The sequence below is a fragment of the Abramis brama genome (assembly GCF_963993115.1).
Source record: "Abramis brama genome assembly, chromosome: 22".
NCBI classification, from domain to species: domain Eukaryota; kingdom Metazoa; phylum Chordata; class Actinopteri; order Cypriniformes; family Leuciscidae; genus Abramis; species Abramis brama.
In genome coordinates, this window is record NC_139984.1 from 16431077 (window position 1) to 16575255 (window position 144179).

General features: G+C 38.1%; 8 protein-coding genes across 15 annotated transcripts in view; 4 read left to right on the forward strand and 4 right to left on the reverse strand.

Annotated features, from left to right (window-relative positions):
• Window positions 1–34376: 34376 nt before the first annotated feature.
• On the reverse strand, window positions 34377–50911 carry LOC311073790 (uncharacterized protein). Its single transcript, XM_084099755.1, has 3 exons — window positions 50719–50911; window positions 36526–37108; window positions 34377–35639 (listed from the first exon to the last, which is right to left on the reverse strand). Exon 3 carries the CDS (start codon window positions 35179–35181, stop codon window positions 34681–34683), a length of 501 nt encoding a protein of 166 aa, XP_083955881.1. The 5' UTR covers window positions 35182–35639; window positions 36526–37108; window positions 50719–50911; the 3' UTR covers window positions 34377–34680.
• Window positions 50912–56795: 5884 nt separating this feature from the next.
• Window positions 56796–58971, forward strand: LOC311073407 (amphoterin-induced protein 1). Of its 3 annotated transcripts, none has more exons than XM_084099149.1 (2): window positions 56796–57070; window positions 57521–58971. In XM_084099149.1, the coding sequence occupies exon 2, from the start codon at window positions 57643–57645 to the stop codon at window positions 58858–58860; it is 1218 nt and encodes a 405-aa protein (XP_083955275.1). In that variant the 5' UTR covers window positions 56796–57070; window positions 57521–57642; the 3' UTR covers window positions 58861–58971. The 3 variants fall into 3 exon arrangements, with proteins under 3 accessions (XP_083955275.1, XP_083955274.1, XP_083955273.1); XM_084099148.1 differs by having other exon boundaries at window positions 56887–57118; window positions 57461–58971; XM_084099147.1 differs by lacking the exon at window positions 56796–57070 and having other exon boundaries at window positions 57270–58971.
• Window positions 58972–60607: 1636 nt separating this feature from the next.
• Window positions 60608–73612, reverse strand: tasorb (transcription activation suppressor b). 4 transcript variants are annotated; one of them, XM_084099143.1, is made up of 23 exons: window positions 73179–73612; window positions 71797–71942; window positions 71577–71669; window positions 71151–71223; window positions 70420–70511; window positions 70188–70322; window positions 69981–70096; window positions 69851–69885; window positions 69655–69760; window positions 69468–69571; window positions 69283–69386; window positions 69029–69101; window positions 68852–68926; window positions 68045–68746; window positions 66501–66769; window positions 66299–66425; window positions 64987–65822; window positions 64767–64886; window positions 64509–64668; window positions 63388–63487; window positions 63129–63307; window positions 62893–63027; window positions 60608–62803 (listed from the first exon to the last, which is right to left on the reverse strand). In XM_084099143.1, exons 1-23 carry the CDS (start codon window positions 73486–73488, stop codon window positions 61362–61364), a joined length of 5532 nt encoding a protein of 1843 aa, XP_083955269.1. In that variant the 5' UTR covers window positions 73489–73612; the 3' UTR covers window positions 60608–61361. The 4 variants fall into 4 exon arrangements, with proteins under 4 accessions (XP_083955269.1, XP_083955271.1, XP_083955272.1 ...); XM_084099145.1 differs by having other exon boundaries at window positions 68249–68746; window positions 73179–73609; XM_084099146.1 differs by having other exon boundaries at window positions 68249–68746; window positions 69851–69882; window positions 73179–73600.
• Window positions 73613–73889: 277 nt separating this feature from the next.
• On the reverse strand, window positions 73890–80010 carry asb14b (ankyrin repeat and SOCS box containing 14b). 2 transcript variants are annotated; one of them, XM_084097907.1, is made up of 10 exons: window positions 79945–80010; window positions 79282–79463; window positions 79146–79198; window positions 78923–79054; window positions 78685–78843; window positions 77507–77752; window positions 77130–77307; window positions 76504–77047; window positions 75596–75749; window positions 73890–75240 (listed from the first exon to the last, which is right to left on the reverse strand). In XM_084097907.1, exons 2-10 carry the CDS (start codon window positions 79398–79400, stop codon window positions 75068–75070), a joined length of 1758 nt encoding a protein of 585 aa, XP_083954033.1. In that variant the 5' UTR covers window positions 79401–79463; window positions 79945–80010; the 3' UTR covers window positions 73890–75067. The 2 variants fall into 2 exon arrangements, with proteins under 2 accessions (XP_083954033.1, XP_083954034.1); XM_084097908.1 differs by having other exon boundaries at window positions 79282–79400; window positions 79945–79977.
• A 726-nt stretch (window positions 80011–80736) lies between these two features.
• dnah12 (dynein, axonemal, heavy chain 12) lies at window positions 80737–110998 on the reverse strand. The gene is made up of 73 exons (XM_084099757.1): window positions 110787–110998; window positions 109881–109968; window positions 109755–109781; window positions 109473–109662; window positions 109085–109151; window positions 108804–108962; window positions 108325–108520; window positions 107995–108183; window positions 107730–107883; window positions 107525–107616; window positions 105815–105993; window positions 105493–105628; window positions 105279–105404; window positions 105053–105187; window positions 104460–104653; window positions 104081–104318; window positions 103776–103961; window positions 103479–103679; window positions 102830–103024; window positions 102563–102684; window positions 101541–101823; window positions 101328–101447; window positions 101087–101243; window positions 100730–100902; window positions 100372–100524; window positions 99922–100161; window positions 99583–99828; window positions 99373–99492; window positions 99174–99283; window positions 98906–99089; window positions 98674–98814; window positions 98483–98566; window positions 98166–98354; window positions 97929–98048; window positions 97661–97849; window positions 97429–97580; window positions 96889–97027; window positions 96620–96786; window positions 96238–96493; window positions 94480–94779; window positions 94117–94295; window positions 93819–94011; window positions 93304–93465; window positions 92992–93186; window positions 92745–92878; window positions 92412–92574; window positions 92187–92267; window positions 91815–91991; window positions 91176–91307; window positions 91004–91093; window positions 90778–90918; window positions 89583–89824; window positions 89340–89487; window positions 89100–89245; window positions 88767–88981; window positions 88453–88645; window positions 88014–88206; window positions 87746–87918; window positions 87525–87665; window positions 87233–87391; window positions 86978–87122; window positions 86752–86902; window positions 85999–86252; window positions 85731–85871; window positions 85499–85636; window positions 83760–83993; window positions 83480–83668; window positions 83278–83381; window positions 82971–83175; window positions 81748–81885; window positions 81566–81657; window positions 81423–81490; window positions 80737–81318 (listed from the first exon to the last, which is right to left on the reverse strand). Exons 1-73 carry the CDS (start codon window positions 110984–110986, stop codon window positions 81125–81127), a joined length of 11907 nt encoding a protein of 3968 aa, XP_083955883.1. The 5' UTR covers window positions 110987–110998; the 3' UTR covers window positions 80737–81124.
• A 2664-nt stretch (window positions 110999–113662) lies between these two features.
• On the forward strand, window positions 113663–123691 carry atp6ap1lb (ATPase H+ transporting accessory protein 1 like b). The gene is made up of 7 exons (XM_084099758.1): window positions 113663–113850; window positions 116466–116506; window positions 117799–117884; window positions 118152–118393; window positions 119130–119180; window positions 119304–119547; window positions 120766–123691. Exons 1-7 carry the CDS (start codon window positions 113750–113752, stop codon window positions 121000–121002), a joined length of 1002 nt encoding a protein of 333 aa, XP_083955884.1. The 5' UTR covers window positions 113663–113749; the 3' UTR covers window positions 121003–123691.
• Window positions 123692–125260: 1569 nt separating this feature from the next.
• slmapb (sarcolemma associated protein b) lies at window positions 125261–133435 on the forward strand. Of its 2 annotated transcripts, XM_084098016.1 has the most exons (10): window positions 125277–125650; window positions 126025–126087; window positions 127521–127646; window positions 127913–127987; window positions 128069–128374; window positions 129193–129388; window positions 130792–130951; window positions 131142–131276; window positions 132133–132220; window positions 132623–133435. In XM_084098016.1, exons 2-9 carry the CDS (start codon window positions 126036–126038, stop codon window positions 132214–132216), a joined length of 1134 nt encoding a protein of 377 aa, XP_083954142.1. In that variant the 5' UTR covers window positions 125277–125650; window positions 126025–126035; the 3' UTR covers window positions 132217–132220; window positions 132623–133435. The 2 variants fall into 2 exon arrangements, with proteins under 2 accessions (XP_083954143.1, XP_083954142.1); XM_084098017.1 differs by lacking the exon at window positions 132133–132220 and having other exon boundaries at window positions 125261–125650.
• Window positions 133436–134520: 1085 nt separating this feature from the next.
• flnbb (filamin B b) overlaps window positions 134521–144179 on the forward strand; it is a 24492-nt gene continuing 14833 nt past the window's right edge. The window contains exons 1-15 of the mRNA XM_084098456.1: window positions 134521–134932; window positions 136168–136416; window positions 136541–136638; window positions 136761–136878; window positions 139248–139385; window positions 139477–139603; window positions 139680–139816; window positions 140059–140252; window positions 140398–140511; window positions 140598–140741; window positions 141258–141336; window positions 142260–142372; window positions 142444–143026; window positions 143127–143238; window positions 143319–143479. Coding sequence (XP_083954582.1) covers window positions 134620–134932; window positions 136168–136416; window positions 136541–136638; window positions 136761–136878; window positions 139248–139385; window positions 139477–139603; window positions 139680–139816; window positions 140059–140252; window positions 140398–140511; window positions 140598–140741; window positions 141258–141336; window positions 142260–142372; window positions 142444–143026; window positions 143127–143238; window positions 143319–143479 — 2680 coding nt within the window. The 5' untranslated portion in view covers window positions 134521–134619. The remainder of the gene's footprint in view (window positions 134933–136167; window positions 136417–136540; window positions 136639–136760; window positions 136879–139247; window positions 139386–139476; window positions 139604–139679; window positions 139817–140058; window positions 140253–140397; window positions 140512–140597; window positions 140742–141257; window positions 141337–142259; window positions 142373–142443; window positions 143027–143126; window positions 143239–143318; window positions 143480–144179) is intronic.

Consider the following 144179-nt stretch of genomic DNA (forward strand, 5'->3'; position numbering starts at 1 on the left):
GATGAACGTGAAGAGTTGTGACTCGAGAGAATGAGGCGCGTGTGAGATCCGCGTCTCTGTCAGCAGCGGCTGGTCTTAAAGGGACAGTACACAGTAGCCACTAATTATCTCTGTCGTTAAAGTTAATCAAAGAACAAAGGGAACAGAGAAAAACACTCACTGCTTTTGACTAAAGAACTTTAGTAACTTTAATAAGGATTAGTCTATATATACTTTATAATTAATGCATCGCAGACTGTTTGATAACTTTATTCAATTTCTGTATATGTCCTACCTGTTAGACAGGAAGGGCACAGGTAAATATGATATGCAAGTTTTTTTTTTTAATGGGTTTATGTGAGGATTGTTAACCTGTTTGATCAAGGCATGCGACTGTTCTGACTTGTCCAATTTTCAGCATAAATTTTTCATCTTGCATCAAAATCCTGTCTATTCATTGTATGCATTTGAAATATACAGTTGGGTTCTGTTTTAATGTACCCAAGTGTACCTAAAATAAAAAAGTTTAATATCTTAATTTCTTTTTATTAATTAACCACTTGTAAACTTATGTTCACTGTTCTTTTTTTTCTTTTTTAAAATAAATATAGGATTTGTATTAAATCTATATTCATTGAGTGGAATCGAAATCGAATTTAGAATCGAAATCGAATCGAATTGAGAGCTTGCGAATCGAAATCGAATCGCATTGTAACATCTGAATCGATACCCAGCCCTACATAAAAGTGACTCAAATGTTAATTTGATGCTAGCAGATTCAGATCATTCAACAAACTCTCTCTCTGCTTTCACTCTGTCTCCCTCTGCTGCCATAACTGATCTAATTGTGTCTAATTCCAATTCTAATTGTGTCTAAGTCTAATTCCACATCCTGCCAGCATGATCCTACACCTACCTACTGTTTTTCTTAAGATGTGTGTCCCCAAGGTTGCACCTTTTATAACACATATGATAAACTGTAGTTTAGCATCAGCCATTGTTCCAGCAGAATTAAAAATGGCTGCGGTGATCCCGATTCTTAAAAAAATGGACCTTGACCATCTAAACATGAACAATTGCAGGCCAATATCTAATTTACCATTCTTAAGCAAAATTCTTGAAACGGTTGTGGCTTCGCAATTGAGATCATTTTTAGATGCTAATGGTCTTTTTTAACCTTTTCAGTAAGGATTTCGCCCATCTCATAGCACTGAAACTGCTCTTCTTCGGGTGGTTAATGACATTATCCTGTCCATGGACTCAGGGTTAATAAACATATTGATGCTTCTTGACCTAAGTGCTGCATTTGAAACAGTCTGCCATGAAATACTCATCTCTCGCCTTTCTGATATCAGCATCACTGGTTCAGCTCTCTCCTGTCCTGGCTCATTTCCTACATCAGCGACAGAAAGTATTATATCACTGTACAAGGGTATAGATCTGCCACTGCTCCGCTTACACAGGGTGTTCTTCAAGGTTCAGTTCTTGGCCCACTCAAATTGGGGACATTATACGCATGCATGGACTTCAACTTCATTGCTATGCTGATGACATTCAAATTGATCTAACCGCCAGCTCTGATAGGCCATCCCTGCCCGACTCACTCACTACATGTATCAGGGATATCAAGCATTGGATGTCCCTGAATTTCCTCAAACTAAATAACAAAACTGAAATATTGGTGATTGGCTCTGCTGCCTCAGTCAAAAGGATGGACCTGTCCTTTGATATTGATGGGGTTCATGTTAAGCATTCGCCATCTATCTGTAACCTTGTTATCTTATTTGTATCAACTCTGTCTTTTGGCTCTCATATTTCTTCTGTTGTTAAAAACTTTTTTTTCCATCTTCGTAATATTGCACGTCTTTTTTTTAAATCTTTTTTTTTAGTCAAGATAGTATTGAACTTTAATATCAGCCATCCATCTCATGACATAAAAATAATTATCAGGCTATCGACATCAGCCAGATGTTTTTATATCACTGAATCCCTAACAAAACCCAATATCTAGAGCTCAGTCTGACCACATGCTTGCCTTCTGCAGCACAGTAATGTGGGAGCAGGTTGCAGGACATGCTGGGCCATTGCTGTTACAGTCTGGACACATTAAACCAAATCCACTAATTAAAACCCTTGGCTTATAGACAACGGCCAATCAGAGCACTAAATTTACGCCACTGGGATGAATGGTACCTTCGTGCAGCACTATACTGAAGTCTGGCACTGAGCATGAGGATAAGGAGAGCAACAGTTAAAGCTGACTCATGTACTCTGGCAGAATGCATTAGCATTGTGAAAATGTAAGCCCAAACAATCCCCCTTGATTAATCTGGCACTGTATTAAAGCAAAGGACAGAAAATAAGCCATTAAATAGACTGTCAAATTCATCTCTTATTTGAATTTGATAGAAGGAGCAATGGGAGAAAGAAACTGGAAAACAGTAGGGAATTAATCTGATGCTTTTGGGTAAGTGATAAATAACTCAAATAAAGTGGAAATAATTAAACTAAAAGTCCACAAGCAGCGAGTCGCCCTGCATGGATGACTAGCAGGATATATTACAATAAACGTGCAATGCTGCGCTGTGACCAAAGCTTTAAATCGCACTGAAAAAGAGGCAGGGGAAAGTAGCCTTGCTCGGGCAGCTGTCTCAAGTCAGGTTGGTGTTGAACAGCGCTTAAAGAGCCTGTCTGGTTACGTTTGGCCTGAACCCAACACAATTATAACTGCTTAGGACAAAAAAAATCAATCAGCAAAAATTTGGCACATGCTCTGAACTTGCCGTAAATGGCGCCAGGCTAAATCTCAAGTGACTCGCAGCCTGAGAGCCACAGAACCAGAATCACAACACTGGAACCAACATGTCTTGTCACACTACTGCATGTTGTAGGGCAATTTCACAATAACCAGCTATTAAAGAGACAGCTCATTTGTCATCTGTCATCTTTTAATCACCCTCATGTCACTTGTCATTATTCCCAGACAATTTTGTAGGATTTCGGTCAAGAACAAATCATGTCATGTTTGGTTTTTAACAAATCATGTCATTTACTTCCAGGCAATGACTCATATTTCATTCCCTGACATAACTTCCTTATTAAGTGCATTACTGTACTAAGGAAGCAATGCTTTTTTTGTCACTGGTCACTGCCTACTACCCTGGTAATCCAGAGTTCTCGCGAGAGCACAAGTTGAATTTGCTCAGCGAGTTACTCTGGTGTCAAGTAATGATGCTCATTAAATATGCCCCTCGATCTGAGCTGCACCAATCACATCGGGTTATCTGATATAGGTGGGCCAGAGGCGAGCTAAACAGGTGATGACAGCGCTGTGACGTCGAAGTCATTGGTAAACATTGCAAGATGGCTATGGATGAATACCAGTTGTTTGAAACGGCTTTGGCCGCTACAATGAACGAGTTAGACTTGGCTTTTTATCTAAAACAGGAACAGAAGACGCCGCTCGAATCGTTCCTTTGCAAGAAGGACGTTTTTGCTTATTTGCCGACCGGATACGGAAAGAGTATAATCTACCAATTAGCTCTGCTGGTAGCTAAGCGTATGGGGTTTATTGTTGTGATTGGGCGTAGTGTTATCCAATTGCGTGCAGTGAGATTTTCAAATGTATGCTTGGTGCCGCCCCTCGAGCTGGCCGATTTTCATTAGTCGACGCCAGACCATTAATCTTTTAGATTTAGGTCTGGATTTCCAGGCTAACTGCCTACTGCTGTAATAATTAAAACAATGTATAACGAAAAACAGTGTAATGTAAAAAATAAATAAATAATACAAATTAGATTAACCCAAACAACAAATTTAATTTAAAAATATAAATTAATAATACTATAGTGAGTAGTATTAATAATGTAACAACAGTAACAAAATATTTTTGGAAAAATATTTTACCTTTATCATTTAGCCTACATTTTTCAAAGTATAAACCTTTTCATTGTTAAGGTGAGTTTTTTTACGGGCGAAACCCAGGCATTTCAATAGAAATCCATGCAATCTAGAATTTCGTGCAAGGGAGATTTTCGCAACATGTTCAAGTTAGTCACTCGAATTTGTTGACCAACAGAGTTTCTTGGTTTGAAAGTGACTTCTGTGTGAGCGGTGTTTCACGTAACACTACATTATTGACAATGGACCTTTTTTTGGCTGCAACATTTCGCTAATCTAACCGCACCTTTAGGATGGGGGCCCTTTGGACAAGGATGATCATATTTAGGAGTCCATGGCATCTAAAAGACTGAAAAGCCCTGATATAATCTACAGAAATCACTGGGTTGAATCAAAATCGTTGCAAAATCATTGTAGTATGACACCAGGAAGGTGGAGATAAAACTGCACTCAAACACCATTGGTTCTCATTTATTGTGTGATGCATCATTCAGCAAAATACTCTATGTGTGATACATGTAAGGTATAAGGTTTTGAACAACATGAGGGTGAGTAAATTATGATACATTTTCCTTTTAAGTTGAACTGACCCTTATACAGGGTTTTTTTTTTTTTCACTTTGCTCTAATATGAGAGCATTTTATGATGATTACAAACCTCTTTTTAGGAGGGTGGATAATAGTATTTTTTTAACACAGATTAGAGCGATACATTATTTCATTTCTCCCCATGTCCCCCTGGTGACTATTTAGTGTTTGTGAAGCTCTGCATACAAATAATAGACCTTTCTAAATATAGGAACCTCACAATGGAGACATAAGAGCCCCTCCTTCCAGAACCACAGCTGCGTTTCTGCATGTGCGTGTGTGTGTGGACATGTGAGTAACTTTGTGTGGGGGTGTGTTCATGCATTGGCCATCTTATATTAGCTCATGTTACTTCACGAGTAACTAAATATCATATTTAATGCTTTACGCAATATGTACAGTGAGAGAAGGCTGAGTGTGTATTTATCTGTGAGTAATATAGCACTCTGAGGAAAAGATTCACCACCCACTCAGCGTCACAATCAGTGAGGCAGGGGAAATAAGTACATGAAATATACATTAGAGTTTAACTATAGCACAACCCTAACAGAAGAGCTGCAATGCAGTGAAAAGCACAACAATATTGATTTGAAGAAACTTCAGATAACCATGTGTGAGACCGCACTCATTTTCAATATGTTTACTCTGTGGACTGTGATAACTCCAGATATTAAATAACACATAATACCAAAAGTGCACGTCTTTCAATAATAAACGAAGCACTGCATATTTCAACATGTGAAGCTACAGTAACATGAATCAAAGATGAGGGATGTTAGCATGTACATGCTTCAAATGGCAATGCCACAGCCTGTCTACAGTCCATTCATTGATCATCTGATGGATATTGCACACAAAACTGAAAAGCACTAATCCAAATGGCTGACTTTACGCAACCACTAAAAGCAAGGGCACACAAATTATTTTAGTCTGTGTTTATCTAGATACACGACTATGGGCCAGATTTACTAACAGCTTCTGCTAGCGCAAACCCACTTTTGGCATTAAAAAACTATTGTCAGGATTTCCTAAAAAAATTAGCTCTGAAAAGGCGTGGACATGGGTTATTTTTGCGGCTGACTTATTGCATATGCATTTGTAGGAGTTTCCCTTTCAGATGCAAAATTAGTAATGCAAGGTGAATTACTAAGGTTTGCGCTAGTCAATTTACTAGTATTTACATACTGTAAGTGCCATTATTTACCGGCCAAAAAAAAAAGCATGTTTTAAACCAGATGTTTATTTGCACTGCTCTAAGTAGATTGCGTTGGTCATAATGGAAATGATCCGGCTGTACCTATGTTATTTAATTTGCACATCGTCAGTAGATGACGATCTTTCACACTATTGCCGTTTAGTAAATCTGGCCCTATATTTACAAAACTGTCATTTTTAAGAAATATATATATTATACACCGTTCAAAAGCCTCATTGGCTCAAATTGATGAAAAACTTGATCCTGCCCATGATAGGTGTCAGAACTGCGTCGTAGTTTGCCTAGTCAAAGAAGGCCAGGCAAAGAAGGTTGCCTGGTCTGATGAATCACATGTGTCGAATACTTGGAGAAGAGATGTCATCAGGATGCATTTTGAAAAGAAGGCAGGCTGGCAGAAGCATTGTGATGCTCTAGGCAATGTCCTGCTGGGAAACCTTGGGTCCTGGCATTCATGTGGTAGTTACTTTGACATGCACCACCTACCTAAAGATTGTTGCAGACCATGTACACTAGAGGTCTGCGTGGGATCGATTTTTCAATCCCGCAAATTTATCTACCACTTCCGCCAAAAATATTTTATATTTTATCCTGCTCCCATCTGAAACTTTCACATTTTGTCCCGTTCCCGCCCGCAAAAGCCCGTAGGAAGAGGTCTACGCTAATTTTTCAGTCCTGGTCCAGTTAGATTCTGTCTTATTATTGTGTCTATAGGCTATTTTGTCCCATTTCCACACACACAACTCTTGAGATCTCCAGTTAGACTTCTGCATGCTGTTATTATTAGATAATTATATTGAGTGCACAAGTCATTTCTTCCTCCCGCTTCCCGCGCACATATCAGTATCTTCCCTCCTGCATCCGCAATCAGCAATTCAAAACTTGTCCTGATGTTGCGTTGGATCCCACAGATCCCGCAGTCGAGCCGCGGGATTACAGACCTCTAACCTGCACGCCTTCATGGCAATGGTGTTCCCTGATGCCATTGCTCTCTTTCAGCAGGATAATGGACCCTGCCACACTGCGAAATTTGTTCAGGAATGGTATAAGGAACATGCCAACGAGTTCAAGGTGTTGCCTTTGCCTCTAAATTCCTCAGATCTCAATCCAATTGAGCATCTATGGGATGTGCTGGACCAAAATCGATGGAGGCTCCACCTTGCAGGACTTCAGTTGGGTCTGCTGCAATTGTCTTGGTGCCAGATACCACAGGACACATTCAGAGGACTTGTGGAGTCCATGCCTTGACGCATCAGAGCCGTTTTGGCAGCACGATGGGGACTTAGACAATATTAGTCAGATAGTTTTAATGTTTTTTAAATACAACAAAATGTTTTCTGTACAACATTTAAAGATGCTGCCGTGCCATTACTTAAATAATATTTTCCACGCTAGCCTATTGTTATTGTATAATCCTTTTCACATAACCCTGCCCCTAAGTAGCATGTTAACACACACACAAAAGTTACTGTAGATCTGCCATTTAGTGTGGCAAGGTGTGGCTACGCAAGACAATGCATGTGGGCATACACCCGCATACACCAATAAACCAAAATGAGAAAAAGCTAATGAGGCTCATCCCCCTTTGCACAAGTGAAAGGAAAATTCCTTATTAAAGAAATGCTGTTACATAAGACCCAGGGCACCACTTCTCCTTCCCCTGTGGGAATCATATGTAGCAATTTATGGAGCAAATGTGGTGGAAGGGGTTGAACAAGTGTATGAGTGTGTGTGTGTGTGAGAGAGTGTGTGAGAGAGTGTGAGAGAGAGAGAGAGAGAGAGAGGTAATGAAAGGCTAAGCAGTTGGAGATGCTCCATTGAAAGTTGCTACCATATGATGTCTGGAAACAAAGCAATCTAAAATTGGAATAGAGTAGAATCTGACTGGATCTGCAATTTTTTATATAAAAAGACAACATCTTAGTGACAGCAATAAATCCCACTTTCTGTTCAACGTCTGCATGTACATGTCAATGTCTCCTGCTATATACTGTCTAACTTGCAAAGCTGTTAACAAAAGCTTTTGTCATCACTTCAGAATAGTGTAAGATGATAAATCTGTATTCAACAACCAGCTTAAAAGAACAGTTCACAAAAAAGTCATATATATTAAAAATAGAACCCTCAGGTTGTTCCAAACCTGTATGACTTTTCTTCTTCTGTGAAACACCAAAGGAGATATTTAGCTGAATTTTCATGTAGCTCTTTTCCATACAGACAGTCTGTTAAGCTCCAAAACCAGCAAAAAAGGCATGTTCACATCCACGCAAATGACTATGATTCAATGGTTATTAGCATAAACATTAGTGCAAATTTGGACAGTTGGTGGCGCTAGAGGGTTTAAGTTAGAGACTCCAAATTTGCTATGCTAACAGTTCAGACTGTCCTCTATCTGTGTGCCAAATTGAATAACTTTCCCGCAAGTGGTATTATGGGCTGCCATAGACCTCCATGGTGAGAAGAAAAAGAAGAAATAGAAGCGTTTTGTGAAATAAGAATTTTTGCATTGTTAACATTTTTTGAAAGTGCTGAGTCGCCATGCATGTTTCTTCATATCAAACATACATAGGGTTTGATGAGAGTACAGCAAATGTGAGTGCCATATAAATACCTAGATATATCTCTTCCCTCCCACATCCACTGGTGACTCAGTGTGTATGTGCGTGTTTTTAATTAGGTTAGAGTGCTGGCAGGTTAGTCCAAATTTGGACAGGAGTACACAGTGATCCCAGTGTTTTTACGTAATTTACGTCATAGTCACGCAACAAAAGAGCCCATCTCTGGCAGTACACAGTGTTATTATATTTGGAAATGCACTGGCAGGACTACACAGCTTGTTCTCTTCAAACAGTTTATTCGGTATGGGAGTGAATATGTGTATGTCAGAGAGAGAGAGAGAGAGAGAGAGAGAGAGAGAGAGAGAGAGAGAGACTGATGGTGAGCGAGTGTTTACTGGGGCAAGACACACAATATCATTAGTTTTTTACTTGTAAAAAGAAAATATACATGTTTTATGTTGTGTGAATACCAAATGTATTGTTTATCCATTAATGCACCTTTGTGTCCTTTTTTTTCAGCAAAATCATTTGGAGAGGAAGAATTAAATCCACCTACAATTTTAACACATTCATTCAGAATAAATATCCTAATGATGCTCAATTTGCCGAGCCAAGATGAGCTGCAGATAGAAATATATAGATATAGATAGAAAAGAAATATAACAACTCAACAGTCCTCTTGCTCCCAGTGGCTCATTCTTTAAAAAAAAATCAGAGAACGGCACTGGCAAGGGAAGTTGAGGACAGAAGAAGTCCTTTTCATTTTTTAAATTGTTACTTTTCTGGAGTCTTAGCTCCTCCCTGAGACGCAAGGATGGAGGAATCAAGGGAGACATACAGTATGTGTATGCTCATTCAAATGATGTCAACTTCTGATGACTGTTGCTCAGCATTATTACCTTAAGAAGCACTCGAGGGATCCGCCGCTATGTTGTTGGAGTTTGATCAATCAAGATATTTTCTTAATAAAGTAAGATGCGCTATTCAAGTTTGTGAAATTAAGTTTTATTTTAACTGCAAAGGTAAACTTTGACTTTAAGGGATAGTTCCCACCCAAAATATAATGCTCTTCTGTGGAACACAAAATAAAACAAGATAGTTTGAAAGTCAGTGAGGTCCAAAACAGCACTGGATCCCACTGACTTTCATTTTATGGACAGTTGAAACATCAAAATACACTACAGTTCAAAAGTTTCGGGGTTGTTAAGATTTTTTTTTTTATGTTTTGAAAGAAACTCTTATGCTCGCAAAGGCTGCATTTATTCAAGAGAAAAAAAGTGTTTTCTATTTTAATATATTTTAAAAAGTAATTTATTCCTGTGATGTCAGAGCTCAATTTTCAGCATCATTACTCCAGTCTTCAGTGTCACATGATCCTTCTGAAATCAGTCTAATATGCTGATTAGCTGCTCAAGAAACATTTCTTATTATTATCAATGTTGAAAATAGTTGTGCTCTTAAAGGGTTAGTTCACCCAAAAATGAAAATTCTGTCAGTAATTACTCACCCTCATGTTGTTCCAACCCCGTAAGACATTCGTTCATCTTCGGAACACAAATTAAGATATTTTTGATTAAATCTGAGAGCTGGCTCACTCCTCCATAGGCTTCTAAGTGATTGAAACTTGCTGGCCCAGAAAAGTTATTAAAGAGATCGTTAATATAGTCCAAGTGTTCTATTCATTTCCTTCTCTCTGGACCTCGAGTCTTTTTACGTAGTGTTTAAGCGTAGCGCGTCTGTGTTGCACGTCACCACGTAGGCTCACTATTGGTCGACGCTGATCATGTGTGTGATGCGTGGTGACGTGCACCTGATCAATTTAATGCATCCTTGGTAGTGGTGCAATGTTACGGATCATATTACGGTTTTTGAGTCACGGATCAGATTTTAAATCTTCACTTTTAACTTTAACTTTAATTTTAAATCTTTTCACTTTTAAAACAAGTGAACAGTCAGTAATAAAATAAGAACAAATACACTAATTAAAAGCATAGAAATATACAATTCAGGTATAGAAATGTAATAATTAAATGTTAAAATAGTTAAATAACACTGTATAGTGTTCACACTACATTTATACATTTAAAGCTACACTGTGTACATTTTTAAGTTGATTCTTAGCAAAAAACACTTTGTTCTTTCAAAATGATATGTGCTCATTAATGTGTAATTACTTCTACCAACTAATCAAGTATTCTCGTAAGCGTAGAATCTGCCATTTAGAATACGAGCGAGTCGCTCGAATGGCGGCAGCCATGTTGCGCCTCCATCTTGAAAATACATTAGCCAAAGAGGGACATACCTGGAAATTCAAGCTTCGCCTTTCGCATTTTGACACTCAGTGGCACCGTGACGAATGCGAGGGGGAGATTACACGCGACTGCCGGCAGATTTGAAATAATACGGCCACCGTAGGAGTTAAAACGCCCTCGGAATGGGAGGGGCTAGAAAGTAATATTCAGTTGGTAGTCATAAACAATTTCACCGCTAGATGGGAGAAAATCCTACACAGTGTAGCTTTAAATATAGATTATCTTGGTTAAAGCTGAGTTTTTTCCCCTTTGATTACCATTAATGACAGACAACAGCAGGTCTCTATAGGCTGCTTTCAGAATCAATTCTGTATTTGTGTGCTATTGAAATGTGGCTCTCGTGCGTGTGCTTCGGGTTTGTGCACTGTGTGCGAGTACCGAATTGACCTATCGGTAAGCCCCGCCCCCCTTAGTTACTATTGCTATCTCGGACAAACAAACGGAGTTGCTAACTGTATAATGACAGCTGTCAGTGTGAGAACCTTGTTCCAAGATGTTTTTGATAAATCTTGAACACAGAGGGACCACCTCTCTTCGAGGAGCATTCAAGTGGGACTTAAATATGCCATGGAGGAATATATGAAAGATTTTAAAATAAATCATTTGGAAGTGAGGGCTTACAGATCACAATGCAAGCGGGAGAAGCCTCATGTTACGGTCGCCACGATCGCAGATGGCTGTTTTTGAGCCATCGGGTGTTTTTGACCTACTGTACATGACATGAGAACAGTTAGCTATTTAGGCGTGTATGTTAGCATGGACTTAATGAGAGTATGACAACCAGAAAATGAACGTTTTCGTCTTTATTGGGATTGGGGTTGAATCTTTAAGGAACCAGGTTACTGCACTCACATCATTGATATTATAAATAAATCGTATTGTGCAGATAATTGGTCCATTCGCGCAAATCTTATCACACTTCTGAAACGCGCTGGTGAACGTGTGCACAGTACGGGGATTTAAAACATGAATACCCATGCCCATCCTCTCAGGATACCTGGAATCAGTGCTCCAGAACCCCAGACACTATTTTTGCAGCATAAACACCAAAAACCAATGAGAGTTTTGGATCTTACAATGTTTCTCTATGGCGTTGAAACCTAAAGATGTCCGAGTTCCGGTCCCGTGCAACTGATACTTAACTGCCATTGGCTCATCTGCGTTCGAGGGGAGGGGCTTACCGATTGAGTTCTCTTTCACCTCTGTTCGAATGTGTAAATTGGCAAGACAAAACGTGTGTAAAAAAAAATAACTTTCATTATATGTGCCAATCCATGGAGCCTGGTCCATACAGCTAACGGATCAACTACGATCCATTACACCCTTAATCCTTGGTGAATAAAAGTATTTAAAAACGTACTAACCCCAAACTTTTGAACGGGAGTGCATGTCTTACACTCCTGTCCAATCTTCCTTGCTCCCGTGGAGAGCCCCATCCCTCTGAACAACTGCAAGCATCTGTATGAGGTGCGCCAGGGGAATCATGGGTAATGTTCTCGTCTCTGTCAGTGTGGGTAATAAAAGGAGAGCATACCTATGGGTTGAGACAGACAGAATGGGATGGCTCAACACTAAGCACATTCTCCCAGATGACCGTGGTGTGTGTGTAAATTGCCGCTATGGGAGATGTATTCAGGGGAGTCAGGTCTACTGGGCTATCGTATCTGCCTCAGTAACAATATGACACAGAGAAGAGAACATGAGGAGGAGACACAGAGAGAGAGAGAGTCTGAGAGAGGAAAGAGATGAGGGAGTATGATATGAAAGGAACTGTGCCACAAGCCAAATAAACCTCTCCTGTAAGGCTGAAGAGCTCAGAAACACAATCACACTCACACTCACACTCACACTCACTCACACACACACACACATATATATATGGGTGTTTTTCTACTTTTGGCCTTGTGGACTGTGAAAATATACACTCTTGAAACACACTTTTCACACTCACACCTGTTTATTTGTCTATTAGCAATGTCCAACAGAGGACATACATGCAACACAGAATTCTATAATTTTTTCTCCAGAATGTCATGAACAAATATTATTTCCAGCACTTCAGATCACCAGTCTTTCTGTGGTGGAAATTACACTTTTGGATTAAAATGGGCAACTTCCTTGTCTTACTAAGACTAATTTCATAGTTATCGTGTTATTTATCCTAAACACACAATTAAATAATATTTTAGCAATTTTTTGCATAATTTTACAAAAATGACAGCTCAATTTGAAAAAAAAAAAAAGCACACTAAAATATTGTTTAGTGGTGGTAGAAGATTTTTTTCTCTCAATATGCCTCAATTTTATCTCAGCTCTTCACTGCCACTGTTGTCTCCTTGGTAACCAAGAACACTAACTTTAAATGAAACTTTATAACTTTATCTAATTATCATTATCTTATTTCTCTGGAAATTACATTTTAAAATGGTCGAATAATACAATAGCCAGCATGTTATGCATGCTAAAGACACACAATTAAATAATACTGACACATTTTTTGCATAATTTGACAAAAAAAATACATAATTTTATTAGTGGCAAAATTGTTGGATGATGTAACTAAGGGTTACAAATGTTCACAAATGTACACAAACAATCAAAAGTTTGGGGTGAATAAATTTGTATGTTGTTGTTGTTGTTTTCATTCAAGTTTGATTTTTGTCCCTTTGTTGTAAATAGTTTGGGCAGCTCTGGCTTAGATTATCATAGTTTAAAAAGTAATGATTAATATTTTATACATTTTCACAGTTTACGATTGAAAGTCGGGGTCTGGGACAAGGTTAAGACAATTAAACCTATACATAGTAGACCATAAAAGAAGTTTGAAAAGTAGCCAAGGCAAGGTTAAGAGTTTATGAGGCAGTTTTAATGTGATCTTCAAGCAACAAAAATATTTTTAAAAAGTTGCAATCTATTAGTTTAAATAAAAATCAAACCCTGGGTCATAAAAGTTCCTGAACTCAAAGAAACACCCATGTATACAAACACATCCACACCAAAGCCGTTAAATGAGCAGAGAGATGGAAATGAGACTAATCTCAGAGCTGAGCCACAGAGAAATCCCTCTTTTCAGCTTCCACCATCTGGAGCAGAAGAGCATGATGAGGTGAATCAGTGCCACACACACACAAATACTCACATATATAGACCGTCAACCACCCATAATACAAAAAGGGGCATGTAGGAACACCAAATGTTCGGCTCCTACTTAAAAAGTAAATACTGCTGAGTATCAGCACACATTTACTTTTGTACAATAATCAGCTTATAGCAGCAAGTGTCTGTGCGGTCAAAGCGAAAGACTGTGATGAGGATGAGGATGGCGTGTGGGCGGGTGGCAGCCACGCGTGCATGTGTGTGTGTGTGTGTGTGTGTGTGTGTTTGTGTGCGCCATCCTCACGACTGGCTCTCCTCTGCAGTATCAACCCTAAGCAGCTTTCAGCTGTTCACTGGCTTGTGTGAGTGCAATGAAGACAGACTGACGAGACTCAAGAGTCTAAGGCTCATTTAAAGGTGTGCGTATTAGGAAACGAATATACTTACGACATTAAAACATCCGCCATTACTGTCTCAAACTCTCATATGTTTACACATTCACACATGTGCTGCTGTAACAATGACATCTGATGACTACGTGATACATTTGTTTGTACAACAGCTTTTGAGCTTATTGATTTTATTTGAAAAAATTTACTTGTACAAATATATTTTTAGGGAATTATTAGCCTTTAATTCTTAGGGATGCAATATTGGGTAGGCTATTAGATTTTTTTTTTTTTTTTTAAATGTAATGATATCGGTTGAAATTAGATATTTAATTATACATGGTAATTTTCCCTATTTTTAAATGTAGATGACCTACATGAGCTGGTCACAAAAAGTTAATTTTCAAAAACACTACAAATTTAATAACACTGATAAATGCAATCTTTAACAAATATCAAAATAAATATATATATTTTTTTGTATTGTACATTATAATGGTGCCTAAAATGACTTTTTAAAAATTATTTTAGTTTTTAATTTATTACTATTCATGCAAGTATGTAGGGCTTTATTTATTTATTTTTAATTATAATTAAAATACTTGTAATTGCAATCTAAGCAATGTTGACACTGCTACTGAACTGAATTGAATCAACAATGAAATAAATTGAAGTGAATAATAACCAGAGCCGGACAGTAACGGAGTACATTTACTTGAGTACAGTACTTAAGTACAATTTTGAGGGATCTGTACTTTACTCGAGTATCATTTTTGGGGAGTACTCATGACTTTACTCAAGTACATTTGAGAGGCAAATATTGTACTCTTTACTCCACTACATTTCTATCCATAACCGTGAGTACCCGTTACTTCTTCTAAAAAAAAAAAATAAAAAAAAAAGGAAAAAAGAAACATCTCAGAAACCCTCAATTTGTTGTTTCCCTCTCAAATGTGATTGGATTGTGCAGGCGTCACTGATTGGGACAGCCTATCAGCAATCACCTTCAGATTTCCGCCAAAGTCAACTCCATGGTCAGATTTAGATAAGAGACGAAGCCATGGACTAAACAATGGATGAAGACGCAGCAGGTCCATCCCGGGAGCGATATTTTTTTTCTCCAGGATGGTAGGGGAAGACTCATGAATATTCATTAGGGAAGTCATCCCTGATTGGTCTTAATCCCAGTGACGGGTAGGTTTAGGGGCGGGGTTAGGGAGGTCATAAGACCCCCAGTGACGGATAGGTTTAGGGGTGGGGTTAGGGGTAGGTCATCAGACCAATCAGGGATGACTTCCCTAATGAATATTCATGAGTCTTCCCCTACCATCCTGGGAAAAAAAATATCACATCCCGGGAATGTGCCAACCCGTGCCCCCACCTCGCCAGACTATTTCAATTTTCTGAACAACTTAATGATATTTTTCGCTTCAAGTGTTTGCTGTGCTTACCAATGTAGTAGGCAGTAGTAATGCAATATTTAGAAAATGTACTCTTGTACTCGATACTCAAGTACTTTTAAAAACAAGTACTTTTACTTAAGTAGACATCTGACTGTAGTACTTTTACTTGTACTTGAGTAAAATTTAGCAAGAGGTATCTGTACTTTTACTCAAGTAATGTAGCTGTGTACTCTGTCCGCCTCTGATAATAACACTATCTTTTGTAGAGCTGCTTTATAGCTGAATATTATTTCTTTCATAATTGATGAATTTTACAACTTTAACACTGTTTTTTCCCCCATTTATTACTGTGAAGCAATCTGTATTGTATAAAGCGCTATAGAAATAAATGTGACTTGACTTGACTTGACTAAGCAATAGGCTGCAAACAACACTGGATGTCAAGACAAACATTTACTCCACAACTATTCCCTGCCATCAGATCGATATCATATCAAACCATTTGACCAAACTCATTATAAAATCCATGATCCAAATCCAGGATTTCATACCTGGTTACTATGGCAATAATCTCAGTTGAACAAAAGTTGAACCATGTCGTGATCACATTGTGTGCTGGGCTTTAGCTCCTGTGTGATAGTACCGAATTTCCAGGCTGAATAAAAGTTGACAGAGCAACAGTTCTCAGGAGATTTATGAGTTTTTTCTGTACTCTGACTGCAGCAGTGGCATTTAAGCAGAACAAGATGAATGCACTTGTCTGCAGGAGAGGTTCAGAGACATACGTGCTAATGAGTGAAAGTTCTTCATCAGCGTGTCGCTGCATCAACGGCGTCAAATTCACAGCGGCAGTTGATCACATGGTGAAAGAGTCTGCATGTATTTTTGGAATATGAAAAAAAGCTTAAATTCTCCTCCACAAGTGCAAAATAACCAATGAATTCAAGGAATCAACAAACGGCGAGTTCTTTCGTGGCACCAGATGAAAGCAAACACTTTTTTTTTTTTAAAGAGATACAGTGTGAAAAAGGCATGCTGGGTAGTGATATCAAGCTGAGCAGATAAACATTTTCAAACAATTGCCCTTTGAGATCTATAGCGGTGTAGGCACACAACTTTTGCTCTTGTTCAGGCACAGACAAACATATTCGCATGCTCATGTATTATTCAATTATTCATATTTTTAGTTTCTTCAGGGACTGATTCAAATGCAAGATCCTTTACACACACACACACACATATACATACATATATACATATTTTATATATATATATATATATATATATATATATATATACAGTGCAATGCATAAGTTAATACACCCATGCTAAAGTTGACTAAAAAGAGGAATAAAAAATTCACCATACCTAGAGATTGGCATGGGGTACTTTCCATAAGATCATCTCTCAATGAAAATCAAACTAGCTTTTAGGCTAACTGAAATAAAACCATGCCAATCTCTAGGTATGGTTAATGCTATGTGATGATGTGGGGCTATTTTTTTGATTCCAAAGGCCAAGGGAACTTTATCAGGATGCATAGTATCCTAAAAATTAATTTAAAAAAAATACTTAAAAATAAAAATCTGCCTGCCTCTATGGGAATTTAACATAGGGGTGTACACACTTATGCACCATGTATTTTAAGGAAGAACATTTATTTATTTACGATACATTATTCATTCACAAAGAAAATTGGTGTCCTAAAAGGTTGGATTTTTCCTAATTTTTTAAATTAAGGCATTAAGTTCAATTTCCAAAATATGATTTTTTATTCCTCTTTTTAGTCAACTTTAGCATGGGTGTATTAACTTATGCATTGCACTGTATATATATATATATATATATATATATATATATATATATATATATATATATCCTGCCTAATAACATGAAGGACCTCCTTTAGCTCGCAAGACAGTAGCCACCATTGATTCGACGAGGTGGTGGTGATAGGTCTCCTGGGGTATCTGGTACCATAATGTCAACAGCCGGTCCTCCTGTTCCCGTACATTGCGGGGTAATGGTGATGTAGCATGTGCCCACTTGTCAAACCACACATGTTCGATTAGGTTCATGTCAGGTGAAATTGGAGGCCAAGGCATTAACAGTGGTTCCTCGAACCACTCCTTGTTTTTATCCTGTTGGTAATGGCCATCACCAGCATGGAACACAGTTGCCATGAATGGGTGCACTTGGTCCGCAACAATGTTCAGATACCTGACAGCTGTCAGGGATTGTGCTATTGGGAAGAAAACATTGCCCACAACACAACACCGCCGCCACCGGCCTGTGTCCGCCCAACAGTGCATCCAGGTGCCATAGCCTCTGTTGGTAATCGGTGTATCGGCTGTCAACGTGATGCACCAGGAATCGTGATTTGTCAGACCTTTCAATCATCCACGGTCCAATCTCGATGATCTTGGGCCCATTTCATGCGTTGTTGGAGATGGCGTGCAGTTAGCATGAAGACCCAGCTGGGTGCACAAGGTGCGCTGTTTTCAAGATCGATAAAAATACATATAAATTCAGATTTCTAGGTGGAAGCCCACAAAATAGGATCTAGAGTGGTCATAATTATGTTTCCATTTAATTAAATGAATGCACGTAATAGAATCTAAACTCTCATTATATGTCTCTGTGGGCTCCACATCACGACTTTACTGCGTCAGTGTCAAACTAAACCACACGGAGGGTTAATTATTTGCCAATGGTTTGACTTTTCCACAGAGCTACCCATTGCCATAGAAACTGAAGTGAAAGCGAACTACCTGTGATTTGATATTGAATGAACATGACGCATGCTTATTAATATTATTTTTGGAGTAGAATGTGTGCGTTTCCGAAAGCAGAATGCAAAAAGATTTTAAACTGATTTAAAATTACTGAAGGATGTAACAAGAAGCTATGGATGAAGAAACTATATAAAGAAAGAAAGACAGGTTGAAAAGGAATATCTAATAATAATGCGGAGGACAGAAGGAAGGGAAAAATCAGTGAGAGATGAAGATTAACGTGACTGAAAAGATGATAGGTTGAAACAGTGCATTAAATTGATCCCCACTGGCCCTCTTGGCCCTTCATCACTTAGTGGGCTACTTTGGAGTAAGTGCCAGAAGAAGCATTAGCTGAATTGCCGGTAAAACTCCTCTTAAACGGCCTCAGAATTCTCCCTGAGGCTCAGCCAAGTTGAAACAAAAATATACACAGGGGCGAATGACTAGTTGCCCATTCAATCTTCATTCAAGGTTCACCAGACCACAATCAGATGGGGTGCAATAACTATTTTTGTAATCAAAACCACAATGGGGGTGCAATAACTATTTTTCTACTTTTGAGGGTGTTAACATAAGAAAAAATAGAGCATCTTAAAAACCTGTATGGATGTACTGTAGTTATAGTGCTTTGAATTTAAAGAAACAACTCGTTATAAAACAAAACTAATCTAAATCCCCTCAATAGAATCTACAATAGTAATATGTGACAGTGCCATGTATGGCCAGTGCTTTGAATTTAAAGGCACAACTTTTCTAAGAATGTTTTGCTCTCCAAGCTGGCTAATATGCTAGTTAAAGCACACCCAATAAAAATAAATAAATATATATAACATTCAAACCCCTAGATCAGGGGTCGGCAACCTACGGCACACAGAGGGGCAATCACTGTCACGCAAGTAATAGCAAATAAAATAAATTTCATGACAAAAAGATTACCTTTTAACTATAAACTAGGTATTCACACCAATAATTAAGAGGTGTTTTTGTTTAGTTTTTTTTTTTAGATTTTTAACCGCCATTGTGATCCATCACGAACATTCAAAGACAAATATATCTTTTTCGCTTTTAAAATACATTTGATTCATAATCTGAGGCGGCACCTTTGAATGGGCTGCTGCATGACTCATGTAGGAGGGAAAACTGCAAAAGGCACTGTGAATGAAGGCAATAATGTAAAACCAACTCATTTTCCTTGTTTAGGGTACTTACGAGAAGTGGATCACTAGACATTCATTATGTGACTGAAGTATACAGTATATATATACACACAGGAGAAACTCGGGTCATTATAAAACTGCCAGATAAAACATTAAAAACAGAGTGTAGTTTGTAGTCTGCTATTTTCTCTGTAAAGTGTGTAACATTCAAGAAGATTTAACATATCTTAAATTTTGTGATCAAATCGCAACTCCAAGGAAAGTTACTTTCTCCCAGATTGCGTTCTCCCATGTGTGCTCTTTTACAAGCATATCCCTGCTGTGATGGAGCATCTGCCTTCCCTCAAATTGACGCTGCTCAGCCACATCCAGACTCACAGCAGGAGCGGGAGACAGAGGGGCCTGCAACAATGGAGTCCTGTTGCCACTGTAGAATGAGGCATTCTGTATGCTTATTATATCTTTAAATCCAGCCCTGCATCTCTTGTTTCCTCATATAGGTTCTATGCATGGACAAAATATCCTCAAGGTCAATGTACAGCATGGACCTCCGACAACTGACCGTCAGTCATTTGCGTATCCTCAGAGACCCGTGTCTGAGAGACAACAGCAGCTACAAACAACTCTAGCAAGCTGCGTTTGACTTCTACGATGTCCTCTCATTCTCAGATGGCCACGGCCCACCCACAGTCCGTTCACACAGCGTCTGATGCATATTGCATGCAAAAATGAACTCACCGGTGCTGCTTTTCCAAGAGTAAAAACAGCTCTTTTTCATACAATGACAATTCATAGTGACCACATCTGTAAAGCTCCGAAACTGATAAAATGAATAACATAAGCAGCATAAACGTAGTCTATTAGTTTAATTCACTGCACTTACAGCTGTATTTAGGTTATGATTTCTCCATTACATCATTATTTGAACAGGAAGACGTCAATATTTTCAGCAAATAACGACTACAATCATTTTCATATGGCTACATACAAACACAAACAGTTTTAAGGGGGGACATTTTTTTTTTGTGCAAGTTATGTTTTTGGTCTTTTTGTGCCTTTATTTGATAGGACAGTAGAGATTTTGACAGGAAAGCATGGGGTGTAGAGAGAGGGGAAGGGGATCGGCAAAGGACCTCGAGCTGGGAATCGAACTCGGGTCGCCGGAGGCGCAGTTGCGCTATATGTCGGCGCGTAAACCATGGGGCTATTGGCGCCGAAGGGGGGACATTTAAAGATGATTATGGATGTAAAGATGGTGGAAACAGCAACAAGGCACTGTAAATGGAGGAAATGATCAAATAAACAAATGTTAGCCACTGAGCCAGAAATCTCAGGAAGTTAAGTAGCCAATTAAAATGTTAGTGAGCATAGTTTGTAGCTTGCTATTTTCAGAGAAAAATATATAAAAAATACAATCATACAGGTTTGGAACAACATGAGGGTGAATAAATGATGATTTTTTCTAACCTTTCCTAAGGGGCCTGTTCCTGCAATTAGTTAACTGGAGTTCTTCTTGATGAAAAGCATCTATTACCGTAAATGTTAAATAATCAGATGAACAGGCTCAGGTGTAGAGCGGCCCAGCTGGTCCTCAGGATTGAGTGGGGAATGATGTATGGCTGACAAGTTAATGCATTAAGAGTCCATTCAGCATTGAGCCCCACTGGGCCACACCACTGTGCACAAAGACTCTGCAAGTGTAACAGCTGGCACAAAGCAGCTCACAGTGAACTCTTAAGGCAAGGAATTGTGGGACAGAATAGTCTTCCGCCACCTGCTCAAGGGGAGATATGGCTCTCTGAAAATGAGCTCTGACCTCTATCTCTCCTCTGTGAAACTCTGAGAGCACTCTAAATAACAGCCGCTGGGTAAGTCAACACAGAGGACTGGTGAAAGGACCTGCCTGACCCGCACATCTTCTCTGAGCTCAGGTACGTCCGTCTCAGCAGGAGCTCAGACAGCTGACGCCTAGAGCACACAAACAATGAAATGACTTTGAAGTGGTCTGATGTAGAAAGGAATGCCAAACATCTCTCACCATCATTTCCGTTTTATGCTTATTGAACTATTGCAAAGTGTTTTTCTTTTACGTGCCTTTACAAACACCTTCAGACAGCAAATTTGGTTGATAAATAAAATAAATATCAAACGTTACATATTTTGATTGTTTCTTCTATCCAAATTCAGTTTCTCTTTAAACTGAATAAATCATGAATAGCTGGACTGATACATTTTAATATCATAGAGAGTGAAATAAAGCTATTTACTTTAAGTTCCTGGTCTCGTTGTGAACAATTTAGCAGAGCATTTTGTTCATGCTGTCTTGTAGTATTTAATCAAAATGTAATCACTTTCAGTTTTGCCCTTCAGGATAGTTCACACAGGTTATTAGATGATGCAAAAAAATCACACAGAACCCGGTTTTGCTCGTACAGGCACATGACGCATAATAGTAACTATATTATTGCACTTAGTATAGTACACAATAACTGCAGATAATGAAGAGCCACAGGCGCAGCGTTGATGAATGGAAAAGAAAGCAGGGTCTCGAGCACGAGATGCGGTGCAACTGTCAGACTTCAGCCTAAACACAATTAAAAGTAGCGGAGCTTACCGTAAACAGCTCCGACAGAGCTTTGCTTTCTCATATGTGCTCATATACCGGTAATCTTGTTCAAAGTTCACACATAGCATCATACTGGTAATGTTACAACTTTTCATACTGGGGAATTGCCAGAACTGATTTAGAGGAATTTTTGAAAGGGTCCTGTTCACACCTGATCTCTTAACTGTAATTTACCAGTAAAGACTGAATGTTTGAAAGTGCATACTATTTTAGCATTCGGCCGGGATCCATTCTGCATTCTGTAGTAACAGTTATTCATGATCTAGGACATCCCTGATGGATAAAATCCAATCATGCCCTATTTTTCCCTCATTCACTGGAAAATGCATACAATTACAAAAGTAAAACTGCAATTCAGGTTGTCAATAAGATTATGGCTTAATGGCTTAGTGAGGTTCTTTTTTCCATTGTTAAAATACTCCTATCCCAATTTATTTTTAGAGACAACTACTATTAAGTCATTTTCAGGTTGGTTTTCTGAAGAGTCAACACTGTGCTTAAAGAAAATTGCTTTCTGTTTGAGTGATGAAGGATGTTTATAATGTCTTGAGGAAGCAATCCAAAAGTATTCCCATTTATCCCAATGGCAGCTGTTCACAGCCAATCAGCCCCTTTGAGCCAATCAGCTGAGCCATAAATGTCATATGACGAATCACTCTGAAGGAAAGTAACATGCTAACAACATTGATAGGTTGATGGCACCACAAAAACATGGACAGTGTCAAACCTTTCACTAGTGGTTATCCTGTGACATTACAGGGGTGGTAAGACCGTAGGGCTGGGGTAAACGATTATTAATTAAATGATTAGTCGGGCGATTATTTTATAGATTAGTCACTAATCTAACGACTAATTGGAATTAATTATCCTGTCTGTTATTCGCATATCTCTCGAACCGTTAGTCTGATGGATTTCAAACTCGACAGGTGTCTCGCTACTAGCACGAGTAAGTGCAGTGCCAAGTTTGACGTTGTTTGGATGAGAAATGCAAAAGATATCGGTAAATATATCGGTAAAAGAAGCACTTAGAAGTTGTGGTTTAAAAATAAACATTCTGACATAAACACTCTGTCAGCTACAATGTTTACTTCTGAATATTATAGTATAAATGTGATAAATCCATTTTGATTAATTTGAGTAAAAAATGTGTTTTCTTTACCAAGAAAGTGGCAAGATGAAAACCACTATTTTCTGTTTCAAACTTTCACATAGCACCTTTAGGTTATAAAAGTTATTTTTCATATTGAAACTGTTGAAAATACACAACAAAGTAAGTTGATCCACATATGGCAGCCTCTGAACTCGGTCAATACTAATCTTATATACAGGCACGTACTGGATTATACATACATTCAATCAGCCATCGCTAAGAAATACCTCTTGAACTTTTTTGACGGCGATCAGCTGTAAAATGGCTTGGCTCGGTTTTCGTTGACTGAGTACAAGAAATGTAAGCTTAGCGTTAAGTTCTGCCAGGAAGACTCAATCAGCACGTCATGAATTAACTCACTTCTAACCAATCATGTGTTGACACTCTCAGTATAAAAGAATGGTACTTACATTCGTCTGAGTTCGCAGATACTGACAATTACCTCCATCCTCACCAACCACCTCCAAGATGGTCCTTTCTCTCCATCCTCCCCACCACCACCAGGATGGTCCCTTCCTTTACCTCCAGGGTGTCGGCTGCGCCCCTGCCTTCATCTTCAGGCGGGATTTGCAGATTCCGTTACCCTCGCATTGCTTGCTAAGGACGGGGCCTACGCCAAAGACTTATAAAATTTATGCTTGCTGAGCTATTAATAAATGTACTCTTGTTATATCATTTTATCTCCCGAGTCTTTCTGGTAGAATTGAAAGTTTTTTTAAAGATCCCCTTGAGGTTAACGTGTCAGCATTCGACAGAAGTTTGACGCTGTCGTGTGAGAACAAGCAACAGTCGGCATTTCTCTTCCTCCCGCGTGCCTCATCTTCTTAATCTCCTCACGTAATGATTAGATTTCGATGGCTTACGTTTCTTCCCTACGACAGAATCCACCACAGGTTCATCAATGCCGTCAAATGTATTATTTTTTTTGTTTGTTTGTTGTTCAAAAAGTACAAAGTAGATAAGGAAAACTAGGATGCCGGGTGTATTCAAAGCGCCGCCGTTACCGTTTACAATCCGTGGAATGGTGCGCTGTGATTGGTTGAGCGGATTTATCACATTCTGCAGAGAAAGGAGACTGGCGTTTGTCGCGGTTTGGAAAGAAAGGGAGAAAATATGACAGAATAACACGGCGGGCGGTGTGTGTGTGTGGCGAGCTGTACCTCCAGGAATGGTGCAAAAAAATTAAAATTGAAGCGTCGTCGACGTAAAAAATATGACGTCGACGTAATTTTGACGTCGAAGCGTCGACGTCATCGACGCACCGCTACAGCACTAGGTAAGAGTAACGTTAGCTATTATTTTCTGTTTTGTGCCAAAATTACACATAGGCTATTTCCTGTAATTTAACTACTTTTCCACAAACCCAAGATTTTCTGAATGCATTGGCAACATGGCAACAGTATCTATGGTACTATGTACATGCATGAGAACAGATTGTGAAAAGTAAAGCTGTCTGGTGTATTCTGTGAAAGTGAGCTCAACACTTTAGCTGTGGACTGTATCTGTGCCCGCGGCAAAAGCATTGACTGTCAGAGAAGCACAATCCTCCTCTAAAGCTCCCTTGAGGAAAGAAAATAATCTTTAAGTGGGGTGAGGAAAGTTACAAGTCGCCAGCTCTGAGACAATTACGTCTTGAGGGAGAAACTCTCTAATCGTCTTCCTCACAGAGCGTTAAATTGTAGGAGAAGCTCAAGTATACTGAGGGAATTCTCTAAAGCTAACCTGATGAAGTCTATGGATGCAGATCAAGGTGAAAGATGAACATGCAAAAGAACAGAACATCTACATTTCCCAGAATGCTTCAGACTAGTTCTAATCTAATGGGTCTTAGGTCTGTTCTGACAATGGCAAATACAAATAATAAAATGCAACTGTACAAAAATATAACTGTACAAGTCAAAGATGGTGTGATCCAATCAAAATCTACTGTATTTTGGTCCAAATTCATCTGTCATTTGGAAGAAACTAGACAAAATATGACCATCAACATGGACAGGTTGCAAAAAGTCCTCCACCTCAAAAACCATGTAAAAATCTGCAAGGTTAAAAACAAGAATATATTAAATACATAAATTGTCTTTGGAGTTGTGAATTATTAGCTACCAAGAGCATGAAATCATCCAAATTTAAACACTATTTAAAAAAAAAAAAAACCTGTTAAAACAGCCTGTTAAAATTTAATAGCTTTAATAAATTGCCATAACTAACTAAATAATAGAATAGTACCAAAGTAAACAAGATGTATATATATTAAATATTAAGTGCTTCTTGATATTTTTTATAACATGCAATACTTTTTTCAGGATTCTTTGATGAATAAAAAGTTAAAAAGAACAGCATTTATTTAAAATAGAAATATTATTATTATTAATACTATTTCACAATATTCCTGTTTATTTTGTATTTTTGATCAAATACATGCAGGCTTTTCAAACTTACCGTTCTGTGTGTGTGTGTGTGTGTGTGTGTGTGTATATATATATATATATATATGTGTGTGTGTGTGTGTGTGTGTGTGTATATGTTTCTAAATACATTTACAAATGCATTCTTTTAGATGGTTTATATGACACTATATAAATAAACATTCAAACAAACAAATAATGTTGTGTACTTTGGTACAGTTTTAGTTATTTGTTGAGTGGCCACACTTGATGTCCATGATGTAAAATAATTGCAATGCAACAACTAAATACAGAGTGGGAATACAGTTTGAGATTTGTACGATTGTGTGAATATATATATATATATATATATATATATATATATATATATATATATATATATAAAATAAAATGTATATATATATATAAAATAAAATGTATATATATATATATTTAATTTATATTTAAAAAAAATTTTTGGTATTAAGGGCAATATGACTTCAAAAAAGATCTGTGAATGAAACAAAGGAGAGAATCAACAGAATCATACACAGTACACACACACACACACAGGTTGACTGGTTTCAGAAGACTAATGAGCTCTACAGTGATTGAGGATGTATTTAGATCAGCTCAATTACTATGAGCATCAAATAAGCACCTCAACACAGGTGTCAGAAAGAAAGAGAGATGGGACTGAGAGAGACGATGGAAATTAGCAGTTGCATGTATTCTTCCCCATTCTTCACGCTTCCTCAGAAGAAAGTGTCCCGCGCACCACACAGCGATCAAACGTGTGCCGTACACAGAGGTCGCAAAGCAACATCAAACAGCCTTTGCACAATAGCAGAGAGGAAGGGACTAATGGTTTCAGCATCTTTTATTTCAGATTGCATGTATGTGTGCACGTAATGAAGGCTTGCTGTCAGGATATTGGTGTGCGTGCAATAGCAACATTGTATTCTTTGAGCACCATCTGTGTCGCACAGATAAGTAACAGATAAGTTACCACATCACATATAATAATGCAAAGTATTAAAATGTGTTTGTTTGCACAGCTGTCTCGTCCCTACCTAAGGCAGAGATGGATGTGTTACCATAGTGATCTGCATCTCAGCTCACTTCCCAGACAAATTTATGTAATGAGATCACACAAACACATGCACACACAAACACGACATCATCTTCACGGCTGTAGTGATAACCAAATGACAAACACATGCTAGCCTAGTAACATTCTATCAGCAGCTTGCACACCTACACGCAACATGGCTTGCATTAAGACATGCGCTAACAAGGCCAAATCAGATGAACTGCACATCTTGCCTTCACGTAATAACATTCAAAAACCACATTACTGCTCTGTAAATTGGAACAAAAACACTGCAGCTTGTTTATGAAAAACAGGGGGGAAAAAAACAGAAAAGTGATACAAAACTAAAAAGCTTCTTTTTTTTTCACAGACACATCAACTGTTGCATCTAAAGCCTGGAACACACCAAGCCAACGCTGACGAACTAGCGCTGATGAAAGCCGACTGTGTTGTCGCCTCGCGTTGGGGTAAAAAGCTGCACTTAGAACCATAGATATCATATAATAAAGGCTAGATGTCTCGTCCGCGCTGCTGGCCAATGGAGGTCGATGTCCGCACACGGCGGCCATCTTACCACAGGGAGCTCGCTCACTCGTAACATGGTGTATGTATGTACCTTTAAATAACCATAACTTGCTCAATTTTCTACCGATTTTCAAACGGTTTGGTTTGTTATAAACGTCAGAGATGTAGTTATGACACTGCATACATATGAATAATTATAACAATGGACTTCCATATGAAAGAATTATAGCCACGTTATAACGTTTGTAAGAAACCAAACCGTTTGTAAATCCGTCAAGATTTCAGCGAGATAAGAGGATTTGTGTGCGTGCTGATCACTCACCTTAATTCACAGCTTCCCTGTGGCAAGATGGCCGCCGGTGATGCCGGAAGTGACTCCGCCGTAAGACATCTAGCCTTTATTATATGATATCTATGGAGAGAACTACTGCCGACTGTTAGCTAGAATGCGCGTTCTGCGCCTGCGTGTAAATGAGACAACTGTTTATTTCTGCAGATATATTCGTTTATATTCGTCATTCAAAAAGGGAAACCGACGCTGCGGTTGCAGATAAACAAACCATAAACAGAGCAGTGCGTGCTTACCGTTTTGAATATCAATCCTGCTAAACACTTTCTTTATTCCACTCCGCTCATGTTAATATTGAAATATTCGCCAAGGAACACTCGGGTAATATGACGTAACAATAACCTTCTATCTGTACCGTTTTGACTTTGCTCGCTGTTTTGCTATTATTCTCGTGCACTGACTCCCCTGTTCACTAAGCTGAACAGCCCATCAGAGTTCTCCCTCTCACCGACGGCCCGACGCCGATTCAACATGTCGAATCGGCCGTTACAAAGCCGACGGGGACCAAATTCAGCCGACGGTGCGGAACACAATGAGAAGATTTAGTCGGCCGACGCACGAAAACTGCCCGACGGCCGACCGTCAGCTTGGTGTGTTCCAGGCTTAAACAAACAGAAACATCAGATGCAGAGAAAGAACATCCATCCAGTCATCCATCCATTTTCCTAGTGTTTTAACCAGACTACTGTATAATTAACCAATTATATATGTCAATCAATATGGAAGAGTCTCGAATGTCATTAAAAATGCAAATGCTCATTTAAGTATACACTCAAAACATAGTACAAATGCAAACAGCTCAGCATTGCTTTACATAACAGACATAAATATAATTTGTATTCATAATTCATCTGTAGTTTAATTTGTTGAAACCATTGTAGCTTGTCAATCCTCAGCTTCCCACAACACTTTAAGCAAATATTCAGCATTTTCTTGCTTTTCCTTGGTTTAGCATTAACACAATCCTATGGCACAACAAGATTTCATCAAAGTTTTTGTGCTCAATAATGAGGAACATGGTTAGAGCTGACCTCGATTTTTACATGTACAGTGCAGCTGTCGTTTGAAGAAGCAGAACTTTCACTGCGTTTCTGCATAATTCACAAAGGAAAAGCTCACTTAGCCTGAATCACGTATACTTCTAGGAAAAGTGGACCAAATGGTTCCACCAGGATTACAGCAGAGACATACTTTAAAATCATCTCCAGGAGATACTGTACAACCCAAACCCTTCTTTTAAGATGCTTCTGTAATGGATGGACAAACTCTCCTTAAACATAAGTACTATTTTAAAAGAAAGTGAGTGTAAAAACGGCAGAGATGCACATACAGTCGCTGCAATGTGTCTAGTAGAGAACATGGGGGGCTGTTTGGGTCAAACAGATGGACTATCAGCAAGTGAATTGGGAGATTTTCTCACTATTATGTATCTGATGAACACAAAGGGCACTGTGGGTATTAAGGGGGCAGAAGGGCAATAAGCACTTCTTTTTGCCTCTCTTTTGAAGAGGGAAAGAGGAGAGTAGCACAGCAGCGAGTGAATCATGGATTGGCAATGCAACTCAGTCTGTTCCGTTCTAAAAATGACTCTGGGTCAAACACACACACACACAAATGCAAACACACTCACACACAGATTTACACACCTGTTGCCTAGCAACAAGAATGCTCTCTTGATCAAATGATGGCAGGGAAGTGAGAGGGATGGTAGAGTGGGAGATACAGATAAGCAGTAGTCAAAGAAAGAGAGAGTCCAGTGGCCCATAGGTGTGCTGTTTGGAGGGTTGCAAACTTAAGCAGAAGAAAATAATGGACAGTTTCTTTTTTAGACAACTTAGGAAGACCTTTATATATAAACCACATATGCTTTTTGAGATGCATGTAAATTGTTAGTGGCAGGTAACTGACATCACTATAAAAAAAAATTAAAAAAATGCTTACAGAGTGACAGTGTATGCAAGTACAAGAAAAGGATCTGTCACCGTTTGACTGAAATAATCCTAAAATGCTTTTGAGAGCCAAACACTTAGATTTTGCCAAACTGAGTTTATTGCATCTGTTGTAATATTTAAAAGATGTAATTATGGAGGATAGATCAGAAGCTATAAATACTTATCTGCTGGTATGTGTTTAATGAATGCAATAGTAAAATTCAGGCTGACACAGATTAAGTAAAAGTAAAGTTATGGCCAATAATCACATATCAATTTAGCCTAGGCAAATTATAACGCTAGAGAATTCTGCTTCGCAGTAATTGTAAATTTGGTCAAAAATGAGTTGTTAATCTGTCTTTGAATGTAATTTGTCCAGTAACTGACAAGTTCGGCTGAACTATGCCCATATCATAAAACTAAACTATCAAATGAATAAAAATTCAACAAAAAAAACCCCACTTAACTTAACCACTTTGTATCAGGGCTGCACGATTAATCGTATTTTAATTGCGATAACGATTTCTGCTTCTCTCAGTTAATTAAAAATAATCGTCGCTGATTATTTGTCCTGAAAACATTTTTTTATTTAGGCATTTCTGTTATTTTGCATTGGTAACAAGTCTTCTAATCCTTCCTCCTTGGGTTTGGCAGATGTCAGGAGATTTAATTTCTCTTAAATTGATACATTTCCTGCCCAGTTTTTACTTAATCTGCTCAATCTGGCAACCATTTATATATTTATTTATTTCAGATAAGAATAATTGTGATTAAATTGAGCAAAATATTTGTAATCAGTTTAACCATTATCATGCAGCCCTACTTTGAATTAAACAATTTTTAATTAATACAGCAACAAATCCAGTGAAAAATGTGCACCAATGCACAAAGAAATGTTCTTTTGAACTTTCTATTATTCAAAGAATCTCACCAAAAATGTTAAGCAGCACAGCTGTTTTCAACACTGATAATAATCAGAAGTGTTTCTTGAGCAGAAAATCAGCATAGAATGATTTCTGAAGGATCATGTGACACTGAAGACGAGTAATGTAACGAGTAAAGAGTAATGATGCTGAAAATTCAGCTTTACCATCACAGGAATAACTTACATTTTAAAATATATTCAAATAGAAAACCAGTCATGATGGTAAATTGTAATAATATTTCAAAATATTTAAATTTTTAATGTAATGGTGAATATATGCAATTATGCATAACAGCATGTGTCATGGCTTTCATACACAACTTGTAGAAAACCTGTCTGTTTCACATTCATCATTTGCAATTTGTTTTCCATCCTATTCTGAAATTTATAACACTGACAACTAAATTGACACATGCCAAAGTGTTCCTAGTATTTCAGGAGCAAAACACTAAAACATGAGACAAAATATATCCCACTTTGGGGTTAACACAGGATGATTCTGTATTATATGGTATGGTTGGCAACCCTAGCTGACAGTCACATTGTCTTCAGAGTGCTAGTCTGAAATCAAAAAGACCTTGCCTGCCTAAATAGACATCCGCTCCAAATGCTGTCTTAGTGAGAGGTCAGCATGATTCAATTTCTGACACGTCCTCAACACACACTCAAACTTCTCACTAGACAACAGCGCACAGCCGCACACCAGAACAAATATGAGATAAGACTTCTGTGGTTTTGACTGGCCACAGCTGCACTTCTCCAGCTCAATTCTCTATTATTGTCATTATCACAAACAGCATCAGCTTTTTCGATTTTCTTCCTAAACATTGAGATCAAATCCTGTATGGGATATGTTATTTACAAGATCTAGATGGTTTGGCTCAGACCCGGATTGATATTCAGATAAAGAATGTTTCCAACAAGGCAAAGGGGTGCAAAGGAAAATGGGATTTCAAAGCCATACAAATACAGATTGGAACCTCAAAGCAATTTGTTTCTAAGATGACGTGAAGGATATCAAAGAGAACAAGCTCCGCTGACCAAAAGAGAGAGGTGAAAACAGAGGTCTTTGATACCGAAGCCTAAAACTGAATTATGGCTTCAAACGGCCTGTTTCAGGACCTTAATGCTTTTTCCAACACGAGAGGATAAACGAATTACGATGATACACTGATAGTAAAGGGTGACGTGATAAATTGTCAATTGAAAATGAGAGAAAAGTTATGTCAGGATCACCTAAAGAACAAAATAAACCTCTTCAGGATGATACAAAACCCCTTTAATTTGTTGAGGTCCTGATCGCCCTATTGAGATTTATTTTGCGACAATAACCGACTGAAATTGTGAATAAATTACGATATTTATTAAATGCCTACTAGGTAAATAAATAAACAAACAAACGTACCTAAATTATCTAAAAATGTTTTATTATGCGAGAAGAAAGACAATGGAGAGATGTGTATGAGGTCGGTTGCCACTGACAAAGATCAAATGCACAGTTCAGCCGTCATTATATACAAATATTTGACCAATAAGAAACAAGTATTCCAGAAAGCTGTATAATAAGATCTTTCAAGTTTAATTATCAGTCCACATGGTGGTGGCATATGGCAATTAGCATGCACTTGTTTTAATAAGGCAAGGCATGGATCATGCTGGTATTTGTATTCTTGTATGATTTGTGTGCCTAGAAAGGGAACACAACTTTAAGGAAACTGAACAACAGAGGCATAATTATAAACGCACTAATGCACATAGATAAACACACAATCCTGCAGCTCTGGTGTGCCCTGGTGTGCTCATGTTCTTTCACACACAAAAGAGGCTACAAATTCATATCAATTGTACATGACAGCAAACCTACCTCGTCTAAGCAGTGTTACTCTTTTACATGCAAAGATGTTAGTCAATCAAAACAGAGGTCAATTATACCACTTAAAGGTACAGTAACAAGTCTTACAGTAATCCTGTAATTATTATGTAAATAATTTAATTTCTTCTACTGAACACAAAATAGCCACCCCGTTTAAAATGGAAGTGAATGAGGACAAAATGACAAAGTCTTCTGAACTTTTACTCGTTCTTGGATCGTTTCAATGATCTGTTAACAAATCTGGCCTTACCTAGTTCTTAAATTGTCAACACTCACTGACTGGAAAAGATTAAAAAAATAAATAAATCTATGCAATTTGGTCTGTTCCTCATAAAAAGTTAACATATGACTTCAGAAGACTATTTGTGTTCCACAGAGTAGGTTTGGAACAACGGAAGGATGAGTACATTTTCATCTTTAGGTGAATAAATTATTACTAATATTATTAATAATAATAACAACATTGTGATGCCTAATAATACTAATATTAAAAAAGGCCAGACAGTGGAAGTAAAAAAGTGTCAAAAAGAGAATAGAAAATGCTCATTAAAAAAAGTAAATCACTAGTTTTTGGTGCAAGGAACCTTGACCAACATTATAAGCAGAGCTAGAAAAATAAAATAAATGAACATATTCATGATATGGCCTATTTAATATGTCTCAATATTATTTTTTAATGGCAAACGTCTCACCCAAACCTCACAAGCTAATTTCAAACGCTCTGCTGCTCCAAGTAAATGAGAAGACAGATCATTTCTAATTCTGTGGACTTACAGAAGTATTGGTTAGAGAACCACATGTTCTTACACAAGATCTCTCTCCTGCTAATGAATCCTAATAGGTCTTGCTGATAGTTTTAACATGGACCCACAGACAGAACTGAACTGATCTGTCCCGGCCTGAATGCGGCTCAGCTGGTGGAATACGTCTTAGGAGAAGCGAATCCCTGTGAATAGACACTCTTCCTCTGGGTCTCAAACTGGATAAACTGTCACCTGAACACACACCTACATAAGCTGGAGAGGATGGAGAATGTGTGAGAGAGACTTTTCTCTGCAGTGCAAGTCTTTGTGTCACAATATGGCATGACTGATTCCTTCACTTGGAGCTGGTATATCCGGAGCACTCCAGAGGCGCCGGTTATGAGACATTTATTACAACTGCAGTGATTGTACCAAAGATAACAGCATTTGAGATTATACAGATAATCGTGCTCTGACGGGAAGCAGCAGAAAGATGAATGGAGGAACCAAACTTTGTTTTCCCCAATTAGAGTCTGATGTCTTTCTACACACTGCTGCTCACTGAGGTTTGTGAACCAAACAATTTAGTCTGAGAAACTACAACAGCAGAACACTTACACATACACTTGTAGTGAAAATACAGTGATGCGGGTAAGAAATATTATCGTCTTGTTTTCCCATAGAAAAAAAAATCTAAACATCCTTAAAATTAGATCAATTTGCTTGGTAAATGACATGATGCTATTTTTGTAAAAATTCTAAAATACATTAAAATGCAATTCATGCATACAATAAATTGAATAAATATTTTCTATGATTAGTAGGTTTTTAATTTCTATAATAAAATTCAGTTTGACATTTTTGGGGACATAAAGCCAAAAAAATTCAGGTTGATACAACTGTCTTGATATATATCTTACATATCTGTCTTTTCAAATCAGTTATATCTAAATCCTTGATATATATATATGTATATCAAGGATTTAGATATAACTGATTTGAAAAGAAAACCTCAAGTACTTTGTAAGTCTTTTTATTCATTAAATAAATATATATATTTAAAAACTGCTTTAGTATTATTATATTTGAAAAACATTTGTCTGTCAAATCAATGTCATGTGGCGTAACATGCAGAAACATATAGAAAAACAAAACAAAACAAAAAATTACATTACAGACATGACCATGTGTCGAGGTCAATTATTCTCTAAAAATATTACATATTTTGACTTTTTATGAGGCAGTTTAATCCAGACTGTAAAATGACATGTGGTGTGATGTATGAAAGCATACCAAAATGTAATAATCATATTAATGAGTTAAAACATTCTGATAACTGTAAAAAAAAAAATTCTTGAAAAATGTATGTGGAAACCTTTCTAGGAAACAAATACTTTTCTTTTTTTCCTGGATATGCTTATTGTCATTGACCATAGATGTAAACCGGCATAAAATATTATGACTTGTTTTCAGAGAATATGCCTGTAATTGTGCTTATTTTTCTTACCCAACTGTCAAATCTGGCATAAACTAACAATTTTTAATACATGACTAATTTGACAACTGGGTAAGGAAAATAAGCATGATTAAGGGCACAACTTCTGAAAACAAGTTTATTTCAAGTTTTAAGGATTTTTAGACTTTCTTTTAATTGTAAAAACTAATAAGAAAAAACTTGCCTGGTGATGCAAGTTGACTAGTACAGTTTACCTAATGAGGTGGATCAACCAGTGCAGTCTCGCAAACCAGCATCCAATGCGGTTCTTTTTTTGGGAATCTTTTCAAGGAATTGGTCAAAATGAGAAGCAAACACTTCTTACCTCTCTCCAGCGTGGTGATGCCCATGGAGGCCTGCCCCAGTCCCGTCTTCCTCTCCCACTTGCCCTCATCAGGATGATATACTTCCACGGAGGCCAGTGGGCTCTGCTGTGCATCCATGCCTCCCATGACCATGAGCTGGTCTCCGACGGCCACGGCGGATGCCCCGGCCCGAGCGGTGGGGAGAGGGGGCAGCTCGCACCAGCGCTGGCTCTCCAGATCCAGCACCTCGGCGGAGTCCAAAGGGAGGCCGTTCTCGCTGCAGCCCCCCAGCACATAGAGGCGCCCGGCCCAGAGCACGGGCGTGCAGTACACCCGCTGCGCGGCCATGGAGGGGAACACCTCCCAGTACAGAGACTTCACCGTGCTCAAAGCCATCTCGGGGATGGGCATGGCTCCAGGACGGCACACCGGCAACAGAGCATGACACAGGCACAGAGGGGAGGGCAGAGGAACATGAAAATCAAGGCAAATGCATCAACAAAACGCCAGGCTAGAGAGCAGGAGAGGCTGCAACTGTCAGTCTGCCAGAGACCTCAGTTCTAGCTCTCTCTCGCTCGCTCGGAGCCGGCAGGTGGGGGGGGGGAAGAGTGTTTCCTTCAGCGCTGTCTGTGAAGAACTAGCCCTCACTCCATCTTGATGATTTATTCATTTTTGTTGCTGCTTTTAAAAGGTGCATCAGGCCCTTTTAAGTCTTTCCCGTTGTCTTCCACGAGCCGCACAGTTGTAAAAGATATGGAAAGAATGTGTAACTCCGACAAGAAATAAACCAATTTATCCACGTGGAACGTCAAGCGGGATCCCTTTCTGTGGTCCTGCCAAACGTGTCGGTGCGACCCTCATGTCTGACGCTGTGAGGAAGAGGAAAAAAGAGACAATAACAGAGCAAGCGCAAGATTAAAGACAACGTAATCAAATGAGTTTCATGCATAATTTGTTGTCACCTTTTATCTATTAATTTATTCTGAAAAACATCAAAAATGCACTTCATGCATACAATGACTTCTTTTCTATGATGAGTATGTTTTCATTTCTATATTAAAATTCAGTTTGATATTTTTGGGGGCAAACTGAATATTGGAGTCAAATAAAGTGAGGGTGATACAATTGTCCGGATATCATTAAGAAAAAAAAGAATAATTAAAAGAATGAATACCTTATTTTGTAAGCACTTTTACTTAAATATTTTTACATAAACTGCTTAAGCATTAATATTTAAAAACTTTTGCCTGTCATATAAAAGTCATGTTTTGTAACTAAACAGTAACAAAACAGGACAGGACATGCCATCAGAAGGAGGACAATATAATCCTACTAATCAAAGAAAAAATTCCCAGATTGCCGAAGGCTTACGTGTGGATGGAGGCAAGCTGCCGGTGGAGATTGTGGGCCGATCTGATCTGCTCTTAAACTTATTTAAATAAATCGTATAATTCAATGGCCAGAGCGCTGACATTTACCATTCACTATTTACTGCCAGGGGCTCAAGGGTAGACGTGTGTGTGAAGGTGTTGGGCCACAAAGCAGCAGTCTGGCCCTCTCCAAAGGTCACTGCGTCTGCAGGGACCAATGGCCCTGGATGGTCACTGAACCAGGCTAATTTGGTTCATAATTTTGGACTTGAGCATCATTAAATAAAGGCTTCATTATGGTGGGATGTGTGAATAAATATGACCTTAATGCTAGAGAGAAAGAGAAGCACTGGAAAGGTTACAGACATTATATGCAAAAACTTACTAGGTGCATGTGTGGGAGACAGCAGGATCTCTTGGGCATCTTTTAGGTAATAGCATAAGTAAAGATGACAAAAAAAAAAGAAAGCAGATCTTTAAATGGCAGCGAATCGGTTGTGTAATTAAGATGCTGTGGATTCTGAGCCCAACAGCATGCCACAACACACAGCGTGTTAACGACTCCAGACAGACTAAGAATTATGCAGGAAAAACATCAGTTTCATCTAGAGCAAAAAGTGCTGCCGCTAGGCACTCTGACTGAGTACAATCAGTCCAGATCATGAGACACCATCAGGCTCTTCTTTGGGTTTAGAAGGAGCAGTTTGTAAGTAAAATGAATCCTTCTCTTGGCTTTTCGTTAGACTTTCCTCCAAGTAGAGAGAAAAGACAGATCATCAGTCTCATTTCCTAAAGATGATGTCAGGAACATGGGATAAATCCCAATTGTTTAAGGTCTATCTCCCTTGATGTAGAGTTTATTTCACATAGAAGGAAGAGTCTCGTGGGAATTGTAGGAAATGATGATGTCACAGGGATATGCTGTCCAGTGGATCCATGGGATAAACATCAGCTCCAGTCTGCATTGCCTAGAAAACACAGAGGAAGTATAACAAACTAAGTACTGGAAGAATGACGAAGGGAGCAAAAACAAGAGAGAGAGAAAAGGGCAGAGAGCCAAGAAGAAGAGAAACAGATGTTTATGTTGTGTTCTTGGAAGAACTCCTATCTATAATTAGGCCAAGACATCACGTGTTGCATTAAGATATTGTACACGAGTCGCATATTGTAGCTATGAATGCAGATGGCAACAAAACTAGAAGCATATAAGGCAGTGTTTTTAGCACTATAAAAAGAACTTTGCACAATAAAAATAAAAAAACTATGCCAAGCCTAAGCATCTTTTTCCTCCCTATTGAGTGAATTCACTGCCATTATGTTTTAAAAAACCCTTTTGGACTTGGCGGTAATGGTGTCCTAACCTACGAAATTGATTTTCTATGAAGTGTCTGCTCACAGGGAGAAATTTCTACACTCTCTCCACACTAACTTAAGGCTGTATTCAGACCCAGACCCGAGTATTTTAAGGATGCTGTATTCTTCCGAAGAAGGTAAAATCTATTTTTTTTCCTGTAACAATGTCAGGCGGCAACTATGAGAGACCCTGAGACAGCTACAGTCTTCATTTCTGCACATTTCTCAATTTCAGACAGTTAGAGGCTCTTAAATCCTCAGAGCACTCAGCAAAACTGAATGCACAGACAGCTGGTAAAAGTTTATAAAAGCCAAAAAAGACAGAAAACTTCAGTGTTTTTTTAAGCTTCAAAATGTAACTTCAGTAACCACATTTAATGAAAATAGAGTCAGCAGAATTAAAAAACAAAGATGCACAGTTATGCAATAATTTTCTTATTAGGTATATTTTTAATGGTTTTCTATTTCTTAAATCAAACTGTCAACATAATTTATCAGTGGAGTAAAGAATAAACTTAATTCAATATTTTTTTTAAATCAAGTCTTAATATCATATGCAAATTATGCTTTATGTAAATTAGTCTTGTTTTGAGTTTACATATTTTTAAATGGATAAGAAGAGAAAATAAAAAACTAATTAAGAAAAAGATGTTTGCAATAGGACTATTTGCATTTATTTGACAAGTTCAAAATGAGTCCACATGTCTAAAGCCTGCAAAGACAAGAGTTTCAGCAAGGGAAAAAGACACAGACAGATAGATAGACAGACAAGACAGATGACAGTGATTTATGCGGTAGGGAACACAACCTGTAGGGAATCCTATGGAAATATTTTAATTCATTAAGATGCTTTATTAATAGGATGAATTATAATTGCTAAACAGGAAGGGAGTCAAACTGTAAGATGGAAACTCTGAACAACATAATACTGAGTGGAAAAGATGGATTGGCCTTGGGCACAGCTGACAGTCCTCCAGAAACATGCTGTTGGATGAATCAAGTATTCTGTACAAACAGTTCTTGGTTTCAGCAAAGGCTCCATGACCGTTTGGTAAGACTTCTGGCTGCATCTGCACTGGAAAAGACGCAGAGGAATTATTCCCTCTTAAAGAGGGGTTCAAGTCCGTGCCTGAGCTCCAGATAACATTTAGAAGGCTGATCAGCCTTAATCCCTCAACTTCACAATTGATCCAGGCTCAAAGAGCTCTTTTTTTTTTATCTGTTCAATCATCCTTCCACAGTCTGAATTTTTCATGCCTGCTATTGCTAATGTTCTGTCCAAGCAAATGTACATGCAAAGAGCGCTGTTTCCTTATTTCCATTCTCCACCATCCTCTCCTGCCTCACGTCAGCCTCTCTCTTCTCGCTCCCATTGATAGTCACCGATCACAAGAGCCCCCGCATTTCTCAGGCGTTTAGCCTTTGGCACAAAAACATGATTACTTCTGCATAAGAGTTTCCAGGGAAAGGGAGTTGAGCCGGCTGGGGCCTTGGAGAACATGCAAGGTGTGTTCAAAACAGCTTCAAAGTTACACAAAAACACTAAGACACAAGCTTAAAGGCATGAACACATTATGAATAAATCAGATTTCTTCTATAATGTAAGGTGCAAAGACAGCATCTCAATCTAAGACATATTTGATGTAAAAGCATACTTAGTTAAGCCAAATTTTATACAAAAATATTTTTAAATGGTTCCTTCCTCGGGTACAATGCATAAACATGCATTGAAATGATTCCCTTTTTGCTTTTCGGTTGTGAAAGAGTACCAAAAAATGAAGTAAACAGAAGGAGTCAGCAGGGGAGAACTAGTTAAACAGAGCATAAGGTAAAATAAACAAAGAAATTTAGATGTAGCAGCCTGGGGATGCAAACACAACCAGGAGTGTGAATGCAGAGGATGGGTTTATATCATAGTGTGTTTGTGTATGTGTGTGCATGTGTGCGTGTGTGAACACCGCAGCAAATATGTTCCTGGATTCCCTTGGTGAATCAAATAATCAAATGATTTACTGCCTCACCGCTCAACGTCTCTACTACTACCAAAGGCAGGAAACAACATCATGTATACACATACACACGTTTGTTTTTCCATCTTAATGATTTTGGACTGCCTTCTATAGCTCTTATACTGAGCTAATGATATTTTCTGTTCCCTAACACCTAAACACAAACTTCCCTGCATTTTTACACTGTCATTAAGTCGTTTTTTCTCGTGTGAACCATTGGCTGGTGAGATCAGGTTGTACTTTTTTAAACGCACTAGGGCTGTCACAATATCAGATTTTATCACGCCCAAAAGAATTCACAAAATATTGCGATATATTGTTATAAAGTATATCGAAATCACTATCAGAATGTTGACTAAATAAATAATGCTATCAGTCAAATTCATCTTTACTTAGTTTATTTTATTTATTTATTTTTTGAAGAAGCAGTAGAAGAAGAATCACACCATTAAAAGCCTAAATTCAGTCAGTTCATCATTTTGGACTTAACCGTTCAATTCATATGGATTAGTTTTTACAATCTCTTTATGAACTTTTTGAAGCGTATAGAAGAGTCAGTTGCTGCCAATAAAGGGACAGAAAGAGCTCAAGTTTTATCAAAAAGACCTTCATTTGATTTGTGTTCCTAAGATGAACGAAAGTCTTACGGGTTTGGAACGACATGAGAGTAATTAAAGACAGAATTTTCATTTTTGGGTGAACTATCCCTTTAAGAACAGTAACTAATTACATTAATTCAAATATTTTACACCACTGTGCGCCCAATTATTGAAAGAGAACTAATTTAGACAAAACCTGACCACTTTAACCACATGCTCATCTGGTCCCCAAACACGTCTAGTAATGTGGCACAGAAAATGCTTCACTAAAATGACAAACTCACACCGAAAGGCACAATTCTGACACATCTTCTCCTTACAGCCAGTAAACCTATCCTTATCGCTTAACTCCATTATGCACATCACTACAATAGTAAGCAATGATTATACAGGAAATTTATGCAACAGGAACACACTGTCTCACAAGACCGAAAAGGTTATTCTAATGCCTAGCCTGGGGGTCCCTGCACACATTTATCTTACTGTCCCGCTACAAAAAGAGAAAAATATCTCTCTTCTACTTATCTGATCTCTAACCCCACAATCTATTTCTTAAGAGATAAGAGAAACTAGGCCAGCCAGCCAGAGGAAAGAGAGAATAACCCATCATAAAGTAAATCACAGACTGAATGAAGTTAGAGAGATGCTTTGGTTGGTTAGGGAGTTAGGTTTGTATATTGTATTTTATTTTATTTTATGTTAGGCTTTAGGAACTTTTTGTTTGTTATTTTGGCCCGGTCAGCTCCTGAATCTAGAGTCTCAATTTAAGACAAATTCATCATTGTTGTTCTAAATTCAGTCTTTCATGTTGCACCCTTTTCCCTAGAAGGGGAATTTAATGAATGTCAATGGGGTCCAAAAACAGCACTGTACTTCATTGACTTCCATTACATGGACAAAAAAAGTTATATTGAAAATATATTCTTTTGTATTGCCAGATCAAACAGGTTTGGAACAAAATGAGGGTGAGTAAATGATGACAGATTTTTCTTTTCTGGGTCGTGCACAGAAGACCAGCGGCCAAGGTCAGGATTTATGTTAAATAATACAATAAATATAGATTTGTTTTTCACCAAACCCTATCATATACCCCCTGAACACTTTGAATAAGAAACATTCATAGCACCATTTTATGATACTTTTGCATCTTTTTTTTAAATGTCCTTTTGTGATCCGAAAAAGAAAGATGGCCATATGACATTAGAACAACACCAGGGTGAGTAAATGATTTAATTTTCATTTTTGTGTGAACTATCCCTTTAGGTGTTTGAATATGGATATTAATATAAGGCAGATAGTAGGGTTTGGATCTGGATTGAAACACACACACACACACACACACACACACAGAAGGATTAAACAAGTAAATTGCATAAATGAAATGTTAAATGTCTGTGCAGTGATCTCTGTTTAAAACTTCAAGAGATTTGTAGAAAAGCACTGCAGTCTATCAATGCCCAGGATTGCGTGCAAATGGCCCATTTCACTTTCTTGCCTCTGCTTTCTATTCTGTCTTTTTCCACAGAGAGCTCAAGGTGACATGTCTTTTTAAACACTGACCTTTCGAAATATTCTGGAGTGCTGGGACTGAAGCTGGATATTGAGCAAGAGTGTCTTTAATTAAAAGAAGTCTCAGATTCTGTAACACCTTCAAAGGTTTAGATGAACCTAATAAATACCAGGGTTGTGTGCCATTCAGAATTGAATTGAACTGAAAATGTCTTTTAAACTCTGAATTTGACTTTAGGTAGCAAACATTATGCAGAATTGTGGTCTGAATTGGAATAAGAATTAAAATAAAATAGATTTTTTTTTAAAAATCCAATGACAATACACTACCGTTAAACATTTGGAGTCAATAAGATTTTTTTAAGCAAAAAAAGCTACATTAAATACATTTATGTAACAAAAGATTTATAATTCTAATAAATGCTCTCATTTAGAGCTTTCTATTCATCAAAGAATCCTGAAAAAAAGCTATCAGTGTTCATAAGAATATAAAGCAGCACAACTGTTTTCAAAATTGATAATAACCAGAAATGTTTCTTGAGCTGCAAATCAGCATATTAGAATGATTTCTGAAGGATCATGTGACACTGAAGACTGGAGTAATGATGCAAATTCAGCCATCACAGGAATAGGCCTATGTTACATTATAAAATATATTTAAAAAGAAAACCTGTTATTTTAAATTGTAAAAGTATTTTACAATAAATTACCATTCACTTTTTAAACATTTGCAACAATAACCTCAGAAGCAATCTGTTTTTTGCCAATGTTTCTTTTGAACATTGAGCAGTTTTTGGTTGTGAAACCACCGAGATATAAATTCCAGAAGAAATGGGATAGCCTTTTACAGGTGAGAATGTGTTGGATTGTGAGTTTGTATGTCTTAACTCAATATTACATGTTTACTTTTAATGTTTTTACTCTTACTATGGTAACTTTTTAATGTTGTGTCAGCTGATGCCTTCGTCTTGTGTTAGTTTAGCAAAATCATCTTCTAAAGTCTGTCATATATACAGTGAGGAAAATAAGTATTTGAACACCCTGCTATTTTGCAAGTTCTCCCACTTGGAAATCATGGAGGGGTCTGAAATTGTCATTGTAGGTGCATGTCCACTGTGAGAGACATCTAAAAACAAAAAACCAGAAATCACAATGTATGATTTTTTAACTATTTATTTGTATGATACAGCTGCAAATAAGTATTTGAACACCTGTCTATCAGCTAGAGTTCTGACCCTCAAAGACCTGTTAGTCTGCCTTTAAAATGTCCACCTCCACTCCATTTATTATCCTAAATTAGATGCACCGGTTTGAGGTCGTTAGCTGCATAAAGACACCTGTCCACCCCATACAATCAGTAAGAATCCAACTACTAACATGGCCAAGACCAAAGAGCTGTCCAAAGACACTAGAGACAAAATTGTACACCTCCACAAGGCTGGAAAGGGCTACGGGGAAATTGCCAGGCAGCTTGGTGAAAAAAGGTCCACTGTTGGAGCAATCATTAGAAAATGGAAGAAGCTAAACATGACTGTCAATCTCCCTCGGACTGGGGCTCCATGCAAGATTTCACCTCGTGGGGTCTCAATGATCCTAAGAAAGGTGAGAAATCAGCCCAGAACTACACGGGAGGAGCTGGTCAATGACCTGAAAAGAGCTGGGTCCACCGTTTCCAAGGTTACTGTTGGTAATACACTAAGACGTCATGGTTTGAAATCATGCATGGCACGGAAGGTTCCCCTGCTTAAACCAGCACATGTCAAGGCCCGTCTTAAGTTTGCCAATGACCATTTGGATGATCCAGAGGAGTCATGGGAGAAAGTCATGTGGTCAGATGAGACCAAAATAGAACTTTTTGGTCATAATTCCACTAAACGTGTTTGGAGGAAGAAGAATGATGAGCACCATCCCAAGAACACCATCCCTACTGTGAAGCATGGGGGTGGTAGCATCATGCTTTGGGGGTGTTTTTCTGCACATGGGACAGGGCGACTGCACTGTATTAAGGAGAGGATGACCGGGGCAATGTATTGCGAGATTTTGGGGAACAACCTCCTTCCCTCAGTTAGAGCATTGAAGATGGGTCGAGGCTGGGTCTTCCAACATGACAATGACCCGAAGCACACAGCCAGGATAACCAAGGAGTGGCTCTGTAAGAAGCATATCAAGGTTCTGGCGTGGCCTAGCCAGTCTCCAGACCTAAACCCAATAGAGAATCTTTTAAGGGAGCTCAAACTCCGTGTTTTTCAGCGACAGCCCAGAAACCTGACTGATCTAGAGAAGATCTGTGTGGAGGAGTGGGCCAAAATCCCTCCTGCAGTGTGTGCAAACCTGGTGAAAAACTACAGGAAACGTTTGACCTCTGTAATTGCAAACAAAGGCTACTGTACCAAATATTAACATTGATTTTCTCAGGTGTTCAAATACTTATTTGCAGCTGTATCATACAAATAAATAGTTAAAAAATCATACATTGTGATTTCTGGATTTTTTTTTTTTGATTATGTCTCTCACAGTGGACATGCACCTACGATGACAATTTCAGACCCCTCCATGATTTCTAAGTGGGAGAACTTGCAAAATAGCAGGGTGTTCAAATACTTATTTTCCTCACTGTATATATCAAAATTGCAGACAGTCACTGACCGGCATTGACTGTTCCAATATGGCGGACGGCTTTTGTATAGCGGCCCATTGGAAAGGCCGCTAATATGGAATCTATGTCTATAGTACAACTGATGTACTTTCAACGGCTAAAGAATAACCATAATGCACTGTGAGAGTCCCGCACCAAATGAATTACCGTGTCTCACCACCAGAACATGGTGCCTGCAGCTGAATCCTCCATTTCCACCGCTGGCTACAACGTAATATCATACAGGTATAAATTCCTTTTAAATTGATTATTAAATTATTTAATTAAGATTTATACATGCTAGTTTCCATGACAGAGTTCAAGATAAGTCTTTGTATTACGACTGCAGCTGCCAGTTTGCAAAGTTTCAAATGATGATTAAACAGCAAGCACAAACTGCAAAAGCAGCAGCCCTTCCGGCACACTCAGTTTTCGAATTCACTAACTCGTTTTCATTCACTCCATCAAGTGGCCTATATTAGTGGAGTAACATAGGGAATAGTGAGTGAGGGTATAGACGGCGATTTTGAGCACAGCTTATGTCTCCCTCATCTTATAGTGCTGGGGGTGCCCCAGGACAGGTTTGAAAACCACTGGACTAATGAAGTCATATGCTTTGTGAATTCACTGAGTTCTTCGTGTCATTTCATTTCAGCATCTTGTGGAGTGTAGCTAATTCAATTCAAAATCACTTCAGGAATTGTAAAGGAGCCAATTTTTCAAGGTCCATGCATTAGGCCTCTAGCTAGAGTTAGCATCGCTGTTCTTCGTGTACTTCAAATACTGATACCACAGTGGTGTTAGATGATGGAAAATAGAAACACAGCTCCTCAGACAGAACTACCAGTGGAATCTAATAGGATCTCTAAACTTGTCTTATCTTTTCGTTAAAAAAAAATATTAATAAAAAAATATGCCAACTCCTGACTGACTACATTTATTCATTTAGCAGATGCTTTTATGCAAATAGGCTTACAAATGTGAAACATCACAAACAATTTACCATGAGAGCCAACAACATTTCCTGTACACAATGCCAGATTTAAGTATAAACTAGATTAGTTGCTTCTTCAACAAATGCCAATGTTTGAGTGAACGATTTAGAAGCTAACAAAGACAGAAACAGAGGGGAGCGTGTATAATTTAGCTCTTAAAAATTTGCCAAAGTTAAGAGAAACATTTTTCATGAGAAAGGTAAGAAAGGAGAAAAGGATTGCCACTGTACTAATCTGCAGTCCAGTGAAATGATCAGGACCACTTGAGACACAATTAAAGCCTGCTTTCTGTACAACAGTTCATCTCCTCATTCCTCATCTTCCTCTCTTGCTCACACACACAAATCCTCATTCCATAATCTTTATGTTAATCTGAGGGACTTGCATTACTCTTTATAAGCAGAGACCTGTCGCATAGGTTCAGTGCCTAAATAAAATAAAGGTAACACTTTACAGTGAGATTCCATTTTAAACTATTATTTAACAAATCTCAGCTTACAAGTGAAAGTTATTTTGGTTAAAGATTACGAGGGCACATGAATGAAAAAAAAAATTACGATATAATTTATAAGTACTGCAATATTCCATAAAAAAATAAGAAATGTCAATTTTAATTTCATGGTGACTTTAAAGGTTTCTCGGACTCATTTTGTAAACGCATAAATCGATTTAACACCATACAAGAAATGGCACCCATGGTCACCTAGGCTACATCGCCTAAAACTGAACCTACCTTTTCATGATGAAGCACAAGTACAGCTGTACTGCACATCTCATCTTTGCAGTTAACTATTCACCTACAAATATGAAGTTGCCAACAACAAAATATTGGTCTGCATGACCTGAAACGCATTGTTATATACTGATCTTGTTCAAACAAATTTATATATGCTATTTTAGAGTGTATAGATACTATGGCCATTTCTTCTCTCTGCATGCATATGAAAGTCACTGTTTCCAGAAAACCAACCTTTTGCCAAACAGTCTGTGTGTGCAGGTGTGTTGGTGTGCAAGTGGGTGGTGTGAAATTCAAAGCATATTAATGTGAGCATGTTCTCTAGATAGCTATTAACAAGTTTATAATTAACGTTGTAAACTCAGTAGGGTGTAGGGGCTGTGAAGGGGAACCAGTGGTCGCTAGCTAAGTGAGTGTATTGAGAGGCCATCCATCTCCTGTGACCGTATCATTTCTCTGTTGGAAGAGCAATCCACAGGAAGTCAGGCCCTTTCTTACATGTCAAATTAGAAGGCACTACAGGTCATAGGCATCTACATAGTTCCCTGGGTTACGTATTTGAGGAGATCTAAGACTAACCTTCAAGCAAATAGAGGGAAAGACAAAGGTGAATATAATTGGAAATCAATGCACAATAATTTTCTCTTTTTACATTTGCACTTTGATTCAAACAAGTGGATTTTGCCTTAATACACCGCTATAATATCTCTGATTGGGGCGTCACCTTAGATGTTTGACAGCACAGTGAGTGGCTAAAATAATGGAGACTGTGAAGGACGAAGCTCCCCTTCACTCAACCTGCTCAATGAAATGACTGGATTAGGCAGTTAATTGCCCAGAGCTCGGACATGGATTGACATCCATTTAACAATTACACTGTAAACTGATGGCGCTTTGAGGATTGATTGCGCTTTGCTAATTTGCATTCAGTCATGTTTGCTTTCATTCTTTTCTTTAAACGATTGTTGCACAGGCTGCAGTTTCTAGATATGACTTTCTGTGAATCAACCCTCAAGTATCTCTCTTCATGGTGCCTTAAAAGGGTTTACCAGTTCTGTTTCTGGGGACTTTGTGTTATTTGGTAGAATTGGTGTCAGGTCAAATTGAATGGGGGGCGAAGAGGCACATCCCTTAAATCCAAAAACTACAGAGAGCCAGAAAAGACGGTGTTTATTGGGAGCACACACAACTCATTACACTTCTCATTAATTACCAGATGATAAAGCAGACACTTGCATATCAGCCTGTGGTGCAAATGGAAAAAAGTGCACGTTAATTTTTCTAACGATTATGCAAATGATCGCCAAGCAGGCGAAGGTTATCACGTCTGCATGCAAGGCAGTAATTACCGCCTCCAGGGATAAGCACGAGACGAAATCATTAAACAGAAGAGCAGCAATGCATTTAAAACATCACCTTAACAATCAAATAGAACTAAGTGGTCCAACTAAAAAGTTTGACATTTAGAAATTAATAAAAAAAATTAGGTACACTTAAAAAAACATAGTATCTTAGCATATTTCTATTAAGGTAATTTCATTCTAAATCCTCCCCTTAGTGGTTGTAACGCTTTAAAGTTTGTTACATTAAGTTTTAACTGTTCCTCTAGTCCAGGGATATCCAAACTCAGCCCTGGAGGGCCACTGTCCTGCAGAGTTTTGCTCCAACTTGCCTCAACACACCTGTCTGGATGTTTCTAGCAGAGATGGTCTTATTATTGGGAGATAAGAGGGTCAGTGGCTCTACCATTGGAGAATGCGTAATGGCTAACTTGGGTCACGTGTGCTTTGGTAACCAATCACATTACAGCCTTGACGTCATTAAAGTTTGTTCAAAGTTGTGCGATAGTCAGTCACTGTTTGTGGATATATAGAAATGAATGAGAAGTGCAATTGTCAATGACTTCTCTTATAAGGGTATACCTACACAACACCATTTTCAACTAAAAGCTGAAAACTTTTTGTGCGTTTTGGCCGTTCATTTACACAACAACAGTGTTTTGCAGGTCTGAAAACACAAGGTTTTGAAAATGGGTTTCAAAGTGCAAGATTTTGAAAACGATGCCTTGACCATCTCCATGTAAACAATAAAAACATGAATTTGTGAAAACGGTAACATCATGCACATGCGTATTATATGTTCATGCATGCGTATTACGTTTTTGTGGAGTGTTTATTGACAAAGTGAAATCGCCAACTGCTGGCCTGGTATGCATAATACAGCCTTTTTAGTCATTTTCACAGATCCGTGTGAACGGGAATCTTTTTAACAACACTGTCGTCTGTTTTTAGTACATAGTTGTTGTGTAAACACATTTTTTTGGGGGTGTAAACTCTAGAAATAGATCAATCCAAAAGGAATGTTTGAGAGCAAACATGTTTAAGATTAGCTGATGGGCTGTCGATTCATTAATAAGCTATTCATTGATAAGCTATTTCCTCACAAATGCGGTTTATTCAGTATAGTGAGGCCTCTTCTCCATTGACATCCTTTAAAAATAAAAATAAACGGCTTCTTGTCACCTTCTCTGCATACTGCAGTGTTAGCATTACGCTTTTTTCGGCTAAGGTTGCAGGCTTGCCTTCAAGTGGCTTTGTTTCTAGTATGCCTAGAAAGACTCTGGCTGCGTCCGAAAACTTAGGCAGCTGACTTGTTGCCACGGTGCCCTATCAGGCAATGACTTTGCAGGCAGCATTTGCACATGAAGGTTCCTCACGAAACTGATTTCGGACAGACCTCTGCGGCAGCGTAAAGGTTTAATGATCTACAGCAAAATAGAGAGAGCTTTGGTGAAAACTAAGCTATTTAATTACTACAATATAAAAAAACAAATTACTACAATAGTAATTTCTCGCAAGAAATGACATAAAAAGTGGAAAACGTTGGTCAAAACTGACCATCAACCGCAACTTTCAGACGCCATCTTTATTTTTCTAGCTTAACTGTCACAGAATGGAAAGCACAGGATTCTGGGATATCAAAGGCAGCGAAGGATACATCTATGCTGCCTCCCTATCATTGAATGTGCCCTCTGAAGGCAGCATTTATCAGTTTTCGGACACAGCCCTTGATTAGCTGGTTCAGGTGTGTTTAATTGGTGTTTAACTTGCTTAAAGCAGTTTACAAGGCGAGTATGAGGCACAGCAGCCCCCACAAACAGCTCGATTCTCAAAGACAATTTTCCATCCTCTCTCATCTCACTCAAATTTGGATTTACTTTTTTAATACATGTTCATGGTTGCATTGTGAACAATTGATCAGTGCATGTTATTCCAAAAGACAAAATTTGTTTGTTCTCGTAATCTTTAATCAAAATGTAAAAACTCTCTGAAAGGACATCAGGTAGCCCATTCATTGTATTAACCAATAGCCAAAAAGCTATTTAGCCACTGTTTTTGCATTCATTCTGATATGAAAAAGTACCACCCTATTTTTGTCTCATTCAAAATTCTGTTTCACTTTCTGGCCGCGAACACCAATTCATGTTGACTTTAAAGCAAATGACATATCTCCAGACACTAAACCTTCATTAAATCTATGACTTTTGAAATTACTGCTAATAATGTTGACTCCTGTTGTATTTTTCTCATTTGTTAGTTCACCAAAAAAAAAAAAAAAAAAAATTCTGTTATCATTTACTCACGCTCATGTCGTTTCAAACCAGTATGACTTTCTTTCTTCAGCGGAATTCAAAGGAGGATATTTTGAAGAATGTTGGTAACCAGGCAATTTTGGATACCATTGACTTCCAGTGTATGGACAAACATATCTCAAAATATCTTAAGTTCCACACAGAACAAACAGGTTTGGATATATGGGTAAGTAAATTACAGATTTTTTCATTATTTTTAGATGAACTATCTCTTTAAAGCGTCTGCTCGACTAAATAAACTAATGTTGACTTAAAAAAAACCCACTTTGTTCAGGTGAAGGCAGTGGAAATGACATTGAAGACAGGTTACACACAAACTATGAGCATAAAATGATGAAGAGCACAACTGCGGATTTCATTACTGTTAGCTTGTTAAATGGCTTTGTAAAAACATTAATCACAAATTTATGCCGTTTTAGATGAAAGAGAACAGCCATGCAACAGGTGATTAAATTAAGATAGATTATTAGGCTACTGTGTAATGTGACAATAAAGCTCTTGTTGATATTGGATTTGTTTAATCAAGCGAATAATAAAGTTAGATGCCTCTCACTAAACAACATTCTCCATAATAGGCCATTTTCTAAACAAATCATTGAGAGCCATAGCAGTTCAGCATCATAGCAGTTGGGGGTTGTGCAGTGCTGACCTAATGCGGAACAGCATCTCCAAAACCCGTGAAAACACACTGAAGACACACTGCACAGACCGCCTTTCCCAGTCGTGAACTCAAAAAATATGCCTGTATATAAAAAAAACAGTAGCCTACATTCTACATCAACCAAAACATCCTGAAATCAAGATTAAATCGTAAAGGTTTCGTTGCAATCAAAATTTTAAAAGCATCAGCGTTCCTAACACACGACTGTGAGGCTTCTATCCATTTGATACGCTTTTCATACGACGGTCAAATATTTTATAGAAATTATCATTTAATTTATAATCGTTTAAATCTTAATATCGAAATACAGATTATGCTATAGGTGGATCTTCTCAAAAACAGGCACAAACAGTGCCTCGAGTAGACTATAGGCTATGCAAAATAACACGACAAAACTTTCAACAATAACCTTCTCGTGCGTAGTATTACCTTTTTGTTTTGTCCTGCCCGTGCGAATCTCCAAAAGTCAGTGAATAAGAGTGAGCTTCTTCAAACTTCAATCAGATTTTCATCTCACCGCGCAACACATACCGGAGACATAGCGTTATGCCAGCGGTTAGTTTGGGTTTCGGACAGATGCGTCTCGCACGAGTATCTCCATTGGCTCAGCATCAGTTACTTCGCCCTCCCCTGAATGCTCACACGCGCGGTCTGCATCCTGGATGTATGCATCCCCTAGTTACTTTGACACTTGAAAGAGAACTAAAGTGAACAGTTTGTGATCACAACTAACAAGTATAGCCTATATTTATCTTACAGCCTTTTAATTTAACTTCAAAGTCTTCAAGGGTTCAATTGGCAGACTGCTCAAGACAAGAAATTGCTCGAAATCGTATTCTGTTATTATTTGCAATGACAGAAAATTGCTTGTTACTAAAATAATAATCATTGATATCTGATTTGTTGATTCAATGTATTTCCATAATCGTCACAATGTCAGTTAAAATCTTTGTTCTCGTCATACAGAAGAAAAGAAAGAAACACGTGCTTCCACTGGAATGCGTGATGTAGACTTTCGAAATGAAGAATTGGTGATCCTGTTGCGATCCTCCCTCGAACCCTCCTGTGCCTCGCATGCTCCGACTATTATAACAAATTACATGGGTTATGGGGGTGCAGTGAGTGACACAGCCTCACTAATGAAGTGCATCGGTGCAAGCTGTCATTTAGTAACACTACTGCCCCCTTTTGGTATTCAGTAACATTGTCGTGTATCAGCAACACTGTGACTCACACCATTAATTCCAGTGAATATCTCTCTGGAAAAAGTTTCTGTTTAGCCACATACGGTAAAGTCGTCACTGCAAAAAAGCCATTATTTAAAAAAGGCCACCATTATGGCCCATCAAAAATGTGTGTGTGTGTGTGTAGCCTATGGACTGTAAAAAACAACAACAACAAAAAATTTCATGATTTGTTATCACAACCTTTTTTCTTTTGTCAAATCAACTTAGATCATTTATGTGGTTCAGATAACTTAATATTTTGAGTTTCTGTTGATTAAACAAATCTCCATTGTTTTAACTGTTTTAATTTCAATGAACTCAAAATTTGAAGGCAACCAGTTTACTTACTTTTTAAAGTTTTTACAGTGTACATTATAGTATATTCAGACAGATTTCTTACAAATAATCAGCTGTATATATCCAATAGAAACACAAATGAAGCATGCTATAATTAAGGGCAAAGCAGATTAATCAGTCATGGGTCTGTATCCATGGAAATGGAGTGAAAATATTTTTCTCATTATTTTCGAGTCATTAAGCAAGATACTCTGTGCTGTGGCCTAAAAGCAAGTTGTACTACACTTTAAATGTGGGCTAATTATGCGACAACACCTCATTTAGCCTGTAATTGAAAAATTTCTGACTACCAAAAAGACAATTAATGAGCAAAATACATATTGGGGTAATGAGTTAAAATGGAAGCGTGCATTGGTAAAACCAAACAACAAATACAGAAAAAACAACAGGTTTCTATAAGTTTTTTTGGTCCATACATGAGATGGATTAATAGAGTGAATAATCTCTGTTACATTTATAATTGTTTGCTCAAGCAATAACAAGTCTTATTGTTACAATATACTGCATGTGATGAATAGACCTGCAGTCTTGCACACTAACAAAGACAGAGATCCACATGAACAAACATACAGACAGCACACTATTCAGTGTAACTAATTATGACTCTCCTCACTGCCTCCATGGTGAACTCGATCAATTGATCTCATTTGCACATTCTCCAGAGGAGGAATTTCTGCCCGTTGTCTCCAATTGATCACCTCTGCAGAGTCTCTGTGTGAGTTCACTGCTGAAGACAGGAGGTCAGCAGGAGGAAATGAATGCTTGAGTCAGACTCCTCGACAGGCCAACACAAACATCTCAGACACAAAGAAGAAATAAACTGAGGTGGGAAAATAAAAAAGGCATTTTGTCACACTAAATGGGGGATGATATCAGAAGCAAAAACCAACACTGCCTAAAAAATCTGTATTTCATAACATTGTGTTATAGCAGGCTATTAATCATGAGAGCAGGGACATAACTATATTCAGTAGCTTTATCTGAACAATTACAAAACAAAAATGAAAAATGGAAAAAGTAAAATTCAACCACTGTTTTAACCAGCCACTGTTTTTTATTTTATTTAAAGTGTCCCATTCAGCATAAATTCACTGGACTAAAATCATGCAATTTGTTACGTATGCAAGTGCTTCCACCTACTGTTTGTTTATATGAATAACCTGTTTGATGATGCAACGTCTAAGAAATTATAATACATTATATAATAAAACTATAAATTATTACATTTAATGACTTTGGAATTGGAACAACCTAGTTTTGAAAAATACCATTGTAACACGTTTGGGTACAGGGTAGCCTACAAAAAGACCTCGACAGTACACTTTCCAAAAAATAAAACAAACAGACCAAACCTGATTCGCTCTCACCCTGACGTCCTGCTAGAATGTTCGAGCATCGGACTTTAAATGTTTTCACCCAAAACTGGTGTAGCGACTTCGATTCGAAAGGTCAGTGAATAATAAGAGTTTAGGCTACTTAAGTCCCCCTGTGGTGAAAATTAAGTTTTTAATGTTGTTTATATGTCTTATGTGGTGTTTTTATATGCTTTAAGACAAACCATATGCAAATTCATAAGTCAACATCATTGCTGAGTATTTTCTCTTTAGAACCGCAGTGATCTAAAAATCGCTGGTGTTTCTTAAAGCTGCAGTCCGTAACTTTTTTGGGTTAAAATGATCCATAATACATTTTTGAGCAAGTAAATAACCAGCCAGTGTTCATACATTTTTGAGCAAGTAAATAACCAGCCAGTGTTCAAAACTATCTGCTTGCCTTAGCTCGATTCAAAACGGTAAGCTTGTAATACTGTTTTTAATTCCAGTGGTAGGCTACTGGTGGATTTCTGCGGGAAATTCGAGCACGTCTTTGCGTCATGTTACACCTGTACACATCAATAATAAGTCCTGGCTAGGCCAGCAAACACATTTACATTGTGGCAACGTCTGTGGCACGTTGTATTTTTGCTATGGCAACGTCGCTGTCTACGTGCTCGCAACATTGTAACAACGTATAATTGTGAGATTGGACAGGGCTGTAGCAGCGTTGTTGCATGACATTCGGCAACTGAGAGAGACGTTCTGACATTTTTTAAAATTTTAGATAGGCCTATATCTCCCATTTAGCATTTTATGTTTTGAGGTTAATTTTTAACTAGTCAGATGTTAGATAATTATATACTTTTTAAATATTGTTTATCCTTATTATTTAATGGGGCTATCTGTAAATCATTACATTGTAATAAAAAAAATATATATAAATAAACAAATATACAAATTTCTTTTAAGTATAATAAATAAAACATAAAAAGCAAAAATCAGAACATTTAATGAACAAAACCGGGTTCTGTACATGGCAGACAGGGGAGCATAGTCGAAAGCCGGGCGATAAAGGTCGGTAACCGGAATCAGTCCAGGAAACATCCACAAATCCAGAGAAGCAAAGAAACGAATGAGACTAAATAGCAGACAAATCAAATGAAAAACTAAACAGTGCGAGCGAGGCTACATTAGTCACATTAGAAAATGAAGTTGTAGGTTGTGTTTGAATAATTACGTATCTTATTTAGCTGAGGTAAATTAAACGCAATACTCACGCATCTTCGCTAGATGAAGAATGAGACAACACAATGAGCCCAACAGGTGGTTGAAATTTAAAAGGCTGATTTTCGTGCTTCAGGGCAGTGACGAGTACATATGTAGTCCAGTGGTTGTCAAGACACCGTTGGCACAAACTTAAGCCCTGAACGGTGGTTTAATGCCAACATTGTGACAACGCTGTAACAACCTTCACCACACAACGTAGTTATAGAAATGTTTTGGCCATGTTGTTAAAACGTTGTTAGAAGGTTGGGTACGTTGTGCCAACGTTCTGTGTTTGCTGGGTATTGCGTGTGAGGATGTTGGAGGTAGAGATTTATAGCCTTTTCTCACAGCACTTGATATAATTAAACTTAGCAATTTGATGGCAGATCCAGAAAGGTTCAAACAAAAATCACCAGTGACAACTGGAGATTCACCCGTTGTAAAATGCAAAAGTGGCTACAGAAAAAAAACAGACTGCAACCGGGCGGTGACTGACAGCTGCACATTCTCCTCAAAACATTGGATTCATCTGCGCCGTGCCAAAGCACAATCCACACAAAGTTAATAATTCCGCGAATAACTGCAATTGCAGATTTCGAACAGAGATGGCGACAAATAGGAAAAACTACAGACTGCAGCTTTAAGTCACAAACTACCATGTAACCAATCACGTCAACATGCGGGCGGACTTTTGCATATCATTAACTATGACCACATTGAAGCAGTGGAGTCTCAAGAGAAGACAGGTTATCCCGGTATATTTTTCTGTTGATATGAAAAATCGGATAGATTTAGCAATATAGTAGGTGTATGATGTATATTACAATGTTATGATGAACATGCCTTTCTCCACTGACGTACTGAGTTGTTCAAAGCGTTTGTAAGGATAGACTAGGCCTACTGAATATTAGAAGGCAGCTGCCTGACTGATGTGAACAGGAACATGGTTTGTGTAACATTAGCAACACATTATAAGCTGTTTGATAACGTTGTTAAGCAAAAGGCTAATCCTATTAATTACGGTTATGTGTCTGACCTTGTAAAGAGCGATACCAATGTGCAGAGTTTACCTCAGTAAGTTGACTGAGTGGATCTCTGAGCTGGTGTGAGTGAGTGGAGGCGGGGCTAATTAGCATATTCATGGATCCGCATATACTGAATGAAGCAAGGGTGTAGTTACATTCAAGCTATTTTAAGGCATGAATAATTTTATTTCACAGGAAAAAACGTTTAAATATGTCATTTTGGTGATCAATGATAAGTTTTAATACAGATACAACAGATACAATTATTGACTACTACAGGAGGACTTTAAATGGTTTATCATCAAAGACAATGTATAAGGCTGCAACTGAATTCAAATCTTCTCCCTGTTCAGTTAATTTCCCCCACATTCAGCATCTCGTGTGCCCAGATCATGTGAGTGTAGAGTAGTAGATGTACTGTGCAAAGCTGTTTCCAGTCATTTTCTGGAATACTGCAAGACTTATCAGTGTTTGGTCTTGTGTGTGGGAGTTGCTACTCTGTGCTTCTGTCAATGTGACTGCTGCCAGCTATCTATGCCATGCATCAGTGTTTCTGAAGAGATGCCACCCTAACAGAATGACAATCTATAAAAACAAACATCCTAATTCCATTTCACAGCTTTAGATTTGTCACATGCTGCAACTGATTAACTTGCCTTGACTCCAATATCCATTACATTCCAAAACATTATGCTTGCATGGGCCTCATTTTGCACCCATCTTTTGGATGTCATTATGTAATTATTTACAAAAGAGGTAACAAGGTTTACCTCAATCAAAGTGATCCGATAGATAGATAGATGTTCAGCTAATCAAATGAAACCAGAATAGTTAAATATTCAAAATCATTTAGATAAAATATCAATACTACCATTCAGATGTACAAGATAATAACTGTGGGAGACACACTGTGCCAAAGGCCTCTGGAGAAGCACAAACAAACCAAGACCAATTCAGTGTGACAGCAGTCAGCTCCCTCAGGACCACCATGACCAAGACAACCGACAACAGCTGCCAAACACTGCCTGGCAGCGAAGATGAGGGGGAGTCAAAGCTGACTGGTACCTCATGCTATACAAACAAATTCTCTCTCATCCAAGTCCAAATGTTTTGATGATTTTCATGAAATATAAGACGATACAAACAGCATCCGAAATCCTGTTAAGAGATAGTCGGTATGGAAAAAAATAATAATTGAAACGGAAAAAGACAAATCCAGAGGGGATTAAAGGAATTAAACAACTGGAGAGAGAAATAGACAGAGTGAGAGAGTAGAAAGAAAGATAGAAAGAGAGAGCCGTATCGGGAATAATCACAGCATGAGAGGGAGAGACATGAGGCGGTGCTCTGAATAGGAAGCAGAGGGAAGGATGGGAAGAGATTAGTGCTGCACTCTGTGGACTCATCACTCAATGAAAGAACACTCTGAAAACAACAAGGGTGCTCAGCCTCAGGAGAACTGCATGGGAAAGGTGCGAGTTTCGTTTTAGGGAAATATAAAACTTGCTGGAAAACACTTTGGACTTACTGGATATTTTCAGATCAGGACAATCGGTTTGAGGAACTTCTAATTATGGATTGATACATCAAAGTAAGAACAGAGGAACCAGATCTAAGAAGGTTCTAAGTAACTTTTCTGGTAGGCTTTCCTGTGTATGTTGTGCTAATAGAATACATTAACCAATGTAAAACAAATTTTAATTATAAATCATATTTACAGACTGTTTTATTCTAAGTGCATTCCTTGCCCCAGATACTGTCCATCTGCTCTTATGCTCTGATGATCTGCTCTTGTGAAATACTGGAGGACATGACAAATGTAAAATTACCTTTTTAGGATTTAAGAGCAGAGGGCTTTCTGTGTTGAGTGTTTCTCCAACTGTGCCAGCACTCTTCTTGATGTAATCCTTTTAACGTGCAACTAAAAGAATGATCTCTTCATATTATATGGTTTTGATCTCGCTCTTGTTTCGGATCTCAGGAGCTAGTTGTCCTCAGGGCTGCCTGTGCACCTCTGACATACTGAACTGTGGCTCTTTAGGTCTGGATAGATTCCCCAACCTGCTTCCATTCACGACTTCTGTCTTGGACCTCAGTCATAACAGACTAACATGGCTGGCAGCCGACAGCTTCTGCGGGCTCCCAAGGCTGCACACTTTGCATATGTCCCATAACCGCATCTCCTTGCTCAGCCCAGGAGCTTTCCACAATGTCAGTGGTCTACGATACCTGGACCTATCTTCCAACAAATTGCAGGTGGTGGGGAAGTATCACTTCCAGAACCTACCGGCCTTGGAGGTGTTGTTGCTGTACAACAACCGTCTTTCCCGTGTGGAAAGCAACACACTAATGGGGCTTGGTAGTCTCAGAAAGGTTTATTTTAGCCTCAATCAGATCACAGACTTCCCGTTCTTCTCAGTTCGCAAGCATAGCCACCCCAACCTGGTTATGCTGGACCTCTCCTCAAACCGCCTGTTTCGTTTGCCCATGGATGACATTGTGCTGTTGCCTGTTGCGGTGCAAAAAGGCCTATTTCTGCATAACAACAGTCTGGAGTGTGATTGCTCTGTGTACCGCATGTTTTGGCACTGGGAGCAGAAGGGATACGCAAGCGTGAAAGACTACAAGGATGACTACAAGTGTCTGAAGTACGGTGAACCTCAAATCTCAATAAATTTTCTGCGATCTGCACACTTCTTTGAGAACTGTACGATTGGGAAGATGATATCCCTGATATCCCCAAAGGCAGATAAAGTTGTTTATGAGGGTGAACAAGTGAGACTGGACTGCACTGGAACACTAAACGGAGAAGACCTGTCCTACAGCTGGAACATTCCTCATCAAGAGAACATCTCTCAGCTGATCCATAACGGAACTCTACGTCTCAATCAAGACGGTAGCTTGGATATTCTTGCTGCCCAGTCCATAGATTCGGGGGTCTACCAGTGCACTGCTGTGGATAATACGAGGATGATAAATGAATCACGAGAAGTGAACCTAACTGTCGTAGCCCAGCGCTCCTCAGAGGAGACGTTCAACACAGGCTACACCACTCTTTTTGGGTGTGTTGTGACCCTTGTCCTGATATTGATGTATCTGTATTTAACCCCATGTCGCTGTGGTTGCTGCAAACCTCCTCCCCCCTCTCCAGGCATCTCAACCTTTGGGGAAGACCGCTGCACTCTGGCCTCTATCTTTGCAGATCCTTCAACTGATCGACTCAAGGGCAAGTCTCAGTCCGACAGGCACGTAATGTTCCTTGAGCCACTCATGGCAGGGAAAAACGGCCATCTGAAAGCTGCATTTGTTGTTGAACAGCCTGCAATTGAATGGGACACAGAAAACATTACCATTATCAGCGAAAGAAATTACTCAGAGTAGCACATTTGTGACTTCAAAATCCCACAGGATTGCTTAAACCTGTTTGAATTGTAGGTAAAAGTATCACCAATTAATCTGTCATTATTCCCTAATAAATTATTTTGATCCTCAGATTTAGAGGGTGTCTCCTGTCTCACAGTATATGAAAAAATGAATGCATGGGACTGTGCTGCTGCTAGTAATGTGCTGAAAATCCAAAGCGGCAAAATTTATATTTTAGAGACCCTAAGAGCAAATGTATTGAATTTGCTCCAAAAAGCTCAAAAGTCACTTTGACAAACAAAAGACACTGGTTGTCAGTAATGCAGTCATTTGCACAGATCAAAACAATCAGAGCTTCCTCTGATTTAGTCAGTTACACGTCTCATTTAGATGGGAAGATAGTGACCACAAGTTCTTCATGTATAGTTTTTCAGAAAGATAAAGTCCCGATCAAAAACATCTAGATGTTGTAGATATTATACTATAAGCAGACAGTGATTTAAAGAGAGGACATTTCAGTAATCTAAATCCTCAACAGAAGACCTTTAGATCTATTTAAGACTAAGGTTTAATCTCTTCACGACTAAGGTTTAATCTCTTCAGTTGTGTCACTATATTTTATGTCAAGAAAACGAGGAATTTTGGTGCAGAACCATGATGTATACGAAAATAAATGTTCTACTAGCCTGCACCTAGCAGTTGTGAAAAGCAAATAAGATAAATGAAGAAGCAGCAGCGAAGGAAATGTAGTGATGTCTGTTTATGTGTGATATTATTCATTTCTGCACTTTGCATTAAGCAAATTGCTCTTTTATTACAGAGATGTGCTATGGGAGAGGATTAACACCCCTGCCAGAATTTTTCCGCCCACACCATGCACAGTATGCAAACTAAAAGCAAAATATGAAAATTAAAGGGTACCAAGGTACAGAGTTAATCCATGCAGTCCATTTCCAGATGTGATCAGATTATCTGCGGCAACCCACTTTCACATGCGTAATACGACGACACATGTCCCCTGGTTGTTTGACAACTGTTGTGCAGTTCACAAAGCCCTGCCAAATGCAATGCTACCAGATTCAGTAATCTAAATCCTCAACCCTAAATCAACCCAAAAATAGGCCTATGTGATCGTATTCAATCATTTCTCATTAGATCTCATTCTCTTTAAGTCCGTAAAATGTACATCTTATAATGCCAAAACATTTATCAGACTCGCCAAACTCATCTCATTTTATGTGGTTAAAATCAAGCCTCCCTTTCTGTGCAATACAGAGGAACAACAGAAAAACAGTTTGTAACTCTATAAACATTTTGTTTATAGAGTTGTTTTAAAAGATGACTATATTAAATGAGATGAGATGACCAGGAGTCATCAGATTTTAGCAGATTACTCTTTGGGGCAAACAATTTTTTCAGCCATCTCTTAATCCTTTAAGCTTTCTTTTTTTCTTTTTTTTTGCATTCTGCTGCTGGCATGATTTGGTCTTATTTTTCTTTCTAACCTATACTGAACTCAGGAGGTGATAAATGTAACCAAACAACAGATCATCAGACAAACAACATCCCAGCCACATCTGACATTCACTTGGGTTGAAATATAGAAATAGCAGAAAAGGTGTTTTAAACAAAATCTTACGCATTATTTTAGAGACATAGCCGTTTATCTATAGTAACATTTGTGAAATGCCCTGAGGTATTTTCTACAGAACTTCAGCTAACCATATTCATGTTTGTCATGTACAAAGGGCAAATTCAGAGTCAGTTTTGAAATAAAGATGCATAATCTTCTTTATACATTTAAACACACTGATTCATTGTTTTTTGACAAGAAACCCTTTAAAAAATTGCATCAGACCAGCAGAATCAATTAGGAAATTATGCCCTCTGCTGGCCGGCTATAAAACCATTAGGTTGAATGTTACCAATGCACACATATGAAACAACTTTGGCATTGATTAACCTCATTGGAAAAGAAAATCGTAAGCATTTTTATATAACATCATAAATAACTATGTACATGTACACAGAGTACAACCATTCCCAAGAGTTAATACTGAACACAATATCACAATGTTTGATACAACCTTGTTTTAATAGAACATCTGTACAACCAAGAATGTAAAAAAAACCAAAAACAGCTAAAATGAAGAACGACTCACTTTCTCTCTTTAAAAAAATATTGTCTGCATTTTGCTCCTTGTTCACAAACATTTTTTTTTTGAAAATCCGAACAAAAAGTATTGACAAAAATGAAACATTGAAAGGCAATTACATTTCTTGGCAATATAAATATAGTGGTATGAACAAGGTTTCTCAAACATCTTGTTTAGGAAGGGCATTACTGAAAACAGTGAAAATCTGGCCACCGTCTGAGTCACCAATCTCGTTTATACAAAACCAGATTAATTTTTTTTTAATTTTATTTCAGATGTTGATATTTTGATGTGCTCTTAATGGTAAATATGTACATTCCTAATGCCAGTAGTCTATGAGGGAGCATGGCATCCCTATGGCATTTAGTTGTAGGTGTAGTCCGAATAGTAGTCTGACCGACCACCCCCTCCCCTCCCAGGGGGATAGCCCCAGTTACAGGACGGGCCCCCTCTGATGTGACCCCGGCCAGGTCTAGATCTCATGGGATGCGGTGGTACTCCTCGACCCCTGAAGCCACCACGCATCATATCAGCGGTTCCTCCTCTGGGATTGTACATGCTATTGTTGTGTCCGCCTCGGCACAAGGCTCCCAGTGTGGCTCCGGGGATGGGTAAGAGTCCTCTGCTTGCAGTGCCACCCCTGGTAGGAGGGGCTTGACTGCTTCCCTGACTCTCAGAGGAAGAGTTCACGGGAATTTTGCTGCCTTGGCTGCATGAGGTCGAACTACCCAGCGCACTTCCTTTATCTCTACTGCCCTCCTGCTGGCCCACTTTAGAGGTTGCTGAAGCAGGGACATCATCTTCCTCTTGTCCACGAGAGGTTCCGCTCTCAGTGTCTCCCACCCACGATCCATCGGCAGGCCTAGCAGCCTCAGTTTGGGCGGAAGGAAGAGTGCTGAATCCTGCCCCACTCTGTCCAGCCGCGTATCCCTGCTGGGCGCCCGGTGTAGGAACCCAGCTGTAAAGAGGTGGAACAGGGGGAATTGGAGTGAGGGCTGGGAAAAGCGTAGCATCTGGGTAGGAGGGAAAAGTGGTGTGAAGAGAGGACGAGGAAGAAGCGGAGGATGAGGAAGCAGTCTCTACACACATCTTAGCAGTTTGAGAGCCAGCAAGTCCTTGCTGATTAGCAGTTGCCGCCCCAGACACTCCCATACTGTCAGGAACGGGACCAGATGGCTGAAGAGAGGAGGCTGACTCTGGAGTAGGAGGCACCTCCACCGAGCTAACCGGCGGCTGCGGGAGGGAAAGGGGAAGGGTGAGTGGTTGGGTAACGGGTAAGGTGCAGGAGTTTGTAGGAGGTTGAGTCCCAGGAGGAGCAGTAGTTTGACTGTACTCTGATCCTCTGGAGGCCACGCTGACAGGAGATGAATATGCCGAGGACATATGGTATGCGGGAGAACCAGAGTAAGGGCTCCACTGTGCTGAGTTGGGACACAGGTAGCTCTGGTGGGGATTCACGCCAAAACTGGCCAGGGAGTCCTCTACTTCAGGCCTAGGTGTGCCGTCCTGACTGGCAGCTTTATATTGAGCGATGGCAGACTTCAGAGCTGCATAATCAGTCAAGTAAGAGCCCTGGGTAGGGAAGGTGGTAGGGTTTGGATGCACAAGTGGATCGATAATGGGGTCCAAAGAGGGTTGGTCAGGGAGGGGAGGACGAAATCCATCAGTCTGAGGCGGAGGGGGCTGAGGTGCCTGCGGTTCCGACAGGTCATTTTCAGTCTGAATGGAAGTCTCGTTGATAACCAGCATGTCATCTTCAGAGTCTATAGACATGTCCTCCTCATCTCGAACTGCATCAGGCTCCACTGAGCAGTCAAAGAGAAGATACAGTGTCAACACCTATAATTTCTTTGTGAATTTTGTCAGAAGCAGTAAAGAACTCTGCAGTCTTTACCTGGATCAGGAAGGGCAGCCAATGCTACTTCTTCTGGGACACTGATCAAACTCTGGAAGTTGTTCATGATGTCATTCATACCCGCAATGATCACTCCACTACCGGAGAACTGTGAGAACGTGTCGTCATGCCTTTCTGTATATAAACACAGCACAGATTGATTAAGAAACATCACAGATGACTCCACATACCCCCATTCATAAATACCAGCCTTCAACTAGACATGTTGCACGTACCTGTGAGGAAGATGAGGTGTCGAAGCTGTGTGTGTTGAGCCTGCAGCTTTACCAAACAGTCCAAATCAGGAGCCTGCCTAGAAGGAGTGTCACACTCATGATAAGGCAGAAACTCCACCAGGTGTTTCTTCTGGTATGTCGTCAGCAGGTTCAAAAGATTCAGGGCCTCAGTGTTTAACCTGTGAAAGGAAAGATGTGTGAGATATTGGAGACTAGGAGTCTGTCAGGATTGGTGAATTAGACTCATTCTGTCTCTAACCTGCTGAGCTCTTTAAGCTTCTTCTGAGTCTTACAGTGCACCTTCCACTTCCAGGGTGAGCCCTGTTCCTCCAGGAACTTAAGAAACGCCTGTAGCTTCTCTGTAAACATAAATGTCAGTTCTTAAAGTCTTGATGTAATACAAGTAGAAACAGTTATATATTGCTATATATTGTTATCCATATTGCTATATACATCCGAGTGAAATGGTTTATCAAAATTCATCGGTTGTTGATTTGATGGAGGCAGTTCTACAGTTTGGAAGAAAGGTTCAGTTTTAAGCAGATTAATGATTGGAGAAGTACGTCACCAGATAAGTCTGTTGTTTTCAACGAAAGATAGAGTAATGATGTTTTTAATAAAAATTATGTTACATCTTATTTTAAAAACAAAAAAAACGTGGATAAATAATTCACAATAAGAAAATTAAGATGCTTTTAGAAAATGCTGCCTTTAAATTAATATTTTATTAATTTTATTAATTTATTAATAATGTGTGGATACACACATTTTTGCATTCACACTTAGGCTGGCGACACACTGGCTGCGTGGCGTGAGCATCTCAGCTGCGTGGCATGTCCATTTTTATTTCGGCTCCCATGTTAACAGGTTAGAGCTTGCACACTGCCTGCGTGCTCAGGCGCGGCTAGAAATAGAACCGACGCCTATTTTTCACGCAACACGCAAGCATTGGAAGCGTTTCCAGGCCAAATAGAATAGGAAAATATGTTTATATGTCATTTTGACACGATTCTGTAGCCTATTTTGCTGTCAATACTGCCTGCTATAGATAAAATCTTTGCTGCTATATATTTATGTTTAACATGAAGTATAGGCCTTCCACAACTCTCTCCCCATATGTCGAATATATCACCAATGAGGCTTATCATATGTTACCTAGCAGCAGCAGCGCCGCGTCAGACACGTTTTTGGTGTGCAAAGACATAGAAAACGCCACGCAGCTGAAACGCAACAGAAACGCCACGCTCATGCCACGCAGTCAGTGTGTCACCGGCCTTAAAGCTATGAATTTAAAAGCACACACAGTAAACTTTTGGATAGACCATTTCAACATGATGGTGCCTGAAGATTTTGTAAGCCACTAAGCCATTCAGCTCTTACCTAGTGTTATATTGTCTGGGTTGAGTATGAGCTCATCCGACACAATAAGACCTCCAGACACGAAGAGCTCATTGTAAGTGCGATTCTTCACATCATCCAGACTGTCCACTCCAGCAAAGTAAACTGTAGGCAATTTCTTCAGAGACACCAAAGCTGGGATCTAAAAGGGGTATAGAGGGAACAATGTCTCAAATGCTATATACAACTAATAATAATACTTTACGGAAAAAAAGTTTGCAATGGCGAGTTATTAGTTACCTTATGTACATGAGCTGCGATATCCTCATTCTGAATAATGATCATAAACTTTTGCTGACTTTTAATTTCTAGGTAATTCTGAGGGTTGCAATCAATGTTTCCAAGACTTCTTAAATACTCCTGTAAAACCAAACAAGGGAGGTGAAAGATAAGGGGTTTTAAAGGTTGGTCAAAAGTATCAGACCACACTGTATATTCTGACATTTAAATACTTTCAGACCTTGATCTCAGTGCAGAGTTCACTCTCCTCATCTCCTCTCTGAATGTAAAACTTTACTGCATTCTTCTGCATGATCTCCATCAGTGTGCACAACACATCGGGCTTGATTTGTCCAATAACACTGCCCCCCACAGTGCTTGAGGTTACTGCAAGAGTAGGCTCAGAGGGCATCTCTGGGACTGAAGGGATTGGAGGATGCCTGGCACTTCCTGCTGATGGGGAACACATAGGACTTTCCACAACATCTGAACCCTTGGGGTCAACTGATTTTTCTGCTGAAAACAGGTGGACCTCTCTGACAGTGCCAAGGCGATGCTTGGCTGAAGGAGGTTTAAGGGTAGCTTGCGACTTGCTCGACAAAGCCTGAGACTTAGGCACTGGAGATGATGTTTTAGTGCGAGGATGAGCAGCAGGTGAGGGCAGCGTGGGTTGGGCAGGAGCTGGCATGACAGAAGGGGGTGGAGCAGGTGGCAAGAGGGCGGGCACTGGGGCAACGGCAGGTGGTGACGTAACAGCCACAGGTTCTAAAGATGTGCCGGGAGAACGGATCATACGGTCCATCTTTTCACAGAGACTGTTAACGTAGCCCTGCACAGGCAGGGAGGAGACATATTTGGAGACAAAAGGTGAGAATGAGCTTGCCCGTATGGCCTGATCCTCAAGTCGTGGCAAAGGAGTTTGGGGAGTGTAGGTTATATGTTGGTCCTCCATCATTTTCTGAATCCCTGTGCAGAGGTTCTGGAACTCACTGTCGAGGATAGTGTCTACTACTTTGCCCGTAGTGTGTCCCTGCTTCTCCACTCCACTAACAAAAGGTTCACAAACACCCTGTAAAGCTAAAAACAGAACATGTTTGTTAGTTTTGTCAATCCATTATTATTTCAATAAATTTAATAATTTATTATTTAAAATATTTTTACACTGTACAAGTGTTTGAGGGGGTATACAAGGTTTGACTCTGAAAGAAGGCATCTTTAAATCAATAATTGTTATACGAATGTAAACTCATTAAAGTGACTATAATGACTTGAAGCACCAAATCAGCATATCAAAATGATTTCAGAAGGATCATTTGAAACTGAAGACTGGAGCAATGGCTCCAGAATATTCAGCTTTGCCATCATAGAAATACCTTTTGAAATATAATAAACAAGAACATTTATTTTAAAATTTTAATAGTATTTCACAATACTACTACTTTTACAATATTTTTTATTTAAAAAATTCTAACCAACCCCAAACTTTTTGAACAGTGGTGTATGTTTGTATGTTGGTGAACAAGTCTGTTGCAAGTATGCAGGTAAGGACGAACCTGTGGTGGATATGCTCCAGGGATTGTGGCTCTGATGTGAGGCTTCTGCTGGACGGGAGAGCTGCTGCTCCAGATTGGAAGAGGGACTGTACACATCCATACTGCTCCTGCTGCAGGCTATTTGCTCCTACACACATATACTAAAGGTTAACTAAAACAACAATTGAGTGTGGCATTAGATATCGTGAGGAACAGTCCACACCTCCAAGCAATCCAGGTTAACCTGCTCCTCATCAGTACGCCTGCTACGCAGGTCAAGATCACAGTGGGCGGCTGAGTCGGTGGGCTCGTATCCCTCTATGTCTTTGGGGAGAATTGCAGGCTGGCTGCTGGCAGTGTTAGAGTTCTGGGCCATCCTGTTGAGCGTGCTGAGGAAGAGTTTGAGCAAGGCATGTGTGTCTCGGAGGGTGGCACTCTGAGTAACGCGCTCCCGCAGGTCCGTGTCACACAGCCCCATGCTGTCCATCACCACTAAGAGAAAGAGAAACCAGCTGTCAAAAAGGAGCTCATGTCTCTAAGGAACTACAGTCACACTCTATTGAGCTCTACATAATTTCTCTCTTTTTTTTTTTAAGATGACATAAAACCCAGGCATGTTTTTGAGAGGTTTCATGGGATTCACTTTTTAGTGATGGTGTAATTGGAAACAAAAACACAAAAGAAATGCATACATACAGAAAAACAAGTCATAAAGTAACTAAATAAGTTGCAGGCACATTCTTGCATTGTGAATTATCACTGTTAATAATTTCACAGTTTAAGGTCCTTCAGCACATACAGTGACTCTTAGGGTCGGACTGATGCGTCAGCCTCAATCTGACGTCTTCTCTCTCTGCGTCTCTGGAGACAGTTCATGCAAGTAGATAGAGCACCTAGTCTCTCATTAGGCACACTGTACTTCTATTAGACGTGACACAATCACTTCACATGACCCTTTGAATACCACCTTTACTTAAATAACAGCACTAAATAAGAGATAGTCAAGAAGAGAGAATTAAGAAACTTTGGTAATAATTTCCACTAATTTTCACAGCCTTTACAATTTCAAAACTTTGATACTTTCAGGTTTTCCAAGACTCTGGGAACCCTGTATAGTGAAGGGGGTGGATGTACCATCCCTCTTCATGTATTATATAATGAATTGGAAATCAGCTTTCATGTTCTGTTCCAGTGAAGTCCTGACAAAAACTCAGCCTTGAAGGGAAAAGATATTGCCTATGTTTTATCTAATTTTGCTTGCAGGGGTTGTTTAGTATTTTTTAGAAGCATGTGACCTAGCCAAAGGAATAGTCTCCAGGAGAGTTCAACAGTGGCCCTAACTGAGAAGAGTCAATAAGGAATTTATGTGACCATCACCAAAGTTTCTTACATATATAAATTGGATAAAGTGTGTCAAAGATAATGACGACATTTGCATAAAGAACAGAATACTATGTTTGGATGCAGCTAGAATGATCTGTACTGTTAACATATCAGAACCTGTAGGAATGACATCCACTGATTAACTATAAGTACTAGTGTATCTGTATCCTAAATTAGTTTGAGGCTGGATCCTCTTACTCATTTTCTATGGCCTTTAGAAGTGTGTAGAACTTTGTATTCAGTAAACTCTGTCAACTGATTGACAACTTTGACTCCTGGTCTTCATTGAGTATATTGGTCTCTTTATGTTGTCTAACTGTTATTCCTCTACAATAGTATCCAACCTCCATGCTGTACCTCTAAATTTTTTTGGCACAGACTTACCTCTCCCTGGCTCTCCATTCAGTAGACCTGTCCTAAGGTACTTGCTCACACTTCCAGGACCTTCCCTCTCCAACCTCCTCTTCAGGCCAGCGGGGTCCCAGTCCTCCTCTCTTTCTGGCCCACTGCCCTCCTCCTTGCTCAAAGTCCGCTTATGTAACTGAATCAACTTTAGCAATTTCTCCATCTTTTCTTTGTCATACTCACTCTGTGTTCTCTGAGCGCCACCGTTTGACTGAGAAACCCCAACTGTACTGCTGCTTGAAGCCTGTCTATCTGACCCTCCCCAGTCTGAGACAGGACTGTAATCTTCTGCACCTGCTGGGGGAGATGCTGCCTCCTGTTTGCTTTCCACCAGACCCTGCTGCAGCGCCTCCACAGGCAGCTGGAACTGTCCCGGACCATATATGTAAGAGTTCAGTGCCACATCAATATTCTTAGGACGAGGCGCCAAGTGTTGGCTTGTCCGGTCATCCAGACTGTGCCGGTATTCTACAATGTGAAAGGGCCGGATAGCGCCTTGCTCCTTCTGGTTGAGGTAGTCCAGCGCCTGAAGTTTCAGTCCCACCGCAAGCTCTTTGGGTGGATTGGCACGCAGCTTGTAGAGACCATGATGCAGGGCGGGAACAAAATTATCTAGTTGGTGGCTGATTGGGTCTTTAGGCTCTAGTGGAGGATCCTCATCAACTCCAGAGTTCTTCAAAACTTCACAATAAAAAAGCAAACGCCATTAGAAGGACTGCATAGTGATGCATAGACACTTAAAATGCAAACAAACTTCAAGAAACTACCAAAAAAATAAACACTTACTCAATTTCGAGATCATTCTTTGCTCTTGAAAAACAAAAAGAGCCTGCAAAACCCTGTCATTTCTTCCTCGTCGCTCTTTAAAGAAAAAAAGAAACAAACACACAGCCTCCATTATTCCATGCCAAAAATCACAGTGCCGATGCAATGTACAAGGTTAAAGACTATGCATATACATACCAGTGGTAGCGAACAACTGAGAGGACGAAAGGAGGAAGAGAAATCCTTTGTCTATCAATGGCTTCACCAAAACCTAGAGTAAAGAGTTTATTTATAGCATGACTATAATAAAACATCATCAATTTTACTTCTGCACATCACATCACTGACACAGATTCTATCAACAGAATGAAGAAACTGTGTAGAGGGTGGGCGGTAACGCTATGCAGAGAATAATTCAATCAAAGTGTAAAGTGGCCTGTGAATGAGCTCACCATCCTTTCTCTCTCAAGCCGGTGAAGCAGTCCCGAGAGACTGTTTTCCTGTTTACTCTTCCCCATGACGTCATACAGGCTGCAGTACATCCCACACTTCAACACTGCAAAATACCACAAGACATTATCACATCAAATGTTTTGCCATGTATTGAGCTGAAAAGCATCACTGGTACTCATCCTACCCTCTCGTGATCCACTGTACGCCTCCCACGATAGCAGAACCGGCGGAATCTTTCTCTTCACTTGATCAATATGCATAGCCATATTGATGTCAAGCTTGTCTGGCCTGAAAAAGAAAAAAAAAATTTTTTTAAAACCAATGCAAAAAACATTTGTTAAATTGCATTGGTTGAAAGAAAGGAGACTCACAGTTTAAGAGGAAGGTGAGCGAGTCTTGAAGACCGGATGTATACTTGATAGACCTCCTCTCCTTTATTCACCAGTGAGCCACTCCAAACTGTATATCTTCGTCGAACTAAAGCATCAAATAATAATACAGTAAGTTAGATAACATGCCCATCTAATCATTTTATTAGGTTGCTATAAAGAGAAATACGAATCATACCTCTTTGCCCTTCATATAACATGCTGTTTAATCTACTAAAAGAGAAAATAAATTGTTATAAATAAAATAATAAAACCAAAACAGAGTGTAGTACACTTTCTACACAGATCACCAGTTATCCCGTTCATACCTGTGTGTGGCCGTGGCCGATTCTTTGCCTTTGTATTGAAAAGACACAACTGCATATGGCAACACATGTCTCGGCCTGGATCTTAGCTCCTCAAAAGCAAATTCATAGAAGTATTGCTGGAATAAAACACAGAAGGAAATCAGATACATAACAGGTCACATCTGTACACATTACAAAGCAAAAGGTCATATTGAAAAACTCACTCACCTGAGTGTGCTCAAAGGCCCTATACGACAATAATGAGGTCACTTTGCTGGCATTTTTGTACACATGGCTGTCATATTTTAGGGCCGGCTCAAGATTATTTTTGGGCATGTTCTCAAATATGGTCTTCACTTTACCCTGCAGAATAAAACAATGTCACTATTGTTTTTGAAACCGCAGTGAAGTTTATGCACTTTTTATTTTTGACACATTTGATGCTTGGCCACAGACTTACCTTCATCACTTTAAATATGATGATGTCTCCAGCAGCACCCACTTCAAATGGATTCATTTGTAACAAATCTGAGTATTTTGAGAGGTAAACCCCTAAAAATAGAAAAAGGATAGAAGAGTTACTTGGGGCGACATTCCTGTGACCCACAAAAAGCCCTGGGGTAATCCCAAGAAATTTGTTAGCAATCCATTTGGAATGCAGAGTCTCTACATAGAGCATACTATGTTTGCTAAGATTAAATATTTGCAGAAACTATTTAATTTCACCAGTTAAAGCGATCCTAGTCGCATTTACAAGATTTACAAAACTGGGTTTGTGAATGTCTCTAAACACATAGCAGCTGCTTCACTATTCAACCATACAAAGATCATGTATCAGAAATTTGCCTCAAATAAAAATAAAAATGAACATAATATTACTTCCAAAACCTCAAACATGCTCTGAAAATAGACAGAGGTAATAGGGGTGACCAAAATATATAACAGATGTTACTTAAAAAGTTTTTCAATGCAAAAATGAGCGTCTGTAGCAAGTTTGGTTAATTAACATTAACTTGGCCCAGTGATCACAAGAAAGTATGGAGCAGTGGTCTTTTTGGCCCTGACCAATTCAACTACTCCAAACCAAAGATCAAGTGACCACAGTAAGACAAAATCCTCCCAGGACTCCCCTCCCAAGCAAAGGATTAGAGCTAAACAGATATAAACACTCACTGGAAGCACAACGCTCACCTTTGAGAGGGCTTCCCAGATTGTTGACCCGCGAATGTCCCACAGAAAGACCCTTTTCGCAAACCCAGTGAGCCTTGTAAAGAAAATCAGATATTCCTTTGGTTAGTCACACTTTTGACCAAGACTATCGCTAAATTATGCCACTTTCTGATAAATACTTAGACAAGAAAGTGGTTACACTGACATTTTTCTTCAAAGTACTGCCAATATTGTAATTATTGTAGCAGTTATGTTGTAAATGCATTATAAACACTTTACAATTCAATAAATTAACAGGAACGACAGAGAACACAGAACAAGAATAATACTGAGTTTTGTTTATACTGCACCCAAAAAAGATATGTAGTAGTACAAAATTCTACAGTATTACAATTAACATAACACTCACAGACATTGTGTCACTAAGCAAAACCAACACAACCTCACCTTATTCCTATCAGGTAGCAGAAAAGCATAGGATTCTGCGAGTTCTGCCTCTGTCCTGCCATTCTGCTTCAGTTCCCTTTTCTTCTCGATGAACTGTGAAGACAAAAATGACAAATTATTCAATATGATATCAGTATTTGATTCACTGAAAACTGCCCCCAAGTGGCCTGATGGGTATTTCAATGATCTAGGCTTTTACAATTGCAAGCAGCTCTCTCACCTCTTTCTCCAAGAGTTCGTTGTGAATGAGAGAAGCTTTGGTGTAGGTGAAAGTCCCACGAGATGTGGCGTCCAGGTAGAACGAGGACAGAAGCTTCACAACTTCCTCAAACTCTCTGGAATCTGGAGACAAATGCTGAAGGAGACCTGGAGGACAGCACACATTAAAGACAGAGCTCATTATATCAGAACAACATCAATGCATTCAATAAAAGAAACTATCAAGTACATTTATAGAAGCTGTATAGTGTATTTTGATTGTGTTGTTTTTTTCCAACTGGAATGCATAGTAAAGAGTTGCACATAATATGACAAGCACTCTGTGCAATGTGATGCATCTTGCAGTTCAATGCAATAAAATACATATTTCAAAACTAGTGAAATTGGGTTTTTAATAGCCGACGCTTAAATTATGTTGATACTTACACAAAATAATGAAATAATAGATTGTCTTATTTACTAAAAATTCGCTAAAAACAAATGAAATAACATTTCATAACCAGTAAGCAAAACTATCGAATGTTTGGTTAGTTGCGTTAATCGACTTCATAATGGCCAAACGAATCTTCTTGGTTGATTCAATAATCATTCAAAACATTTACGAGGCGACATAAAGCGGGGTTAAAAATATATTTGAAATGTCTAGTCCTCCTCTTTAGAACAATAGTTTAGTGCCTGTTCTGCAATTTTTAATACGATAAAGCGCCTAGAGACACAAACTTGCACAACAAGGGTGACAGAGTGAGAGTTGTCATGCATAACTACTTCACAACTATTACTACAACCACAAGTTTCGCTTTCATTCAGACTTTGTCTTTATTCCTTTAGCGCTATACGGAAATAGTACGGGAATGAATGAGGTGTCCAAATAAGGTTGGTTGTTCAGGACTGACAGAAACGTCGTGCGTAAAGACTGAAGGGAGAAATGCAGTGGTCAACCGAATCACACTGGTGCCATTGATGAGGAGGGGAAGAAGTGTGTCATGTGGTGGAGCAGTATATTGTACGGTGTGGGAGGAGTGTGGATCCAACTAGCAAAGCAATGACACCGGCCTCCGTGAGGTTTAAAGCAGCGACACATAAATGTGTCTTTTTTGTGTCGAATGAATCGAATCCTCACGTGCAGCGACAGTTGCACTAGAGCGCCGACTTACCTGCAGCTCTGAGCAACGCACTCGCTAAAAATCCATTTAGTAACTAGTGCAAACCTTTTAGGCTAATCACGTGTTTCGTTATATAGATCCCACGTTTATATATCAATACAGGTCTATTCATTTGACCCGAAGCACCAAAGAGCGCGCTTTTAGCGAACTTGAAAGCTGAGAAACAGAAACAGTCCATTTCGGGAATGGCAGTTGTAGTGGTAGTAATGGGACACACAACCTTTCCGCTCCTTGATTTTCCTCGGAATCTGAAAATTCCTTCTTGGCAGCTCCTCGGTGGACCTCGGCAGTGTCGAGGGGGCACCGCCACAATTTTTCAGGTCCAACAGCCCTGCCCTCCGCCGCTCAGAGGCATCTTGTTCAGACATTTGCTCGTCTTCACATTCAGCTTGATCGCCATTTTGCTTGGATGTGGCCGTACTAGAGGCTGACAACAATTGTTTCTTGCTGTCGCCATCCTCCAATGTTAGGCCGCCGGTCTTGCTGCTCTCCTTGTCGATTTTTCTCTCCTGGCTGAAATTGCAAGCCATTTTCGGACCTGCAGTCACCTAGTCAGCTGGCGATGAAGTTGGTTTCAATGCCGCTTCTCGGAGTAATTCTCCTTCTCAACCAGCCTCCGCCATTATGCCTGTGACGTATACCTTCCCCACCACTGCAAAACTCTGGCGTCACTCTGTTTACATTCACGCAGCCTGACGCCCCCCGGTGGCGCTATTGAGAACTGCGCAGCGTCTGGACGTCACGACCGCTATGCGCATGTGCATCTTCACATACAGATGGCTAGAGTGTAACGTTTACGAGAGGAGCCAAGAATGAATCGTCGAGCTGTCTGACGACAATACAACTCTTTGGGGAAAGTCACTGCGTATGTTTGTGCACTTCCTCCCACCCAGAATCATTATATTTCATGCAATACAATCACGTGACATATCGAGATATTGACATTTATTACATATTTAATTCTTACATACAGTATACAAATTACATATGCACATAGCTTATATTTAGCATTTTTCTGATAGGCCTACAAATATTTTCATTACATATCATTAGGCCTAACATAATTTGAGAGAAACGTTAACTTTAAAAATTCTTAATATTTAGTTTGTTCTCCTTTGACTTTTAATGACAGCTGCATGAACTCCACACGTTTGTGAGAAACCTGATGCATGATTTGATGCATCTCAGTGGAAGAACTTCTGACTGCTGAAAGATCACATGATCAGTTTCACAGATGGGCTTATTTGATTATTCACCTAGACATATTGCAAAATTATACATTTGTTTCAAGGGTAACATTGATGGTCCCTTTTGAACATTCTGTTGACTATATAACATTACAAAAATGTGTCAACTAACTCAGAGTATTAGTAGACTGTCTACTTAAAGGGATAGTTCACCCAAAAATGTTGTCATCATTTACTCACCCTCATGTTGTTCCAAACCTGTATGAGTTTCTTTCTTCTGTTGAACACAAAAGATGTTTTGAAGAATGTTGGTAACCAGACAGTTGACGGCACCCATTGACTTCCATATTTTTTTCCCCTACTATGGAAGTCAATGGGTGCCGTCAACTATTTAGTCACCAACATTCTTTAAAATATCTTCTTTTGTGTTCAACAGAAGAAAGAAACTCATACAGGTTTGTAACAACTTGAGGGTGAGTAAATAATGACAGAACTATCCCTTTAATATCCGCTAACATTTTATTGTGATGCTCCCCCAACAGACATTCTACTGACTATAAGTAACTTTGCGACTACATGTCAACTTATTCTAACCCTACCAGTCTACTAATAATCTAATGAAAGTTAGTAGACATGTAGGTGCAACGTTACTTAGTCAACAGACCGTTAAAGGGACCATCAAAATAAAGTGAAACCGTTTCAAGTTTTAAATGAGCCAAAATCATAAACTTCTGTCTTTCCAAATTTAAATTAAATTTCAAATCACAGATTTTCAATGTGGCCCCACTGTATCTGGATTTTTTAATTTTTTAAAACGCAAACGAATATTTCACAACATTTTTTTTTTTCAATAAAAAGTGAAAAAAAAACGCATATCCATCAGCAGCTTCTCATGTACAGATTTATCCATCTAGTTTTACTCTTATTCTGTCAAACTTCCTCTACTGTAAACATCATACTCTTTGAAGCGAATATAGTCTTTGAGACTGGCAGGCAGAGGCAGGAAACTGATAAAAACTGGAGCCCTCAGACGCAAGCGACCCAAAGAATCCCGAATTTTCAGTCTGCAGAGATGCTTCAGGCTTCGAGCGTTTTCTGATGAAAGCAGAAAACATACTTAAATATATTTTGGAATATGCTGCATTTCAATCTACGTAATCACTTACGACAAGTATAACACAGCACATATGAAATCTATAGCCTACATCTGGGTCCAGTTGCATAAACATAGCCATTATATTAATAACTGTTGCTTAAAGGTAATCAGTTTTACTTTTTGGTATCAAATTAGACCAATATGTAACTTTAAAAGTTATAAAGACTTAAACTTTTAAAAAATAAATTATGATTAACTTGTAAGACTATAGTCAGTTTATGCAACCGGCCCTGCTGAGAATTCCATGTTAAAGGTTTTCAGGATCTCAATCTCAAGATGTGACAGGAGACTCACCTTGAATCTTACATATTTCCGGCCACTGTTTTTGCTCAACCAGAACAGTCTTCAGTTTGGAGCAGAGAGTCACGTGATCAACATAATCCAACATGATTCTCACTACTTGAGCTGAGATGTGCTTGAGCCAGTACACTGTGATCACCTCACAGAACTGCACAAAAACAAGTTTAGACTTACCCAAAAATGAAACTTCTGTCATCATTTATTCACCCTCGTGTTTTTACAAATGTATGACTTTCTGTTTTGTTTGTTTGTTTTTGTTGATAATCAGTTGGGTATAATTTTGTTCGGGCCCAAACATTCTTCATAATATCTTTTGTGTTTTGCAGAAAACTGAAAGTCATACTCTAAACATTTGAGGTTGGTAAGATTTTTTAATGTTTTTGAAAAAAAGTCTCTTATGCCCACCAAGGCAACGTTTATTTGATAAAAAATATTCATAACAGTAATATTGTGAAATACAGCAATTTATTCCTATGATGGTTTAGCTGAATTTTCGGCATCCAGTCTTCAGTGTCACATGATCCTTCAGAAATCATCCTAATATGCTGATTTGCTGCTCAAGAAACATTTATTATTATTATCAATGTTGAAAACAGTTGAGCCGCTTAATATGTTTTATGGAAACTGTGATAATTTTTTTTTTTTCAGGATTCTTTGATGCAATAGATCCAAATTATAAACGTTTTTTTACTGAAACTTTTATTAAATTGAATGCATCCTTGCCAAATAAAAGTATTACTTTCTTTAAAATAAAATAAAAAGATTTACTGACCCCAAACTTTTGAACGGTAACAGTGCATGTTTAGAATGACATGAAGGTGAGTAAATGATCATAGAATTATTCCTTCAACAACACCAGATCATTTTCCTTGATACAGCCACAGCTTAAAAATGAGTCTTACCACCACGTCTTTGATTACAGAGGTGCTCCAGCCCTCATAATCCACGGGAACATGTGAGGCCTGTCCATACGGACAGTCAAAGCAGCGCTGCACGTCATAACCGCTATTGAGCAGCATGCGCAGCATCACCTCATCCTTTAGAGCGTACTGAAGGGCGGAAGGGAAGTGGGTGGTGTTGACACGGGAGTAGTAGTTAACGTTGGCACCGTAGCGTAGCAGAGTGTTGATGAGCTCGTAGTTGCCCAGTCTCATGGCTACCTGCAGGCAGTTGACTGGGTCTTGATTGAGCATGGCTCCGGCCTCCAGGAGCAGCCTCGCTGACTGGACGTCACTATTCGTTACAGTGAAGAACAGCGCTGACCTGCGCTCGTCCTCATAGTTTCTGCGCACTCTGGGGTGTAACATGAAGTTGGGGTCAAACCCGGAGCTCAGGAGTAGATCCAGGCACTGAGAGTGACCGCCCGCAGCGGCGGAGTGCAACGGGCTCATGCCGCTCTCTTTGATCACCTCTTTCTTAGTCACAGGGATCAGCTGCTCCAGTGCTCTATGAAAGACACAAACAGATTTTTTCTATTGACTTCTGGTTGGATAAAGGGTAAGCACTACATCAGGAGTGAGTTACTCACAGTAGATGCCCACGGTAGGCTACACGGTGGATGGGGAGATGGCCTGTGTTGGACAGCACGTTGGGATCGGCTCCATACTCCAGCAGCAGTGAGATGATATCAGGGTTTCCTGAAGCCGCAGCATCGAATAAAACTGAGGCTGAACCTGGAAGATGAGGCTTGGACCACACACTGGCCCCTGAACGTGAGTGGGTTATTAAATATGATTAAAAAAGTGATAAATGATAGACAGACAGACAGACAGACAGACAGATAGATTGATGGATGGATGGATGGATGGACGGATAGATAGATAGATAGATAGATAGATAGATAGATAGATAGATCAAGTCAGATAGGTTACTGAATTTCTAGTCACAGGCACATTTCAAAATCACCTTTCTGAAGTAGAACCTCCACAACGTTAAAATGTCCAGCTTGAGCCGCAAGTCCTAAAGGAGTGTGTTCACAGACATCAATGGCATTTGGGTCAGCGCCAGATTGTAGGAGCAGGTTTACGAAGTTATCCAAGCCAAGCACGGATGCCTCATGCAGAGCGCTTCTTTGAAGTCTTCCTTTTTGGTCCACTGTGGCATTGTAGCGTAGCAGCAGCAGAGCCAGGTCATACTGGTCATTCTTTACGGCTGGACAAAAGTCAGTTCATGTATTTATTAGACTTGTGTCAAAGATAGTCTATCGTATCTTATGCAATGATGTTAAAATTCAGGCTAATACCGATAACTGTTTTCATGTTTTTATTAACTACAGTCTTCACTCAGGCTTTCATAGCAGTTATATTATACACTATTTTGTCTAAATAAATTTTAAATAAAACACTAAAAATTAAAATCAATCATGATTTTAAAATCAAAATCATCAGTTGTTATCAACCATTCCAAGGCCCCCAATTGCCCACAACAATATTCAAAGGATCAATGATCAGGATTTTAAAAAAAAACATTTTTTTACTTCAAATTTTTCCCCGATTAAATATTTTAGAGCATGGCATAACTGTATATTCATTATAGAAATGCCTACCGTGTTTTAAAATTATATTAATGTACATAACTTTTTCAGGTCTATGGATCACACTTTTAAAATTAAATAATAATTAGAATTTAAATAATTGCACTAATTTTGATTAAATTAAATTTTATTTAGAGAGAGATAGAGAAAGAGAGAGAGAGAGAGAGAGATTTGATAAAGATTACATTTAACGGTGTTATTAGTGTTTTTTAAATATTCACTTTAAGTGAGTGTTAGATGACAGCAAGGTCATCTAAATGTAAAAAATTAGGAAATGTGTATGCATAATTTAATTAATTCAAATTAATAATAATAATAATAAAAAAATCTCTAATATCAATTGTTATCCGGTATGGAATTGTATGGTATGGTATTGCTTATATATTGTACATCTTGGGTGCTAAACTTTACTTCGTGCACTGAACTGCATTTCACACTACTGTATGTCATTTATCAGTATAACATGAATTAAAACAACATTGTGAAAAAAACAAAAAAAAGTGTGCTTACAAAGTAAAAAGTATGCTAAAAATAGCACTGTGTTCCTCACCTGCAACCAATGCAGAGTCATCATCCTCGTTTTTGCAGTCAGGGTCACAACCGTTCTGCAGCAGGAATGTGGCATTCTCTCGGAGACCGTGGACAACAGCGAGAAACAACGGAGTCTCCCCTCTTAGAGTACGGCACTGCCCTGACCCCTGAGGAGATGCTGAATGAGGAATTCTCATTAAGAAATAATTGAACATGTTTTTTGGGGTGGTTTAGTGAGGTAGATCTATCTCATGGACCTGCATAAGTGATCTCCAGAATGCTCCTCTTGTGTTGCACCGCTGCCTTATGCAAAGGGATCCAGCCCCTGCTGTCTGCATTCGACAGAGCCTCCTTACGCTGCACCAGGACCTTCAAAGCATCCTCATTACCTGACATCACACATGCACACACACACTCCAGAACTTCTACAGAGGAACACTGACAATGCTCATCAACATTTGTGGAGGATTTAGCTCTTACCAGCTTGTATAGCAGTGAAAATTTCCTCATGGTCAATGAGGTCTAATGGATCACTGTTGTGGGACATCAAAACAAAATGTTTCTATCATTAGACACACACTATTAGTGCATTCAAAATGGTGGGATTTACCTGTACCTGGTAGCTGAATCAGTATGTTTGCTGGACTCCAATAGACTCTGTTCAATCATGTACTGAGTGGCCTCATCTTCATCCTCATCCCAGTCATCCTCCGCAGCATCATACACCTCCTCCATCTTTCAGTAATAAACTCGAATTTGGCAACCAAAACCACAGGATTTAACAGCAAATGGCTTTTTCTGTTTTTACAATGTGAAAAAAATAGTTGATCACTATCTTTTTCGCCATTTCAAATTTGGCACCGCAATAAACGGACTGGTCTAGTATAGAAAAACATTGTATATTATGTAAAGTATGACTAGCAGTCTGTTAGTTTGACTCTTGAATTCAATGTTTTAAGTAGTTTTTTTTGCAAGAGACTGTATTGAACAGGTTTACAATAGCCAAAGCTGAAAATATCTGCTCTTGAGCTGGCTTGAATTACAAAAGGATGTAACCGGCACTCAAAACTGTAAAATTCATATTTAGAATGAATATAAAAGGAATAACAAGAGCCTAACATCATTATTAGCTGCTTTGGTAACTTCATTCTTGAAATGACTGTCTAATTACTTTGAGAACGGTTTGTAAACATGCAACACATCCCATGCAATCTATTTCTATAGAGCTTTTCCAGGAGGAATAATCTGTTTACAATTCAAAGGCAAATGTTCATTCTACCTTGAGACAACGGGAAATGTGGAAAACAGTCGTGGCAGTTGTATCTGTACTGTGTTTTTGGTCGCTTTACACTATTTATATCCCTGCATGGTTAAAAATACTTGCTCATATGGGGCCTGGGCCAACCAACCAACACCTGGCTTTGACCCACTGCGTGACAGTCGGTCTTGCAACTCTACCCTACCAGACAGCTGATCTGAGAGTTCATGTTCTCAGCATTGGTGTTCTTAGGAACATATGCAATGGGCCACGCTTTCTCTTGTATTCAGCCGTCTATTTGAATTGAACCTTCACCACACGGCTTGAAATTCACAGTGGACAGTACAAAACGCACAGAGAACCTCTCAGAGAAACAGGAAGCTGTGCATTGATTAAATAAAGCCATCCCACCAGAGACGCACATTAACACTGATGTATTAATTATTAAATCACAACAGAAAAAAAATGGAGGAATATTCCTTTGTACTTAAAAGCAAGAATATATTCCCAATTTGATCCACCAATTTAATGTACAGTAATGTAGGCAAGCAAAAAATATGCCATTTTAAGAACTAAGCTACAACAATTGCTAAGAACTTCTAAAATAACACTGAAATATATAAAAATCTCTCCGTGTTGACATTTTTAAAATTATATTAAACATTATAATATAGACTGTATCATGAAGAAATGTTTTGTTTAAAGCATATTTCCGTACTGAATTGTTTTCTACAAAATATAAGCATTTAAGTTGATAAAAAAAATTATAATTATGCATAATATAATATCCTAATAAACAATATTAAAATGTCCTTGCGGAAGTTGCATTTATTTGAAATAGTCAGAGTACATTTGAGCAGCAGAACAAGTTTCTCTTTTAATGCAAGGTGTCCATAATGTTTTTAGTTATGGAAAATACAGAAGACTATATTAACATTAGCGGACTGAAAGTGTGTTTTAGATCTTCTGAAAAATATATTTTTTACCAGTCTGGATCTCCCGGAATAAAAGTATCAATGTAGATATTCTAGATGTACTTGGAAAAACACAATGACATGCAAAGAGGACAATCCTATCAAATTATGATTGTGTTTGTTAAAAATATCTCAAATCAATTGCTGAGATAATATTTCTAATGGACACAGTGGAAAATCATAAAAGCTATGTGTGGGAACAGTAAATAAAGTGCTGGTTCAGGGTGTCAATCGTCTAGTTGACATAGCAAAGCTACGCCTCTCTTGATCCAGTGCTGAGGACGCTTGCTGGTTGCGAGCATCATGCTGATGACGAAGTTGGTTGAATGGCCAGTGGTGGACAGAGTACCTTTACGCTCACTGGTCTTGTAGAGGGGACACACATAGATGCTTTGGGGGTGTTCCATGCCCCTCTTGTCCGCTAAAGACAGGTTTAGAGAGGTTGCTGAGCAAAGTAACTACAAAAGCATGAAATGATATATATAGATGTATTAAATAATCATCACATAACATTTATTATCTTACTTGGTTTGATCCAGATGATAGGGACTGCATCAAATAAAACCTTTGGATGCTGTTCGGCCAACACTCCACTGCAAGGAAGAACACATTTCATGAAAATATAGCAAAAAATTCCAGCATCTTCCTGCCATGTAAGCTTCTCTTGCCTTTTTGTATCCCACTGAGCTCCATCCAGGAAAAGGCCATGAATGTAGACTCCATCTTTAGGAGATGAGTCTGAGGTGTCGAATGGCAGAACCTGAAGCAATAAAGAACAAAATGTAGCTCTCAAATATTCTCTTTATGATGAAAGTACTCTGAGCCTATAGACAGTTGCAGTAGAGGATACCTCATAATTAAAGCCAAGCAGGTCAATGGGGATGGAGTACTTCCTGGCGTAGTTCTGCAAGGCTCCTGTTAGGAAAGCTTGAGTGAAGAAAAACCCAGACAACCAGAATACATGGGGCTTCTGGGTGTCATACCAGTCCTGGAAAACAATATGACACAGAAATATTAACAAAGGCAAATTCAATTGACTTGATTTGATCAAAAATACAATAAATACTGTAATATTGTGAAATATTATTACGATTTAAAAACTATTTTCTCTTTAAATATATTTTTAAATGTAATTTATTCATGTGAATTTTCAGCATCATTACTCCAGTCTTCAGTGTCACATGATCCTTCAGAAATCATTCTAAAATGCTGATTTGCTGCTCAAGAAACATTTATTATCATATTATTATCAATGTTGAAAACCGTTGTGCTGCTTAATATTTTTCTCATGATTTTTTTATATTTTGAAATAGAAATCTTTTATCATTACTATTATTTTTGATAAATTGAATGCACCATTGAATAAAAGTTAGATATATATAAACTGACCACAAACCTTTGAATGGCGAGTATCAAAACTTTTTTCTACAATATTTGTTTTAGTGAGAACAGATTCATTATTTGCAATCTTTCATTGGAGTCTAAAAAAAATTACATCACATTGAAAATCTGAACAGAAAGTTTAAGGGTTTTGTGTATTGAAAGAAAAATTCTGCGCTATTTCTGTTACTAATCAAATGCTGGCAAATTTGCGACACTGATTGCATGCTGCTGTTATCAAATTTAAATTTTTACTCAAATTGTTAATTAAAACATGCACTGAAAAAAATACATTTAAAAAATGCGAAATATTTCCAGTTTTACAGGACGCCTGTAATTTTTACAACTTAAACCGTATATTTCATTATGTAATTTAATGTTAATTTACCTACTTTAACTCCCAAAATCTGCCTTATAATCCTAAAATGTAACGATAACCACCGATTTTTACCGTAAATTATATTGCAATTACTAGTTTTTACTAGCAAGAAAACATACATTTTACATAATTTTACACTAAAATTAGAAAGAATGTGACGTTAAACCATTTACAGGTAACTTACACTTAAAACCAATTTTTTTACTTTTTACTGTAGCATTTTTACAGTATCTTTCTAATTTTACAGTGTAATTTTCACTAGTTGTCTGATACTTTTGGCCTCTGTGAGGAGTTGTCTGTTTGTGATCACTGACCTGCAGAAATTTGAGTCTGGCTAGGAAGTCGTTGACATAGCTGCCCAATGGCTTGAGACTGGGATAGGAGCATTTGGCCCACTTTTCTGGCACTTTCCCCACCAGAAGACCACCAGCTATAGCCTCTAGCTCTGCATCCATCACCACCAGCCCCTTAATGGCCTTTATCAGGTTCTGCAGACTTACACGTATAGTACTGCTCAAACTGAGAGAAGAAAGTACACAGAAATTATAGAATAAACATCTTCATCTATGTAGAATTGTTCCTATAGATGTTTTTGATCTAAAATGAGCTCTGCAGACTCACTTGTTATACCGCTGCATCTCCTGCACAAGCACCGTATTCATGCTCTCTTCATAACACACAGGGAATTTGGCAAGGGCAGACTCAATGTCAAAATTACCCGGAAGCTGCATGACCGAAATCAGAACGTCAATAAGTCACTGGCACATTTGCAAATAACTTTTTATCCCAATAACAATTTCTAATCTTAAGAATGATGAGTTACTTTAGACAGGATGTCATTAGCAATGTCCAGTAGAGTGGTGTCCCCGCCAGAGCCGCCCCCTCCCTTTGAGCCACCGCCCTGGGTCAGGAGGAGGGAATCAAATAGTAGTTTTGTCTGTTGAAGGTCTTTGGAGATGTCCACATTCTCATGCATGCCAAACACCTCGGGATGCTGGTTAAAAGGCAGGTTCTGTGGAGCATATGCAGTGCATTATATTATCGTCGTTTCATGAGAGTTTGAATTTAGTTCGAAGTCAGCAGCTATCATGACAAAGTCGCACCTTGATAAACTCCACATAGTCTTCATATATGGACTTTGGAGGTGCATGATAATTGCCACTGGGGGAGAAGGAGTAGCGTGGGTGGTCAATAATGTCTTTGTTGTAGAAGTCAGCGAGGATCGTCATGAGGAGGCGACGGTCCCAGTCATCTGTTACACGGCCTCCGTAGTTACACTCTCCAGTCAGATACGTGATGGCCTCAAAGGGAACCTCCTGGTACTCATTCACAAAGAGCTGAGGCACAGAAAGTAAATATAAAAAACATGCATTTTTCCAATCTTTGTTTAACAGATTTCAACTGTTATAGTTTGTTATATTAAGGTCACATAAAACCATATAGGAGACTTTTTCATGCCTTCATTTGAAACTTTTCAAATGACTTTTATATGTAGATTTCAATATTATATTGGTAAATAGATAGAGACACTACTGTCTCTAAACAAATTAGAGACACCGCTTACTGTACAGGATTGTAAAGGACAACTCAAAATGCATCTGTTTTCAATAGCTTTTAATCAGTGACAATTTTATTATATGTGTTGCCTATGTGATGCTCTTTTCTCTTTTTTTGTTCTGTGTGACATTGTAAAGCACATTGGTCAACTTGTGTTGTTTTAATTGTGCTATATAAATAAAGTTGCTATTGGTAACACTTTTTTTGATGGTCCCCTTTAGACATTCTGTTAAATATAAGTAACATTGAACCTCCATGTCAACTAACACTCATTAGAGTATTAGAAGAGTATTAATAGACTGTCTGCTTAATATCTGCTAATACTTTATTTCTATGCTCCTCCAACAAACATTCTACTGACTTTAAGTAAGTTTACAAGTACAATCAACTTCTATTAACCCTAACTTCTATTAACCCTAACAGTCTACTAATACTCTAATGAGAGTTAGTTGACATGTAGGTGCAATATTACTTATAGTCAAAATAATGTTTAACGGGGACCATTGAAATAAAGTGTAACCGTATTATTTTATTACAAAATATTATGTTTCATTTTTGAACTGATGATAATATGAACAACAAGTGAAATAAGCATAAACCATTACAATATATATTGAGTGAATAGTGACAGTAAAGACATTTAAAATGCTATGTCAAATGCTGTTATTCTGTATCACGGTTTCCACAAAAATATTAAGCAGCACAATCATTTTCAACATTGATAAACATAAAAAACATTTAAAAAAATTATTGTGCATCAAATCATCATATTAGAATGATTTCTGAAGGACCGTGTCACACTGAAGACTGCAGTAATGATGCTTAAAAATTCAGCTTTGCCATCACAGGAATAAATTTCACATTTTAAATCATTTTAAAATGTATTAAAATAGTAATGATAATTGATCAAATAAATGCAGCCTTGTGTGAGGATAACAAACTTCTTTGAAAAACATTTTATAAAATCTTAATAACCCCAAACTTTTGAACGGTACATCAATTAAATATAATTTTAATAATAATATAATTTCCACAATACCAAACAACTGTGACCCTAATGACATTTTTCAAAAGTTAGTACCCTTGGTGTCTTGAATGCTAGAAATGTAATATGAGACATATTTTTTAAATGTATTTAGGATGAATAAAATGCTTGCTATGAAATTAGACTTAAAAAGATAAAGGAGTTTATTAATTTAACATTTTTCATTTCCACCAGAGTGCTATTAAACCCAATAAATAATGTGGTGGAAATGACACTGTGGTGAGAATTCAAGTGCTTTACCTGCAGCTGTCTGATACTAATGCGCAGATCTGACTCGTTAAATCCATAAGGAATGTTCCATCCCAATGGCCCAAACTTTTTCCTCTCCTGGACAAGAGCATGGAAGAAGCAAACCCCGTACAAGAGCTTCTCCCAGACCTACACAACAGCAGGCAGTAATAAAATACTCTTACTGAATATCCCAAACATGAGGGAGAGTCAACATAAGACCGCAAACCGTTACTGTACTCACCGGCTCTTTGTTAGGACAGGCTGCAAAAAACTCAGGGTCTGAGATGGGGTCAGAAATATACGACTGCAACAGATTTAACCTTAAGCCAGTCGGAGGCTCATTGGTCATCTTCACGCCGTTCTGCAGTATGGTCACTGGAAACTGACAGAGCAAACATCTCATCAATTATATCCTTCGACATACAGGAACGTAAAGAACTGATTAGACAATAATTATAGTTCAAAGCAAAGAAAACAATTGTCTACTCAGGAGTGTACAGTATGTGTACCATGGGTGATGGGTAGCTGGTGAGCCAAAGACGGAAGTTTGGATGGCATGAGTCCGGGGAGAAGTCCTCACAGATCTTCTCCAAAGTGGTCATCCAGGACACGGCCAGGTGGCAGTTCTGCAAGCACACCCAGGTGCCCTCCTTCATGGCCGAGCGGATCATTGTCACTGCTATGGGACCCTGGCCTTGTCCCAGAGAGATGGATTTAAATTGGGAACCACCCATGTTCTTATCATTGGCAAATTTCAGCAGACCTAAGGAAAAGGCAAAACAGTGTTTTAATGTAGTTTTTGACAGGTTTAACACCTTAAAGAAATCGATATTATACACCCTCAACCAGGGGTTGCCAAACCCAAGTGACTTTAAAATAACTAATTATGATTTTACTTGTAGACGTAATCAAATAAATCTCTGCTATTAACACAACGATGTGTTTTCTATCTGAGAAATAATAATTCTGTAAATTGAAGAAAGAAGAATAAGGAGAAGTTCACGGAAATCCTGCATTCCGTCTTTACTATTTACTAATTGTCTGTTACATATGCGTCAGATAGATGTCTTTGGTCATGTCATGCTGTTTTTCAATGTCTCTTGCTATGACAGTTGATACCCCACCGTGATTTCTACCCAGGGGGCCACAAACTTGCAGTTGGAAAAGTTGTGTAATGTATTCCAGCCTAAAGTGTTTTCCCTAAGTGTACTAAATTAGAGAAATGTATTGTCCTATTTAAACTGGAGTGATTAAAAACTTACTAGCCATAGGATCTGCTCCAGGAGAGAGAATGAATACCAGTGGAATGGTGCAGTTGGAGTCACTGTAGCTCTTACTGAGGTCAAACGGAGGTGGTTCAACAAATCTCTTTCCCAGTTTGTCAGTCACAAATTTGCTGATTGCCGGCACAATCTTTGAAGAAAGAATAAAGTCAAATTAAATGACTATGATAAGAACAAGTCAATTTTAAACTCAATGACAACTTACTTTATCAGGCCTGAGGCATCGGTAAATGATAATTTTTTGAAGTTCGTTGAGTTTATCACACCAAGGATTGGGCAAAGCTGTGTTGTAAGGCTCCTTATTGTCATAAATGGGCAGGAAACTCTCAGGACTCTTAGTGAAGCTCTCCCTATATTCAAGCAAAGAAATGTCATATTATCAGCTGCACAAAACTTGATATACATAACATGCAAATGTAACATATCAGTCATTTCAGATGGCATGGCAGAGACTACATACTTGAGACCCTGAAGGGCAGGAAGATCACTGGCCCGGCAGATCTCATCCCAGCTCTTATCAGGTAGCCAGTTTGGATCAGGGTTGGAGACGTTGTTCTGAAGGCCAACACCCCCAGTAAACAGGAACATAAATTCAGAGTACTCGATCTCCTTCTTAGCCCTTAGAATTGCACAGATTCAATCAACACCAAATATTTTAGGACATAAATTTCATCATGTTACCATGAGATCTGACAGTAACAGGACAATGTTGTATTCAGGACTGTATCAAAGCTTGATTTGTTTGAACTTACAGCAGTAAGTTAGAACAGAGCAGGAACGAGAAGAGGAGTTTGTCCTTCTCAAAGAGAGAACGGCACACATTGCAGTACAGGTTATAGGTGAAATGGTCAGTCAGGTATCGGAGTCTCTTCTCTAGATTCTTTGATTTGTTGCTATAGAATACATATGAACAATAAGTATACATGCAAAGAAAAGTGCTTAATTTGTAAACTTGTGTGCAGTTATTCCCCACCTGTCATGTATGGAGTTGACATACAGGTTGACAAACCAGTTGAGAGAGTATTGATACATGGGATCGATGTTGGCCAGGTCTGCGATACTGAAGAAGAGGATGGAGGAGTGCTTAGCGATGGCTCTGTAGCCCTCCCTCGATTCAGCTATTTCAATCTCAGTTTTCTCTGCGATCTGGAAGTTCACAGCAAAGCACAGAGGTTAAACTAGAAACTATCATGGCATTAGTAAAGGGATTTCTTCTAAACCAGCTCTTTGATGCACTGCACCTGCTGTTTCTTAGTAATCTCATTAGACATGATCTTGGCAGCATCCAAGACCTGGATGGCACTCTCGTCTTCCAGGATGTTCCCCTCTGAGGACTGCAGAGTCTCCAGGATTTGGTCCTCAATCTCCTTAAGCTGCTTCTTATTGGCTGCAGACTGAAGGATCAGGGCATTTCTTTCCTCCTCTAATTCAGGTCTGAGTGAAAACAGAAGTGAAATATCATCAAAGGAAATTCATTCTGAATTATATTTCTCAGGAAATCAAAAGAATAAAATCAGAAACTACGCTCTGCGTTAAGGAATGTAATCTTATTATTAGTATAATGATTCATTACATTCTGGCTATATGATTCATTAAATACTGGCTGGTGTTCCTTATTAACGGTTGCATATTTGCATATTTGTGTGTATGGAAGTTTTTATTTTATTTTTTATTAATCACCTCTCTTTTGCTACCACAATACCAAGCAGCTGGTCTTCAAGGCCCTCTGGTGTAATCATGAAGTTCAGCAGGCACACTTTGGTAGCTAGTTCAGGCAGGTAATGAGGGTTCCTCAGCTTTGTGGTGATGTAAAAGCGGAAGTCATTCGAGTACTCAATCACACTCTCGCCCAATCTGATACAGTCCACACCCCCTACAAAAACAAAGCAGGAACTCACTTTGATTTCCAACCCCTGTTTGAGAGTCAAACTAATCAAGTAATCAAAAACACAACTCTCTCAAATAAATTTTTGTTTTAAGTTGAAGTAAAATACCTTGTTTGAAAACTTGTTTGAGAAGCAGTGGCTCTAAGGAGGGGTCAAGCTCCTCTCCTACGTTCTCCAGCAGCAGTGGAGTACCAAACTGGATGCAGTTCTCGAGTGTTCTCATGTAGTCAGCATCGGTTAGCTTAATCACATTCAGGTTATGCTCCTTTTCTGAGTTTTTCACCCATTTGTTGGCCTGGCCCTGCGGATCTATCATTAATGGCCTGGCAATGAGAAAACAGGGTTGTAAAACATGACATTTTGGTTCTGATAACTGATGAAAAGATTTGTCATCATTTGCAAACCCAAATTTTGAAAGGTTTTGGCTTTGTTGAGTCATACCATCTTCTGGAGTTGCTCACTATAACACCATTGTCAATAGAGAAGCTGTCAGTGGGCAGGCCAGCGATATTCCAGGCCCTGATCTTGATTGGATCTCCAAGCGTCTTACTTAGAGAGAAGTTATCAGAGGATGGGATCTTCTTTGACTGAGTAGAACAGGAATTGAATACATTGAATAAATGACACTGAATATTCATTTGCAAACAAGACTAGTTTTTACAGAGAGGAGCAATGCAGCACCTTGCAGAGCTTGGCCCACATTTTAGTAGAGTCATTGCGGAAGCTGGCAGTGAAAGCTCCCAGGTAAGCGATAACACCAGCAGATATCAGCACATCACCTGTCAAGTTATCATATGTGCACTGAAGATCATTGGCTGCTCTCAACCACCTGTGTAGAAATACAGGAACACATACTCAGTTGGCCTGAATATAGGAACTAACTGGCTGCATGCATTTCTAAGATTGGTCATAGTTGATTGAAACCTTGACTTTTCTCCTCCTAAACCTCCAATAAGCTTCTCAGCTCTCTCCAGTTTGCGAGCGCAGAGGTCAACCTGGAACTCCAGCTGAGCTTTCTCTTCAGTCTTTTCCTCCAAAGTCTTCTGCAGTGAGGCCAGACGATCCTCCACTTCCTTTAGCTCCGCCCTCTTCTGGTTCAGCAGGGCCATGGTGGTGGCCAGGGATTCCTGAGCTACAATTAGGTTAGCTTTCTTAGGGGCCACCACCTGAAAGAGAAAATAATTATGATTTCGACAAGTGCTATAATAATAAAGAAAAAGAGTATGCATATATGCATATAAAAAAAACAATTGAATACACAATGTTTTACAAAATATAATAATATAGTTCACCCAAAAATGTAGTTGTAAATTGAAAAAATGTAAATGTAATTAGCCTACTTCGTCGTTCCAAACCCCTAAGACTTTCTTTCATCTTTGGAACACAAATTAAGATCTTTTTTGATGAAATCTGAGAGTTTTCTGTCCCTTCATAGAAAGCTACACAAGGCTTTTAGGCTTTTATTCACACATAAACATTCATCAACTCACACATCAGTTGTGGTAAGCAGAAGCTCAAGCATGTCCGCTTGACATGCAAGAACCAATGAGGTTCATTCTCATGTTACACAGCACGTTTGAGCTCCAGCAAGAGGTTCGTTCTCGCGTGTCGAGCAGGTTCGGTTGAGCTTGTTTTTATGTTCTCTGATCAATGTTTATATGTGAATAAAAGCCTGAATTCAATCTGTTCATCATATAAAGTGATCCAGTCTCTTCAGAAAATATGGACGAAACCGCTCAATTCAAAAATGATTAGTTTTACGATCTCTTTATGAGCTTTTTAAAGCATCAAAGCTCTCAGATTTCATCAAAAAGATCTTCATTTGTATTCTGAAGATGAACGAAAGTCTGACGGGTTTGGAACGACATAAGGGTGAGTAATTAATGACAGAATTTTAATTTTTAGATGAATTAACCCTTTAAGTAATGTTTGTGTGTGTATAAATATATACATTACTATTTGGAAATATAATACTGAGAGTAAGCTAGAATAAAAAAAATTAAAGAAATAAAACACATTATACATAATATCTGATGTAAGAAGATATTGTAGAAAATATGTGATGTAGCTATTTATCTAATAATTATTGTAGAGAAGGATACAGATAGGGTCTGCCTACCTTTGCCATTCTGTCATAAACCTCCATCGCAGTGATCCATCTGCAAAGCCCCTCAGCAGCAGATGACGCCTTGGCAACTTTGGCAGGGTCAAAGTCAGGGTTGGTCATGTACTCACTACGGATTTTATGCATCACTTGAGCCTATCACAAAACAACATCAATAAAATACATCAGCCACAGTGTTACAAAACAACATACACGCCCTGCACAACAAAAAAAAACTTACAGGGATGTTGTCTTTGTCATATTCCTTCAGGTCTTTGAGGAAATTCATGTCCCCAAGCAACTTCTTGCTTGGACCCCAATAGTCAAGAATCTATTAGAACAGATAACATGCTGTTGGTAAACAAAAACAAAGACAGCTCTTGACATGTGACCTGACTAGACTTGCTTTTGACCTTCTGTCCGGTTCCTGCAGGATCATTGATCTTCTCTGGTTTGATGTCCTTCATTACACACACCGCTGACATCACCAGCTTCACTCCTGATGGAGGGTTCTTCATTGCTTTTACAATGCTCACATCAGCCGGCTGAAATCACAAATAAGCCCGCATCTTACATAATAATCTATCATTTTATAAACCACAATTTCCAACTTTTAATCATACATGAATTATTACAGGTCTTTATTAATTATGTTTTAAACATTCTGAGAAAGGTTTCACCCCGTTCCCAAAGTATGACATTTCTGAAATTCTGCATTCAGCATGGACGGCTTACACATACAGACTAGCGTAAAAAAAAACAAAAAAAAACGGTACAACGGAATAATGAAATACATCAGAATAGTATTACAATTTGAAAATCACCCACTGACACAACGTTCTTCATTCAAAATGTAACTGACATCAGTGCATACTATATTGTGATTGGTATTCATTATTACATTCATTTGCATACTTAACTTGTGACAGGTATTGTCTCCCTTGCATGTATTTCAACTTTTATAACTGCCTTCACACAGCACAGTTATTCTCCATGTCTGAATATGCCAACTTCTCTACTATATAGTATGTGAAAAGCAGTATGTAGTTGACCTTGAGTGTGTCCAGGGCAGACAGTGCAGCCTCCAGTGCAGGGATGGCCTCAGCCAAGTCACTCTCACACTCATTCTTCAAAGCCTGGGCTTCATTCGCTTTTATAGTAGCCGTTTCTTCATCCACACGGACAAGTTTGCTCTTCGCCTCAACCTCCACTGACTCAACCTCTATCACCTGCAAAAGAGAAACATGTACGGTACCCTAACATATATAGGCAAACTTTTATCAAAATAAAGTCAAAATACCTAAAAAAAATCTACAATAGGAACAACAGAAACACTGTAAATGATACATTTGGCAGTACAAAATGAACAAATGATAATTTGCTTTAAACACAGGTACTGTATGATAGACGTTACTGTTTCTTACTTTCATTATTTTGGTGTTGTCAATCTTAGCCTGCTCAAGTTTAGGCTGCAAGTCCACCAGCTCCTTCTTCATTTCACCCACCTAAACCAGCATAGATGCATTAAAATCACTTCTCTGCCTTATTGACCATCATTAAAAAGGCTATGTATTATATACACCATTGTATGGATTGAAAAGATCCGATTATCTGCTACTTTCTTCTGTACATTATTTCCAACACATTACCTGAGACTCTGCAAAAGCTAATTTGTCCAGTCCATTTGTATATCTGTTTTTAGCACTCATAACAGTGTCTCGTTTTTGAGTGAGAAGAATTCTGAAGGCAGCTATGAGCTCCAAGTAGGAAGTAGGAGTCACATAGTTATGGCGACCCAGCTCTGACAAAAACCTGCAAATATATTACACAATTTAACTCTTGCCTGAAAGAATATTTGTCATAACTTTACTGTTCAACATTGCAAAGTGCCTGTGTTCTACAAGTCACAAGTTAAAGAAATTGTTCACCCATCTTCAGTGTTTTTTGGAGGAACTACCTCTATATTAGCTTAAGCATCATACCTGTGAGACAGATCAATAGCAGAAGTATGGAAGGTCTTGCAGATTGGCACGACTTCCTGACGCTCAAGATCACTCAGCTCCAATGTCTCCAAAAACTTATTAGCCACTCGCTCCAAAGCCTCTTCAGGCCATGGCTGGGGAGATCAGAAACTGAACTTTAAATTCACTTTCAGAGAAGGCTTATATTCAAAATGACCATAATTACTAAAATGCTTAACCATCTCTTCCCTGGCCTTGCCAACCTTACCTGAAACCAATCTATGGTGCAGCAGTTAATGAGGGAAGGGAACTGTCTGAGGCGGTTTCGGAAGGCATCTCCTATTGGGCTGAAGGCCACTACTATATGTAGGTTCTCTCTGCAGCGAGTCACAAAATAAGCAAATAGAGCCAGAGGGCTGAAATCAACATTTTTATTCCCAGCCTGAGCAATGGGACGTACACCCTGTAGGGGACACAGAAAAGAAAATAATATAATTTTCTTACAATACAATACAATACAACACACACATGAATAAAAAGTTTTATAGTTCTTGCATTTATTTTGTCGTCGGTATCTTACCTCCATGATTTCTTGCTTCTCATCCACAGCAAAAATATTTGGTACCTCTCCTGTGTTTAAAATGCTGTCCACATCTTCTAAAAAGGCTTCGTCCTTTATCTGAGCGTCAGTGAGCAGGAACACCATTTTCTGGCCCTTTACTCCAGCATTCTTCATCAGGCGCTAGACAATACAAAATCCATTAGGGGGCACATTTGCCTTCTAATATAATCTTCACATAGCTCTTTTCCATTCAACAACAGTTCAAAGTGACAGAGTGCTGTCAAGCTACAGAAATGTGTGCAATATCCAAGTGTATATTACAATAAGTAGTATTTATTACTTTTATGGTGCTTAAATAGTATTTTTTGTCCTTTTTTTGTTTGTAGCTTGACATCCCCTGGTCACAACAAATTGTTGTGGTATGGAAATAGCTGCATTAAGATTCATTAAAAAACATTTGTGTTCCATGGAAACAATAACAGCATAGAGTTTTGGAATGGCATGATGGTGAGTAAATAATGAAAAGAAAATACCTTCAGATCATCTCTCCATTCATTCATGCCATAGCTTTTGGAGATCTCAGGCTGGAACAAAGTCATATTAGCCATAAAAGTGGCAAGCCTGGTGATGGACTGACGGCCGCTGCCTCCAACTCCAACCAACAGGGCATTTCCACCAGGCTGTTTTAACACACGGCTGATCCTGGACAGGTGCTCTAGAACGTAACTACACAGAACAAGGGAGACAATCAATCAACACTGTCAGACTTTTGATCGATTCCTCTTATTGGAGAATTACAGTACGTTACATCATGCGCTTTTGAATAGTTACCGGAATATGACCAAGTTCATGCGGTTCTTGTGGGTTTGGTTGTACTCCTCCAGACAGGCTTCTACCACCTCACCAAAACGCTCAATGGAGGGAACCTCTGCATACAGCCTCTCACTTTCATCCACGTCAGGGGTCATATAATCGCCAAATAGCATGTTCCGCATATTCTCATCACAAAGCTGAGGGAAAAAATATACAAAAAACTAATCATCTTTGGTTTCACAGGGTCAGAAGTTCCTTCATATTCATCACATACATCAATTACATAAGATATTAAGATAATACAAATCATGGTTACGTAATATTCAACTGAATAATTTACTAAATGGAGGAAGCCTTGGATGTTTTGTTTTTTTTACGTACAAGTTTGTTACCATCCTTAAGATGTTCAAAGACTGTTTCAAAGTTCTCCTTGAAATGCTGCTTCACAATATTGCTTATGAGTGTGAAGAGCCAAGCTCGGTCCTGGTCGTCCACAAGGCGGTCATAGAAGACGCGGTACACTTCGTGTACAAAAAGCCGGATCATTGTTCGCTTGTCCGCAAGTGAATCCTTCTTCAGTAGCAGGCAGCCCTGCACCACTCTTGAGAAATCTCTCAGGTTGAAAGTGTAATGAGACTTAGCTGGAGTGGGAAGGAGATTTTCTATGGCCTTTTTATAAACCTATTTCACACAGAACACAGAATTAGACAATGTAGAATTAAAATAAACAAATAATGGAAATATATACCGTTCAAAAGTTTAGGATCAGTAAGCTTTTACTTTTTTAAGAAATTAATTATTTTATTAAGCAAGGATGCATTTAATTGATCACAATTGACAGTTAAGATGTTTACATTGTTACAAAACATTTATATCTCAAAGAAATGTTGAACTTTCTATTCATAAAAAAATCCAGAAAAAAATGCATCATGGTTTCCACAAAAATATTAAGCAGCAGAGCTGTTTTCAACATTGATAATAATAAGGAATGTTTCTTGAACACCAAATCAGCATTTAAAAGGATTTCTGAAAGATTATGTGACACTGAAGACTGAAGTAAAGGCTGTTGAAAATTCAGCTTTGCCATTTGGAATAAATGACATTTTAAAACATATTTGTCACAGGCGCGTGTAGGCAGGAAGACGAAGACAGATAAATATAGTTCCAAACGTAGTTTAATAACAAGTAGGCTAATCCAAGAGTTGGTAGGTAGGCAGACAGGCATACCACAACACAACTAAACGTAACGGTGACCGGACCCTGAATGATGGTGAAGGGGAAAATTAAGTACTGAATGCAAACGAGGTAATGACAATACACAGCTGATATACATGAACTTATAATGACGGTAACCAAGGAGACAGATTAGTGGCGGGAATCTGAATAAAGAAACATGTCACTAACGAATACAAACAGAAGGTCCATGAAAACTGAAACTAAACCGAACAGAACGTGACAATATTAAAATAGAAAAATAAAAATATTTCACAATATTAGTGTTTTACTAAATATTTGATTAAATAAATGCCGCCTTGGTCAGCATAAGAGACTAAAAACATTAAAATATCTTACCAACCCCAATCTTTTGAACAGTAGTATATACATACAGTATACACATACAAATCCGTGAGACCTTTTTTAATATTTTAAAAACTTTTTTTGGGACCACAAATTAAGATATTTTTGATGAAATCAGAGAGCTCTCTGACCCTTCCATAGATAGCAATTTAATTACACCTTCAAGGCCTAGAAAGGTAGTAAAGACATTGTTAAAATAGTCCATGTGACTACAGTGGTTCAACTTTAATTTTATGAAATGACAAGAATGCTTTTTGCACGAAAAAAGCACTGTCTGTGTCAGTCTCCTGCGCAGTTTATGTTGTAAATACAGTGCAGCGCTACCGAGTTCTACGTCAGAATGGTGAGCCGTTCTGACGTAGAACTGGTAGTGGTAAAGTGGTAATTAAATTGCTGTCTATGGAGGAGTCAGAGAGCTAAATCAAAAATATCTTAAATTGTGTTCCGAAGATGAACAAAGGTCTTACGGGTTTGGAACAACATGAGGGTGAGTACTTAATGACAGAATTTTAACATTTGGGTGAACTAACCCTTTAATTGCCTTTTTACCCCATGACTCACCTCAAGTGTTGCAGTGACTATCTGATTGCCAATCGTGAAGCAGTCAGGTGGGAAATCATTGGTCCGGAGGTAAAAGGTCACAACATTAGAGAAAATGCGCACCATGGTCTCATCGCTGAATGAATTGATGCTGCAGATGTTAAAATGGCGAAGGAAACGAGGAGTCACTGCATTCCTCCCACCACCAGGAGGGCCCATCGCAGAGATCAGTTGTACGTCCATAAGTGTGATTTTTGTGGTGTCCTTGAGATCATACCTACAGCATAAGGACTTGATTATAACAGCAAGAAAATCAAAGAATCAAAAGTCTAGGACAGACAATACTGATTTATAGTGTACTGTATATTTATAGTGCAGTAGTGTATAGTGTAGTTTAGTTTACCAGTTCCCATGGTCAAAATATTGACGAAGCAGCTCAATTGGAGGTTGTGCACCAAACACTTCTTTTGCTGGCATATTCATGTCATCCACAAAAATTATGCATTTCTTTCCCATGGGAGGTCCATACACTCCCTTTCGCCTTTTGTCTAGTCTGGACATAATAATGTTCTAGAGGATAGAAAGAAAGTTTGTGTCATGGAAAAATACCACTGATAGATTCAGTGGGTTCATTCTAATATATTGACATCATGGTAATTGTAAAGTGGTTACCTGGGTCTGACTGGCACTGGTGCGAGCTGAGAAGTTGATGAAGAAGGGAAGGAAAAGGTCTTTGTCGAGATTGTTCATTAATTTTTCTTTCACATAAACAGATTTTCCAGTGCCAGTGGGGCCGACGAGCAAAAGAGGCCTAAGTTCAATGGAAAAATAAGATGAGTTTGGATAAAGGGAATAAAACAAAATCTATAGCTTAACTATCAAAGCTAAAAAAAAATATTTGGTCTAATGCAGAGGTTCTAAAACAGGAGGCGAGGGCCCACTAGGGGCCTCTGCAAACTTCCAAGGGAGCCACAGGACGACTTTAAATACTTAAAATGAATAAATTATAAGTAATATATTAAAATAGTGTAACTCTAATCTAAATTAAAATGTTTCTGTTAATACAAGCAGAAACCATAAACAAGCAGCTTTGTTATAATTATAGCAGAAATATCTTAGCCTATTGTGTTGTACAAGGGTGGTCTTTAAAGGTCAAAGTGGTTGAGGAGCACTGGTCTAATGTTTGTCAAGACAATAAAAAAGAATACTTACATCCCAAATTGAATGCAGAGATCCATCAGATAAGTGTATCGTACAGTGTCAATTGTGGGGACAATGATATCCTGTACTTTGGTATTCTTGTCCCCTAATGGTACATTTTTGATCGACTCATTCCAGTGTACCCAACGTCCTTTTCCTTTGAACTAAATTTGCAGGGAAAAAGAGTCATTATCTGGAGTAATATGTCTCAAATTCTCATACTACTAAACTCTTATTTACCAACCTCATAACTGTAGTCATAGACAAGACCTTTCTCGTCAAAGGGACATTCCCATCTTGACACAGTAGCAGGTATGGGGTAGTCTTCTGCATTTCCTGAGATAATTTCCCTCAGAAACTGATCAAATCGACTGCGACTGTCTGTATCACAGCAACCACCGACAGACCACACCAGGGCAAAGGCAAAAGCAGCCTGCATAGGCCAAAATTCATGTTTACATTCAACTGTGTTCTGAAAGGTTGTGTATTATGCCTTTTAAATGAATAATTACCATGATCCATGTGTGTATGTTTTTGTTCCCTGGATCTTCCTTTAAAGGTCCAGTCAGCAACATCTCAAAGAGTCGTGTGAGAGACACAACAGTATTACTGTTGCTAGTGGGAATGACCTCCTGGAATATGAAACTTAATGTAACTCAATGAGCTCCAACTGATTTGTTGACAACATCTAAGATCAAAATAATATAACATGGTTATGCTATACGCAATTCATAACGTTACGCAATTACCCGGCATTGTTTGCGTAACAAAACAAGTGCAGGAGGAAGTAACCACTCAAAGAGCTGCTGCAGTAGTGTGGAATTGTCTTGTGTCTGAAGTGGTTCAGGAAGTTTTCTCATCCATGATAGCACCAGAGGAGACCATCCTAGCTGAGACGGCTCCATGTAGATCATTCCACAGCGACTCACTGTGGCTGGCTATTTCAGAAATCAGAATTTGTTAGCATGCTATAGATAATGGATCATGATGCTAAAGTGGCTTTGAATATCCTGTATATCTGGACAGTGCTGGAATTCATAGTGAATTTTGAGACAGGCTGACTTACAGAAGCTTGCGACAAATCCATGGCCTCAAATATCAGACTCATTTGATTGGACATCTGAATAATCTCCCCACTCATGAGGCATAGCTAAAACGAAACAAAATTTCAATGACAACAGCCACCAGCCTCCTGTCTAATAGCAAATGCTCCAACAACATTGATATATTTTTTCTGTATAGATATAATATAATTGCCTTTTTGTTGTCATCTAGCACAGTGTTCATGCTTTCAATCCACAGCGTGTCTATGGGGCCATCAAACACCACCCATTTCCTGTCTGGGGTCTCACTGGAGGCAAATTCTCGAAAGGTGTTTGCCACAATCCCATCAGTCCACTGATAAAACCGAAACGAACAGGTGAAAAAATGCACAAATAAACAAACTGTTATTTTTTTAATCTGTCTGATGTAGAATTCAAACTCTCACCTCATGGGACACAGGATCAAACTGACCAAACAGTTGACCCATCGTAATAGATTTAGGATTGACAGTTTGGTACAATACTTTTTCTTCATCATTATAGCCACACTCATTCATCAGCGTCAAAGTATCAGCAAGAACATGAAGTACTTTGGTTTTTCCAGCAAATGGTTCTCCGACAAGCATGAACCTATGGAATATTTTAAGTCAAGAGAATATTTTATTCTTTGGTCCAACCTTACAACATCGGATAAAAATCCACTTACCCACTTACCCATGACGAACTATCATCATCTCATACGTTTGAATCATTTTGTCCAGGAAAGCCTTGACAGGTTGCACATTGTGCTTTTTGCAACACTTTTGAGCACATTCCAGGAACAACTAGTGTACATGAACAAAGATGTAATTGAAATCTCTTATTTCTCACAAGCAATCTAATTGAGAAACTAAACAAACAAGCAAAAACATACCTTATAATCTGCCACAGGCAGAGAAATTCCTGGGAACAGGTCACTGGTGATTCCATTGAAAAGAGGGATATCATGGGAAAGAAACTTAGGCTCATTGACATCCTTGATGGACCGGAGAAGCTATCAACAGAATGAGGATAACATATCAGATTTCAGCCAACTTAGGGTATAAGATACTATGCTAACTATTCTTCCATTTAATTTACTTACAAGCATATCCTCGTTTTCATCTGGAAATTTGAGTTTGAGGTTGCCAGCAGCCACCAGCACTGCTTTAACAGCTCTCATGCCATAGTCATAGTGAAACTGAGAAGATAGCTGCTCAGAGCACAGCCTGTAGGTCATCACAATTTTCACTGAGAGAGGCTTAGCATTGAGGAAGCCATACGAGTATAAGGAGATCTCAGCGATCAGTGCATAGTTGGGCACCATCATTGCCACTGTTCTAAACAAGACCTGAGCAACATGAAAACAGAATAGTATAGTTAAAGCCACATTGCACTGCCTGATGATAATGAAACAAGTTACACATAATAAAAAAAAAAACACCTTGAGATTATCAGGAAGTTCAGATCGGCCAGCGTATCCAGGGTTCATAGTGATGGCGACAAAACAGTTGGGGTTGAGGCGTAACACTGTGCCCTCGAAGTCAAAATGTTCAAGTTTCATTTCGATGGCCCTCTGAATACACAGGATCTGCTGAGCCACCACCGACAGCACCTCCAACTCAATCCGGTTAAATTCGTCAAAGCAAGCCCAGGCACCAGTAGACGCCAATCCCTTGAAGAACTAGGAAAGAATAGTCAGTAAGTTTTCATGTTATTCACGGAGCCCATTGAGTAAATTATAGATAAACTGGTGAACATAGCCTAATAAAATTAGAGTGTAAGAGATTTCTGAGTGTAGGTTTCTGAGGAATAACCAGATAAGTTGGTCATGGACGAGTCTTTGATGTATTACAGGACACCAGCTTTATGTTTGAAATGTAAAAACTGTCACCTTCCCCATGGCTAGGTAGTCAAGGCCATCTGAGCAGTTAAACACCACACATTGAACAGCAAGGGCTTTGGCCAGATCTTTGGTGGTTTCAGTTTTGCCTGTGCCTGCAGGTCCCTCAGGAGCTCCACCCAAATTCAAGAAAAATGCTCCAATCTTTGAAAGAGAACAATAAGCCAGATATCAGAAAATAAAATAATTATGCCTCAAAATAATCACAAAAAAAAAAAAAAATGTAGCTAGCATGATTAGTGTTAATTTGTTAATATTGTTTAGGAGTTAATACATTGTCATAGCTGAGTATTTTCTGTATTCTCATAGCATAATGAATAGCATAAAATAAATTAGCCATTAAATATACCAAAGTTCGGTAGCATCTGTCTGTTAATGGTGTGATGACCAGGCGAGGAGAGTTTCCAAGGTATTCATAAGCATACTTGACATCACAGTTTATAATGCGAACACGAACATTCTCGTTAGCCCAATAGTAACGTAGCTGGGCCAGCCACTGAAAATCTGTCTCACTTGAAACTCCTGAAATGGATATTGAAAGAAACCCACAGTACAATATATTAACCACAAATTCAAATATTTTTGTCATATATTAAAGATAACTTTAAAATGTTTTTTTTTTCTTTTTTCTTACAAGATTACAGACTTATTGATTTATAAACTGCATAATATTAGCTACCATGTAGATACATCTAAGCAAGATAACCTTTCTCTATCATCTCCATGACAACATCCCTTGCGTGCACATCTATGGTCACTAGTGCTCCAAGAGTGGTGCGTGTCTGCTTGGGCAGCTTCCCCCTCACCAGCTCCACAATATCATTCAGCTGATTCTGCAGCTGCTCATAGTAGTTCTTCAGACCCTATGAAATCATCAACATCTTAGACAAATAGCAAAATAAACAGAGAATTCAATGGTCCACTGATATTCAGAGTGGTTTCCTTACATTAGCTCCACTCCTGATGGCCTCATGTACTTCCAGTGTCCAATACATCTGAGAAGTACAGAGGACCACCTGTCCAGGCCACTCACGTACCCACTGACTCCTTTTAGTGTCTGGATAAGCCTGAACACATTCATCACAGTAACATGGTGCATAAAATGTAATAAGATTAAAGAATTTTAAACGAAAAGTGCAAATAGGAACATGAGTTTTTACCAGCCTGGAGTGATTGATCACATCCCTGACGCTTCTCAGCATGATGTCTTCCACCTGCAGCAGCCACTTTTCCACAGCTCCTCGTGCTTCAGAGGTAGAGATCCTCTCGATGAGCTCCACACGCTCCCCCTCACTGCTGTACATGGCCTGGATGTCCAGGTTGGGCAGGAAGTCCAGTTTGGCAATGCCCTCAAAGCATTTCTTTAAATGAGGCTGCACTCGCATGGGATCTTTGGTTTCTGAGAGAATCTCCAGCATCTCATCATTTGACAGGAAAAAGAATCTACAGAGTGTGAAAAGGATTATTAATACTGTACGTACGAAGGTTATATGCCGTGGCAGATAGTATGATGAGGTGCACTAACTTAAAGGTGAAGTGTGCAGTTTTGATATTGTTACCTAAAACTAAAAGTATTTAAATTGTTTTCCTTAACTAAAATAAAGCTCAAATAAATAAAATATAAATATTAGCTGAAAAACATAACTGAAAATTAGAAATGTTGCCTTTATAAATAAGAGAAAGTTCAATACTGAAATTACTAAAACTAAAATAATATTGAAAACAAATCCAAAATAAATTAAATAGAAAAATAAATTAGAAATAAAATAAATGAAAGCTAAATACAAATATTTACAAAACTAATAAAAATGCTAAAAGCAATAAAACAAACTAAAATTGAAATTATAAAAATGAAAGCTAATTGTAAATATTAAGAAATGCTAAAAACACTGCAATTGTGTAGTATCACTAAATGGAACTGCAAATATAATAACTATTTCCAAACATGTTTCCCGAACGAAACTACTGTCTACCATTGGTCCAAAAATCAATAGCCCCACCCCAAACTCACACAATTGGTTGTTGCTGTTCCGCGACTTGTCAGAACGATCAAACAAATAGCACTTACTTTTTTCTACAAAATCTTTTTTATGAATGGCTTATTTTGACATTTAAAAAACATACATACTTTACCTGAGTGGTGAGCATGAAACCTGATTTTTTTTTTAAATATATATATTACCGTGGAAAAAACAATCTTTTCTTTTCAAGGTATGCATTCAGGCCCTTCATAATGTTCTCAAGGAGGTTGTAGGACTCTTGCAGATTTTCAAACAAGCCAGGAAGAGAGGTTGCAGGTAAAATCTGTGCACATGGGGGGATTATTGGTATTAGTTTCTTTCAAACATAAAATCTAATCGATGAATGAGTTTTATACTGCTAGCATGTGAGCAAAATGATTTCCAAACCTCAAATGTTTTTATTATTTATATTATGTCTGTTTCATCACCTTTGGTTCCTTCACACAGTGTGTCATGACCTCCTTCCAGTGTTTGTTTACAATCTGGAAGAGACGGCCCTCCTCAGGCATCTGCTTCATTATATCCTCTGAGCTGAAGATGGGCTCCAGGTATAACCACTGATGTTGTACCTTCAGCCACTCATCTATAGTGTCTTGGATACGGATCAAACGCTCCTCCCAGACCTGGTTTGAATCAGCAAAAATCTAAATTAGTCTTTCTAAATTAACTCAGTATCCCTTAACCACGATAAAGAAAACTAACAGACCAGAAATGAGCTCATAATATGTTCTTTACTTGAATATCTGTCTGAATATTTCTTATGCACAAACTAAACCAATTGCTAAGAACATGTGAATCAATAAAAATCCAGTAGTCTTTATATAGACACAAAAGTTTTTATCTGTGCATTAAGCTCCAGGTGAGTGGAAAAGTTTTTATCAGATGAATTCCTTTTTTTTTTATTTCTTTTTTTATTAATACATATTTATTTCTAAAAGAAATACATAGGTTTTTGAAGCAAGCTTGTTTAGAAACTGTTATTGGTATTCACATTTGTGATTGTGAATAAAACAAAATACAAAATTACTTTTTGTGACTACAAAATTACTTGAAATACCCATCCTTCAACTATCTCACCTTGATTTCTGTCTCGAAAGGCTTGATGAAAGGAGAGCCTCTCATGGTTTGGGTTTTCACTATCTGGTCATCTAACATGGTTTGAATCTCATCCACAGAGGAGAGAATGGACACACCACTGTCCCTGTACGGATGATATTGAAATGACACCGTCTCCCAAACCTCCACCATATTATGCATGGCCCTCTCCAGAGCGAATTCCTGAAAGTGAACAGTTTCAAAAAATATGTGAGGTGTTTTGTCTATACGGCATATAACTGCACCAAATTATCTGGGGTGGATTCACAGTGTTATTACTTTGCTGGCTCCTGCACTGATGCTTTCAAAAAGTTCCAGGTACGGGGTGAGGTTCTGTTTGAGGATTTTGCGCAGACTGCTGCCAGAATCAGGGGTCAAGTCATGGCCCGCAATTTCTGACATTTGCTCCCAGTGCCGAGGTCTGATGCCGGGGTTACACAGGATGGACAGCATTGGAATGTACTCCTAAAAATATATAAAACATAAAAATTCTGTAATTTATCTTCCTACATGCAATTCCATGAGTAAATTATTGTTCATTTTTGGATGAACCAATCCTTTAATGTGTAGGGTGGAAACATTACCTTGAACTCTTTGACTTGCTCTACAACACTTGAGCAGATGTCAATAGTGGCACTCTCCTGTTTGTCTTCTTTCTCTTTGGGCTTCTTCTTTTGTCCTGCTTTTTTCTCCTTTTCTTGCTCAGCCTTCTTTTGTTTCTGCAGGAAGAACTTCAGCATCTTGTATATTTCTCTGATGTACTCCTCAACCTCCAGCTCTATACTCTCACTATTCAAATCCAAGAAAGACCCGTCCATCCATCTACACTCAGATGACAAGACAAGATAGCATCCTTTATATCATAAATCAAGTTCTTGGAGAGGAAAATAAACTGTCTGAAAATAGTGGCAATAAAGTGATGCAATTTATAATTATAAATCAGAGGAACATGAATCCACAAACTTCTTTCTTGTGCGTTGCCATTTCAGAACCAAGTTGAAGAGCTTCTGATAGGGCTCAATAGTTTCCTTGATCACCTCCACCTCTGGGTATAAGGTTTGCTCCCACTTGTAAAGGGCTTCTTCTTTGTTGATATAGACAATTGATTCCTCAATGTCCTGGATCCTTTTCTCCACTGTTCTCACATCAGAAGCATACTGGAAAGGAGAGGAAGTATTGCAATACTATCTTTCAGAAGTCCAATAATCATGACAGATTAAATGAAAGAAAAGGTTTAGCCAAAAAAGTTTTGTAGTAATTTTGTCACCTTCATGTCGTATTTAATTTATTTAACAAGAGATCTTAAACACAATATCCAAGCTTCTGTTTTCCATACAATAAAATTGATGGTGATGTACCATGACAAGCTCCAAAAAAGAAAACGACAAAGCATCGTAAAGTTTGGAAAGCAGAAGCATGGAGGTTCTGCCTGACAGATATCCATTTGTGTTTCACGGAATATGGGATCGAAATAATGTGACAGACAAAATGTTAATTTTGGGTGAACTATTTCTTTAACTGGACAAATAAACTGAACATTTCAGTTGGCAATATACCTGTTGAATCATATCGAGTTCAGAGCACTCTGCAAATTCCTCCATCCTGCGGCCTACTTTCTCTATTTCTAGCAGCAGCTTCTCTCTTCGACCCATAAGTTCCTGCTGACTCTTTTGCTTGCCTTTTTCAATCACCTACAAAACAATTGTGTAAGTCCTTCTAACAGAAAACTTAAAGTTTATATATTTAATATCCATTTAAATCCATCCCTGGATAATTATTCACCTCATCACTTTGATCAAAGATGGGGTAAATGAATTGTGGCCAGAGCACTACTGTGGCATTCAGTTCAAGGTGCTCTGGTTCAAAAATATGTACATTCATCAAATAATCCATCCTGTGCTGTGTTTCCTGGGGGGGGAAGTATTTTAAAAAGTAACCATTTTAATTGTTATCCAAACTAATAACATGTCAAAGTAAATAGTTCTGAGGTACCCACCATTATCTTATTGTTGAGCTCCTCTATTTCCTTGGTTTTCACCTGATTAATGTAAGTAATCATTTCTATCATGTCCTCTGTTGTTTCAGGGACTTTCAAAGCCCTGTCCTGAATGGCCTCAAACTCTTTACAAATCCTGAAAAAAACCCAACAAGTCTTCACTAAATTTCAAATATACAGTATATACCACATATTTCACCTAAAAATTTCACAGGTTTTGGAAGACATAAAGGTGAATAAATGATGTTCATTTTGTTCAATAAATGACATGTTCATTTTGAGGTGAACTATTGCAAACACATTGGCAAAACACTGATCTTACTGAAGACTGCATTGATGGTGTGAGCTGACGAGCTTTCCCACAATGATTTCGGAAAGGGTTATCGCTTTCTTTGCAAGACCTTGTTTGAGCTCCTCACAGTCCAGTCGCACCATGTCAAAATGGATCAAAGAAGGAAGACCAGATATCTCTTGCGACAGTGCCCGAAACCATTCCACTTGCTGACATGCAGCCATTTAAGATTTAAGAATACACAGACATTTAGTGTAAAAAGGATTAAACACAAAACAATAAAAGCAAACACCGTAGTATATAACTAAAAAAACATTACCGTTCAAAGGTTTGTAGTCAGTAAGATTTTAACTTCTACTTAGTATATATCACATTGCTACAAAAAAATTATATTACAAATAAATTCATCCCAGTTTCCACAAAAGTAATAAGCAGCAAAATTGTTTTCAACATTAATAATAATAATAATAAATGTTTCTTGAGCAGCAAATCAGCATATCAGAATGATTTCTGAAGGATCATGTGACACTGTAGACTGGAGGAATGGCTGCTGAAACTTCAGCATTTCCATCACAGGAATACATTTTTTATATATACAGCGGGGGAAATAAGTATTGAACACGTCATCATTTTTCTCAGTAAATATATTTCCAAAGGTGCTATTGACATGAAATTTTCACCAGATGTTGGTAACAACCCAAGTAAGCCATACATACAAAGAAACAAACAAAAATAAGTTCAGAAATTAAGTTATGTGTAATAATGTGAAATGACACAGGGAAAAAGTATTGAACACATGAAGAAAGGGAGGCGCAAAAAGGCATGGAAAGCCAAGACAACTGCTGACAACTTACAGTAATTAAAAAGCAATCCAGCCCCCTGTCAGTGGAAATTAATAACAGCTGGTTCAGTCCCAAATGATGGCCTACAAAAAGGTCTCATTTCCAAGGTGTCACACAAGACACATCTCATGATGGGTAAAAGCGAAGAGCTGTCTCAAGACCTTCGCAACCTAATTGTTGCAAAACATAATGATGGCTTTGGTTATAGGCGCCATTCTAAGCTTCTGAATGTTCCAGTGAGCACTTTTGGGGCCATAATACGGAAGTGGAAAGACAATAATTTCACCATAAATTTGCCTCGACCAGTGCTCCTCGCAAGATTTCTGATAGAGGAGTGAAAAGAATAATCAGAAGAGTTGGCAATAAGACCTTTTTGTAGGCCATCATTTGGGACTGAACCAGCTGTTATTAATTTCCACTGACAGGGGGCTGGATTGCTTTTTAATTACTGTAAGTTGTCAGCAGTTGTCTTGGCTTTCCATGCCTTTTTGCGCCTCCCTTTCTTCATGTGTTCAATACTTTTTCCCTGTGTCATTTCACATTATTACACATAACTTAATTTCTGAACTTACTTTTGTTTGTTTCTTTGTATGTATGGCTTACTTGGGTTGTTACCAGCATCTGGTGAAAATTTCATGTCAATAGCACCTTTGGAAATATATTTACTGAGAAAAATGATGACGTGTTCAATACTTATTTCCCCCGCTGTACATACCAATAGAAAACAGTTATTTTAATAATGATATGATATTTACTATTTTTTACTGAATTTATGATCAAATAAATGCAGCATAGGAGACTTCTTTTAAAAACATCAAAATTTTTAACAAAATCTTACCAACCCTAAACTTTTGAACAGTACATAATGCACAATTTATTGAAATTAATTTGAGCAGACCTTAGTGTACTCATCGAAAGAATGCTCTTCTTCAATTAATTTTTCCACTTGTGACTGTGCCGTCCCATTGACTAACCAGTCATAGCTGTCAACTAAATGATGATAAAAGATAAAAAAAATAATAATAATAATTCCGCAGAACAGTAGTCATAAAACATCTAAGTGGGTTTAGTGTTAGGTGTTGTTTTGGGTTTTGGTTACTCACCATAGCTCTGGAAGTGTTTGGCAGGTCCATCCAAGTTTATCCTTACAGCATTCCTAAGAGTGGTCTCTGCCCACATCTGAACATGATCTGAGAGCTTAGCATCCACCACAGAAGCATTACCCTCTGCTAGCCAAGACTGGATTGTCTGCACTTTCTGTGGGACAGGTTGATATTGAACATGTGCACATAGATCGATCCGATTTTATTATCTACATAGTCAGAATAATTATGTGTAAAACAACTGCACAACAACATATTTCCCAACCTGCATAGTATTGCTGATCAGGTTTGCCATTTCAAGCACAGCCTGCTCTAGATCATGAAAATTAGGATATAAATCCATCTTCTCGTCATCAAATATTAAGTCCATCTTGAATAGGGGGAGTTTGCTGATGTTGAGGGGATCAAACAAGTTGACAAATGCCACCACACTCCTCTCAACTAGAGCCTTTAGCTAAAAGAAAAACAAAGGGTAAACAAAACAAATTATTCAATTACCCTTAGGCACACAAAAACACCAACAGTTGGGAAATAAATCTCATAGATACTGCTAGCAGATATGAAACTACATGACAAACAATACTCAGCAGCTCACCTGATTGGATATAAGGGTTGAGGCACAGTTGTAAAAGGAGTCAAGCTTTTTGGGTTTGACTTTCTGCAGAGTGCCTTTGCTGGTGAGCAGGTGAATGACTTTGGGGTACCAGGCTTTCATGAGTGTGTCCTCGACTCTCTCACACTCCACAGCCACTTTGTTCTTCAGACTCTCACAGTCTACAAGCCCTGTGGACCTTTAAAACAGGTTTTAAGAAATACATTACTCAGTCAAATTTCAATTCATATGGATAACTACTTTAATATAGGTTGCACAACTTCACATTTTTGAAAATGGCGTAAAAGCTTTTTAATAATGTTTGAAACCAACATGAATATAAAAGATTGCATATATGTGCAAAATATTCTCCTTTTCATCATCTTGTAAATGTTATTTACCATTGATCCAAGCAACAAATACACAGCATGTAATCAGAAAAAGAGTGATCCCAGATCCCAAACACCATCATCAAGCAGTACCTGCAGTCTGAGAGATCAATAAGGAGCAGGTGGGAGAATGTGTTGTAGCAAATATCAAGGATATTCTTCATGGCTGGATGCAATATGTGTAGATTCTTCTTTATCACTTTTCGACTCTGCACAAAGCTGTCATGCCATGGACAGGAGAAATCTAGAATCCTGGTGAAGCAAAACCAAGATCATAAGTCATAAGACACTTTATAAACTGGCTATATTAAGATAATTATGTTAAATGTTGCTGGAACATGTACATTTTTCTTTGTAAAAATGTGCACACTTACTCAGCAGATCTGTTGCTTTCTTGGGAAATTGTGTCAGTTGACTCTGGATCTTTCAGTATAGTGCTTACTAGTAAAAAAATAATTAATAACAAACTAATAAAAACCCAGTATACACAGTTTCTACATAAAAACTTTAAAACACACACAAAACAGATCTAGAATTTATATTATTTTCTGTAAATCTATAGTCATTTGTGAAGTTAGTTTTCTGGAAAACGTCCTTGTTAAATCACAAGACTAAGAGAAGAATAATCATTTAACATTTTTATGAAAAAGGAGCAGGACCAATGCGATTTTGAATGACCACTTTGACATTATCAAGACAACACTGTCAATGATAATGTGATGTTTTAATGTGATTATATTCCAGAGCAGATATTTGACTCACCTCTGTACTTGATCATGACTCTGAGATAGGTCTCACCGACCTCCTTGCATATGTCTTTAAGCAACTCTTCTCTTCCGGGCCCCTGACGGAGCCGATGGGACACACGGGCCAACATGGCATCCAACCACTGTTGTTGAAATGGCGCGACAGGACTTTGCTCAACACACTCTTTCAGGAACAAGAAGTTCATCTACAAAAAGTATAAGTATAAGACACAATTAAATGAAAAGATCCACCATGTAATAAAAGAGGTTAATTATGAGGTAAAATATAATAGCATACATATTGCTTCCTCTTTTCGGTGATCATCTAGAAAACAAAATTTAATTATATTATTAACAAATACAATGCATCTATATGAGACTACTTAAAGTGTGTGAGATGTATAAGCAAGTAAAAGGTTCATACTGTTGAGGGAAGCTCTGGCTCAGGAGATGAAGGAGATGCCTGTCCTGCTTCCTCGGCCTGCATGTAAGCTTGCATTGCTCTGTCAACTCTAGCACAATTACAGAAATCACATTACAATATGACTCTATTATACTATAAAACACCCAATGACAAATATTCAGGTAGTTGACAACATCATTTCAAGCATAAACAACAGCAATATCCAGATTTCTTTTTTTCTTTTTTTAAATCTAAAGCTAAAGTAAAAATTTTCTGATTTTTGAATAATTATTACACATGCTATTATGACTATACATTAACTAAGTGATCACTTATTTGAATGTATAGGCCAACATTAAAACTTTACAAATTTGTTTAAGTGAACTGCAACAAAAAGCTAAAATGTGATCAAAAGTTTGGGGTCTGTAAGACTTTTTAAATGTTTTAGAAACATCACTATTGTGAAAATTATTACAATTTAAAATAACTGTTTTTTATAAGAATATATTTTAATGTAATTTATTCCTGTGAAGGCAAAGCTGAATTTTCAGCATCATTAACGTTAACGTTACTCCAGTCTTCAGTGTCACGTGATCCTTCAGAAATCATTCTAATATGCTGATTTTTTTTTTTACCTTCAGGATTCTTTGATGAATAAAAAAAAAGAAAGAGAAATAATTTTATTACATAAATCTTTTCGAAAGTTATAAATCTCTTTACTGTCACTTATGCATCCTTGCTGAATAAAATTACTTATTTATAAAAAAAGAAAGAAAAAAAGACGGTAACGTTAGTGTACATATGTTCAGTTCAACCAACATTTTTATGTTAAATGGAAACGCACAGGTTAATTGTGAACAACCTATTAACAAAGAATAAAACAATAAAATAATAAAATACACCAACAAAGAAAGCTCTTAACGTTACATCATTTTTTGGAGCTGTTGTCGCTGTTCCTTGCTCCTCCTGTGTCGCAGGAGTTTCCTCCTCACAGCCAGCCTGCTCTCTGGAAGGCCTGACTCTCCCTCCTGAACCGGTGGCTTTGGGATAGGAGGCAGAGCATTGAACCTCCTCAAAACATCCTCCGCCCGAGAGCTAGCGTTAAATGCCGCTGATGAGGTCGGCATTTCAGCGACTGAAAGAAGGTCTGTCCCGTTTAAACATATATTAATGTGTTTAAAATTGTGTTCGTATTGATAGAACTATGAGGGAAACAAATACCAAACCAACGTTATGTGTTCATACCTAAATTAATTACAAATCAGTTTTGAAGTGATCGCGCATTTTGCCGTTTATCGTAGTTTTGACACGTCATTCGTACTTCTAACGGTATTTTTGAGCTCCTTGCTCCAAACTGATACAAGTTTGTTGCACTTGTGGAATTTCCGTCAACATATAGGTTACCATGGATGCCTAATCGGAAGTGCTTTTTTATCAGCGAACACAAGGAGCGCATTTGAGGAATGTCAGTGACAGTGAGAGATCTCATCCAAACATAAATAAATGAATAATGATAATGAACTATTCTGATTTACTCATGGTTATATCTTTCTTCTGTGTGCTGCAAAAGTATATCAGTTTAGGATACACATAAGCCATTCACTTTTATTGTATGGATAAACGATCCAGTGAAAGCAGCCTACTGCAAATGGTGAATTAGGCTGTTAGTCCCAAACATTCTAACTTCTTTTGTTTTTCACAGAAGAAATAAGTCATACAGGATTGGGACAACATGAGGGTGAGTAAACAATGACAATTTAGGTTTTGCCTTCTAAATTTATCTTGTTAAAGGATCCAATGTTCTATGTTGAGATGTTTTTTTTATAGTATATTTTATATAATTGGTGCCTTTCATTCCTAGTTATATGTATTAACCCTGTAAAGCTTGACAAATGAAATCTTAAGATATTTAAAAAAAAAAAATGTAATCTTAGTAGACAAAATATTTTTTAAATCCTAAAAAAAGTTTGAATATGTTTTGTATCATATTTGATGAGGACAAAAACACCTTAATTATTTATATTGCCAAAAATTAAGATGCCTTCTGATAGCTTGTAATGTAAATCAATGAGATCTTCATAGCAGATATATGCATAATAAAATGCATATAACCATCAGTCATCGCCCTATAACTTCCAATATTATGTCTTATTAAGATTATACTTGCTTACTTCCAAATGCTTAGTACTATGGTGAAAGCTCTGTAGTTTTTGTTGAGGGGACTAACAGATAATGCAATGCAATGCATTCCACAATGTATGTTGATAATTTAGAAGCAATTATGATACGGTAGGCTTTATAGGGTTAAATCTGTACATTTGCATTTGTTCTTTATTCATATATTTTTGTGATAGCTTAGCAACAAAAAAAGCATACTCATTTGCATGTTCTAATGTGGATGTCAAGAATTAGCGAGGATGAAGTTTGGTGCAGAACGAAGTGTGCATTCATCACTCATGAAATACACACCACAAGATGGCAACATTTCCCCAACATCATTACAATTAGGCGCATGGTGTGATTAATGTGGTACTGGTACATGCCCTGCAGTTTAATTACCTTCAGAGAGTTAGTCTGTCTGGGTGTGATTCATTTAGCCACAGTGGTCCAGTAAACGTCATTGCCCTGAAAATGACTCCTCATGTAAGCAAAACTATAATAAATGGTGTCTGAGGACAAGACAGCCTGGGTGGTTTCAGATCAGTTTGCAATAACATAGGCGTCTTAAACTGCAAACTAAATTTGGCCTCAAATTTTCAAATTTCATATGGCCCCTCAAGTGTTAGTAGTTTATCCTTAGACCTGAAAAAAACAAAAAAAAACATGTTCTGCATTTTCTGCAGTGATAAAGGAAGCTATTTGCACGTTTCATGATTTTACTTCTACAATTATGAGTAAAAGCAGCACAACACATTGTTAACATCTGTCTACGCTGCATTTTACTGCATTAAGGCCTGTGAAGGCGACATTAAAATAGGTCTGTCTTACCCAATGAAGATGACTGACAGTTGTCACTCTGCTTATCAATCACACCGTAAGCACATTCGAGACAAGGGGCAAATGACCCACTTGGCTCACTAAAACCACTCTGCTGGCATTCATTTACACAATACAAATCTATATAACAAGATGTAGACCATAAACAGAGAACTTTTTCTCTAGTTCAGTATTTAATCTCTTGCTTTTTTAAAAGCATGTCATACCATGAAAGTCAATGGGGTCCAATATTGTTTTACGGATAAAAACATTTAAAACGTTTCAGAATATCTTCTTTTGTGTTCCACAGAAGAGAAAAAAGTAATAGAGGTTCGAAACGACATAAGGGTGAGTAAAACAAATTTGGGTGTATTATCCCTTTAAGGTCGTTATGCTATGCACAATGGAGGTTGATAAGGTGTAGAGGTTTCTACTGTTTGATTCATTTTGGTTATAAAAGCTTTCAGTGTAAATGTAGGTCGGTTGTCATGACATTTAATTCTGCTTTTAAACAATTTCACGCTCTCAACTAATTTTTAGGCGTGCCAGATATCAAGTGCTTATGAAACTAGGCTCCTAGGACTGGCGTTGAAACACGTAAACCCCTTTGCTTGAGGTTGGCCGGCAGCTACTGTATGTTTGTATGAGACAGAGGGTGCAGAAGAGAGAGAAAAATGATAAGGGAGGGGCAGAAGAGTGTGTGTGTGTGTGTGTGAGAGGGAGAGAGAGAGGGTGTGGGGGGAGAGAAAGGCTGCAAGAATGAAGGCTGTGAGGCGAATGACGCACGATTATCTCCCCCCTGCCCGCTGATTGGCTGCTAGGGCCGCCCGTCAGAGAGCCCAGGTTTAGGGATGTGCGTTCAGAGCAGATTATGAAGCAGACCTCATCTCTGGCAGTCTCGTCAGATTGTCTCAATGGCTAAACACAAGCTTTTCCTGTTTTTTTCCCTGTTACTGTGTGTGTTTATCTCTCTGTCTTTGCCCTTCGATCAAGTGCCTGCGATCCTGGACAGGAGGTAAGAGCTGCGCTTTCAGCTCTAGCGTGGGGAGGGGGAATGGGGCAGTGATGCTGTGCAGCTGATGCACTGTCTTAGTCTTTTACAGTGGGCAAGAGACACCAAGAAAATGCGCTTTATTAGGAAAATGCTAAACGAGAATTCGTGGAACTCATAAATTAATTTGACGTACGTGGGCTCTAGATTCAGAGTGTGTTGTGGTTTTGCTGCAGTTTTTCTTCTCTGTAAGTACAAGACATTCAAACATGGCTATGACAATGGGACAGCAGGCAGACCCTATCCAGTGTCTGTAGGAGTCAGTTTACAGATGCTACTCCAAGAAACAAAAGAAAGAAGTGAGATTCAGCTGGCTCTGGCTATATGAGCATCTTTGAAGATACCCAGTCAGTTTATTGTTATTGTACAGTTGCTGAATTCCTTTACTCATATCAAAGCTGGAATATCATAAATATGTTAATTTAGTTACATTTATTTATTTACAAATGATTGACTTATCTGATATTATTGTATTTGGGAGTGGGTAATATTATATAAAAATATAATACTAGTTATGAGTAATCTAATTGCTCACAACACAGGATATAATTAGTTTAAATCTAAATTTAAATGTTCAAATTTCCCCAAAAGTTTCACAAAAAAATTCTCAAAAAATACATATTTTAAATTAAATTTTACAGCTGTTTTGTGTCTGTATAATCTAATAACTACTTTTTGTATATTTTAAATGAGATTTACAAAACGTGTCTACTGTTAAGTTAAACATCAGCAAACGTAAAAATTTAGTTTATCTTTTTGCCTGGATGATGTCTGATTTGTCACATGATATATTTCTTTATGGCTTTTTTTTAGTATTGTAATTGTTTGATATGAATAAGATCCAAGTTGAGGTTTTTGTTCTTTTTAATTTGATCTAAGAGCCAAAATTACATTTAAAGAAGTGGTTATTCTTTTGTGTTATATATATATATATATATATATATATATATATATATATATAATTACCTCCTAGAATTACTGATGCCTTTATATGCAAATATATGATTACTAAATGTGAATATATTATAAGATTGAGATTGAATGTCTTTCTTTATTTCTGTAAACTGCAGCTATGGTAAACAACCTACCAACTTGCCCATCCCTCCATAGATAGAATCTAAAGCTTAGGATTTATAGGGATAAGAGCAGCATTGCAGGCTGTTAAAACATTAGGGATCTTGTTAGTCCAGAAATGTGTCTTAGGAGTAAAAAGTGTTGAGTGGTTTACAACCCTCCTCAAGTTTCTCAGGGTCAGTGCCTATGCAGACCAAAACAGACAGTCAAGAGTGGCAGCAAGTGGAATTAGACCAAAGGCTATAATCTTATTAACATTTAACAGACAAATCTATTTTAAAGCATTGTTGTGTTTGTAGAGTACTGTGCTAGTGTACTGTGCTAATCTGTATGCTAATCAGATAATCTATATATGCAAAAGATGATATTGAGCTCTGAAAGCGCCAGTGAGGTGAAGACATAGTGTGAGCGCTGCTTTTCATTACATAAATGCTCAATTCAGCACTTAGGCTACTGTGTCCAGCCATAACCAATGACAGCAGCGCAGTCCTCAGCTGCTGACCTCGGTAAACTGGCATTAGAACAAAGGCGAGAGTCACTCCTCGTGCACACACACTCCTCAGCAGGGCCGTGTAGACCATATTTGCTGTGCTTACATTGTTCTTATTTTTTTAGCAGAACTACCCGGAAAGAAGAAAAAAAACTGTACAACTGTACTTTTAGAGCTCTTCATATGTCATTTTTTTGGTTTTCGCATCTGCATTTGATTGGATTATAGGGGCTTTATGAGTCAATGTGCCACATCACTGTTGATTCAATGCTCATATCACGCTTAAGAACTGAATGAACTTAAATGCTTCATGCAGTAATCTGTTTATTTTCCCCACACATCTGATGTTTTGCTGTATTCTTTAATCTCTTACATGATCACAAAGCTCTAAGCACTAAATTCCAGTGTAGTAGAGGTGGGTGGGGTGGTGTAGTACGTAAGAGATGGACCTAAAGAGAGAGAGCCAGGGTCATCTGATGCTCTCGTTCACAATCACACACCCTGCTGACTTTGCTGCAGGTGAACAGGCCTGAATCTAGATCCAGCCCTGGATGTCAACACATTCACACAGCAGGAAACCTTCTCCCAGATAGGGCAGCAGATTCTTAATAAGGTTTTAGGAGATCGTCCGCCAAGCTCATTATCTCTGTGATTAGATGTACAAATGGTTCATCTTAGGATAATCCAGCAAGTTCCAGCGTGAGGGATGAGGTGACACAAGATAAATATACATGTGCGTATGTACACGCAAGGTGCCATTAAGTAATTTTTAGTCCCCACTTTGTTGATGGACTCAAGGTGCTAAGCACGTGAGAATCATGACTTTCGACTAAATGTCTTGTCATCTCCTGAGACACTAATCTGGCCTGAAGATGTCGGACTTGTGGTCATGCGTGACTGGTGCATCAAGCTGAGTGGATCTATGGGAAATCTGTCTCAGAGGTTGATAAGTAGGCCACAGCCTGACACAAAGAGATCAACCCACTTTTTGTTTTGCTTTGTTTTTCCATTACAGCTCGGAGGTCCCACCATATCAAGCTGTGAGAATTAGAACAGGTCAGTATCTATAACTTTCATGGCAGTTATGCTTTTCAGCTTGCCTTCAGCTTCTTTTAAATATAGTAATCTCATTTTCTGCTGAGTGTGAGTTTTTTGTCAAACTTGTTTATCTATTTATTTATTTACATTGCATTATTGAGCATTGCGTAACCTGCCAAGTCAAATGAAACAGTTTTATGCTACATTTAATAAAAAAGAAGTTAATCTACCATAATTTAAATTTTAGACACAATATTTTAAAGTCCGCTGGCCTATAGTCAATAACTCTATCCCTTAAAACTCATCTTTGATCACCAAAATTACATATTTAAAAAAAGAATTCCTTGAAAATATTTTTTTCATGCCTTAAAATAGCTTGAATGTAACTCTACACCCTTGCCTCATTTAGTATAGGCGGTTCTATGAATATGTAAATTAGCCCCACCTCCACCCACTCACACCAGCTCAGAGAGCCACTTGTTGACGATCACACTTAACGTGATTGGTTATAAGGTAGTTTGTGACGTCAGAAACACCAGCGATTTCAAACCATGTTTTTGAGACTGTCTTTAGACTTAATACTCAGCAATGGTGTTGACTTATGAATTCACACATGGTTTGTCTTAAAGCATATTAAAAACACCACATAGACATATGAACAACATTAAAATCTTGATTTTCACCACAGGGGGACTTTAAGTTAACTATATTTGCTCCACTAGCGAAAATACTTCCAAACGAAGCCACAGCTGTTATGTCTCCGAATAACACAGCAGTGGAGTTTCATTCCTGAATGAAACAGTGTTTTGAACGAATTGGTTGAGTGAACAATTCAATGACTTACTAACGAAAACCATTTCTGAATAAAACTGTTTTTGAGCAAATCAGTTGCCGGAAAATTATTCAGTGAATCACTTATATCACCACCCACTGGTGTAATGATTTAGAAATAGTCACTGAATAATCCCCACCGCCAATCAAATGAGAACTGGAACTAGCTCTTGTATAATGACAGATTAAGCATTAGCTTTTATTTAAACGTTTATTAGAAGCTAATGCAAATGTAATATCATCTCGGATTGAAATAAACAATATACTAGTGTGGTTCTATTACATACTGTGCTGATTGTAATGTTCTATAAGTTTTATCTTTTAGATCTCTTTTTAAATGTATACTTTCATACCGCAGAAATGAAACTTTTTTTTTTGCATATTCACTTCATTTGCTTAAAAATATGGTGATTCTCTGTGCTGAAAGAACTCACCATGCCATCTCCCCCATTGTCCTATTTCAACATTTTGTGATGCAGCTGGAGAACATGTTGAGAGTCCAAGTGCCTCACACGAGGAGAGCTATTCGCCTGCAGCTGAAAACCCACTCAGAAGAATACTGCAGGTATTGCATTTTCCCTGATAGTCAATGTGACCTTGGCTTCCATAAGCAACATCTCTGCCTTAATTCACCCAGCATCCTACAAGACCAATAACACAGTGATGGATTTAGAAATAACATATTAGGAAATATCCAGGAAATATCTGTCATCTGCTATCTTAAGCCTGAGCGTTTCCTTTTATAAGAAAACATTTGAGATCAGAGAAGCCCATCAATAATGAACGTTTCATACATCATCGCTTAGTTTGTCTTGTTATCATTTTCAAACAGCCTTACGGGTGGCATCTGCATGCCCAGCCCAGAACCAAACGGAAGTTACTACAGTCTACCAGCTCGGGACCCTACTCCCCACTGACTGTAGCTTACAACGGCAAGATATGCATCCTCTTCAAAGCTAAGAGACTGGCTATTCGATATAGGAACAACACTTTCCTGGACCTCACAGAGAGGGTGTTTGGACCCAATGCACAAGTAGACACCAAAGGCTCTGTTTGTACAAAGGATAAGGCTACGTAAGTATTCTCGTAAACTCTTTCTGCCACAGATTCAGTAACATTTTGTGGTGGTAGCCTATATACAGTGGCCCCAAAAGGTGTTTTTAGACTTTACATTGTATATTAAAATACAATCTTGATATATAACAAAATAATTAACAAAATATCAAACCAAGTGGCATTTATTTAAAAGAAAGATAATAAAATAATAGCTATATTCTTCAAAATGTAAAAAGTATTTCAACACTTTGGAGTGAGGTGAACTGACATCATACATACCACTAAATTCATGTTTGTGGATACTGAATATTTACAGATAATTTAATACATTTTATGTGAGGCTCTGGAGCCACTAAATGTATGTATACATGTACCGATGAAAATTGGGGGTCAGTAAGATTTTTTTTTAAAAGAAATTAATAGTTTTAATCAGCGAGGATGCATTAACTTGATCAAAAGTGACAGTAAAGACATTTATAATTTTATACAAATTTCAAATACATGCTGTTCTTTTAAACTAATTATCAAAGAATCCGGAAAGAAATGCATCCCAGTTCCCACAAAAATATTAAGCAGTATTCTGTTCAATGTTAACATTACATTTTAGAATATATAAAAATTTACAAACAAATTATACATTTAAAAATATTATAATTATTTAAAATAAAACTTAGACTCCAAACTTTTGAACGTTATTATATAGCCTATATATATCTGTATATGACAATCTGATGACAATCTTGCATTTTTATAGGCTATCATTGCATTTGGGCGATTTGGAAGACATCAGGGGACTTGTCATCAGGTAAAACACTCTTTTACTTTTACTACACTCATCTTGACGTATCCTTTAGAGGCTTACACAAAACCTCACGGGCTGATAATTACATTCAGTTGTTAATTACTTCCTCTTGTCTGTTTTCTGAAGGCTTCAGATGTCCAACACATTCTACGAATCAGTAAGCCAGAACTGGTTCACTCTGGACAGTGTTCACATCCACTACAACTGGACTCATGAGGCCACGTTCAATGCCACGGAGGTCTATGCCCCCGCCACCTATTCTTACCACTGCCAGCATGTCAGCAGCTTACAGAAATATGACACCCTACTGGTGCCCAGCTCCCACACTGACAGCTCGGCAAACTGGCACATCACTTTCACGGATTTTCAGGTAGCTGCCATGAAAAGTGCTTGAGTGTTTTTAAAAGTTCACTGAAATTACGCATTTCTGAGAGTCGATTTATAGAAAATGCTTAACAAAACTGTACATTCTTAAAAATAAAGGTTCTTTATTGGCATATAGACATGTATGGTTCAGTGAAGAACCTTTAACATCCATGGAACCTTTCCATTCTACAAAATGTTTTTAGATTTTTAAAATGTTCTTAACTAAGAAAAAATGGTTCTTTTAAGAACTGTTCACTGAAAGGTTCTTTGGGAATCACTGCGAAAATCTTTATTTTTAAGACTGCATAAGGGGCTGTTCACATAGCATTGCTGTGTTTAATTTGACACATCTCAAAAATTAGTTTATGACAAAAAAGTGCAGAAAAAACAGCGAGATGTGTTACAAAATTCAAAGTTGTCTATTTAATAGGAGGATAGTTAGAATAGTTTAAAGATGATAAACATGAAACGTAACAAAATTACTCAGCATATTAACTTTATTTAAAAATCCATTTTTGTATTTATTAACCCCTTATTTACAGAGCACACGTCTGCGGCGCATTACGGCTCTGACGCAGCCACCAGAGCTCATCAAGGGTATCTAGTCAATGCTTGTGTTTTTTAGTCTATGGTTTATTCCAGCCGCGTCGCGGCACATTTCAGAAGCGTCCCAGAAGTGGCTCTCCTCGCTGCTTCGCTAAAGATAGGCACCTAGTCTATTTTTGAATATAGATACAAGATAATTGAGGATGTATTTTAAAAGACTAAAACACAAATATTTTATCCTTGTCCTTCATAACTGGACTTTTAAGTGCATTAACTTTGTCTGTAGGTTACAGCACAACAAAGTAGGACACAGCAATAAACACAATTAAACCGGACAAAACATAACCATTTAGCCAACTTAACCATTGTAGAACCCCAAAATCAAGAAAAAACATGAAATATCAAGAAAAACAATGTCGGACATGCAAATCTTGTGGTCTCGCGCATCCAGTCACTTCTCTTCTGATAGGCTCCTGGTGTGAGTTGGCACAACGTGGAGGACAGAACAAAACCTCGCCGGAGCCGTAACACACCGCAGACGTGTGCAGTGTAAATAAGGGGTTAAGACATTTCTATCAGTCAACAGACCCAGATCTAGTTCATGTATAGGTTCACAATACATTTTTATAACTTTCTCAGACAGAAAACATTTATTTTATAACTTTTTCTTTTTCAGATCCAGGCCTTTAATGTCCAGTCCAACAAGTTTGCTTCAGCAAGTGACTGTGCGACTTTCTTCACTCCAGCCATCTTGATGGGCCTAATCACATCTCTGATTCTGCTACTTGTGTTGGCTTACGCCCTGCACATGGTCGTCCACCTCAAGCACATTGACCGTTACGAAGAGCACAAGACCACCGTCTACTTCCCCCGCACCCCCGAGGCTGAGCTCCCAGACAAGAACAGCGTGTGAGGAGTGATGGCGGTGCTGTAAAACCAGCAAAAGACCAGCGTGGAAAGGATTGCTAGTTCTGATTCTGGATGGCTGCATTGTCCTCTTGGTCTTCCTCCTGCCTGGCACTAAATCCTCCCCTTATCACTGTCTTAACCTAACTTCTTACAGTCAGAGGATGAGATTACCTGATTCATCAGGTGTCAAAACCCAGGCTGGAGCCAAAACCTGGACATATCACGGCTTTCCAGGACCAGGACTTGGAAGCCTATGAAATAGGGACAAAAAAAATGTGAGATTGCCTTTTAATAGACCACCATTCTGGTGGGCTTTTCAAAGCACTTCACTGACTGGATACAAGTACTGTAGTTAGAAATATCTGAATTGAAAAGGCAGAGATGGCAGAAGAGAAAAGACTGTGAAACAGAAATGACTGTGGCTTGATGTTTTTTGTTTTTTTACAGTACAAAAATCACCATCTCATTCATCTGTAATGGAGTCCGCAGACTGATCTGCCAATTACAAGAACTGTTATATGACTGCCAAAGTGGTGCGAAACTGTTTGTCAGCCTTGATGGGTAACTGACAGTAATAATGTGAATACGGAGCATACAAAACAATCCATAAATGTACAGTGCTTAATACTATTTATGTATTCCAGGACTATACAACATAGATTCAGGAACTCCATAAATATACTCTTTGGCTTTAAATGATCAGCTAGATATTCATATAGATCTAGACTCAACTGCTGTTTCAATAATTAACAAACTTCCAGTATTAAGCACCTTCAAATCTATACATTTTAAGTGCTTAAAATGTATAGCAAGAAAAAGACCTTTTTTAAGCTTCGGAAACTGATATATTGCACAGAACATTTTTATATGATCTCATAATTGCTAGATCTATATGCCGTCCCTTTTCAGGTGGAATATATTAGGACTAATAGATGAATTTAGCACCCCTTAAGAATTTATAGTACAGACAGTATAACTATAGTGAGGTAATGCTGAAAGAATGCTGTACAATTATTCATGTAAGTGTTTAATACCCTCAGTATCATAATCAGTATACCGCTATATCTACAATTATAACATCAGTAACTCATTATCACAATAACCTGCAGCATGACAATGACTAGAGATAAACCTCTACCATGGCACGTCTGATTCTGGAGGTGTTCATTTGAATGATGGTCATACACACTGAAGTGCACAAGTAGTTTTCTGAACATCAGTCAATTCATTCTGAACAATAAACAGATCAAAATGAAAAGTGCGTCATACCTTTACATCTTAATAGTAGAAAAACGTTGCATGCGTTTGTTGTGATGTTCTCCGTGCATATGGTAAAGCAGTGTTCGTGGCCATGCAAACTGCTGCTATGGGGTCTTTCTAACCCACCTCATGCTGACCGTCTGCTATGGCCCCGGATTTTTTGCGGTGAAAAGGCAGCAACCCCCTCCTGTTCCATTTTTCCTGCCCTTTCTGCCATCTGCTTTTATCTCACACTTCTCAGCAGGAGCCTGCGGCGCTGCCTTCATACCGGGACAGTTTACCTGTCTGCCTTCGAAGCAAACTTTACTCACACATCTACTTTCTGCGTCACTGACTCTCACAGCACCGAGTGTGTTTTCCTGCAGGGTATAACAGCCTCACATTAGTCTGGCATTAGTCTGGCTTTGTGCTGCATATTCAAACAATATCATGCTGGTTTAGTCATGTTATCTCCTTAATTATTTAATTTCATTGCACGGCACTCTGGAATACTCGGTTCTGATTGGTCAATTTGTCGTCGTCCATGCAGTCCGCTCATCCGGGTAACTGAAACTGGCGGGGCATTCTCAAACGTGAAAAACGCTTAACTAAGACAGAGTTATTAAAAGACCAAACTCAGTGCAAATCATACTAATTAAGTAGGCTATACATGTACAGAAAAGCAGATGAGCCCGGAACATGAACACAGCGCGTTTAATTACATGTGAAGCGTTTTCCTCCTATTGAAAAATGTTAAAGAAAACACTTAATGTACAAAGACAGTGATATTAACTGACCAAACTCAGCAAACACCACACTAATAAAGTATACTATGTACAGAAAAGCAGATAAAGCCACATTAAGCGTTTTCTTTGTAGGCTGAAAAACGCTTAACGTGTAACGCATTGCATTCATATTCTGGGCTCATCTGCTTTTCTGTACATAGTATGGTTTACTGAATTTATTCTGTCAATATCACTGTCTAAGTACATTAAGCCACATTAAACGTTTTCTTTATAATGGTTTTCTATGAGAGAAAAACGCTTAACGTGCCATTAAACGTGTTATGTTCATATTCTGGGCTCATCTGCTTTTCTGTACATATATGCTTTATTAATAAGGTGTTTACTGAGTTTGGTCTGTTAACGCCACTGACTTAGTAGCCTACATTAAGCCAAGTTAAGCATTTTTTTAACGTTAAGCCTTTTAGAGTGTCCCAAACTGGCGCTACTTTCATGTTTCTTGTATCACTCAACAGACAGTCTTGTTACATACAAACACAACTTGCACCATCATGACCTCAGAAGACTTCAGTAGCCTATTAATATTACTGTAATATAGTTGCAGTGGTCGTCTAGTTGCTAGGTCGATTATGTTGTACATTGTAATAAACTGTTTTTGTTAGCAGAAGTTTTAAGATGATATAAATGTAGAATTATAAAGTAATTTCCAAATTGATGGCCACGTATTCACTTTTTTTGGCAGCAGCTGTGCAGGTTAATGTACAGTCTGCATTTGTGCAATAGTGTCCTTCTCTATAATTATAATAATTATATTTTAACACATAATTTTCAAGTTTTGAAAAGGTCTTATATGATCAAAATATAATAAAATAATAATAGCCTTCTGATCATAATAATAATTTTAAAGGCAGTCATTTCTTTTGTATGCTGTTGAAGACATCGTCGGTTTAACGTACATCTTGTTAAAACCATCTAGCATTAAATGTTTCAAAGTTTTTTTTAGAGTTGAAACAACAAATGACATTATTTCAACCACATTTCAGTGCTGAAGGTCAGTCATGTGCTGACATGCAAAAAAATAAATTAAATAATGTATTTATATACGTTATATGTAACGTTTTTAAGCTATAGTGAATATGAATATCAAGTATTAGAGAGGATAGAAAGGAAGAGAAAGGAAGAGACAGAGAAATAGTCTTAATCTTCTTAATCTAGCCTACAAAACACTGAATTATTCAGGCACCCATAATACCCATTTTTAGATCCAAATCTTGGACAAACGCAGCTTCTTTTTGTTGTCATTAAAACCTGTAGATCTTATCGCAGAGATTTATGACCATGACTCATCCCTTTCAAGGATTCAAGGTTATCGTGATGGCACTGGACAAGGTGACTTCAATATTTTGTGCTGGTGATGGTGTGTGATTTTTCTCAGTCTATCTTGTGCGGTCAGAACTTACGGGCAAGAAAGAACTAAGTATGAATGAGACAGGTTTGCTCTATCACCATGACAACAAAGGAAAGATCCATAAAAACTCTCAGCATGGCAAACTCTCTTAATTCCACATCAGTAGCCTTGGTCAAATTGAGAAAAATAAAACATAATGATTTCAAAGAGATATTTAAAGAGATGGCACTGGAAATGCAATGCTTATGTTTAATGTAACAGTATCCATAGTATATATAATCTACATCTAATGGCCTGTTTAGGTCAATTATAAAACTGCACAACAAGGTTGCACATATGTTTTTATAGGCGGCAGGCCTATAAATAGAGTAAACGGCAATGTGTAATGATGATATGTTCAAATATGCAATGTGAGACTTCCATTCTAAAAGTTTTAAATATCCCACAGGCAGTTCAAAAGAACAGGATGTCACTTACCATGTTCAAGTATTTTAGCAGTAGATATTATCACAGATTTTGAGACCTGGAAATTTTAAATTTGAGGATCCAGCACACAAAATAGGCCTTGTGTTTACATCTGGATAAACAAACAAATAAATAAAGAAACAAGTGCCCACAAACCATTACTGGCAATAAATGCAAGCATTTATTTTAGAGGTCAAAATGGTGTATTTAGCATGTTTTCTATCGAAGAGACACCTTCAAATGATCGGTTTGGCAGTCAGTGATTGACATTTTGACATGCAACTGATAATATAGTTTACTGAAATCACAGTGCTTTGGTTGGCACTGATGCATGCACGAATGATCACTATTGTCAACAGTTTTTACATAAGAGACGCCCTAACGAGTGAAACAATGGGCCTGAGTGTATTCTACCATGCAGCTGCAGCCTCTCTTCTCTTTAGATGCCTCAGGACGCTTGTATGCCCATGTGAGCGAGACCTCCAGACCATCACCTGCGGGGGGAGGGGGTCACAAGAAGGGGCATACAAATAATTTCCACAAAGAAAACGACCCCTCAGAGTTTAATATACTTCAGTTGCTCTCTTATAGCGTAATTTGTATCATCTCCACTCTACCGTTACTGCCTTGTTTTGTCAAGGAAACCCCCAAACAACATATTTAGATGCGTCAGTGTTCCCCGCCCTTCAGAATGGACTCGTCCAGTTCTCATCACCAGAGCGAATCGATAGTTAAAGAAGCCTGAATATTGCAGCTCTATTTCGGCACCGACAGAACGTGACATCACGAGTCTACAGGTAATGGCATCTGTTTTTAGTCCTCAGACTTAAGTAAAGGCGATGAGTAGTCTTTCTAATTGATACAATGATGCTAAGCTGTATTATATAACTGGCATGACGTTATGTTTTGAGTGTAAGCTATAATTTGACGTTTAAAACGGGAAAAGATTATGGTTTGTGTTTATGTTCTTACAGGTCTGTTCCCTTTTTTTGTGGAAAACTGTGATTATTTTAGTTCTCCGCCTCATTAAGTCATTATTGACATCACCTGGAAATTCACATTAAAATTTCTTTACTATTCAACCAAATATCTAAACTTTGATATTTAAAAAATGTCTAAAGTTCATATTTTAAAGTGGCATTAACGTAATTGCTCTCGTGCTTTGTCACAGTGGGGAAAACAATGGAGGAGCTGAAGCTGAAAGATCCTGTTAATAAAGTGTCTTTGATCAAAGGTAAAAACACTTTATTGCTATTGAGTTTTTATAGTTATTTGCTGAAGAATTCAGAACCAAAATATAATGCTGTACTGTCCCTATAAGCATTAATTTAGAGGATATTAAACCTTGTTTTTTTATTATTATTATACTTCGAGTATGTCATGGTACTGTGCCTAAAATAATGGTTGTTTGACTCACTGGGTATAAAGTTTATTGAGTTACTTGTGAGCAATTGGTTTATTTAATTCTTTGATATATTTGTGTAAAAAATTTCTGTAAACTATGCATTTTATGTCTGTAACTGTAACTAAATACCTCAGAACTGCTCATCAGCAGTTCAAGCGTAATGAATAAAACCTTTTGTTCTGAACAAGCGATTTTACAAAAATCATGTTATTATGCCCAAATGTAATCATGCGTGGCGGTGTTTTGTTATCATTAGTTGCGATGGGACAGTTTCCAGCCTCTGCTAATACTTTCTGCTTATACTATTATTATCAGAAGATATTTTGTCCGTCTGACTGTGTCTTCCTTTTCCACACACTCACAAATAAATTAGGCCAAAGCATTTTAATGTGCCCTGGTACTCTGCTGAGAGACTGAGTTTTTGATGCAGAATGGCATCCATAAACATTACCCACCGCAGAACCTCATGAAACGTTAATGCCTTCGTCCTCTCCGCTCTAGCAGCCTGCACAGGATTTCAGTATATTTTAGCTTAGTCATCCAAGCAAGGCATGTGAAGTACAATTTTCTGGAATTATGTGTCTCTGATTGCAGTGATATGTGCTTGAAATGCCCATTTATGGTATACACCCTTGAGTTTGTAAGATGAGGTCATATCTTTCTGGAGCATTTGATAAGATGGCCTGGTTTTCAGCAAGAGGAGGCAGGTTTGCTTCTAAGTTTAGGCAAACTAAATTGCAGCCAGTAAATGTAACATTTGCAGAGCAATGGATCTTTATTTAAAGGTTAAAAATCTTCATGAATGTTTTCTCAAATAAGTTTAACAAATTTTCTGATTCACAATGAAATGGCATTGTATAACATTAGAACCTTTCAAACTTTTATTCAAATGGCAGCTTATTCAAATGAAACCCCGGCCATCCTTTTTGCAGATCCCAGTTTAAACCCTACTCATGACAGGATGGATCTATTCTGAGTCAAGTTATTAATTCATGGAATAGACCCATTTTCTGACCTCCAGGGAAATTACCATGCGATTCATTCTGATTTAATTAACCTTTGGAGACGGGGTTTGCACTTCGTTGGAGGGCAGAACAATCCGGCGAAGTTGAAATGCAACTCATTGATGCTGATACAGAAATAAAGACACAGATCACCCATTAACTGTTGATGAAAGAGTGATTCTCTGACAGCAGAGCGCCATAATAGTGTCTAATTATGCATTTAATAGTTCCCATTAGATAATGTAATCATTTATCCAGATGAGCTGAGCAGGAGCACCGTGGAGGCCAGTGAGTCTGAGAAGGTCATCCAGCGGCTGAACCAGGAACTCCAGGAGGCCAATGAACAGGCCAACTCGGGCAAACACAAGTGTGTCGAACTCCAAGGTAAGCTCACACAGATTACTCTCTAGTGTCTTATACATTAGGATATGAGAGACCAAACTGATCCTAAAACAGCACTGAACTTTGCCTCACTACATATATTTTTATTTATTTATGTAAAATGCATGATTAAATAATAATAAATATAAAATTACACATGATGATGATTTTTATTTGGATATTTGAGTAAGCCTGTGAACATTCGAAATGATTTGTAATGGCAGTCATGCTCAATAGGTCCCCCTGATGGCTTGTGCTGTGTATTGCAGGTCTATTGGAGGAGGAGAAAAAAGCCAATAAGCAGCAGGCAGAGGAGTCCGCAAAACAGATAAAGGTCTTGCAGAGTAAGTGAAGGAGGGTGTGTATGTCTTAAGTTTTTATTACTCAACAATGTATTATACCAAATGGTCTACATGTGTATTCAGCTCAGCTCCAGAAGATGCAGGATGACATGGAGAATCTCAGGGATCAGAAGGACAGCGCAGTCTTCAGCATGAGACAGGAAGCGCACGCAGCTCAGGAGGAAGTGCAGGTGTTGCGCCGCACTATGGAGAAAACGGCAGCCGAGCGAGAGCATGAGGTCAGCGCGCTGAAGGGGAACTTGGCGACGCTAACTTCTGAGCTGGAGAAATGGCAGCTGGCTGCAAACAAGTACGAGCGTGAGCTTAACAGTGTACAGGCCAGTCACCAACAGCAGAACCAGCAGAGAGACAAAGCTGCCAAACAGCAAGGTACCCACAACCCCACACACCTCTGCCCTCACACATGATTGGACCGGCCTACAGAATTTTAAACCGGCTTCATTTAATTGCTAAAAATCATGAAATTATGTGAGAACATCAACACTTCTCATCCCTGTGTTTTTCTAAACCAAAATGCTAATTCATTCATATTTATACTTCCATTTTTACTTTTTTTATTTATTATATTGTTGTTAAAAAAAATAATAATAAATAAATAAATAACTGCACATTAAATTAAAAAAATCCATACCTCTTAAAAAATAGTATGACATCAAATTAGCATTAACAAATCTGAATATTTCTGATATTGTTATTAATAGTAATACAAATAATGTAAACATTATTATGCATTGGTTAAAGTGTTCATTTTAAAAGGTTATTTCCTTGAAAAATAAATTAAATTATACATTTCAGAGGAAAAATAATAATAAAATGAAATCAAATAAAAATCACATAACTTCAGCCTCGCCAGGCTAAATTCCTGTAAAAGGCTTTTTTATGTCTTTTGCACATTTATTATCTATTAGAGGAATTTGTCCTCCTATCCTAGAAACCTGATGAATGAGGAAAATAATGTGTTTGTGGAGGTTACAAGTCAAGCCCTAGGTCCATCTAACAACAGTCATGGCAGTGTTTGCAGTAATCCGACAGATATTCAGAAGATGACTCACATTTCTCACATCACTTCAACCGTTATGTAACAGAGTAGCATTGTGTGTGTGTGTGTATGTGTGCGCGCACGCACATGTTCTATATCTGTGAGGTTGTGTGCATGTCTTTGGGTATGTTGTGTGTGTGTGATGCAGCGAGCGAGCTGGAGCGGCTGCAGAAGGACTGTGAGAGCCTGAGGAGGGAGTGTGTGTCTCTGAGGTCAGAGAGAGAGCAGCTGGCTGATAAACAGCAGAAAGAGAAGATCAGCCTGCAGAGTGAGAGCAACACCCTGCGCTCAGAGAAAGAACAGCTAATGAAGAAACAACAGCAGCTGGAGAAAGAGCTGGACAGGTCTGTATTAAGCGGTGTCAGCTACAGCTAATTTAAACGTGAAGTGTGCCATTGCCGTGCCACTAGAAGCACCAAATGTAATCGCAAATTGTTTTCAGACAAACCCCCCCCCCCTAAACTCACGCTATTGGTTGAGTCAGTGTTGCAGTGTCAGGATGCCTTAAGACACCATTTTTATTAAGCCACAATGTTTAAAGTTCTCAGGGAAATTAAACGTGTAGTTCACCCAAAAATGAACATGCCCTCGTGTCGTTGCGGGATATGTCTTTTGTGTAAGTAACAGACTGAAATTTACTGTGTTGCAAGTTTGATGTCATTAAAGGTGTATTTTTTTGTTTTGCTGGTTGAAAGTCTCCTCATAACCTGATAGCAGTCACTATGTTAAGCGGTCTAAATGTATTTTTATAAATGTATATCGTCTGTAGAAGGCGTAGGACCATAAAATGTTTGTTCAATCATTGCATTGCTTCTGGTCTGTGCGCGCTCATGTTGGCGTGGCTTTGGATGACGATTTGCAGGGAGGGTGGGATCGTATGGTTTCAATGATTACAACAACATGTTTCAAACAACATGAGAGTGAGTAAAGAATGACAGAAGTTTCATTTTTGGTTGAACTATCCTTATAAGCTTACTTATAGTTAAATACAAGCATTTAAACATGAAAAAATGGCACACTTCACTAGGACAATATCAGTTTCTGGGTTTTAATCGATCTTCATTTTGATTAACCAATATCGATTCTTAAATCCCAAGTTCAAAAGCTTTATTACTTTTGATATGAAACAAAGTCTCAGTTTTCAAATTCTGTCATTTGAATGAAAATTTTTTTTAACAATAATTGTGGTTTTGAATGTGGCATGACATATCACTGTAGCGATTTATGTTTGAATAAATCTGTCATGGGAAAAAATTAGGACCAAATGTTTTTCAACAAAGAATTAGGCTGGAAACATACTTAAATCATTAAGAAGTTGGTATAAAACTGCCTTGTGTGCAATTTCATTGTTTGTATGCAACTCTGTTACTGTTTGAGTGTTGATTATTATTATATCTAAAAAATAAATGGCAATTGAATTTGGACTGTTCATTTTAACATTTAATATTTTAGACATTTACCAATTGACAGTATATTGTATAGTTTTTGCAGCTTTAATTAATTTTTTTTTTTCCTTTAAGATAAATGGACATACTGTACCTGATGTATATCCAAATGAATCAATATTGAATTGAATCAAATCAGAATCAACTGAAATCTAGTGCTTCTGACTCAAATTAATCGAATCGTTGTATCTTTTTCAATACCCAGCCTTACACTTCGTTTTTAAATTGGAAAAAGATCCTTTTGCAGACTTGTGATGTAATGATGTAATCTATCTGCAATCTGAACCTGCATTCTGCCTCAGCTCCAAGAAACAGACCACAAGCCTGAGCAACACGGTCAAGACCCTGGAGAAGACGCAGGCGGACATGGAGAAACGGCTGAGCGTCCTGCAGGAGGAACACCAGAGAGACACTAGCCAGCTGGAGCAAGGCAATAGCAGGATCAAAGAACTGCAGAAAGAGGTTATTCCCACCATAGTTGAGAATGAAAGTAGAACTGCCTGAGACTCATTAGCAGGCATGTCACAAAAGAGCTCTGCACCTAAAAAAAGACCTGGCCCCTGGATACACAGTGTGTGCGTGTGTGTGTTATTGACTAGGCTCATTGCTCCTTATGAAAGGTTTCTACTCTCTTTCTCTCTTTCTCTCTCAGTATGAGGAGATCCAGTCAGAGCTGTCAGGCCTCAGGGAAAAGTTTGAAAATGTAGAGGAGGAGAAAGGCTCCATCAGTCTGGAGCTGCAGCAGAGCCAAGAGCGCCTGAGGCTTCTGCAGGACAAAGACAACCACGTGAGTTTTCAATCCATGTAACGCTTATGTTCAACAACAGGGGCACTGACAATAGGGACAGTTCAAGAGGAAAGAGCGTTGTTTGTCCTTGAAATCAGAGATGAAAAACACAGCACCATTTGTTTGACAATAAACTTCCACATTTGTTTCAACATTTTTGTATAGCCTAAAGATGAAGTGTGTAATTTCTGTGGCCAATAAGAACACCAAACGTAGTTACAGACGGTTTCCCAATAAGGTTTCTACCCAGGGTCCAAAACTGACACTCACTATAAAAAGAGTAAATAAAATCTTGCAATATGCAGATTTCAGGTTTTTTCCCTCCAAAATTCCATGTGACAAAATACATGCTGAATATTTCTCGGACATGCCATCAAAACAAAAATGAGGAAAAAAGTGTCTTAATATTTTTGTGACAGTTTCATGTATGAATCAAATATTTTATTTTATTTTTTACAATCACTTAACAACAAAATTCTTTAATGTTTTAATTATTAAATCATTAATTTATTTCCATAAAATAATATTAAAAATATATAAAAATGTAAAAATTCCAAATTTCCAGGCTGATAAACCACTGTGAGATGGCATCAACCCTCGCCATTGACAGACAGGGGATACTGCCCCACACTTACAGCATCGGTTAAACCAAAAGTTGACGTGTCGCATTTAAACAAACAGTGGCGTTGTCTCTGCACGTTGAACTGGGAAAGGGGAAGTGTTTTAACAATGAAACGATTACACGCTTCACCTTTTGATTTCCTTTTCTTGATGATAGTAAAATTTACCAGTCCAATAATAGCGCACATAAACATAAGACAGTCATTCAGTAATATCCCTCCCTTCCCTCCTTTAGCTGTCTTTATTGCAGCCCATCCTAGCCGTAGCCATCGGCCTTGTCCTGGCTTTGCTGTATTGGTGCTTGGGCCCATTGTGGTAGAAAGGTACACAGTGCTCCTGTCCCGTCTCATTCCTCTGCTTAAGCATCCATCATCCTCAGGGCTATGCATGACCACTAAACAGTTCTCTGCTTAAGCTACAAAATGCTGTCCGGTCATTTGCAAAATGCTTCTGTTTCCCTACTACAGGTCCGCTTTGTATTATAAGATGCACACTAACAAGTGTCTCTGACGAACTCCATTTTGTAGGGTGTAGTTTTCCAGCGTAGCTCTGAGGCATCCCGGCTCTCTTTGTCCTGCACCGTATGTCTTCTGCTGTCTGTGTGCCATCCCTGTGGCTTTTTGTGTCCCCTTCTCGGCTCATGTGCATCCTTGATTGTAAACATGTTCTGATTGGTGATGAGGTGCTACAGATGATGTCATCTCTTGTCATGTTTGTTTTTGCAGGGAAAATGGATCAGGTGGATGCCTGTTGCCGCTGTAACCATTGCTGTGACGGGGTATTTGCTTTCAAAGACCTCAAAATGAACAACGTGATGAACCAGTAACAAGCGCACACACCGTGACATGCATACCTAGTCAATCTTTCTGAAACGTGTTAACATTTGTGTCCTTTTAGTCTGTGTGGTGTTAATTTGAGTAAAAAGTGTTTAAATGCAACTTTCTACTCGCATACCGACAGCCTTAGAATAATATCATCACAACATTCCCTCAGTTGCACCATACATATATATATACATATGTTAAATTTGACGTTGTGTATGCATAGCATTTGAAGTATCTGGCTAATAACAGGTATTTTATTGAACACTGTTGCTTTGCCAAACAAACACTTAGTGAATTGCCTTAAATAACATACAGTAGCATCAAATAAACCTTCCGTGAGAAGTGATTGAGAATTGCAAATCCCACTGCAATAACACATTCGAGACATGATGCATCCATTTAAGTTTTAATACATTCTGTGGCTTAAAGGCCTAAATCCGCCATGTAATGTGTATGTGTCCTTGCACCTTATACAAAGCCATTAGTAATTAGTCTATGCACTGTACTTTGTGATAAGGATTTGACGTATTATTATTAATGATGATGATGAAAATAATCAGTTCACTTAGGACATTAGAGAGCTATTTTGTCCTAAAGAGACTTATAATATAGTGTTTATGATTTATGTTTATTATTACTTGTACAGAGATTTAAGGAAAAGCTACCTGATCTAACAAACATGCAGTTCCAATAAATAAGCAAAAGTGTAGTTCAGCCATGTTAAGTCCCTGTTTTTTGTTGTTGTTGTAAATCTTTTATGCATATCAGATGAATTTCATTTCGATAACACTTTACAATAGGGTCAATTTGTTAACATTAGTTAATGTATTAGGTACCATTAATTTGCAATAAACAGTTTTTTACAGCGTATACCGTATTCACCTAGGTTAATGTAATATGTTTGTTCAAAATACATTTTTATACTTCATATAAAGCTTTATATACCTTTTATAGCAAAACATTTTTTATTCAGTTGACCTTGCAATATACAATTTGACCATTGTAGTCTAATTCACAAACAAATGTCTCTTATGTGGCAGTTCTTTTTCGTGAATCAAAAACATACAGCACAACCAATTCTAGTCTTATATTACTTTGTGTAAGAGTATGTAAACAACGTGGACATTCATAACTGAAATGAATCAAATTAAGAGCTTGTGAATCAGAATCGAATCAAATTGTGAAATGGATACCTAAGAACCTTATTGTAAAGTGTTAAGATTTCGAGTACACACACGCACACACACACGCACACACACACACACACACACACACACACACACACACACACACACACACACACAAAAACACCCTGGGCACATAAACGCACCCCCACTAAATGATGGCCTTATAACCAATTTTTTATCATAAACCTGCAGCCAAAGGCACACGCTTCCATGGTGTAATGCAGTCCGCCCCAATGAGTCATCCCTCCTCAATGCCGCATGGGAAATGTGAGGACGTGCCCCGATCTAAAGAGCTCTGGCAATAATACGCTCAGTTTATTCTGGAGTAAATGAAGTGTAACGTCACCAGCGATAAGGTTATCAGCAACAGTGATGTCAGACCTTCATCTGGCTGCAGGTGGGAATTAGCTGAATTCCCCAGGCCTGAGGATCCTGTTTCTGACCTCTGTCTTCCGAGTAAATGCATTCTTCAAGCACTGATGTAACTAGAATCTGTTTTTATTATTCCTTTTCACGATGCAGGGCTGCGGCATGATGACACGGTTAATGTCAGAGTAAAAACAGCTCTCAGAGGTGCTGTATGATAATAATTATGGGCCAGAATGAGGGGTTGTAAGGCACTCCCACCTCCAGCAAAGCTACATGAAAGCTTCATGCTGCTTCTTAGTTTGGTATAAAAGGTTTCTGACTCCACACTGATCAGAGGGAACGATGGGTGACTTTAAAGATAGTGTTACTGCAGCTGCAATCAACCTGGCAGATGATGCCCCGTGGAAAAAGATACAGAAGAACACCTTCACACGCTGGTGCAATGAACACCTGAGGTCTGTGGAGCTGCAGATCAGCGATCTTAAGTTTGATCTGAGCGATGGCCTTGTCCTTATCTCGCTGCTGGAGGTCCTGAGCCATAAGAGGATGTTTAGAAAGTACCACACGCGACCCACCTTCAGACAGCTCAAGCTAGACAACGTTTCGGTGGCTCTGGAGTTTTTGGATCATGAAAAGGTTAAGTTGGTGTCTATAGGTAAGCCTGAACTCTTTCGAACAAAGGCATTTGCAAAGATCTACAGTATTAGTTTTCTTGAGATATTTTCAAGGCACTTGAACAACATTTTAAAGATCTTACAAAGTTTTAATGTGAGGTATGTCAAGTAGGAAATATTTACAGTTCAAGACCAATTAAATAAGAATAAAGATAAGTTGGAATGTTATGAAAGACTTATGATCAAGTTTGTTTTGTATAAGCAGAAACACTATTGGCACTGTGCCATACTATTTAATTTGGTATACTAATGTGTGTGTGTGTATGTATATGTGTATGTGTATATGTATACGAGTAAAAAATTAAAGTGCTTATAGCACAGATAAACATGGCTAAGGTGAAATTATCACCTTATACTCCCCTTAAATTAAAATCATGTAGTAACTAGAATGAACAAACCATAATTCACCTCTAATTATACTAAATATTAAATATAATTGTCTTTATGCTATTAACAATGTTTCTGGCTGACAGAAGCCGAGGCTATTAAACCATATCGGTTAACATCAGGTATTTATTTGGTTACATTAAAGTATTGCTTAAAACATTCAACATTTTTACATTTCCTTCATCATTTATGATGTGATTAAAACTGTTAAAATTGTTTTCGGTTAATTTAAATAAATCTGAAATAAAATAAATATTAGATGAAGAACTTAAATTAGAATTGTTGATTTAGCAACTAAATGAAATAAAATAAGTCTAAGATGACATACTAAAATGACTCAAACTAAAGCTAAAATAAGAATAAATTAAAGCATAAAAATAAAAACTATTTAAAATGATAAACTCAAACTAAACTCTTTATTGTGTCTATATAACAGTTTCATTTGTCATGATGGTCAGCAGCAAAGTCAAGATGTGAATTCTTTGCCTGTTGTCTGAAAAGCATTAGCATTTCTTCAGAAGGACGTAATAATACAACTGAATTGCTGCTCCCACACTGACACTAAAACATGTTTTTCCTATGAATTCCTGTGGCCCCTTCCCTAATTAGGGAGGGAAGGCCTTGGGTCAAAGAGTTTTAGTGTCAAATTGGAGATGGGACTTCAGTCAATTAGCTGTGAGCTGGACCAGAACAATGTTCCCAGTTGAACTCTCTTATTTGAATGTAATGGCTAACTTACAAAAGTTATTTAATTTTTTTAAAATGTTACCAAGAGAAGGTCTCCATCTTGAAGGAACAAAATACACACACCTTCACTGTCTCCATACAGACAGTAAGGCCATAGTGGATGGGAATTTGAAGCTGATCCTGGGTCTAGTTTGGACCTTGATTCAGCATTACTCCATCTCCACCCTGGCGTGGGAGGATGAGGCAAACGATTCTGTCTCCAAACTGACTCCAGAGATAAGGCTTCTGGGATGGATCCAAAACAAAGTCCCTGAACTGCCAATCAATAACTTCAGCCAGGACTGGCAGGATGGCAAGGCTCTTGGTGCATTAGTGGATGGACTGGCACCAGGTATAAAACGTTTCTTAAATAGTCTTCTTAAAACTCCCCATGTGTTGAAAGGGAAAAAGTATATATATTTATTTTTTTTGGCAGAGGTTTTCATGTTAACAAATTATTGTTTGTGCTTCCACAGGCTTGTGTCCTGACTGGGAGAGCTGGGATGCAGTGCATCGGGTGAGTAACACTAAAGAAGCCATGCAGCAAGCAGATGACTGGCTTGGAGTTCCCCAGGTGAGTTCAACCAGAATAGACTACTCGGTGTACATACATTTTGATAACCTCCTTAGGGATTCTGTTGTCCTCAATTAACAATTTTTTTTAAATTATTATTTTGTTTTATTAAATTTATTAAGCTCATTGCCCCAGAGGAGATTCTTGATCCAGCTGTGGATGAGCAGTCAGTGATGACATACCTCTCACTTTTCCCCAAAGCCAGACTGAAACCTGGAGCCCCACTCAAGCCAAAGAAAGGTTTGGCCCTTTATAAAACCCCTGCTGTTTAGTTTTTTTTGATGTCCTCAATTATAACGAAGATGAGATAAAAGATGATCATGATGATAATTTGATGAGAACTTTTTTATTAAAAAATGTTGTTGACTAGAAGTCTTTCTGCAGGTTGCATTGATATGCCAGTAGGTGACAATTTACTGCCTTTATAGTGAATCTTTAAATCATTAATTTAAAGGATTAGTTCGAAAACACTTATTCATTCAAGAACGAACGCCACTACTTTAGTTCAAATGCATAATGTTTAAAGCCCCATTCACAACAATGGTGATATAAACTACAATTTGATAATTGTTTTAATTCTATGAGAATTTGGAAATCCACACCACAGCCATAACAATAACAACACCGGGAAACAATATTTTGGATGAAATTGTTCATCAGTTGATGAACAGCCAATAAGAATCCACCCAACTTTAAAGAGCTCAAACAAGTGCAGTGCAACCGAATGTTATTGTCCATTGGTGTGGATGCTAATATAGTTTTTGTTATAGTTGGGCCATTCTAAGTCATTGGTTCAAAGTCAGAGTTGGAAATGTCTTGGAAAAAAAGGTGTCTTTTTCCACAAATTTTGTATGTATGCAAATTGTATAATATCCAAGGTACACATTTCTAGTGATTGTGCAGTTAATTATAATATTGTATTTTCAGAAAGTTTTGGAATATTTTTCCTCTCCCCAAATTTGTCACTACCAAAACACAATAATAAATAATTTAATAAGAAGGCTTGTATTGACCTATTAATATTTTGTTTACATCTACCTTGTAAATATATTTTTTGCTATTTAAAAAAAAAAGTTTTCACATGTAAATCAATAACAATTACAATTTTATCAATATTTCAAGTGTAATTTATGATTTGTTGTATTTTGAACCCAATCTTTCTTTGTAAAATTTCTAAAGTTAATCATACTGATTTCAAAGTTAAGGATTCATTAGTTTGAATATACATTGAACCAAACACTATAATAGCATCTTAGTTGATAATTCAGTATACTTTATTTTAGACAAAACATGCATGTTTCGGTCGTGACGGCACATTTTCTGTAGTGACAGTAATGTTTTGGCAGTGACTACATCACATTACAGAATTTTGACTCTCATACTAAAACACTACTAAAACATACGATACTAATGATTTGCATAACTGTACAAAAATGTTGTTTATTTCCCCCAAATAAATGATTATGTGTTCCCTTTTGTCAATACCAAAACAATGATGGCATGTTTCGGTCATGACCGTTTCGGTAGTGACAATTTGAGATACTTTTGAGCCTAGTTCAAAGATGGTAACCACCACATGGTTACCTAGCACAGTTCTGAACAGTTGTACACACACAAAAACTAAATTTTATTGAATAACAAAAAAAAAAAAACATGATGTCACAACCGAAACTTCACCACATGTTTCGGTAGTGACAATTAAAGATACTTTTGAGCCTAGTTCAGATATGATAGCAGCACATGGTTACCTAGCACAGTTCTGAACAGTTGTACACACATAACTAAATTTTATGGAATTACACCCTAAAAACTTTGTTTAATTGCAGAAAAAAGGTGTTTGGTAGTGACATGAAAATGCAGGATGTTTTTTTTGCATAGTTTCATGATTTAGAAATAAAATATAGAATAAATGTTTTTTTTTTTTTTTTACTACTTTTAAAAAATCAAAAATATATATTTTAAAAGCAACAATAGAAAAAATGTTTTAAAAAAAATATTTCAATATCATTTTCACAAGTTGAAATTTAGGGGTTAGGGTTCGGGACAGCCATCTCCCAATTGAAAGTACCCAATAAATGATGATTTTATATATATTAAGCTTACTTATATTTTAAATATTATTGTGGGATTCAATATAGAAGGATCTTAGTAAACATCTAAAATTGGAATACTTAAATGCTTTTTAAATGTGTTTTTTGGTTGTCGGACAGCAGTTTGCACCAATTCTGGTGAATGGCCCAGTTAGCATTCTAAATTCTGATTTGGCTTTGTTGCGACTGTTTTTTCGTTGGTGGAGCAAAACAATATTAGAAATATTGTGTCTAAAATGTAAGTTACTCAATATTAACTTTATTGAACTGTTGTAAAAAAGCAGTATCACACATGCATTAGTGCTGTTGTTGGTCTCAATATAAGCAGCAACTGCGTCCTCAAACCTACAGTCAATACCTTGATGCTGATTTAAATCAAATCCAGTTATTTTCATAAAGTGTACAACCTTGATAACCTTGTCTATTTATTTTTTTGTATTTTTTTTGTATCACCCTCTCATGTATCACCTTTTTAAAAATGTATTTTCAATTATTATTTTTATTTTATTTTTATTTTAGTGCCAAAACCCAAAGCCTGTCGTGCCACAGGACGGGGATTGCAGTCCAAAGGCATGAGAGTAGGTCAGCTGGCAGACTTTAAAGTGGACACCTGCAAAGCTGGGCCTGGTAATCTGGAGGTCCTTATTAGAGACCCCAGTGAGTCCATAAACTCCCCAAAATCTATATAAAGATACACAATTATGTAACCCCTTTGTGGTCTAAATTAAATGCCACCCCTTTCTGTCAGGTGGTAAAGCAGTGTCTGTCAGACAGAAGGATGCACTTGAAGGTGTATATACCTTTGAATATACACCCACTGCTAAAGGAGATCACACAGTGGACATCACCTGGGTTGGTCAGCACATTGCCAAGAGGTTAGCTCTTTTTTACACAAGTTCAACATAGAAAAGCATATTACTGAAATAAAATGTTAATGTTTCTCTATTACAGCCCATTTAAAGTCCATGTTGGTTCAGAAGCTGGTCCACAGAAGATTCGAGCATGGGGACCAGGACTAGAGGGAGGGACTGTGGGCTTGTCAGCAGATTTCTTGGTGGAATCTGTTGGTGTGGACTCTGGCATGCTGGGTGAGTGGATGTTAATGTAGAAAATGTATTGCGTATTTTAAAAAATGGTATAGCTAAGCAATTAAAATGCATTACATTACTTATATTTTTTTTATTCTTTATTTTATGATATAATTATCCCTTTTCACAGATTTAAATGTACTATACACCTTATACATATTATCACACTATATACATATTATATTGTTAATTTATTATTATATTTTATAATTGAATCACTTTCCTCCAATTATCTTTCCAAGGTTTTGCCATTGAAGGTCCATCTCAGGCAAAGATCACATGTGATGACCAAAATGATGGCTCCTGCCTTGTGCGGTTCTGGCCGACTGAGGCCGGTGAGTATGCTGTACACGTAATGTGTGATGATGAAGAAATCCAGGACAGTCCCTTCATATCTTCCATCAGACATAAAAGAAAAGACTTCCACCCAGAAAAGGTAAATTATCTCCTATTAATCTGTTTATGTCGACATGTGTTCAGTGTGAGAGCCCTTTCTCTTTTCAGGGAGATCCATTTTATATGAAGGACATATTTTCATTAGATGTGAAATTATTTCATAAGGTATGCATGTTGGGTTTCAGGTGAAAGTAGAAGGACCAGGTGTTTCCCAAACTGGGTGCGTAGTGAACCTCCAAACCCAGTTCACTGTAGATACCAGGCAAGCTGGTGAAGGAGAACTTAGAGTTTATGCTCAGGTACTAATACTACAATGAAATATTTATGTATTTTTATTCAAATTAAAAGCACTTTTCATTTTCAGAGTGGTTTGACTTCTTCACAGAGTGCAGATGGAGAATGTGTAGATGTTAGTGTTGCCTCTGAACAGTCTGGTGTCTTTGTCTGCTCCTACATCCCTTCATCTCTCTCCAAACATACCATTGCTGTGTCTTGGGGTGGAGTCATGGTTCCTGGCAGTCCTTTCATTGTGAGTGCATATATTGATCTTAATAGACAGCAGTAAATATGATCTTTAGAATTCAATGTGTAGGGAATGGGATTTTGCAATATGTGAACATGCACAACAACATCTAATGCTCGTTCTAATGCATTTCATTTACATGGTCTGATGAAGGTAGAGAAATCATTTCCCCAATTTGTTTTCCATCATGTTGCATTCATGTTCCAGCATCTGTTGCCTTATTGAAATTCCATTTCATCTCACAATGGCTTTAAACCTGTCTGGTGATGATGTACAGCTGCTTCGCACAGCAGCCAGAGCTCACGGGAATGTAATAGGATGTTTATTCGTCTATTTGTACTGGCATTCCCTCAGTCGAGCATAGGGAATTAAACTATGCTTACTGAAATCACATGTGAAAAAACATACATTAAGAAATGAGCCTATGAGCATTAAAATATAATCTTCAGTGCTTTGGACGCCTATGATTGTGATGCTGTAAGATTTTGTATGAAATGTGACGCTGTGTCATCACTGTTTCAGGTGACACCTCGCAGGATTAAGATTACACCATGTAGCCCAGTCTGGTTTAAACCAGATGGATCAGAAATGTATTACTCTGGTAAGTTTAAAGGAACAGTTCTTCCAAAAATCATGTGCTCATCATCATCTTATTCCAGACTTTATGGTGGTATTTTTTTCAGTGGAATGCAAAAGGAAAATGTTTGAAGAATCTTCACACAGTACTTTTTCATACAGCGCGGTGTATGAATGACTAGGTGTGACAGTTAAATAATTATTATTAAAAAAAAATAAAAAAAATGGAGGAATCAATTCATAAATGATGTAAATGACAGTTCAAATTGACAGATAAATAGATATTTTTTTTAAATTCTTTGTGAATATGTAGTTAACTATAAATGATACATTGATATATTTATTTAAAGGGATAGTTCACACAAAAATTTAAATTCTTTCATTAATTACTCTCATGTCGTTCCAAACCCGTAAGACTTTCATTTATCTTCGTAACACAAATGAAGATCTTATTTGATGAAATTTTAGCGCTTTCTATCCGTCCATTGACCGCTAGAAGAGATTGTAAAACTAATCCATATGAATTGAGCTGTTTAGTCAGATTGATCAGTTTACTTTACATATTTACCTGTTGGGTTATAACATGCATTTAAACAATTCACAATTGGGAGCAACCAAAGACGTTTGTTAGACCTAACTGCATCATAAGTTCCATATTTGATTTAAGAGATTACTTGCATTTCGATATACAAAAAAAAAGAAGGTTTTGGAGCAGTTCCCATGTGAAATCCATGTGATCACATGTGGAAAACATCGGAAATGAATGTGGTTCTTCTGTTTGGAATGACATGAGGGTGAGTAAATAATGATATAATTTTTGTTTTGAACTATTCCAGTTAAAATTAACATTATTAAAACATAAAACATTATTATCGCAACTTTAATTCTGAAAATAGTGTTATTCATGTCCTAGACATTTTTGATTTTATGTTATCTGATTGTGTGAAGATGAAGAGATGGACCTTGATGAAGACTTTCCAGACAATGTACGGCCTGGTGGTCATGGAGAACTTGTTATGAACGTAATCAGCCCGTCAAACAACCCGGGCGACGCCACAAAGGTACCGAGTAGTACAAATTCTGTGAATTAACCTGAAAGAACAGTACATTCAGATGTTGTTCGTTTCTTCAGGTAAGGGCTCGTGGTCCAGGCCTAAAAGAAGGTGTTCTTGGAGAACAGGCAGAGTTTATCATTGACACAAGCAGCGCAGGCAGTGGACGACTTGCCATAAGAGTGGAAGGACCCTGTGAAGTTACACTAAAATGTCTGGACAATCAAGATGGCACTTGTACAGTGTTTTACCTCCCCACAGAGCATGGAATGTACAAAATAAATGTCCTTTTCGACAACTCTCACATAACTGGCTCTCCATTCCAGGCTGATATACAGAAACCGATTGACCCATCTAAAGTTTTGGTAACAGGTCCTGGTCTGCTACAGGGGAAAGTCGGAGAACCTTGCATTGTAAATATAGACTGTGCAATGGCAGGATCTGGAGATCTATCTGTGCAGGCTGTCTCTGACTCAGGAGTCATTGTCCAAACTGAAGTGAAGGAGAATGAAGATGGCACCTACACGGCTGTTTATGTGCCTCTAACTGGAGGCGTATATACGCTGCTTCTGAAATATGGAGGAAAGGTGGTGCCCAACTTCCCCGCCAAAGTTATTGTGGGTCCAAAGGTCTACAAAAGCCATGTTAAAGTGAGCAGGCAAGGTAAAAGAAGAATCCTAATGTTTATGACTTGACTTGATAGTTTGCATTCGGATTGTTTGTTTGTTATGAGTTTGTCTTCTCATCCATTCTGTCTTTTCAGGAGGCATTTTGGTTGGTGAAAGGGAAATTGACACATGTCAAGTTGTTGCAAATGGTTTGGGTCTCCGAAAGGGCCTCACTGGACGTCCTAATATGTTTAGTGTAAACGCCAGGTGAGGTAGTAGTTAATTTTAGATAATTAGGTTAAAAAAATTGTCAACCACATTTGATCCATAATGTTTCTCTTTCTCAGCAGATCTTCAGTTGATGATCTGGGCATAACAGTGGAGGGTGCATCTGAGTGTCAGGTGACATGCAAAGACAACGGTGAAGGCATGTATGATGTGGAATATACTCCTTCAGTGCCTGGTGAATATAAGATCACCATTACCTCTGGAGAGAAAAGCATTCCAGGTAAGCTTTAAATTATGAGAAACAATTGTTATTTACCCTTTATTTTATTTACTTCAATGATCTGAAATAAATCCTAGTATAAGAATATTTTTTTATTTCAGATATGTGTGTGATCAAGTTGTTTTTACTAGGTGCCGTTTAGGTCAAAATTAAGATTTACACATGATTATTTATTGAAAGGTGAAGAACTACCATCACATCTGCATTGTCAAACTCCAATGACTGTTAAACATATTTTACTGTACTGCATTGTTTTGAATGAAAATAGATGTTTTTTTATTCATTGATGCCCATATCTGATGTTAAACCCATATTGAATCTGTACATTTACAATAAATGGCGAAAGGAATGGAATGAATGCATATATAACAAACTAAATGACGTGAATCCAATACTAAATCAAGGAGTTAGTTATTGTTATTATTTTGAAAATAGATATGACCAGGTTTTATACGAGATGTCCGATCGGTCACTCAAGACTCACTCATTCATATTTATTGAAAGGGGAAGAGAAACCGGTTTGTGATTTGTGTAAGAATTTCTTGATTGTAAACATATTTTAATAGAAGCCCATTTTAAATGATATTAGACAATGTTTTTATTCAGAAAATATATTAATGGACATTTTTGTTATTGTAATATATGCATGTTTTTGTATATTGATTGTTTACAATAATTTAACAATTTTGTCTTAAAAACA

Excerpts from the sequence above, each read along its gene's own strand:
- LOC311073407 (XM_084099147.1), top strand. The coding sequence starts at position 57,409 with ATGATCTCTTCATATTATATGGTTTTGATCTCGCTCTTGTTTCGGATC.
- atp6ap1lb (XM_084099758.1), top strand. The coding sequence starts at position 113,750 with ATGGCTAAACACAAGCTTTTCCTGTTTTTTTCCCTGTTACTGTGTGTG. Across the intron at positions 119,181-119,303 it reads ATCAGGGGACTTGTCATCAG|GCTTCAGATGTCCAACACAT; the intron begins GTAAAACACTCT and ends TGTTTTCTGAAG. Across the intron at positions 119,548-120,765 it reads TCACTTTCACGGATTTTCAG|ATCCAGGCCTTTAATGTCCA; the intron begins GTAGCTGCCATG and ends TTTCTTTTTCAG.
- asb14b (XM_084097907.1), bottom strand. The coding sequence starts at position 79,400 with ATGGAGGAGGTGTATGATGCTGCGGAGGATGACTGGGATGAGGATGAA. Across the intron at positions 79,055-79,145 it reads TTTCACTGCTATACAAGCTG|GTAATGAGGATGCTTTGAAG; the intron begins GTAAGAGCTAAA and ends GTGTGATGTCAG. Across the intron at positions 78,844-78,922 it reads TCTGGAGATCACTTATGCAG|CATCTCCTCAGGGGTCAGGG; the intron begins GTCCATGAGATA and ends TTCCTCATTCAG.
- slmapb (XM_084098016.1), top strand. The coding sequence starts at position 126,036 with ATGGAGGAGCTGAAGCTGAAAGATCCTGTTAATAAAGTGTCTTTGATC. Across the intron at positions 128,375-129,192 it reads CAAAGCTGCCAAACAGCAAG|CGAGCGAGCTGGAGCGGCTG; the intron begins GTACCCACAACC and ends TGTGTGATGCAG. Across the intron at positions 130,952-131,141 it reads TCAAAGAACTGCAGAAAGAG|TATGAGGAGATCCAGTCAGA; the intron begins GTTATTCCCACC and ends TTTCTCTCTCAG.
- tasorb (XM_084099143.1), bottom strand. The coding sequence starts at position 73,488 with ATGGCTTGCAATTTCAGCCAGGAGAGAAAAATCGACAAGGAGAGCAGC. Across the intron at positions 66,426-66,500 it reads TTAACCTGGATTGCTTGGAG|GAGCAAATAGCCTGCAGCAG; the intron begins GTGTGGACTGTT and ends ATATGTGTGTAG. Across the intron at positions 63,488-64,508 it reads CCCAGACAATATAACACTAG|AGAAGCTACAGGCGTTTCTT; the intron begins GTAAGAGCTGAA and ends TTATGTTTACAG.
- dnah12 (XM_084099757.1), bottom strand. The coding sequence starts at position 110,986 with ATGCCGACCTCATCAGCGGCATTTAACGCTAGCTCTCGGGCGGAGGAT. Across the intron at positions 108,963-109,084 it reads GAAAGCAACAGATCTGCTGA|GATTCTAGATTTCTCCTGTC; the intron begins GTAAGTGTGCAC and ends TTGCTTCACCAG. Across the intron at positions 100,162-100,371 it reads ACTACCTAGCCATGGGGAAG|TTCTTCAAGGGATTGGCGTC; the intron begins GTGACAGTTTTT and ends ATTCTTTCCTAG.
- LOC311073790 (XM_084099755.1), bottom strand. The coding sequence starts at position 35,181 with ATGCCCATCCCCGAGATGGCTTTGAGCACGGTGAAGTCTCTGTACTGG.